At 44.7% G+C, this 144,179-nt stretch overlaps 1 protein-coding gene, 2 long non-coding RNA genes and 1 pseudogene across 3 annotated transcripts; all 4 read right to left on the reverse strand.

Moving 5' to 3' along the window:
• Positions 1-7,436: 7,436 nt before the first annotated feature.
• Positions 7,437-8,405, reverse strand: LOC141126445 (olfactory receptor 52D1-like). Its single transcript, XM_073612385.1, has one exon. It carries the CDS (start codon positions 8,403-8,405, stop codon positions 7,437-7,439), a length of 969 nt encoding a protein of 322 aa, XP_073468486.1.
• A 35,451-nt stretch (positions 8,406-43,856) lies between these two features.
• Positions 43,857-64,606, reverse strand: LOC141126705 (uncharacterized). Its single transcript, XR_012241439.1, has 5 exons — positions 64,497-64,606; positions 59,755-59,872; positions 58,865-59,143; positions 47,683-47,860; positions 43,857-44,455 (listed from the first exon to the last, which is right to left on the reverse strand). It is a non-coding gene; the product is annotated as an uncharacterized lncRNA (long non-coding RNA).
• Positions 64,607-81,266: 16,660 nt separating this feature from the next.
• Positions 81,267-116,570, reverse strand: LOC141129632 (uncharacterized). The gene is made up of 3 exons (XR_012241848.1): positions 116,246-116,570; positions 91,794-91,824; positions 81,267-82,169 (listed from the first exon to the last, which is right to left on the reverse strand). It is a non-coding gene; the product is annotated as an uncharacterized lncRNA (long non-coding RNA).
• Positions 116,571-125,996: 9,426 nt separating this feature from the next.
• Positions 125,997-144,179, reverse strand: part of LOC141126706 (uncharacterized) — a 190,568-nt pseudogene continuing 172,385 nt past the window's right edge.

Below are 144,179 nucleotides of genomic sequence, written 5' to 3' on the forward strand. Positions count from 1 at the left end.
CAGGGGAGGAGAGAGAGATACACAGCACCAAATGTAGCATTAAAACAACTTGTATTCCACTTAAAGAACGTTACTGACAAAGTTAGTAGGGTGAAAGGCATTGAGACACTGTGCAAGAGTCCAGGCTTGTCATCGATCTGAATTAGGAGCCGCCACCAGGAACCGATCTGCCAGTAGATGCAGAGCGCATTGGTGTGTACTTCTACTTCTACTACTAATTTGGCGCTGTGTATCTCTCTCTCCTCCCCGTCTCTGAAACTGGCCCACTGAGCCATCGGCCCACCGGAAATCTCCCAGTAGTCCCGATGGCCAGTCCATCCCTGCCCAGGTTACACCCTACCCACAACACTCGTTTACATCTTATACGTTAACCCACATTCCCTGGTGGAATACAAACACACCCCAGTCATATGCTACAGGGTTTGGCTTTATGGTATTTATGCCCCACTCATATACCTTTTTTATATAACGTTTTGGCACATAGGGTAGTGCCACTTCCCCACTCTCTCTTTTATATAAAAGGTGCTCCCCGCAAGGCCTGCAAATGAAAAGCATAATAGTTTGCATTGCATACTAGCCCATTATATGACACTTACCTGCAAAACGAAGCCCGCTCTGTCCCCTGACCAGGCCGCGTCCATCTTTGCCCCTCTTCCTTCCGGGGGCCGCGGACTCCGGCTCTGTGACTGGCCGGAGCCGCGTAACATCACTCCCACGCATGCACACGGCATGGCACACGCTGGGGGAGTAAACGGGATGGTGGTCTGTTTCTTCACAGCGCATGCGCCCATGACGACATCGGCGCACTACAAGTGAAATATCTCCTAAACGGCGCATGCTTAGGAGATATTTCCACTACCTATAGGTAAGCCTTATTCTGGGCTTATCTATAGGTAAAGGTCACCAAAAAGGGTTTACAACCACCTTAAGTTATATAAAAAATGTATTTAAAAAAAAAAGTAATAAAACAAATATTAAAATGATTAAAAGAAAAAAATCATGCAACACACTTCATTTTATTCTCCAAGCTTTCAGAAGATATATAATTGTTTAGGGAAGGGGTCTTCAAACATTCTAAATGAAGGGCCAGTTTACTGTCCTTCAGGCTTTAGGGGGGGTCTTATTGTGGCCAGTGGGAATAGAAAATGCCCCAGCATCAGTGCCCCATCATTGGTATTAATGGGAGGAATAGTGCCCCATTGTTGAAATAAACAAGAAGAATAGTGTCCCATTGCTGTTGTCAGTAGGGGGAATGGTGCCCCATCATTGGCATCAGTGGGAGGAATAGTGTCCCATCATTGGTATCAGTGGGAGCAATAATGCCCCATCATTGGTGTCAGTGGGAGGAATAGTGTCCCATCATTGTTGTTAGTTTTGGACAAGTTGAGTTTGAGGAAGTGGTGTGACATCCATACAGATATGTCGGTTAGTAAGTTAGTGATGCGTGAGGAGACTGATGGAGTGAGTTGAGGGGTGGAGAGATAGATTTGTGTGTCATCAGCATAGAAATGATATTGAAAGCCGTGAGAGGCTATCAGCTGACCCAGGGAAGAGGTGTAGATTGAAAATAAAAGAGGTCCAAGAACAGAACCTTGGGGGACCCCGACAGAGAAGGGAAGAGGAGTGGAGGAAGTAGAATTGTAAGTGACACTGAAGGTGCGTTGGGATAGGTAGGATGAGAGCCACTGAAGAGCGCAGTCACGGAGACCGAGGGAGTAAAGTTTTTTGAGGAGGAGGGGGTGGTCAGCCGTGTCAAAGGCAGCTGAAAGATCCAGAAGTAGGAGTACAGAATAGTGTCCATTGGTTTTTGCAGTTAGTAGGTCATTTGTGAGTTTTAAAAGAGCAGTTTCTGTGGAGTGTTGAGGGCGAAATCCAGATTGAAGGGGATCAAGAAGGTTGTTTTTAATGAGGTGGTCACTCAGTTGGTTGTAAACCAGCCGTTCAAAGAGTTTAGAGGAAATGGGGAGCAAGGAGATAGGGCGTAGGTTGTTAAGATTGGTAGGGTCCAAGGATGGCTTTTTAAGTATGGGGGTGACCAGTGCATGTTTTAGAGCGTTGGAGAAGGCGCCAGAGGTGAGGGAGAGATTGAAGATGTGGGTTAGAGAGTGTAGGATGGGGTCAGAGGGTGACCGTAGCATTTGAGAGGGAATCGGGTCCAGGGGACAGGTGGTTAGGTGGGCGATAGAAAGGAGTTTAGCAACTTTATCTGTAGTAGCAGATTTGAATAGGGGGAGTGTCAGTTGTACCTGTTGACATGGGGTCTTAGCTGGGGGAGATACCTGTAGAGTGGAGATTTCATCACGGATTGTATCAATCTTGTTTTTGAAGTGATTAGCGATTTTCTTGGGCAGTGAGTGAGTCAGTGGGTGGAGGCGGTGGAGGACAAAGTAGAGAGTGGAAGGTAGAGAAGAGTTTACGGGGACTGGATGAGAAGGTATTAATAAGAGTTGTAAAATAGGTTTGCTTGGCAGTGTGGAGGAAAGAATAGTATTTTTGGAGGGCAGATTTGTATTGGTTGAAGTCTTTGAGAGACTTAGTCTTGTGCCACAGACGCTCAAGAGCGCGACTACGTTTTTTGAGAATTTTAGTGTCATCTGTTTGCCAGGGTTGTAGGGGTCGAGGCCTGATTCTGCGTGTAGTGAGGGGAGCGAGCTTGTCCAGGGTGGAGGACAGAGATTTATTGTAGATGGACGTGGCTTGGTTGGGGCAGGACAGGGGAGAGATTTTGTCATAGAGGTGGTCAGTAGCAGAATAGAGGAGAGAGGAGTTGAAGCTGCGAAAGTTTCTACGGGTGATGGTAAGGCGATTGGAGGGGAAGGTGGTGGAAGACAGGGGGAGAGAGAAACTAATAGGGTGATGGTCGGAGAGAGGAAAAGGATTGTTTGAGAAGTTGCATGGCGTGCATAGGTAGGAGAATACAAGGTCAAGGGTGTTGCCATCAGAGTGAGTAGAAGCCTGTACCCATTGCTTCAGGTCAAATGAAGAGGTTAGACTAAGAAGAGAAATAGTGCCCCATCATTGGTGTCAGTGGGAGGAATAGTGCCCCATCATTGGTGTCAGTGGGAGGAATAGTGCCCCATCATTGGTGTCAGTGGGAGGAATAGTGCCCCACCCATCATTGGAGCACAGGTGTGTCAGGAGGAGGCTGTCTCTGGAGCTGCTGCAGATCCGTGTGAGAGGGGACTGGTGAGGAAATCTATCCCAGCTCTCCTGGCCCCTTTCTGGGGAAGCCATGGAGGCCAGCAGGGCCTCTCCTGCTGGAAGCTCTCAGCCATCTCCTGGGCCATCAGGTGACATGCCTTCCTCTGTACAAGCCATGGCTTGTGATCTTTCTGCCCCTGGTAAGGATGAAGGCTCAGAGGAAATTCAGGAGCGAGTGGTGGCCGGGATTAAAGCCCTGAATAGGGAAAGAGACAAACTCTATAAACTGAGAGCGGAGCTGAAGTGCTTGAGAAGGCAGCGTGAGGGCTTACACAGCCAGAAACGAGGGTCCATGGATCCGGAGATCCAACTGGCCAAGGTCCGGGTGGAACATCAGGAGACCATTGTGTCCATCATGGAAGGAAGAGATGGGACATTTAAGGAAAAATTCTGCAATGACAGAAGGTTTGCCAGGATGACAAAAGGATCAAGCCATTTCTTTTTACATCCCAGCAAGTGGTCTTTGGAGGTGACTTTAATACAGTAACTAGGCCCAAGGACAGGAAGGACTTCAAGGACAGGCTGGGATATGATAGCGTTTTTTTAAATAGTATGGTTAGGGATGCTGGTCTTGTGGATGTGCACATTAAGCACCTCCCGGATGATACTGGGTTCACCTTTCATCGAGGTAATAGTCAGAGTAGAATAGATAGGTTTTTTTTTAAGGAGACCTCTGCTTTCTCACCCCCAGTGGTGCAGGCAGTGGAGTTCTCTGATCACTGTATGCTATCTGTGGTCCTGAATGCTTCAGACGCCCCTCAGAGGGGTAAGGGCATCTGGAGATTGAATTCGACTCTACTCAAGGAAGAACATGTTAGACAATCCTTTGAGGAATTCTTTCAGGCACAGGTGACCATCCTGGACTTTTGTAGCAGCAAGGCTGAGTGGTGGGAGCTGACCAAAAAGAGGATTGCTGGATTCTTCAGGGGCCTAGCCAATAGAAAGCAGTTTAATAAATACATGACCTACCAACGTTTACGGAGGAAGCTGGATATTCTTGTCTCGAGAGGAGGAGATCCTGGGGCAATCTCCGAAGTGAAACTCCTTCTCAGGAAGTGTCAATATGACCGGCATGCCTCTTTGGTTCTGGAGAGGGACTATGGGAAGTACCACTCGCCTGACCCTTACCAGAACTGCAAACAAGGTGTAGCTGTTAAAACGGTCGTTGGCCTAAAGGACAGTACAGGTTCCTTGACAAAGTCCAGGTCAGGGATTCTGGAGGTCGTGAGGTCCTTTTATGCTGACCTTCTTGGGAGGAAAGAGCTTGACCGTGACAAGATGGAAAGCTTTTTGGACTCTACTCCAGGTCTAAATGATGAAGATGTCCCATTGATGAATTTGACAGAGGAGATCACAGTTGAAGAGGTGATGAGGGCAATTGAACAGCTTGCCATCAAAAAGTCACCTGGACCGGATGGCTTGACGGCTGAGTTTTACAAAGCTTTTAAGCCTATTCTGGCCCCACATTTGGTAGAGGTTTTTAACAGTTGCCTTGCAGAGGGGGTACTTCCCCCTTCCATGAGGCACTCAGCTGTGATTCTTCTTTCAAAGGGTAAAGATCCTTCGATGATTGAGAATTGGCGCCCCATCAGCCTTCTTAATGTCGATAGAAAGATACTGGCAAAGATCATTTTCTGGCGCCTATCGTCAGTAGCAGAGTCTTTGCTTTCTCGTCATCAGCACTGTTCGGTCCAGGGTAGGTGCACCTTCACAGCAGCTTTAGCTGTCCGGGAGGCCTTGGAGCGATGCAGGGCTGCAGGCTGGGGAAAGTATTTGCTGACATTGGATCAGGCAAAAGCTTTTGATCGTGTTATCCACGAGTACCTGTGGTTGCTCCTTAGTAAGTACGGTCTGCCGGGTGGTTTTGTCAATTGGTTAAAAGTCTTGTATAAGGGGGCAGAAAGCTTTCCTCTTGTTAATGGTTGGGTTGGGCAGTCCTTTGGGGTTGGCTCCGGGGTGCGCCAGGGTTGTCCCCTGAGTCCCTTGCTCTATGTGTTTGCAATCGACCCCTTCATCAGGAGGCTAGAGAGCGGCATGTTGTGTGGGGTGCCAGTGGGGCTCCCAGGTGAGCCGCCTTTGAGGGTTGTTGCCTATGCGGACGATGTGTCCGTGATTGTCACTGGGGCGGATGAAGCAGAGGAGGTGGTCTCTCTGACATCACGGTATTCTGAAGCATCAGGCTCCAAGATCAATCAGGAAAAGACTGAAGTTTTCTGGATGGGAAAGGAAGGTGAGGGTTTTGATCTCCCGGACACCTTTCCAGTGCCCCAGGAAAGAATTAAGATTCTAGGCATTGAATTTGGACCTGGTGATTATGGCCTCAAAAACTGGGAAGGCAGACTGGAAATTGCCAATACTAAGGTGGTCAGCTGGAAGAGATGGAAGTTATCTATGAGGGAAAGGGTTGATCTGATTAAGACTTACCTGATTCCGATCTTCTTGTATGTCAGCTTTGTCTGCATCTTGCCAGTGTCTCTCTATGCTAGGGTCAGTAGTGTGTTCTTCCAGATGTTGTGGGGGAACAGACTGAACCCCATCAAGAGGAATGTCACCTATCTATCCAGGAGGGAGGGTGGCTTAGGTATGGTCAACCCAGTTCTTTTCTTTTCACTGCTTTTTCTCAAGTTTAACATTGGTAATATGCTTGCAGTGGAACCTCCTGGATGGGTAGGCATCTTTAGATCTTGGTTTAGGCCTTTTCTGCGACTTTGGGAAGAGGGTGGCCAAGTGAAGAATCTCAGGGGTCATCGTGGTCAGCTACCAGCCTATGTCGCTCCGTGCCTGAAGTTATTACGGCAGTGGCGATTGTCGGCTGAAGATCTCAGAGCGGTTCCGAGGAAAGTCCTTATGAGTCGAGTCTTGAGCGAAGTCTTTCATGACCCACTGGCCTTAAGGGATTGCCCAGGCCCAGTTTTGAGGGCAGGGTTAAGACTTATTAATTTGGACAGAGTACCCCCTAAATTTAGGGATCTGGCCTGGTTGTGCTTCCATGGGAGGCTCTATGTTAGGGGCAATTTGAAATTCCGCAGTGGGGTGGATCGTAGCTGTCCTCGGGAGGAGTGTGCAGGTGAGGAGGAGACTATGGACCATTTTCTGCTTCATTGCCCCTTTAACATAGAAGTGTACAAACAGGTGGGGTGGGCCCTCGGTGTCCCTTTCCTCTCCAGGCTGGGTTATGCTGAGTGGGTGTATGGAGCATTCAATACTGGTGGGCTTTTTTGTTTAGATACACTTTTTCTAGTTAGCCTAGTAGTCCGTTATTTCACTTGGAACGCACGGTGTCAGGTCTGCATTCGGCGTAAAATTCTTCCTGTTGAGGTGGTGGTGTATGACATTCTGCATGAGGTGGAGAAGATTCGGGTGCTCGAGAGAGACAAGCGGAGTCAGGGGGCTTGGTTGAAGGCGTGGAGGGGTTTCAAGCCTCCCTGACTGCCAGGAGTCTCTTTCCCGGGTGTGGCTGTCTGTCTCTTATCACCCTAGATTATTATTATTTGGATTTATTTTTTGATAAATGGCTGCGTACATAGGTGATGGGTTGTGCCTCTTAGGCCCTCTCTGCTGCTTTATGTAAATAGTTTTGGTAGTGGATTATGTATATCTTGTATATATTCTGAACATGGATGTGTATTCCTTGGATTTATGTTGAAGTTTTGTACTTTGGTTTTGTTTTTTACTTTTGTATAAAATTGGTTGCTTGATTCTTTTTAATAAAAGATCAATAGTATTTCATCATTGGTGTCAGTGGGAGGAATAGTGCCCCATCATTGGTATCAGTGGGAGGAATAGTGCCCCATCATTGGTATCAGTGGGAGGAATAGTGGCCCATCACTGGTTTTAATGGGAGGAATAATGCCCCATTGTTGAGATCAATGAGAAGAATAATGCCCCATTGATGGTGTCAGGGAATGGTGCCCCATCATTGGTGTCTGTTGGAGGAATAGTGCCCCAAGGGTCTAGATTAAGGCACGCAAGTAAAGGTCCACATCCAGCCCCTTGGGCCATAGTCTGAAGACCAGTGGTTTAGGGGGGTTAAAACCATTTCCAGCTAAAAATTCTGATTTTAAAATGTGCACGAAAAATAAAAAACTTGCCCCGGTAGACAAGTGGTTAGGGAATAGTGTTATATGGATGGATATGAATGGTAGGAGGATTGTATTTTTTTTTTTACAACTAAATTTGTGATTAAGTTCCATTCAAAGCTAAATAAAATGTTCTCTAGAACCTTTTATTCTACTTTAATGCCCGTTCCATGGAAATGTACTTTGATAGAAGAGGACCTTTTTGACCCGTTGTCGAATTTGCTTTGTCTTCATGCCGTAGATGAGAGGGTTCCAGAAGGGCAGGAATAAGATATAAAAATTGGAGGAGAGGATGTGGACATTATGAGGGATGGTGTTCTGTCCAAACCTGTATGTGACGAATGAGAAAATCGCACAGAAATAAGCTACGACAATAATACTGATGTGGGAGCTGCATGTTCCTACTGCTTTCTGACGGGCATCCTTGGTGGGCATCTTGAAGATGGCTTGTAGGATCAAAGAGTAGGACAGTCCAATGATGAGCAAGTCGAACCCGGTGACACAAAGAGACATCACTAATCCATAAACACTGTCAACATATTTGTTGCCACACGCTACATTGACCACAGCCATGTGATCGCAGTATGAGTGCAGCACAATATTCCCACTGCAGTACTGGAGCTGCCCTACCAGAATAGGAATGGGGACGATGACCACAATGGCTCTGAGCAGAATGACAAGTGCAATCTTTTGCAGAAGGCTGTAGGTGAGGACCGAACTGTACCTGAGCGGGGAACAGATGGCCACAAAGCGGTCATATGCCATAGCAGCCAGGATCCCCGACTCGATGACTGAAAGACAATGGACGAAGAACATTTGGGTGAGGCAGCTGGGGGAATCAATAAGACCACTATTCGTCCAGAAGATCCCCAGAGTCTTTGGCACAGTGGAGCTGCAGAAGGCCAAGTCATTGAGGGCAAGCATGGAGAGGAAGAAATACATGGGGGTATGGAGGCTCTCCTCGGTTTTGATGATGTACAGTAAGGAGCTGTTGCCCAGGATGGCCAGGATATAGAGGGCACAGAAGACGACTGATATCCACACAACTCCATTTTCTAAACCAGGGATTCCGATGAGGAGGAACGTAGACGGCATGTGGAAACTATTGTTTGGAACAGGGAGCATGGCCAGTTACTGTCAGGAATAAAGGAGCCAATCACTGATAAAAATAAACACTTATAATGAGAAATGAACAAAATGGTTACATTAACCTGTCAATACAAATACTTTGCCTATAGAAAAAGGCTTGAAAGAAATGAATGGTCTTCTCAATGGTTTGGTTTTTTTTGGCTTGGTTTACATAATCTTAAAGACCACCAGGCCATTAATTTCAACCAAAATCTTCCCCTTATGCCCCGTACACACGGTCGGACTTTGTTCGGACATTCCGACAACAAAATCCTAGGATTTTTTCCGACGGATGTTGGCTCAAACTTGTCTTGCATACACACGGTCACACAAAGTTGTCGGAAAATCCGATCGTTCTGAACGCGGTGACGTAAAACACGTACGTCGGGACTATAAACGGGGCAGTGGCCAATAGCTTTCATCTCTTTATTTATTCTGAGCATGCGTGGCACTTTGTCCGTCGGATTTGTGTACACACGATCGGAATTTCCGACAACGGATTTTGTTGTCGGAAAATTTTATAGCCTGCTCTCAAACTTTGTGTGTCCGAAAATCCGATGGAAAATGTTCGATGGAGCCCACACACGGTCGGAATTTCCGACAACACGCTCCGATCGGACATTTTCCATCGGAAAATCCGACCGTGTGTACGGGGCATAAGAGTATATGTGTGTAACATATTTTAGGTATGTTATTTTATCTGTAAAAGCCTCCCTTGTGTAGACATTAAAAAAAACCCCACACACTGCTGTTGGGGGGCCTCCATCTTGGATCTGAGGTCATGAGTCCAAGCAGACTCAAAGCTGTCACCCTATAATATTCCCATTTGCACCTTCCCTGGCAACTACATAAAAGATTAATTGAGCGAAGGGCACAGGAGCTGGGCCAGCACCATAAGTCATTGGACACTCCCAGAAAAGGAGAAGGTTATGATGTGCAAGGCAGATAGGGCCTATGCTAGGGAATGGAGAAGCGGAGAAGTCATATTTTCTAGCATGTTGAAAGGCAAGTTGCAAGTGAATAAAAAATCATATTGAAAGTAAAAAAAAAACTGCTTTTAGTTGTAATTTTTTTAAGTTGGTGACAGGGTCTCTTTAACAATATGTGTTTCCGAAGAGAGATAGGAGGGCTGCATTTGTGGTATAGTAACGAAGGCCACGGTCACACAATGCCACCCACATATGTCACTGATCTATTCACATCATTGCATTGCAGTAACGTGCACGGCGTGTGTATGTGCACTGTGGAGCCACTCATTGTGAATGCCACAGCAATGAAACCCATCTGCATTGCAGAAAGCCACAATGCCCAGTAAAGGCTCATTTACACTTGCTTTGGCTTCAACAAGGCTTCGGACAGGCTTTGTTAAAGCTCTCTGAACACTAGTCAAAGCTCCTGTCACTAAATAAAATGGTTTGCTTACAGTCCTGTTTACGCCTACTTTTGCTTTTGCTTTGCTTTGGCTTCACTTCAAAAATGTTACCCCATGTAGCTTCAGTGGTGCTTCAAAGCGTCTTCAAAGCCTCCATTGAAGTCTATGGCAAAGCTTGCTTGAAGCTCCACTGAAGCTCCAACGAGGCCTCATCGAAGCCCCACAAAGCCTCATCGAAGCCCCACCAAAGCCACATCGAAGCTCCACCAAAGCCACATCGAAGCTCCACCAAAGCCACATCGAAGCTCCACCAAAGCCACATCGAAGCTCCACCAAAGCCACATCGAAGCTCCACCAAAGCCACATCGAAGCTTCACCAAAGCCACATCGAAGCTCCACCAAAGCCACATCGAAGCACCAAGCAAACGCAAGGTGTAAACAGGACTGTAAGCCAACCATTTTATTTAGTGACAGGAGCTTTGACTGGCGTTCAGAGAGCTTTAACAAAGCCGGTCCGAAGCCTTGTTTTGAAGCAAAGTGTGAACTAGCCCTAACATACTACTGTGTGCTGTTAAATTTGTAAAGCCAGTTAGTTCTGGGGAGGGTCTCCATCTTGGTGGGAAGGGTTGGGTGTGTAGTTGGGTGGATTTGGGGTATAGAGTGTGGCATGTAGGATAGAGCAGGGAGAGAAGTTTGTGGTTTCTCCTTTGGGGGACTGCCACCTATTCCTTCCCAAGTGGACATCTCCAGGATAGCTGGAAATTACTAAAACAACACACTGACTACCAATGTAAGGAGACACTACACCAACCCACAATGTAAGGAGACACTACACTGACCCCCAATGTAAGGAGACACTACACCGACCCCCAATGTAAGGAGACACTACACTGACCACCAATGTAAGGAGACACTACTCCAACCACCAATGTAAGGAGACACTACTCCAACCACCAACGTAAGGAGACACTACACTGACCCCCAATGTAAGGAGACACTACATCGACCACCAATGTATGGAGACACTACACCAACTCCCAATGTAAGGAAACACTACACCGACCACCAATGTAAGGAGACACTACACCAGCCCCCAATGTAAGGAGACACTACACCGACCACCAACGTAAGGAGACACTACACCAACCCCCAATGTAAGGAGACACTACACTGACCACCAATGTATGGAGACACTACACCAACCCCCAATGTAAGGAGACACTACACCAACCCCCAATGTAAGGAGACACTACACCGACCACCAACGTAAGGAGACTCTACACTGATCACCAACGTAAGGAGACACTACACCAACCCCCAATGTAAGGAGACACTACACTGACCACCAATATAAGGAGACACTACACCAACCCCCAATGTAAGGAGACACTACACAGACCACCAACGTAAGGAGACACTACACCGACCACCAATGTAAGGAGACACTACACCAACCCCCAATGTAAGGAGACACTACACCAACCCCCAATGTAAGGAGACACTACACTGACCACCAATGTAAGGAGACACTACACCAACCCCCAATGTAAGGAGACACTACAGCGACCACCAACGTAAGGAGACACTACACCGACCACCAATGTAAGGAGACACTACACCGACCCCCAATGTAAGGAGACACTACACAGACCACCAACGTAAGGAGACACTACACCGACCACCAATGTAAGGAGAGACTACACAAACCCCCAATGTAAGGAGACACTACACTGATCAATGTAAGGAGACACTACACCGACCACCAATGCAAGGAGAAACTATGCCAACCACCAATGTAAGGAGACACTATGCCAACCACCAATGTAAGGAGACACTACACTGACCACCAACGTAAGGAGACACTACACTGATCACTAATGTAAGGAGACACTACACTGAACCCCAATGTAAGGAGACACTACACTGACCACCAATGTAAGGAGACACTACACTGACCACCAATGTAAGGAGACACTACACTGACCACCAATGTAAGGTGACACTACACTGACCACCAACGTAAGGAGACACTACACCGACCACCAATGTAAGGAGACACTACACTGACCACCAATGTATGGAGACACTACACCGACCACCAATGTATGGAGACACTACACTGACCGCCAAAACATATAATTCCGCCCCCCAAAAGACCTCATGTTCTTGAATGGACACCAGTGATCATAATGGGAATCTTTATGTTGAGTGTTGCCGCTCTTTGAGAAATGCGTGATGAATTGCTCCGGTGAAAATGGGGACTTACTTTATATACATGTAAAAGTGACTTACGATTTGGCTAAAAGCATTTAGAGCACATTCATTTTGGCACAGGGGGTCCTTCACCAGACAATGATTGGTGCAGGAGGGTCCTAGGGGTGGAGTTTGTCCTGTTCGGCAGAGGAGATCGGCACCTGGAAGACAGCACTGGATAAGGAACCCAACTTTCTAAGATGACAAAGAGGGACCCTTTGCATCAAAAGTTGGGCAATCCAAGGAGTGCTCCCCAAATAATCCCTATAGTCACCAAGCCACTAACATCCTCCAGGACATACTATAGCAAAAGCCAAGACCAAAGTTCCCCCCGGGGCATCCAAGGTCATACATTCCTATCATTTTCTATGGGCATACCTCCCAACTTTTTGAGATGGGAACAAGGGACACCTATTAGTGAAAGTATGCAGGTATAGGACACACACCCTGCCACGCCCCCCTTAAAGGAAAATTATACAAAAATGTATTAGAAAAACCCACAAGTGCTTTTTTTTTACCACTACTATTCCTTTATATTGATATAGTAAGACACCATTGCCTTGGTGTATATGGCAACAATATAGAGCCGCTGCTGTCCAAGTATGTCCCCACTGTGGGGCAAGGTGATAATACAATAGGGTATAGACAGCGCCTGCTCCTCCTAGTTGCTAATATGTTCTATGGCTATACTCTTTTGAATTCTATAACCTTGGATGATGAATGTGACTATATACAGTTGGTTGTGGTCATAAGTTTACATACCCTGGCAGAATTTATGATTTCTTGGCCATTTTTCAGAGAATATGACACAAAAACTTTTCTTTCGCTCATGGTTAGTGTTTGGCTGAAGCCATTTATTATCAATCAACTGTGTTTACTCTTTTTAAATCATAATGGCAACAAACTACCAAAATGACCCTGATCAAAAGTTTACACACCCTGGTGATTTTGGCCTGATAACATGCACACAAGTTGACACAAAGGGGTTTGAATGGCTATTAAAGGTAACCATCCTCACCTGTGATCTGTTTGCTTGTAATTAGTGTGTATAAAAGGTCAATGAGTTTCTGGACTCCTGACAGACCCTTGCATCTCTCATCCAGTGCTGCACAGACGTTTCTGGATTCCTGGGTCCTGGGGAAAGCAAAACAATTGTCAAAGGATCTGCAGAAAAAGGTAGTTAAACTGTATAAAACAGGAAAGGCATATAAAAAGATATCCAAGGGATTGAGAATGCCAATCATCAGTGTTCAAACTCTAATCAAGAAGTGGAAAATAAGGGGTTCTGTTGAAACCAAACCACGGTCAGGTAGACCAACTAAAATTTCAGCCACAACTGCCAGGAAAATTGTTCGGGATGCAAAGAAACACCCACCAATAACTTCAGGTGAAATACAGGACTCTCTGAAAACATGTGGTGTGGTTGTTTCAAGATGCACAATAAGGAGGCACTTGAAGAAAGATGGGCTGCATGGTCAAGTCACCAGAAGAAAGCCATTACTATGCAAATGCCACAAAGTATCCCGCTTACAATACGCCAAACAGCACAGAGACAAGCCTCAAACCTTCCGGCACAAAGTCATTTGAAGTGATGAGACCAAATTTGAGCTTTTTGGCCACAACTATAAACACTACATTTGGAGAGGAGTCAACAAGGCCTATGATGAAAGGTCCACCATCCCTACTGTGAAACACAGAGGTGGATCGCTGATGTTTTGGGGATGTGTGAGCTACAAAGGAACTGATGGCAAAATTGATGGCAAGATGAATGTAGTATGTTATCAAAAAATACTGGAGAAACACTTGCATTCATCAGCCAGGAAGCTGCGCATGGGACGACCTTGGACATTCCAACATGACAATGATCCAAAACACAAGGCCAAGTCGTCCTGTCATTGGCTACAGAAGAATAAAGTGAAGGTTCTGGTGTGTCCATCTCAGTCTCCTGACCTCAATATCATTGAGCCACTCTGGGGAGATCTCAAACGTGCCGTTCATGCAAAACAGCCCAAGAATTTACAGGAACTGGAGGCTTTTTGCCAAGAGGAATGGGCAGCTTTACCATCTGAGAAGATAAAGAGCCTCATCCACAAATACCACAAAAGACTTCAAGCTGTCATTGATGTTAAAGAGGGCAATACACGGTATTAAGAACTGGGGTATGTAAACTGTTGATCAGGGTCATTTGGGTAGTTTCTGTTGTGATTATGATTTAAAAAGAGTAAACACAATTGATTGATAATAAATGGCTTCAGCCAAACAGATCCACACTCACCAGATGAGTTGGACTCCTCTGCCTTATAGCAAAAAGAGTCTACCGTGCCTGTAGGTCATTTAATGGGGACCAATCCTAATTTGACACCCTCTAGTTTCCTCTGGTGTCTCCTCTATAATGGATGTCCTCCAAAGCTGGCTCTGGGGCTCCAGGGATAGACAGTGTGCAGTGGGCAGTGTATGGAAAGAAAAAAACTGCTCATAGAGTAATAGCCTCAGGTTTATTTAAGACAGCTTACAAAATAATTAAAAACTGTCAGTATAACAGAACTGGCGTCACTGTAAGACCATCGGCCCAGCTTGTGTGGAGACGTGGTTACTGTTCAGCACATATCGTGCGTTCCACTCTCCTCGCCCAAAGTGATGTTTGAGAGAGTCAGCTTGACGCGTTTCGTCATAAAGATGTAATGTTATCAAAAGCAGCTAGCTCTCTTGTGTCCCAGTCCCTTTATTAGGCTTGTCACATCATTGTTACACCCCTCCCATCTCTTTCACTGGATATAGGGGTAGAGCACAAGGGAGTACATCCCACTTGATGATTGTGCCTTTTATTTCATGTTACCTTAGCCCACGGGTAGGCTACCTGGGGCCCTCCAGCTGTTGCAGAACTACAAGTACCATCATGCCTCTGGGAGTAAATGTAACTGCCAGCCTTGCAATGCCTCATGGGAAATGTAGTTCCACAACAGCTGGAGGGCCCCAGGTTGCCTACCCCTGCCTTAGCCTATATCCATGATAATTTGTCTCCTAATGGCCTAAGTGAGGACATCTTGTGCCCAGATTAGCTTATCACACCCTTATTAGTTGTTTGTGCTGTTATGTGATCTGTGTGAGTGATGATTGCTTGTTAGTTATTGAAAATCACAAATATATTATTAAATAAATTTAATGCACTTATGACACTAAAAGTGAGTGATATATGTGCTGCTCCTTAAAATAATAATAATCTATCAACCATCAGGTGAAAAGATCAATAGATGCAAAAACACGAGAGTGAATGGCAACAGCATTTGGTGAGTGCTCTTCTTAAGGGGGTAGAACCCCCATTCATAACTGGTGCAGGATTTCACATTGTTTTACACTTTTCAAAAAAGGACAGCTTTTTTTACACGTGTGGAATTGAAATATATTTTCACAATTGATTTATGGACATTCACATATTTTGGACATCATTTGATTTTTGAATTTTGGTTTAATTATCTTGAGCGCTACTGTGGAAATAATATTAAATGACAATTGTAAAAATAAATGAAAATGCTGAAAAACTATTTGTGAGAATTACATTTGAGGTTAAAAATAATTAAATAATTAAATAAATAAATAAATAAATAAAACACAAAAATAATAATAAAAAAGAAATTAAATAAAAAAAATAAAAAATAAACTAAAAAATAAATAAATAAATATATATATATATATATATATATATATATATATATAGATCTATCTATAGATATAGATATCTATATCTATAGATAGATCTATATATATATATATGTATATTACAGCTGGGCCAATGGTCTTACAGTGATGCCAGTTCTGTTATACTAACATTTTTTAATTTTAATTATTTTGTAAGCTGTTTTAAATAAACCTGAGTTCTTTTCTATACACTGCCCGCTGCACGCTGTCTATCCCTGGAGCCCCGGAGCCAGCTTTAGAGGACATCCATTATAGAGGAGACACCAGAGGAAACGAGAGGATGTCACATTGGGATTGGTCCCCACCAAATGACCTACAGACACGGTAGACTCTATTTTTCAATAAGGCAGAGGAGTCCAACTCATCTGGTGAGTGTGGATCTTTACACTACCCCCCCCCCCCGGAGGTGGGCACATTGGCACCGAGGGGACACAGAGCACTACAGCACTTTCTGCACTAAGAAAAGACTCTGTTTTGCACCAAATATCACTATATGCACTTTAAACTATTGTCACTTTATTATATTGATGTTCTATCACTTTAACTCATATTGTATTTGGTTTGCGCGGTATAAGCATGCAATGCATTCATGTTATTGTTATATAGTCTCATTCATCGTCATCCAAGGTTATAGAATTCAAAAGAGTATAGCCATAGAACATATTAGCAACCAGGAGGAGCATGCGCTGTCTATACCCTATTTTATTATTTCTTTATATCGGCTTGTGAAATTTACAAATGCAGTAACTTAGAAATTGGATGAAAAAGATAAAAAGCACATTTTATACACAAGCATATATCTCAGAACAAAATGGGGGACAAATGAGGAGGAAAGAGGGACAGGGGGACTTTGTTCCAAATCAGGGAGAGTCCCTCGAAATCCGGGACGTTTGGGAGCTATGTATGGGCACACTGCGGGAGTCCTGGAAAAGTTATATGTGACTGGCTCAGTGTTCTCTGTAAAGCACTGCAGTATAAGTCAGAGCTATATAGATGTATAATAATAATAGTGTGTGACTGTGGAGGGGACATTAGAGTGTAAGCTCCCCTTGTACAGAGACTGATGTGACTGGCTCAGTGATCTCTGTACAGCACTGAGGTACATGTTAGAGCTATACTGTATTGTCAAAAGTATTGGGACACCTGCCTTTACATGCACATGAACTTTAATGACATCCCAGTCTTAGTCCGGAGGGTTCAATATTGAGTTGGCCCACCCTTTGCAGATATAACAGTTTCAACTCTTCTGGGAAGGCCTTCCACAAGGTTTAGGAGGGTGTCTATGGGAATGTTTGATCATTCTTCCAGAAGAGCATTTGTGAGGTCAGGTACTGATGTTGGATGAGAAGGCCTGGCTGGCAGTCTCTAATTTATCCTAAAGGTGTTCTATCAGGTTCAGGTCAGGACTCTGTGCAGGCCAGTTAGGTTCCTCCACCCCTAACTGGCTCATCCATGTCTTTATGGACCTTGCTTTGTGCACTGGTGGGCAGTCATGTTGGAACAGGAAGGGGCCATCTCCAAACTGTTCCCATAAAGTTGGGAGCATAAAATTGTCCAAAATGTCTTGGTATGCTGACACCTTAAGAGTTCCCTTCACTGGAAAAAAGGGGCCAAACCCAACCCCTGAAAAACAACCCCACACCATAATCCCCCCTCCACCAAATGATTGAGACCAGTGCACAAAGCAAGGTCCATAAAGACATGGATGAGCCAGTTTGGGGTGCAGGGTGTGGCCTGCACAGAGTTCTGACCTGAACCCGATAGAGCACCTCTTGGATGAATTAGAATGGAGACTGCGAGCCAGGCCTTCTCGTCCAACATCAGTGCCTGACCTCACAAATGCTCTTCTGGAAGAATGGTGAAATATTCCCATAGACACCCTCCTAAACCTTTTATATCGGGTCTTGTATAACACTCACCGCCTCTCTCCTCTCAGCACACCGGTGATAGGAGATCCAGAAACCCGGCAGATGTATATAAAGATGTCCGCTGACCCCCGTGACCTCCCCCTCCCCCCCCCCCTAGATTAATTATGTTTCAGAAGAAATTATAACACACTCCCGGGAATTTAACAGTCCCGTAAGATTAAACCGTCCAGCTGAAATCATACTCTACAATGGGAGAGCTAACTATCCCAATGGGGACAGCAATTACAACTTATGGCTTTCAGTCCCCCCCCCCCCAGAAGTTGAACGTGTTTTAGCTGGATGTTCCGAGGAGAAAAAAAGAGTGTAAAGCAAAATAATACAAAATAAAAAGGAAGTGTAAAACCACAATAAAAGATAAAAATGAAGTGTGAAACCACAATAGATAATAATAAAAAGGCAGTATAAAACAACAATAATAAAAATAAAAAGGCAATGTAAACCCACAATTAAAAAGGCAGTGTAAAAGCACAATGCATAAAAATAAAAAGGCATTATAAAACCACAATAATAAAAATAAAAAGGCAGTGTAAAACCACAATACATAAATACAAAAAGGCGATGTAAAACCACAATAAAAAAAACTGTGTAAAACCACAATAATAAAAATTAAAAGGCATTAAAAAACCACAATAATAATAATAAAAAGGCAGTGTAAAACCACAATAAAAAATAAAAAGGCAATGTAAAACGATATGTTTAGGCTTTATAACCACTTTAAAGAGGTACTTCACTCTCTCAATCAACATTGACTATATTTGTTGTTAGCATTAGTAAATAGATAGGAAAGTATATCATAGTTACTTGTTTTGAACTTATTCTCTCTGGAGAAGAGACACTTGAGAGGGGATATGATTTCAATATACAAATACTGTACTGGTGACCCCACAATATACAAATACCGGACTGGTGACCCCACAATAGGGATAAAACTTTTTCGCAGAAGAGAGTTTAATAAGACTCGGGGCCATTCATTACAATTAGAAGAAAAGAGGTTTAACCTTAAACTACGTTGAGGGTTCTTTACTGTAAAAGCGGCAAGGATGTGGAATTCCCTTCCACAGGCGGTGGTCTCAGCGGGAGCATTGATAGCTTCAAGAAACTATTAATCACCTGAATGACCACAACATACAGGGATATACAATGTAATACTGACACATAATCACACACATAGGTTGGACTTGATGGACTTGTGTCTTTTTTCAACCTCACCTACAATGTAACTATGTAACTATGTAAAATATTTTTACTGTTACCTCCTGGTTTCTTGCATAGGCAAATGATGTCGTACATTCCAGGAGTTTTCAGGAGAGGAGGAGGGGTTTTCTCAGCTAAGCACACCCTCATGCCTGAGCTAAGGGCAGATGGATTCCAGGAAGTAAATCCTACATGAATCATCTGCCCTTACTCAAGATGGCCACAGCCAGAAATGCTAGAGAAGGGGGGTGTTTTTCAAAGTGATTTCTCAGCAAAATAAAGCATAGAGACATGGATGGATTGAAGAGTTTGCTTTAAATATTGAAATCATTTTGGGTTTGTGGTGCTCAGATGTAGTGTAGTTCCTCTTTAACCACTTAAGGACCGAACCTCTTTCTGAGATTTGGTGTTTACAAGTTAAAATCATTTTTTTTTTTTATAGAAAATTACTTAGAACCCCACCGACATTATATATTTTTTTTCTAACACCCCAGAGAATAAAATGGTGGTCATTGCAATTCTTTCTGTCACACTGTATTTGCGCACTTTTTTTTTTTTAAAAATACACTTTTTTGAATTAAAAAATAAGACAACAGCAAAGTTAGCCTATTTTTTTTTTTTTTATATGGTGAAAGATAATGTTACGCCGAGTAAATTGATACCCAACATATCAGGCTTTAAAATTGAGCCCGCTTGCGGAATGGCGACAGACTTATCTCCATCGGCGACATTTAAAAAATTCTACAGGTTGCATGTTTTGAGTTACAGAGGAGGTCTAGGGCTAGAATTATTGCTCTCTTTACTGATCGCGTTTTCATATGTAGGTGCTGCTCACATATGCGTTTGCTTCTGCGCGCGCGTTTACATTTATTTTTAATTTTTTATTATTTATTTAACCTTTTATTTTAGATTTTTACACTTAAAAAAAAGAAAATTGTGTCACTTTTATTCCTATTACAAGGAATGTAAACATCCCTCTTTCCCTCAGGACCTCTTTAATGTGAGATCTGGGGGGTCAAAAAGATCACATCTCATATTTACACTAAAATGCAATAAAAAAAAAAATGAAATGTCATTTAAAAAAAAAAAAAAGTCTCTTTAAAGTGGTGTTCCGGCTATTTTTTTTCTAAAGTAAGCAGCTACAAACACCGTAGCTGCTGACTTTTAATAAGGACACCTACCTGTCCAGTGAGCCCGTGATGTCGCCCCCCCGAGGCCGATCCGTCCATCAGAACGGCCGCCGGCGCCTCCATCCTAACTAAGGGAAACCGGCAGTGGAGCCTTGCGGCTTCACTGCCCGTTTCCTACTGCGCATGTGCGAGTCGCGCGGCGCTTTGTGAATGGCCCCGTTGTTTCTTGGGACACACACAGTTCCCAGAAGGCAACGGGGCCACTCGCTGAAGAGGAGGAAGCGCCGTGGAATAGGAAGAGGCAGATTAGGAAGACTGCATAGCAACAGGGGTTTCAGGTAAGTTAACAAAAAAAAAATTTATCCAATTTTTTTTTTTTAATTTTTTAAAGAATTTTAATGCTATTTTTTATTTTAGGGTGGCCCTCCACTTTAAGAGCTATGGGCGGAAGTGACGTTTTGACATCGCTTCCGCCCTGCAATGGTATGGAGATGGGTGGGGAGGCCATCTTCCCCTCACTCATCTCCATATCACACAGGGAGAAGAACCCGATCGCCTCCGAAGGGGGAGCCCCTCTCCCGCCGCCGATAAAAGTGATCTTGCGGCGAATCCACCACAGAGTTCACTTTTATCTGAAAGCGGACCGCCTGCTGAAGAAGAGGATACCGGGGTTATGGCAGCTATCTGCTGCCATAACAACGATATCCCTCTTTAAAGTACCGCCGTATAACGGCGGCGGGCGGTCCGTAAGTGGTTAAACTAACTAACACATAAATTGCATTTTTTTTTGTCTGATATTGTTTTGCAAAAGTGATTCTATTCTTTATGCATAGACAAAGAATGTATTAAAACCAAACCAAACAAAAAAACTTTTATCAATGATTATCATTTTAACTGTAAAAAAATCATTTTTGTAAGACGATATCACAAAAAATTATTAGCACAAGAACAAGTTGCTGCCTTGTCCTTCACATTAATGGATTGCCGCCTTGTGCTTCCCCTGAATCTAGGATGGAGAAGGACCTGGGGGTCCTAGTAGATGATAGGCTCAGCAATGGCATGCAATGCCAAGCTGCTGCTAACAAAGCAAACAGAATATTGGCATTAAAAGGGGGATCAACTCCAGAGATAAAATGATAATTCTCCCACTCTACAAGACTCTGGTCCGGCCGCACCTGGAGTATGCTGTCCAGTTCTGGGCACCAGTCCTCAGGAGGGATGTACTGGAAATGGAGCGAGTACAAAGAAGGGCAACAAAGCTAATAAAGGGTCTGGAGGATCTTAGTTATGAGGAAAGGTTGTGAGCACTGAACTTATTCTCTTTGGAGAAGAGACGCTTGAGAGGGGATATGATTTCAATATATAAATACCGTACTGGTGACCCCACAATAGGGAGAAAACTTTTTTGCGGAAGGGAGACACGTGGCCACTCATTAAGATTAGAAGAAAAGAGGTTTAACCTTAAACTACGTAGAGGGTTCTTTACTGTAATGCTGCGTACACACGATCGGACATTCCGACAACGAAATCCTGGGATTTTTTTCCGACGGATGTTGGCTCAAGCTTGTCTTGCATACACACAGTCGCAGAAATGTTGTCGGAAATTCTGATCGTCAAGAACGCGGTGACATACAACACGTACGACGGTACTATAAAGAGGAAGTTCAATAGTCAGTGCGGCTCTCCTGCTTGATTCCGAGCATGCGTGGAATTTTGTGCATCGGAATTGTGTGCACACGATCGTAATATCCGACAACGGATTTTGTGTACGCCTACACACAGTTGGAAATTCCGACAAAAAGCTCTCATCGAACATTTGTTGTCGGAAAATCCGTTCATGTGTACGCAGCATAAGAGCGGCAAGGATGTGGAATTCCCTTCCACAGGCGGTGGTCTCAGTGGGGAGCATTGATAGTTTCAAGAAACTATTAGATAAGCACCTGAACGACCGCAACATACAGGGATATACAATGTAATACTGACACATAATCACACACATAGGTTGGACTTGATGGACTTTTTTCACCCTCACCTACTATGTAACTATGAATGGATCACCGCCTTGTGCTTCACATGAACGGATTGCCGCCTTGTGCTTCACATGAACGGATTGCCGCCTTGTGCTTCACATGAACGGATTGCCGCCTTGTGCTTCACATGAACGGATTGCCGCCTTGTGCTTCACATGAACGGATTGCCGCCTTGTGCTTCACATGAACGGATTGCCGCCTTGTGCTTCACATGAACGGATTGCAGCCTTGTGCTTCACATGAACGGATTGCCGCCTTGTGCTTCACATGAACGGATTGCCGCCTTGTGCTTCACATGAACGGATCGCCGCCTTGTGCTTCACGTGAACGGATTGCCACCTTGTGCTTCACATGAACGGATTGCAGCCTTGTGCTTCACATGAACGGATTGCAGCCTTGTGCTTCACGTGAACGGATTGCCACCTTGTGCTTCACATGAACGGATTGCAGCCTTGTGCTTCACATGAACGGATTGCCACCTTGTGCTTCACATGAACGGATTGCAGCCTTGTGCTTCACATGAACAGATCACCGCCTTGTGCTTCACATGAACGGATTGCCGCCTTGTGCTTCACATGAACGGATTGCCGCCTTGTGCTTCACATGAACGGATTGCCGCCTTGTGCTTCACATGAACGGATTGCCGCCTTGTGCTTCACATGAACGGATTGCCGCCTTGTGCTTCACATGAACGGATTGCCGCCTTGTGCTTCACATGAACGGATTGCAGCCTTGTGCTTCACATGAACAGATCACCGCCTTGTGCTTCACATGAACGGATTGCCGCCTTGTGCTTCACATGAACGGATTGCCGCCTTGTGCTTCACATGAACGGATTGCCGCCTTGTGCTTCACATGAACGGATTGCCGCCTTGTGCTTCACATGAACGGATTGCAGCCTTGTGCTTCACATGAACGGATTGCCGCCTTGTGCTTCACATGAACGGATTGCCGCCTTGTGCTTCACATGAACGGATTGCCGCCTTGTGCTTCACGTGAACGGATTGCTGCCTTGTGCTTCACATGAACGGATTGCCGCCTTGTGCTTCACATGAACGGATCGCCACCTTGTGCTTCACATGAACGGATTGCCACCTTGTGCTTCACATGAACGGATTGCAGCCTTGTGCTTCACGTGAACGGATTGCCACCTTGTGCTTCACATGAACGGATTGCAGCCTTGTGCTTCACATGAACGGATTGCAGCCTTGTGCTTCACATGAACGGATTGCAGCCTTGTGCTTCACATGAACAGATCACCGCCTTGTGCTTCACATGAACGGATTGCCGCCTTGTGCTTCACATGAATGAATCGCTGCCTTGTGCTTCACATGAACGGATTGCCGCCTTGTGCTTCACATGAACGGATTGCCGCCTTGTGCTTCACATGAACGGATTGCCGCCTTGTGCTTGAACGGGTTGTTTTCTTGTACTCTTTTGCCCTGTCCAGGTCAGAGCTCTGCTGTAAACAGGATGGCAAGAGGCTGATAACAATTTAATGTACAACATGGATCACACATGTATTACACTGCTCACATTATAAAAATTCCAGGCTGCACATAGAATCTGCCATTATGAGGATTCTGCTGGAAATTGGATCGTTGAGATTGGATAATATTTTCTCCCCGAGGACATTTCCCAGTCCCATAGACTTCAGTTAGACAGTCTCCTGTCCTCTCCAACCTTGGAACAACCCTTTATAGATGTCTAGAGGGCTGTAATGTGTGAGGGTGGCCAGGACAGCAGTGATTTGTGGTGCTAAATGTAAACAAACAGCGGAACCACGGCCATCGCATTGAGGTCGGGAGAAGGAGGTTAAAAGGATAATTACTTGTAGTCTTTAGGCTAAACTCAAAGAATGCTGTATGCATACAATACCTGTGCTGTGAAAACAGAAAATCACTGTAGTAGTAACTACTAACAACTGTGATCACCGCGATCTTCTAGGTTCTGTGCCAATCAGCTGTCCTTCTGCGTGTACCTATAGGACCGCTTCCCCAGCTGTCTTATAGGTATACTTACATTGGTCCAAGGGTGGTCTAATGGTGCGCTTAGAGAACATGACAACAGGCAATGGAGACACACAGAGGAACCTTCTTCATTTATTGAAGACAATTAAAAAATGCTCAGAACATTTCTGACTTCAGCATCAGAGGCAAGAAAGGGAAAGCATATATATTTATATATATATATATATATATATATATATATATATATATATATATATATATATACTTCCATATATACTTCCCATAGAGACTTCCATACTGGGCTGGAAAAACAGGACCCATATATACTATAGAGACTTACATACTGAACTGGAAAAACGGAGCTCATATATACTTTCTATAGAGACTTCCATACTGGGCTGGAAAAACAGAGCCCATATACAGTATCTCACAAAAGTTAGTACACCCCTCACATTTTTGTAAATATTTTCTTCTATCTTTTCATGTGACAACACTGAAGAAATGACACTTGTCTACAATGTAAAGTAGTGAGTGTACAGCTTGTATAACAGTGTAAATTTGCCGCCTAAAGATCTCCTCCTTCCTTTCAGGTGGAAATTATTTTGAAATCTCCGGGTTGTTATTTGGTTTAACCACTTACGGACCGCCCGCCGCAGTTTTACGTCGGCTGTGTGAAGAAGGATATCGTTGTTATGGCAGCAGCTAGCTGCCATAACCCCGGTATTCTCCTTTTCAGCGGGCGGTCCGCTACAAGATAAAAGTGGTCTCTGCTGCGGATTCGCCGCGAGATCACTTTTATCAGTGGCGGGAGAGATCACATACACGTGATTTGCCTCCCGCGGGTGGGGGGTCCGATCGGACCCCCCCCGGTGCCCGAGGTGGTCCTGTTTTGTCCCCCGGCGATCGAAGGTGAGGGAGAGGCCATCCGTTCGTGGCCCCCCCCCTCGCGTTCGCCGCCGGCCAATGGGAACATTCCTTTGCTGCTGTATGCTAAACAGCAGCAAAGGAAATGATGTCATCTCTCCTCGGCTCGGTATTTTCCGTTCCGGCGCTGAGGAGAGAAGACTGAAATGTGAGTGCACCAACACTACACACACAGTAGAACATGCCAGGCACACAAAACACCCCGATTGCCCCCCCGATCGCCCCCCAATCACCCCCCCGTCACAAACTGACACCAAGCAGGTTTTTTTTTTTTTTTCCTGATTACTGTATTGGTGTCAGTTTGTGACAGTTACAGTGTTAGGACAGTTAGGGTTAGCCCCCTGTAGGTCTAGGGTACCCCCCTAACCCCCCCTAATAAAGTTTTAACCCCTTGATCACCCCCCCTCACCAGTGTCGCTAAGCGATCATTTTTCTGATCGCTGTATTAGTGTCGTTGGTGACGCTAGTTAGGGACGTAAATATTTAAGTTCGCCGTCAGCGTTTTATAGCGTCAGGGACCCCCATATACTATCTAATAAATGTTTTAACCCCTTGATTGCCCCCTAGTTAACCCTTTCACCACTGATCACCGTATAACTGTTACGGGTGACGCTGGTTAGTTCGTTTATTTTTTATAGTGTCAGGGCACCCGCCGTTTATTACCGAATAAAGGTTTAGCCCCCTGATCGCCCGGCGGTGATATGCGTCGCCCCAGGCAGCGTCAGATTAGCGCCAGTACCGCTAACACCCACGCACGCAGCATACGCCTCCCTTAGTGGTATAGTATCTGATCGGATCAATATCTGATCAGATCTATACTAGCGTCCCCAGCAGTTTAGGGTTCCCAAAAACGCAGTGTTAGTGGGATCAGCCCAGATACCTGCTAGAACCTGCGTTTTGCCCCTCCGCCCGGCCCAGCCCACCCAAGTGCAGTATCGATCGATCACTGACACTTACAAAACACTAAACGCATAACTGCAGCGTTTGCAGAGTCAGGCCTGATCCCTGCGATCGCTAACAGTTTTTTTGGTAGCTTTTTATTGAACTGGCAAGCACCAGCGGCCTAGTACACCCCGGTCGTAGTCAAACCAGCACTGCAGTAACACTTGGTGACGTGGCGAGTCCCATAAGTGCAGTTCAAGCTGGTGAGGTGGCAAGCACAAGTAGTGTCCCGCTGCCACCAAAAAGACAAACACAGGCCCGTCGTGCCCATAGTGCCCTTCCTGCTGCATTCGCCAATCCTAATTGGGAACCCACCGCTTCTGCAGCGCCCGTACTTCCCCCATTCACATCCCCAACCAAATGCAGTCGGCTGCATGAGAGGCATTTTCTTTATGTCCTCCCGAGTACCCCTACCCAACGAACCCCCCCAAAAAAGATGTCGTGTCTGCAACAAGCGTGGATATAGGAGTGACACCCGCTATTATTGTCCCTCCTGTCCTGACAATCCTGGTCTTTGCATTGGTGAATGTTTTGAACGCTACCATGCACTAGTTGAGTATTAGCGTAGGGTACAGCATTGCACAGACTAGGCACACTTTCACAGGGTCTTCCAAGATGCCATCGCATTTTGAGAGACCCGAACCTGGAACCGGTTACAGTTATAAAAGTTAGTTACAAAAAAAGTGTAAAAAAAAAAATATATATATATAAAATAAAAAAAAATAGTTGTCGTTTTATTGTTCTCTCTCTCTCTATTCTCTCTCTATTGTTCTGCTCTTTTTTACTGTATTCTATTCTGCAATGTTTTATTGTTATTATATTTTATCATGTTTGCTTTTCAGGTATGCAATTTTTTATACTTTACCGTTTACTGTGCTTTATTGTTAACCATTTTTTTGTCTTCAGGTACGCCATTCACAACTTTGAGTGGTTATACCAGAATGATGCCTGCAGGTTTAGTTATCATCTTGGTATCATTCTTTTCAGCCAGGGGTCGGCTTTCATGTAAAAGCAATCCTAGCGGCTAATTAGCCTCTAGACTGCTTTTACAAGCCGTGGGAGGGAATGCCCCCCCCACCGTCTTCCGTGTTTTTCTCTGGCTCTCCTGTCTCAACAGGGAACCTGAGAATGCAGCCGGTGATTCAGCCAGCTGACCATAGAGCTGATCAGAGACCAGAGTGGCTCCAAACATCTCTATGGTCTAAGAAACCGGAAGCTACGAGCATTTTATGACTTAGATTTCACCGGATGTAAATAGCGCCATTGGGAAATTGGGGAAGCATTTTATCACACCGATCTTGGTGTGGTCAGATGCTTTGAGGGCAGAGGAGAGATCTAGGGTCTAATAGACCCCAATTTTTTCAAAAAAGAGTACCTGTCACTACCTAATGCTATCATAGGGGATATTTACATTCCCTGAGATAACAATAAAAATGATTAAAAAAAAAAAAAATGAAAGTAACAGTTTAAAAATAAGATAAAAAAGCAAAAAAATAATAAACAAAAAAAAAAGCACCCCTGTCGCCCCCTGCTCTCGCGCTAAGGCGAACGCAAGCGGCGGTCTGTCGTCAAACGTAAACAGCAATTGCACCATGCATGTGAGGTATCACCGCGAAGGTCAGATCGAGGGCAGTAATTTTTGCAGTAGACCTCCTCTGTAAATCTAAAGTGGTAACCTGTAAAGGCTTTTAAAAATGTATTTATTTTGTTGCCACTGCACGTTTGTGCGCAGTTGTAAAGCATGTCATGTTTGGTATCCATGTACTCAGCCTAAGATCATCTTTTTTATTTCATCAAACATTTGGGCAATATAGTGTGTTTTAGTGCATTAAAATTTAAAAAAGTGAGTTTTTTCCCCAAAAAATGCGTTTGAAAAATCGCTGCGCAAATACTGTGCGAAAAAAAAAATGAAACACCCACCATTTTAATCTGTAGGGCATTTGCTTTAAAAAAATATATAATGTTTGGGGGTTCAAAGTAATTTTCTTGCAAAAAAAAAATAACTTTTTCATGTAAACAAAAAGTGTCAGAAAGGGCTTTGTCTTCAAGTGGTTAGAAGAGTGGGTGATGTGTGACATAAGCTTCTAAATGTTGTGCATAAAATGCCAGAACAGTTCAAACCCCCCCCAAATGACCCCATTTTGGAAAGTAGGCACCCCAAGCTATTTGCTGAGAGGCATGTCGAGTCCATGGAATATTTTATATTGTGACACAAGTTGCGGGAAAGAGACAAATTATTTTTTTTTTTTTTGCACAAAGTTGTCACTAAATGATATATTGCTCACACAGTCCATGGGAATATGTGAAATTACACCCCAAAATACATTCTGCTGCTTCTCCTGAGTACGGGGATACCACATGTGTGGGACTTTTTGGGAGCCTAGCCGCGTACGGGACCCCGAAAACCAAGCACCGCCTTCAGGCTTTCTAAGGGCGTAAATTTTTGATTTCACTCTTCACTGCCTATCACAGTTTCGGAGGCCATGGAATGCCCAGGTGGCACAACCCCCCCCCCCCCAAATGACCCCATTTTGGAAAGTAGACACCCAAAGCTATTTGCTGAGAGGTATAGTGAGTATTTTGCAGACCTCACTTTTTGTCACAAAGTTTTAAAAATTTAAAAAAGAAAAAAAAAAATGTTTTTTCTTGTCTTTCTTCATTTTCAAAAACAAATGAGAGCTGCAAAATACTCACCATGCCTCCCAGCAAATAGCTTGGGGTGTCTACTTTCCAAAATGGGGTCATTTGGGGGGGTTTTGTGCCACCTGGGCATTCCATGGCCTCCGAAACTGTGATAGGCAGTGGAGAGTGAAATCAAAAATTTACACCCTTAGAAATCCTGAAGGCGGTGATTGGTTTTCGGGGCCCCGTACGCAGCTAGGCTCCCAAAAAGTCCCACACATGTGGTATCCCCATACTCAGGAGAAGCAGCTAAATGTATTTTGGGGTGCAATTCCACATATGCCCATGGCCTGTGTGAGCAATATATCATTTAGTGACAACTTTGTGCAAAAAAAATAAAAAATAAAAAAATGTGTCACTTTCCCGCAACTTGTGTCAAAATATAAAATATTCCATGGACTCAACATGCCTCTCAGCAAATTGCTTGGGGTGTCTACTTTCCAAAATGGGGTCATGGGGGGGGGGGGTTGTGCCACCTGGGCATTCCATGGCCTCCGAAACTGTGATAGGCAGTGAAGAGTGAAATCAAAAATTTACACCCTTAGAAATCCTGAAGGCGGTGATTGGTTTTCGGGGCCCCGTACGCGGCTAGGCTCCCAAAAAGTCCCACACATGTGGTATCCCCATACTCAGGAGAAGCAGCTGAATGTATTTTGGGGTGCAATTCCACATAGGCCCATGGCCTGTGTAAGCAATATATCATTTAGTGACAACTTTTTGTAAATATTTTTTTTTTTTTTTTTTGTCATTATTCAATCACTTGGGACAAAAAAAATAAATATTCAATGGGTTCAACATGCTTCTCAACAATTTCCTTGGGGTGTCTACTTTCCAAAATGGGGTCATTTGGGGGGGGTTTGTACTGCCCTGCCATTTTAGCACCTCAAGAAATGACATAGGCAGTCATAAACTAAAAGCTGTGTAAATTCTAGAAAATGTACCCTAATTTGTAGACGCTATAACTTTTGCGCAAACCAGTAAATATATGCTTATTGACATTTTTTTTACCAAAGACATGTGGCCGAATATATTTTGGCCTAAATGTATGACTAAAATTGAGTTTATTGGATTTTTTTTATAACAAAAAGTAGAAAATATTTTTTTTCAAAATTTTCGGTCTTTTTCCGTTTATAGCGCAAAAAATAAAAACCGCAGAGGTGATCAAATACCATCAAAAGAAAGCTCTATTTGTGGGAAAAAAAGGACGCAAATTTCGTTTGGGTACAGCATTACATGACCGCGCAATTAGCAGTTAAAGCTACGCAGTGCCAAATTGGAAAAAGACCTCTGGTCCTTAGGCAGCATAATGGTCCGGGGCTCAAGTGGTTAAGTAGTAAATTAGATACAACAAATCATTATTAAAATAACCATAAATACAATATGTTCATACAATTAAATAAATATACAAAGTGCTCTTGTGCATAAACAAGTGAACACGTGACTAATACAATAAAAGTGCTGTTGTGCCAGTGAAGGAATCCGTTTTGGCTCAGGTGGGCTTTTCAATGAATAAACACTCTGTGCGTGCCTTATTCGTGCTCCTATAATGATTGCATTCACCAGATCCTCCACCCTCTCTTGGGGTCTCACATGTCCACAGTATATGCCATTGTGTAGCAGTATAGGATAGCTCCGTCTTTATTGTTGGCTATGGCGAGATTCCATTATAGAAAGAGAAGAGAGGGAGCCCACATAGCGTAATACTGTATAAAAACCTGGTTTATTGGTGTATACGTTTAACCACTTCAGCCCTGGAAGGATTTACCCCCTTCCTAACCAGAGCACTTTTTACAATTTGGCACTGCGTCGCTTTAACTGCTAATTGCGCTGTCATGCAATGCTGTACCCAAACAAAATTTGCGTCCTTTTCTTCCCACAAATAGAGCTTTCTTTTGATGGTATTTGATCACCTCTGCGGTTTTTATTTTTTGCGCTATAAACGGAAAAAGACCGAAAACTTTGAAAAAAAATGATATTTTCTACTTTTTGTTATAAAAAAAATCCAACAAACTCAATTTTAGTCATACATTTAGGCCAAAATGTATTCAGCCACGTCTTTGGTAAAAAAAATGTCAATAAGCGTATATTTATTGGTTTGTGCAAAAGTTATAGCGTCTACAAACTAGAGTATATTTTCTGGAATTTACACAGCTTTTAGTTTATGACTGCCTATGTCATTTCTTGAGGTGCTAAAATGGTAGGGCAGTACAAAACCCCCCCAAATGACCCCATTTTGGAAAGTAGACACCCCAAGGAAATTGCTGAGATGCATGTTGAGCCCATTGAATATTATTTTTTTTTGCCCCAAGTGATTGAATAATGACAAAAAAAATACAAAAAGTTGTCACTAAATGATATATTGCTCACACAGGCCATGGGCATATATGGAATTGCAGCCCAAAATATATTCTGCTGCTTCTCCTGAGTACGGGGATACCACGTGTGGGACTTTTTGGGAGCCTAGCCACGTACGGGGCCCCGAAAACCAATCACTGCCTTCAGGATTTCTAAGGGCGTAAATTTTTGATTTTACTCCTCACTACCTATTACAGTTTTGAAGGCCATAAAATGCCCAGATGGCATAAAACCCCCCCAAATGACCCCATTTTGGAAAGTAGACACCCCAAGCTATTTGCTTTGAGGCATGTTGAGTCCATGAAATATTTTATATTTTGACACAAGTTGCGGGAAAGTGACAAATTTTATATATATTTTTTTTTTTTGCACAAAGTTGTCACTAAATGATATATTGCTCACACAGGCCATGGGCATATGTGGAATTGCACCCCAAAATACATTCAGCTGCTTCTCCTGAGTACGGGGATACCACATGTGTCGGACTTTTTGGGAGCCTAGCTGCGTACAGGGCCCCGAAAACCAATCACTGCCTTCAGGATTTCTAAGGGTGTAAATTTTTGATTTCACTCTTCACTGCCTATCACAGTTTTGGAGACCATGGAATGCCAAGATGGCACAAACTCCCTGCCAAATGACCCCATTTTGGAAAGTAGACACCCCAAGCTATTTGCTGAGAGGCATGGTGAGCATTTTGCAGCTCTCATTTGTTTTTGAAAATGAAGAAAGACAAGAAAACATTTTTTTTTTTTTTCTTTTTTCAATTTTCAAAACTTTGTGACAAAAAGCGAGGTCTGCAAAATACTCACTATACCTCTCAGCAATTAGCTTGGTGTGTCTACTTTCCAAAATGGGATCATTTGGGGGGGTTTTGTGCCACCTGGGCATTCCATGGCCTCCGAAACTGTGATAGGCAGTGAAAAGTGAAATAAAAAATTTACGCCCTTAGAAAGCCTGAAGGCGGTGCTTGGTTTTCGGGGTCCCGTACGCGGCTAGGCTTCCAAAAAGTCCCACACGTGGTATCCCCGTACTCAGGAGAAGCAGCAGAATATATTTTGGGCTGCAATTCCATATATGCCCATGGCCTGTGTGAGCAATATATCATTTAGTGACAACTTTGTGCAAAAAAAAAAAAAAAAAAATTGTCTCTTTCCCGCAACTTGTGTCGCAATATAAAATATTCCATGGACTCGACATGCCTCTCAGCAAATAGCTTGGGGTGTCTACTTTCCAAAATGGGGTCATTTGGGGGGTTTCGAACTGTCCTGGTATTTTATGCACAACATTTAGAAGCTTATGTCACACATCACCAACTCTTCTAACCACTTGAAGACAAAACCCTTTCTGACACTTTTTGTTTACATGAAAAATTTTTTATTTTTTTTTGCAAGAAAATTACTTTGAACCCCCAAACATTATATATTTTTTTAAAGCAAATGCCCTACAGATTAAAATGGTGGGTGTTTCATTTTTTTTTCACACAGTATTTGCGCAGCGATTTTTCAAACGCATTTTTGGGGAAAAAACACACTTTTTTAAATTTTAATGCACTAAAACACACTATATTGCCCAAATGTTTGATGAAATAAAAAAGATGATCTTAGGCCGAGTACATGGATACCAAACATAACATGCTTTAAAATTGCGCACAAACGTGCAGTGGCGACAAACTAAATACATTTTTAAAAGCCTTTAAAAGCCTTTACAGGTAACCACTTTAGATTTACAGAGGAGTTCTACTGCTAAAATTACTGCCCTCAATCTGACCTTCGCGGTGACACCTCACATGCATGGTGCAATTGCTGTTTACATTTGACGCCAGACCGATGCTTGCGTTCGCCTTAGCGTGAGAGCAGGGGGGGACAGGGGTGCTTTTTTTTTTTTATTTTCTTTATTATTTTTTTGCTTTTTTATCTTATTTTTAAACTGTTCCTTTCTTTTTTTTATTAAAATCAATTTTATTGTTATCTCAGGGAATGTAAATATCCCCTATGATAGCAATAGGTAGTGACAGGTAATCTTTTTTGAAAAAATTGGGGTCTATTAGACCCTAGATCTCTCCTCTGCCCTCAAAGCATCTGACCACACCAAGATCGGTGTGATAAAATGCTTCCCCAATTTCCCAATGGCGCTATTTACATCCGGCGAAATCTAAGTCATAAAATGCTCATAGCTTCTGGTTTCTTAGGCCATAGAGATGTTTGGAGCCACTCTGGTCTCTTATCAGCTCTATGGTCAGCTGGCTGAATCACCGGCTGCATTCTCAGGTTCCCTGTTGAGACAGGAGAGCCAGAGAAAAACACGGAAGACGGTGGGGGGGGGCATGCCCTCCCACTGCTTGTAAAAGCAGTCTAGAGGTTAATTAGCCGCTAGGATTGCTTTTACATGAAAGCCGACCGCTGGCTGAAAAGAATGATACCAAGGTGATACCTAAACCTGCAGGCATCATTCTGGTATAACCACTCAAAGTCGTGAATGGCGTACCCAAAGACATAAAAATGGTTAACAATAAAGCACAGTAAACGGTAAAGTATAAAAAATTGCATATCTGAAAAGCAAACATGATAAAACATAATAACAATAAAACATTGCACAACAGAATACAGTAAAAAAGAGCAGAACAATAGAGAGAGAATAGAGAGAGAGAGAACAATAAAACAACAACAATTTTTTTATTTTATATATTTTTTTGTTTTTTTTACACTTTTTTTTGTAACTAACTTTTATAACTGTAACCGGTTCCAGGTTCGGGTCTCTCAAAATGCGGTGGCATCTTGGGAGACCCTGTGAAAGTGTGCCTAGTCTGTGCAATGCTGTACCCTACGCTAATACTCAACTAGTGTATGGTAGCGTTCAAAACATTCACCAATGCAAAGACCAGGATTGTCAGGACAGGAGGGACAATAATAGCGGGTGTCACGCCTATATCCGCGCTTGCTGCAGACACGACATCTTTTTTGGGGGTTCGTTGGGTAGGGGTTCTCGGGAGGACATGAAGAAAATGCCTCTCATGCAGCCGACTGCATTTGGTTGGGGATGTGAATGGGGGAAGTACGGGCGCTGCAGAAGTGGTGGGTTCCCAATTAGGATTGGCGAATGCAGCAGGAAGGGCACTATGGGCACGACGGGCCTGTGTTTGTCTTCTTGGTGGCAGCGGGACACTACTTGTGCTTGCCACCTCACCAGCTTGAACTGCACTTATGGGACTCGCCACGTCACCAAGTGTTACTGCAGTGCTGGTTTGACTACGACCGGGGTGTACAAGGCCGCTGGCGCTTGCCAGTTCACCAAAACGCTACCAAAAAAACTGTTGGCGATCGCAGGGATCAGGCCTGACTCTGCGAAATGCTGCAGTTATGCGTTTAGTGTTTTGTAAGTGACAGTGATCGATCGATACTGCACTTGGGTGGGCTGGGCCGGGCGGAGGGGCAAAACGCAGGTGCTAGCAGGTATCTGGGCTGATCCCGCTAACGCTGCGTTTTTGGGAACCCTAAACTGCTGGGGACGCTAGTATAGATCTGATCGGATCAGATATTGATCTGTTCAGATACTATACCACTAAGGGAGGCGTATGCTGCGTGCGTGGGTGTTAGCGGTACTGGCGCTAACCTGACGCTGCCTGGGGCGACGCATATCACCGCCGGGCGATCAGGGGGCTAAACCTTTATTTGGCAATAAACGGCAGGTGCCCTGACACTATAAAAAATAAACAAACTAACCAGCATTACCCGTAACAGTTATACGGTGATCACTGGTGAAAGGGTTAACTAGGGGGCAATCAAGGGGTTAAAACCTTTATTAGGTAGTATATGGGGGTCCCGGACGCTATAAAACACTGACGGCGAACCTAAATATTTACCTCCCTAACTAGCATCACCAGTGACACTAATACAGCGATCAGAAAAATGATCGCTTAGTGACAATGGCGACGGGGGGTGATCAAGGGGTTAAAACTTTATTAGGGGGGGTACCCTAGACCTAAAGGGGGCTAATACTAACTGCCCTACCACACTAACTGTCACAAACTGACACCAATGCAGTAATCAGAAAAAAAAAAACTGCTTGGTGCCAGTGTGACGGGGGGGAATCGGGGGGTAAAGTGTGCCTGGCATGTTCTACTGTGATGTGTAGTGTTGTGCACTCACTCGGATGTCTTCTGTCCTTGGCGCCGGAACGGAAAATACCGAGCCGAGGAGAGATGACATCATTTCCTCTGCCTCTGTACTATACAGAGGCAGGGCAATGATCTCATTGGCTGGGAGCGATCGCGAGGGGGGGGGCCACGAATGGATGGCCTCCCCCTCATCTCTGAATGCTCCCAGTCAGAAGTCGACCGCCTCGGGCACCAGGGGGGGATCGGACCCCCCGCCCGCGGGAAGGCAATCACGTACCAGGTACGTGATTTTGCCTGCCCGTGCCATTCTGCCGCAGTATATCTGCGTTAGGCGGTCGGCAACTGGTTAATGCATAGGATGCGTTAAGGTGACAAAACATGAACCTTTATAACCACTTTAAACCGATGCAAGACACTTATTTTAATTCAATTTTTTTTTTTTGGATAATTACTGTGTAAGGATTATAGGGATAATGTTGTGTAGAGGGCAAAAACAGAAAAAGTAATTAATCATGTGCATACTTGGGAAGAGACTAATTTGCAGATATTATTGATTACACCCGGGATGAATATAGGAATTCTAGAAACCAAGTACTGATTTTATAACAACGGGCAGGATATATAATGGTAAAAATAAATGTGGGAACTGCTGCGCCAACTCCAAAAGAAAGAAAAAAGCAGCCAACACAACAATCAGACTAATTGTGAATATATGTATAACAGCAAAGTGTGGCGCTCATAGAATGTGCTGGAAATCTATAGTAATTAGGGATGTCCCGATACCACTTTTTTAGGACCGAGTACAAGTACCAATACTTTTTTTCAAGTATTCGCCGATATCAATTACCGATACTTTTTTTTTTAATGTCACGTGACAGTATTATTTTTTTTTTTAACAGTGCTTTCTTTTTTTTTGGGGGGGGGGGAGGGGGTGAACGGTGTATGTGTGTTTTTTTTTTTTATTTACAATTTTTCTTTATTGCAATGTGTTTTTTTGTTTTTTTTTTGTTATTTTTTTAATCAGCCCTGTTGGGGGGCTTTGGTGAGATATCAGGGGTCTTAACAGACCTCTGATATCTCCCCCTTGAGACAGAAAAAAGACAGAGGATAGAGATTCCCCAGTCCCTTTCTCTGCAGCCTCAGCTGCACTGAAAATGAATGGAGAGAAGACAGCGGCTCCTCTCCATTCACATAACTGAAACATTGTAATCTCCTGTGATTACGGAGTCAGCTGACTATCCATTCACGAAGGAGGAGGACAGCATAACGGAGAGGACAGAGAAGGAGAGGGGGACAGCAGAACGGAGGGGACAGCGGAGAGGCACAGAGAAGGAGAGAGGAACGGAGGGGACAGCGGAGGTGGACAGAGAAGGAGAGGGGAACGGAGGGGACAGCGGAGGTGGACAGAGAAGGAGAGGGGAACGGAGGGGGACAGCGGAGAGGCACAGAGAAGGAGAGAGGAACAGAGGGGACAGCGGAGAGACACAGAGAAGGAGAGAGGAACGGAGGGGACAGCGGAGAGGCACAGAGGAGAGAGGAGCGGCGGAACGGAGGGGACAGCGGAGGTGGACAGAGAAGGAGAGAGGAACGGAGGGGACAGCGGAGGTGGACAGAGAAGGAGAGAAGAACGGAGGGGACAGCAGAGAGGCACAGAGGAGAGAGGAACGGCGGAACGGAGGGGACAGCGGAGGTGGACAGAGAAGGAGAGAGGAACGGAGGGGACAGCGGAGGTGGACAGAGAAGGAGAGAGGAACGGAGGGGGACAGCGGAGAGGCACAGAGAAGGAGAGAGGAACGGCGGGGACAGCGGAGAGGCACAGAGAAGGAGAGAGGAACGGCGGGGACAGCGGAGGTGGACAGAGAAGGAGAGGGGAACGGCGGAACGGAGGGGACAGCGGAGGTGGACAGAGAAGGAGAGGGGAACGGAGGGGGACAGCGGAGAGGCACAGAGAAGGAGAGGGGAACGGAGGGGGACAGCGGAGAGGCACAGAGAAGGAGAGAGGAACGGCGGGGACAGCGGAGGTGGACAGAGAAGGAGAGGGGAACGGAGGGGACAGCGGAGGTGGACAGAGAAGGAGAGAGGAACGGAGGAGACAGCGGAGAGGCACAGAGAAGGAGAGGGGAACGGAGGGGACAGCAGAGGTGGACAGAGGAGAAGGGAACGGAAGTGGACGGGGAACGGAGGGGGTCAGCGGAGGTGGACAGAGAAGGAGAGAGGAACAGAGGGGGACAGCGGAGAGGCACAGAGAAGGAGAGAGGAACGGCGGAACGGAGGGGGACAGCGGAGGTGGACAGAGAAGGAGAGAGGAACAGAGGGGGACAGCGGAGAGGCACAGAGAAGGAGAGAGGAACGGCGGAACGGAGGGGGACAGCGGAGGTGGACAGAGAAGGAGAGAGGAACGGAGGGGGACAGCGGAGGTGGACAGAGGAGAGAGGAACGGAGGGGGACAGCGGAGGTGGACAGAGAAGGAGAGAGGAACGGAGGGGGACAGCGGAGGTGGACAGAGAAGGAGAGAGGAACGGAGGGGGACAGCGGAGGTGGACAGAGGAGAGAGGAACGGAGGGGGACAGCGGAGGTGGACAGAGAAGGAGAGAGGAACGGAGAGGCACAGAGAAGGAGAGAGGAACGGCAGAATGGAGGGGGACAGCGGAAAGGAGGGGGCATGGAGGAGGGTGCAGCAACAGTCAGCGGTGACCGATCACCGCTGTATGTCACTAAAGCAGCTGAAAGCCACTGGGGGAGAATCTTGTAACTCCCCCACGCGCCGATCACAGCTGACTTCCAGGTATCGGGGGAAGCATCGGGAGCATTTGCCCGAGTACAAGTACTTGGCCAAATGCTCGGTATTGGTGCCGATACCGATACTAGTATCAGTATCGGGACAACCCTAATAGTAATGACTGTAGAGTCACCGTAAGTGATGAGAACACATAAAGTGAAGCAAAAAATGAAGAGAAGGGGGTATGAACCCCAAACAGTGATAAATAAGTAACCAATAATAATATGCTAGTGAAGAAATGGTTAAGAATAGGCTACTTATAACTTTGATGAATATCAAATGAGTGGATCAGTCATGGTGAGTATGGCCTTAAGGCTGAATGAAAATAACAAATAATAATAAGTAAATCTAAAAACAGCAAATGATATGAAAATGGATAACACCATATGAATAAACTGATGTGGATGTAGTGGAAATGAACTCAGCAATGTTGCATGTCTGTCAGACCCACCTATTAGGATATAAAGTACATAACATAAGAATATGGCATGTTGAGTTTTAATGTCTGTCTGTGGGAAATCGGCTCATTGAGATGCCAATATAATACTGTAGGTGCTCCAAATCTTCATATGTATTTCTCCAGGGCTGTTAGGGACATCTCAGCATGCAGGGTGACATCTTCTCCAGACATGACCATATAATCTCAGGCAGATAGAAATTGAATGCCCTTAGCAGAAAAGGTGGACTCACAGGCCCTCGGCGGGGAGTCAGAAAAGCTTGTACCGTCAAATGGTAGGATGGATCTGGTTCCGGTCACACAGGTAGACTTGGGCTTGGAAGAGCAGAAAACCTCAAAAGGCAGATGTATCCCTGAAGGAGCTGGATTGGACCCGAATGTCCTATTGGACCAACTTCGATCGTCAGCGGGGTTCCACTCAATCATCGACAATCCTCATGATAGGGCAAGGAAACAAGAAAAGACTTCCACATAGTGTAAATCCGTTGAAAAAGTAAGGAATTTATTGGTATAAAAATTGTAAAAAGTTATATCCAACAAATAATAAAAACTCCCAGTACAGAGGAACACCGATCGGTCTCCTCCCCTTGTGAGTCCCCTCCCCCTACAGTTAGAATCACTCCGCTAGGAAACATAATTATCCCCTCGTCTCCCCCTAGTGGTTAACCCCTTCCCTGCCAGTCATATTTATACAGTAATCAATGCAATTTTATAGCATTGATCGCTGTATAAATGTGAATGGTCCCAAAAATGTGTCAAAAGTGTCCGATGTGTCCGCCATAATGTCACAGTCAGGGGAAAAAAAAAAAAAAAATCACAGATCGCCGCCATTACTAGTAAAAAAAATAAATAAAATTTTTTTTTAAAAATGCCATAAATCTATCCCGTATTTTGTAGACGCTATAACTTTTGCGCAAACCAATCAATATACGCTTATTGCGATTTTTTTTTTACCAAATATATGTAGAAGAATACGTATCGGCCGAAAGTGATGAAAAAATTATTTTTTTTTTAAAATTGGGATATTTATTATAGCAAAAAGTAACAAAATATTGTGTTTTTTTCAAAATTGTCGCTCTTCTTTTGTTTATAGCGCAAAAAATAAAAACCGCAGAGGTGATCAAATACCAGCAAAAGAAAGCTCTATTTGTGGGGAAAGAAGGACGTCAATTTTGTTTGGGTACAACGTCACACGACCGCGCAATTGTCGTTTAAAGTGCGACAGTGCTGAAAACTAAAAATTGGTCTGGGAAGGAAGGGGGTGAAAATGCCCTGTATTGAAGCGGTTAAGAATCACTTTGGGGAGCATGGGGGGGTTAATACCCCAATATTAATCTTCCCTCATGTTTAAGTGTCTTAACAAGTGTGGCGGGTGTTTTTTGATTTTCCCCTCTTTCTCCTGGGGAGATACCCTTTCACCTAAGTGTCCTCAGGAGACAGATGGGGAACTGAATACACACTATGGGGGTTATTTACCAAAGGCAAATCCACTTTGCACTACAAGTGCAAACTACAAGTGCAAAGTGCACTTAAAATTGCACTAAAAGTGTACTTGGAAGTGCAGTCGCTGTAGATTAAAAAACAGCATTTTCGCTTGCACATGATTGGATAAAATCAGCAGAGCTTCCCCTCATGTCAGACTTACAGCGACTGCACTTATAGTGCAAAGTGGATTTGCCTTTTGTAAATAACCCCCTATGTCTATACATTGAACTATATGGATACACAATTAACACTCACTTAGAATATTTAGATATATACTCTAATGAGGTAGTTAGAAGGAAAATACTTTTCCCTCTCTCCCCCTCCTCCTTTCTTCAACGGGTCCCTCTCTCCCCTCCTCCTTTCTTCAATGGGTCCCTCTCTCCCCTCCTCCTCCTTTCTTCAACGGCTCCCTCTCTCCCCTTCTCCTCCTTTCTTCAATGGGTCCCTCTCTCCCCTCCTCCTCCTTTCTTCAACGGCTCCCTCTCTCCCCTCCTCCTTTCTTCAATGGGTCCCTCTCTCCCCTCCTGAATGATGGGTGCAGCTACAGGCATCATTCAAATATTGGCATTTTCAGCTGGCGATTCCCTACACCATAAGAATGATCATAGCAGCTGTTCCGCCGCTTGATCGTTTTTATGGGCAGCGAAATGGGACGTCCCCCCCCCCAGCCGGTGCTTCTATCGACTCACCTGTGCGATCGGCGAGTCAGGGAACAGATCCGCCGGGCCCAGATGCTGATCGCAGAGATTTCCAGCGGACCAGATGGTCGCTGGAGTCTCTATGATAGTCAGAGGCCGGGCGCGATGTTATGACGTCACGCCCCGCCCTCTGCATTCAAAAAAACGGCGCCACCTCGGCTGGGAAGTGGTGATTTTTTTAAAAAAAAAAAGTGTCAAACAGAAGTGAACGCATACGCAAGTCCCACCCACGTATGAAAACGGTGTTCAAACCACACATGTGAGGTGTCGCCGCGAACTTTAGAGCGAGAGCAATAATTCTAGCCCTGGACTTTCTCTGTAACTCAAAACATGTAACCAGTGAAAAATTTGAAAAACGTCGCCTATGGGGATTTTTAAGTACCGAGGTTTGGCGCCATTCCACGAGCGTGTGCAATTTTAAAGCGTGACATGTTAGGTATCCATTTACTCAGCGTAACTTCATCTTTCACATTATGCAAAAAAAATTGGGCTAACTTTACTGTTTTTTTTTTTTTTAAAGCATGAAACTTTTGGGCTAAAAATAGCGCCTGTAAGACGGCTCCCCTGCAGTCTCAGTGTGATATCCCGAGTGCTTTCACACTGAGGCAATGCACTGGCAGGATGTTAAATAAAAGTCCTGCAAGCAGCATCTTTGGAGCGGTGCATACTGCTGCTCCACCATTCCTGCCCATTGAATTGAATGCGCACTGCTGCCGAAGCGCCTGCAAAACGTTTCGGCAGCGGCGCTTCAGGGGCGCATTTAACCCCTTCCTAGGCCGCTAGCTGGGTTATAAGCGCCCCACTAGCAGCCGAATAGCGCCGCTAAAATGACGGCAAAGCGCCGCTAAAACTAGCAGCGTTTTACCATCAACGCCTGACCGCTCCAGTGTGAAAGCAACCTTAATAAGTGATACAGAATTTTTTTACATTTAAACATTTATTAAACAAAACAAACCTCCAATCAGTTCACTTGTATGTAAAATTTAGATTTAAAAAAAAAAAAAAAACACTAGATCTTAAATATTAAATACACAAAAACAGGTCCGTCGGAAAGATTTGAAACCCGTTCTATTTCTAAAGTCTGTTTGATTTTCAAAAGAAAAGGTCCGCTGAAGCCCACACACGGTTGAATTGTCTGCCGGATTCGTTCCGACAGATCAGTTTGGTCGAAAAGTCCGGCCGTGTGTACACGGCATTAGAGTTTGTTTTTGGTTTGTTGTGTGTTGTCCTGTGGAATCTGTTAGAATATTATTCCAAATTCATAATTCGGCACTTATAGGTGTAAAATTATATTCATGGCAAGCTTGCAAAACATATTTGGTTTTATGACTAATCATAATAAATAGAGTATGTGTGAATGACCTTGATCAATTGATTTGACATGATTCTTCATCTAAAGCTGAGCATTGCCGGATTTTTCTGGTGTAGCCAATTTGAGTATGACATATAAGGTATCTTGGTGTAGAATGTCATGAGAAGACAAAAATAGACACGTGTCCACGTAGCTAAAGGAATATACATTGTGAATTATATCCTGTTAAGTTAGTTTGAAGTTCCAGTCATATTAATAAGTACTAGTATATAGTTACTTAATGTAAAGTTGGTAAAATGTGTTCATATTATGTAGATGTTTGGTTATATGACATTACGTGATCAGCCCATTACTTCAAGTATGGAGTGTTACATGTGGGCTTGTCAATCGTATGCCATATAGGACTCTGAGTTAGAATCTTCTTTTGGATAGCATATTGCTGAAGATAGCAGAAATGAATATGTGCCATACAAGGTTCTAAGTTGGTGTGAGGTTATGACGTTCACATGTAACATATAAAGCCAATGCTTCCATATTGAAGAACACACAGACAGACACACAGCCACTAGGATAGATGACACTGACATGTTCACAAGACACTTTGATAAGTTGGGACAGCTGTCAATTCTTCCAGAAGACTAAGAACGTCATTTCCTGCTTCTTCTTGGATGACACACAAGACAGCATGGAGACAGACAGCATCCATGAAGCACACATGCTTTCATAAGCTTATTACAGCTTTATAACTTTTTATTCTATTTCATATATTTTTACCCACACTGAACTGAGCTATTATATTTTTTACATTGTATTTATGATGCCAATTGTGTGACAATAAACTCACACTTTGTTTTAAGTCAGTTTGACGATCAATGCTATTCATCCGGAAGCGCCTCTGAGATACAAGAATATTAGATATTAATAATATTCTTCAGAATCCTTTTTTTTTTTTGTTCCTTCCCTTTGCCCGTCCTTTATGGGCTCTATCAAGATTTGTTCCTTAAATGCGAGAGGACTGAACTCCCTATTGAAGAGATCACAAATTCTGTCTTCTTCCAGGCCTTCTTCAAACCACATACCTAATATTCAGAATAAGTACTATCCGAAATGGTATCATGATTCTCTCCCCTATTCTAAATCTAGAGGGGTCTCTATAGTAGTCCACAAATCCCTGCCTCATCATGTCTTCATCGGAAGACCCTTGCTCTTAAAGCTGTCCATTTATGGAAAGAAATATACATTTATTAATCTATAGCTACCAAATCAAGACCAGATTAAGACAGGTATACAAATCTTCACAGATCTTATGGAAAGAGCCTTGTGGGGGTGATTTCAATTTTGTCCTCAACCAGGATATGGACACTACTGCATCTCACCTGTTTCAAGCTACTAGTCAGATGGATACATTTAAAGGAACCAGGGATAAAGATCAATTGGTGGATATAAGGAGGGTCCTTCACCCGACAGATAGAGATTACCCATTTTACTCAAAAGTCCATGGTACTCATCATAGACTAGATTTTTTTTCTTAAAGTCAAATGGGAATGACAATGGCGTCTTCCTCTGAGATTGGAAGTTTTATTTGGTCTGATCATGCCCCAGTGTTTCTGGAATTGGATATACCAAGCGGGGTTACAGCAAAATGGTCATGGAGATTACATGATAATCTACTTATAGACGAGGTATGCATGTCAGAAATCCGGAAGGCAATTAATAATTTTGGGATAGATCATGCAAAAGATACAACCTCTCCCCTACAATGGGAAACTTTAAAATGCGTAATACGTGGTCTTTTTTATAAAACACGGGGCTAGATTAAAGAAAGATAGGATCGGTAGAATAACCTCTCCTTTTAAAAGAAATTTCAGAACTAGAGAAAAAATACATTAAAAAAAAAAATCAAACTTCAGAAAACTTGATAAAACTAACAGACAAACAAATGGAAATACAGACGTTATTAAATGAACAAACCTTAAGGCTTAGAGACAAGAGTCATGTGTTGTTCTCTACCAATATGGGAATAAACCAAGTCTGCTCCTGGCAGGGGTATTGCGCCAAAAAGCACCTATGACTTCCATAGAAAAGATCCAAAAACCATCGGGAGAAATGATACATGACCCTAAAGGAGTTTTAAAAACATTTTATTCATTCTTTTCTAAGCTGTATAAAATTTTCAAACCAACAAACAGGAATGGACCTGGAAATATTCAGACAACAGTATATATTTATCTAACATATCTATCTACAACATATTTAACAACATATCTATCTACAACATATTTAACAACATATCTATCTACAACATATTTAACAACATATCTATCTACAACATATTTAACAACATATCTATCTACAACATATTTAACAACATATCTATCTACAACATATTTAACAACATATTTAACAGCAACATATTTAACAGCAACATATTTAACAGCAACATATTTAACAGCAACATATTTAACAGCAACATATTTAACAGCAACATATCTAACAGCAACATATCTAACAACCTATCTAACAACCTATCTAACAACCTATCTAACAACATATCTAACAACATATCTAACAACATATCTAACAACATATCTAACAACATATCTAACAACATATCTAACAACATATCTAACAACATATCTAACATTCTATCTAACATCATCCATCATAAATAAAATGTTCTTCCTTTAAGTTAAGCTGATAGGAGCTTCTTCTGTGGTATCTTCTGACTGAAATATAAAAGCATGGGATAACATAAAACTCAGGGATTATACATTTTGTTTTACTCTTAGAATGGTAATCTTTACATAAAGTGGTAAGAATGTAAAGCTCTCTTCCACAGTTGGTGGTGTCAGGGGGGAGTGTAGATAAATTCAAAAACTTTTAGATGTGTCTCTTAGTGAACACCATGTATGAGAACATGGAAAACAGTAGTCACACACACACAGGTTGATCTGGATGCAGACTTGAAGGCTAACCTCTGCTGAAGATTTAAAATCGGTATTAAACCCAAATGTGAACAGTTATTATTGTCCCTGAACCAGGTTTGAACCTTTGACCTCTGCTATGTCTGGCAATATCTCTTCTTGCTGAACCACCTGGGATTCTGGACAGCTCCCTGGACAACTCCATGAACGATCTTGCCTTGAACCTTGAATCCTTTGCTCCTCCCTTGAACTTCCCATTTTAGCCATGCCTTTGCACTTCCTGTTTGTCGGATTATTGTGCTCTCTTCAGCCAATATCTAGCGCTTGTCACCCCTGTTGCTGTCCATATCTCTGCTACCACTTGTTACTGACCTTTTGGCTTGTTTACTTACGTCTACTTGATCCCTACATCCTATATCGGCTACTGAACCCCAGCTTGCTCACCTGCTGGTGGGGTGATCCTGAGGACCGTGACCTGCTACTAACATGCATCAAAACCCATGTCCGCCATCAGAAGCTCTAGGAACACCAGTTAGTGCTTAGACTCCACGCCCCAGGTCAGCTTGTGCCATCTACCAGGGTGACCTGCTGCTGTACCTATCCTGCTGGTCAGTGGGAGCCTCTCTACTGCTATAACTACTGGTCTCCAAGCCTGACTCCTGGCAATGACAATTATACTGCAGCTTACCAATTCTTAGGCCTCATGCACACGAGACGCCGGTGCAAACTCTGCTGAACACATGTTTTTAAAAGCTGAAACCGGCGTTTAGAAATGCCCGTTTTGCCACGTTTGCGTCTAGAAGCGTCTGCAGAGCAGAGAATGACATTTTCCGACCCAGCTTTGGGGCCCCGTATCTCAGGGGCACTTGGTGCTAGGAACCCCAAAATTGTTGTGTTAACACAGTGGATCTAGCACTACAACATATCCAATTTGGGGTTCCTAGCACCAAATGGCCCCGAGATACGTGGCCCCAAAGTCGGGTCGGAAAATATCAAGCACTTCTGCAGCAGAGAATGACATTTTCCGACCTGACTTTGGGGCCCCATATCTCGGGGTCACTTGGTGCTAGGATCCCTATCACTAAGTGGCCCCGAGATATGGGGCCCCAAAGTTGGGTCATAAAATGTTACTTATAAAAACGCAAACACAGCTAAACGCTGGTATCGGCGTTTGGCGTCTGAAACGTGGAAAACGTTTGCGTCTGAACCCATTCTTTTGCTTCTGGAAAAACGAGGTTAAAACACAACTGCCTAAAAAACGAGACTGTGTACATGGACACATAGGACAACATTGAATGAGTTCAGGGGCAGTCAAAAAAGTGTCCAACTGCCTCTGAACATGCGTCTTGTGTGCATGAGGCCTAAGATGTGATGGCTGCATTTGTTTTCTTTTCAGCTTTCTTTGCACCTTGTGATCTAGTCAGCGAGTCTGTTATTTTTCAACAGAACAAGCTGTCCTGCAGCTGTAGCAGTTAGAGGGTTGAGACAAACCATTTACTACTGACAGGGGTGCTTACAATGGTCATTACTGTTTCCCATCATTAGCCTCTAGAGTGATTAGGATGTCTTAAAAAAAAAGTAGCTTCACCCGTAAGAGTTTGGGGTGGCCTGCACAGTCCTGACCTCAACCTGATAGAACCTTCTATGTGTATTGTCGGACCGGCAATTCATTAATAGCCGCGAGTAGTTTAAATGACTTTTTTCCTTTGAAATGTCATTTTGCTGTCAGACTGTTCTAAACACAGGAAACATGCACCCCTTTACAGGCATACTATAGACACCCCCCAGGTACGAAATTTAAAGGGATATTACACTTTTATTGTTTTACTTTAAGCATTATTAAAATCACTGCTCCTGAAAAAACTGCAGTTTTTAAAACTTTTTTGTGCATTGATCCATGTCCCCTGGGGCAGGACCCGGGTCCCCAAACACTTTATGACAATACCATGAATATAAACCTTTAAAATTAGCACTTTTGATTTCTCCCATAGACTTTTAAAGGGTGTTCCGCGGCTTTCGAATTTGCCACGAACACCCCAAATTGTTCGCTGTTCGGCGCACTGGCGACCAGCTGATGTTCGGGTCGAACTCGAAGCTCATCCCTAGTAAACAAGACATTTCCCTGTTCTGCCTCGTGACATGACAGGGATATACGGCTCTCTGTCATCGGGAGCAGTGATCACTGTCATGTCAGTGGTAGCCCATCCCCCCTACAGGTAGAATCACTCCCTAGGACACTTAACCCCTTGATTGCCCCCTAGTGTTTAACCCCTTAGCTGCCAGTGTAATTTATACAGTAATCAGTGGCTATTTATAGCACTGATCGCTGTATAAAAGACAATGGTCCCAAAATAGTGTCAAAAGTGTCTGTCCGCCATAATGTTGCAGTCACGATAAAAATCACAGATCGCCACCATTACTAGTAAAAAAAAAAAAAAAAAAATTTTATAAAAATGCCAAAAATCCACCTCCTATTTTGTAGACACTATACCTTTTGGGCAAACCAATCAATATGCGCTTATTGCGATTTTGTTTACCAAAAATATGTAGAAGAATACATATCGGCCTAAACTGAGGAAAAAAAATTATTTTTTTATATATATTTTTTGGGATATTTATATAGCAAAAAGTAAAAAAAATATTGTTTTTTTTTTTTTTTTTCAAAATTGTCGCTCTTTTTTTTTTTGCACTATAAACAAACACCACAGAGGTGATCAAATACCACCAAAAGAAAGCTCTATTTGTGGGGAAAAAAAAGAGATGTCAATTTTGTTTGGGTACAACGTCACACGACCGCGCAATCGTCAGCTAAAGCGACGCAGTGCCGAATCGCAAAAAAACACTCTGGGCAGGAAGGGGGGTAAAATCTTATGGGGCTGAAGTGGTTAATTTGCACTAAATCTCAGGTTTCTTCATTGTGTCCAATCAGAATCTATAAGGCCATGGTCCATTATCAATTTCATTTACCATTCCCACATCTCCCAATAGATCCTTATGTGTTTTATGTATGTTATTTTTAAAATCCTTACCTTCCATCGCAGGCAGATGATCATGGCACACAACCGGCAGAATATACTGCAGCTCAAGCTGAGGCAGACTAAGCACAACATAAAATATTGCAGCATTAGGACCCCAAAAGAAAAATAAAATAAAACACTGTGGCAGTCTCTTGGGTGACATTATACATGGTAAACACCAGGCCACTTCCTAGAATGAGAAGAAAAATATTGGATCTGATCACATCTTTCATAAATGGAAACGTTTGTCCTGTACAATGAGATTCTACACTAAAACACAGACAGCAAAAAACATAGAAGACCAATACTAAGATATATTTTTTAGCTTCCACATTTCTAACACAATGGTAGAAAGTCTTTTCACCTTCTCATTACATGTTCAATTCTTTTCCTGGCATTGGCACTGCCCCAAACCCACCTCTGTATACCCGCTACTAAGATCTTCTCCTCCTCTGGTGTCCCACATGGTACAGAGCTCCCTGCTGGGTGACACCTCTATAATAATGCAGTGATTGTGACTCTGGTGTCACCTCACTGCCACATAATCCATCCCGGAGCTTCATGTCTGCTCATGTCGGGACTCGCAATCAACACATCTTACATTTACATGGCACTTCCAATTGGGATCCATTCTAAAAGAAAGGAATATTCTAAAGATGACAAGACCCGCACACAGAAGCAGGATATGTGATATTAAAGTGGAGTTCTACCCAAAAATGGAACTTCCACTTGTTGGAATCCCCTCCCCCCCTCCGGTGTCACATTTGGCACCTTTCAGGGGGGAGGAGGGAGCAGATATCTGTATAATATACAGTTATTTGCTCCCACTTCCTGGCATAGATCACCGCGGTGATTGCAGTGACCTGAGACACTTCCAGGGCCTACTCTGTGCTCCCCCGCTGTCTTCTGGGAGACACACGGGTCCGAGAAGACAGCAGGGACCAGTGAGGACGCACAGCGTGACTCCCGCATGCGCAGTAGGGAACCAGGAAGTGAACCTGCAAGGCTTCACTTCCTGATTCCCACACTGAAGATGGCGGCGGCAGCACCCGAGAGCCGACGGACAGATTGGTTTCAGCTGCCGGCATGGCGGGCGTCCTGGACAGGTAAGTGTCCTTATATTAAAGGTCAGCAGCTGCAGAATTTGTAGCTGCTGGCTTTTAATATTTTTTTTTCCAGCAGAACTCCGCTTTAACTAATTAGGAACATTTTACAGTTTATAAAAAAAAAAAAAAAATAATGAAATTCTCACCAACCCTCACTTAAAAAATGTTAAAGTCCATAATAATAAAAGTCCCAACTCATAGCCTATTTTTCTAAACAAGTTTTAAGGGGGATTTTCATTTGCAAATACACTATATTGTCAAAAGTATTAGGACGCCTGCCTTTATACACACATGAACTTTAATGACATCCCAGTCTTCCTCCGTAGGGTTCAATATTGAGTTGGTCCACCCTTTACAGCTATAACAGCTTCAACTCCCCTGGGAAGGCCGTCCACAAGGTTTAGGAGTGTGTCTATGGGAATGTTTGACCATTCTTCCAGAAGAGCATTTCTGAGGTCAGGCACTGATGTGGACGAGAAGGCCTGGCTCGCCACTCTAATTCATCCCAACCCCTGAAAAACAACCCCACACCACAGGATTTGGACCAGTGCACAAATCAAGGCCCATAAAGACATGGATAACGGCGCCGATAGTAAACCACCTGTTGGCACGCAGACACCATGTCAGTGACGCTGCGGGAGGCGTGGCACCGATGCGGCACAGCCAAGCCCATCCCCACCCCAATTGGAAATGGGGAAGGGCAGCCGGATGCATCACAGTTCCTGGAAGGGCCTGGTATGGAGTTTAGGGGGACCCCCATGCATTTTAAAAAATTTGGGTTCAGGGTTCCCCTGTGGGGAAATTTTATCAATGAACTTTTATGTGTATTGCTGGACCAACAATTCATTATAGCCGGCACTAGCGCTAGCACATTTAGAAATGTCATTTTGCTGTCAGACTGTTCTAAACACGGAAAACATGCGCCCCTTTACAGGCATACTATAGACACCCCCCAGGTATGAAATGTAAAGGGATATTACATTATTATTGTTTCACTTTAAGCATTATTAAAATCACTGCTCCCGAAAAAACGGCCGTTTTTAAAACTTCTTTTTGCATTGATCCATGTCCCCTGGGGCAGTACCCAGGTCCCCAAACACTTTTTATGACAATAACTTGCATATAAGCCTTTAAAATGATCACTTTTGATTTCTCCCATAGACTTTTAAAGGGTGTTCCGCGGCTTTCGAATTTGCTGCGTACACCCCAAATTGTTCGCTGTTCGGCGAATGGGCGAACAGCCAATGTTCAGGTCGAACTCATGTTCGACCCGAACATAAAGCCCATCCCTACTGATGAATAGGGTTGTCCCGATACCACTTTTTTTAGGACCGAGTACAAGTACCGATACTTTTTTCAAGTACTCGCTACCGAATACCGATACTTTTTTTATGTCACGTGACAGTGTTTTTTTTTTTTTTTTTTTTTTTTAACAGTGCTTTTTTTGGGGGGGGGAGGGGGTGAACGGTGTATGTGTGTGTTTTTTTTTTTTAATTTACAATTTTTATTTTTTACAATAATTTTTTTTTATTCTTTATTGCAATATGTGTTTTTTTTTTTTTTAATCAGCCCTGTTGGGGGGCTTTGGTGAGATATCAGGGGTCTTAACAGACCTCTGATATCTCCCCCTTGATACAGAGAAAGAGACAGAGGATAGAGATTCCCCAGTCCCTTTCTCTGCAGCCTCAGCTGCACTGAGAATGAATGGAGAGAAGACAGCGGCTCCTCTCCATTCATAAACTGACACATTGTAATCACAGGAGATTACAATGTTTCAGTTATGTGAATGGACAGAGTCAGCTGACTCTATCCATACACAAAGGAAGGAGGACGACGGCGGAACGGAGGGGGAGAACGGAGGGGGACAGAGAAGGAGAGAGGAACGGAGGGGACAGCGGAGAGACACAGAGAAGGAGAGAGGAACGGAGGGGACAGCAGAGAGAGACACAGAGAAGGAGAGGGGAACGGAGGGGACAGCGGAGAGAGACACAGAGAAGGAGAGGAGAACAGAGGGGACAGCGGAGAGACACAGAGAAGGAGAGGGGAACGGAGGGGACAGCGGAGAGACACAGAGTAGGAGAGGAGAACGGAGGGGACAGCGGAGAGACACAGAGAAGGAGAGGAACGGAGGGGACAGCGGAGAGACACAGGGAAGGAGAGAGGAACGGAGGGGACAGCGGAGAGACACAGAGAAGGAGAGAGGAACGGAGGGGACAGCGGAGAGACACAGGGAAGGAGAGGAGAACAGAGGGGACAGCGGAGAGACACAGAGAAGGAGAGGGGAACGGAGGGGACAGCGGAGGTGGACAGAGTAGGAGAGGAGAACGGAGGGGACAGCGGAGAGACACAGAGAAGGAGAGAGGAACGGAGGGGACAGCGGAGAGACACAGGGAAGGAGAGGGGAACGGAGGGGACAGCGGAGGTGGACAGAGTAGGAGAGGAGAACGGAGGGGACAGCGGAGAGACACAGAGAAGGAGAGAGGAACGGAGGGGACTGCGGAGAGACACAGAGAAGGAGAGGGGAACGGAGGGGACAGCGGAGGTGGACAGAGTAGGAGAGGAGAACGGAGGGGACAGCGGAGAGACACAGAGAAGGAGAGAGGAACGGAGGGGACAGCGGAGAGACACAGGGAAGGAGAGAGGAACGGAGGGGACTGCGGAGAGACACAGAGAAGGAGAGAGGAACGGAGGGGACAGCGGAGGTGGACAGAGTAGGAGAGGAGAACAGAGGGGACAGCGGAGAGACACAGAGAAGGAGAGAGGAACGGAGGGGACAGCGGAGAGACACAGGGAAGGAGAGAGGAACGGAGGGGACTGCGGAGAGACACAGAGAAGGAGAGAGGAACGGAGGGGACAGCGGAGGTGGACAGAGTAGGAGAGGAGAACGGAGGGGACAGCGGAGAGAGACAGAGAAGGAGAGAGGAACGGAGGGGACAGCGGAGAGACACAGGGAAGGAGAGAGGAACGAAGGGGACTGCGGAGAGACACAGAGAAGGAGAGAGGAACGGAGGGGACAGCGGAGGTGGACAGAGTAGGAGAGGAGAACAGAGGGGACAGCGGAGAGACACAGAGAAGGAGAGAGGAACGGAGGGGACTGCGGAGAGACACAGAGAAGGAGAGAGGAACGGAGGGGACTGCGGAGAGACACAGAGAAGGAGAGAGGAACGGAGGGGACTGCGGAGAGACACAGAGAAGGAGAGAGGAACGGAGGGGACAGCGGAGGTGGACAGAGTAGGAGAGGAGAACGGAGGGGACAGCGGAGAGACACAGAGAAGGAGAGGAGAACAGAGGGGACAGCGGAGAGACACAGAGAAGAAGGAGAGGGGAACGGAGGGGACAGCGGAGAGACACAGAGAAGAAGAGAGGAACGGAGGGGGACAGAGGAAAGGAGGGGGCATGGAGGAGGATGCAGTGACAATCAGCGGTGACCGATCACCGCTGTATGTCACTAAAGCAGCTGAAAGCCGCTGGGGGAGAATCTTGTAACTCCCCCACGCGCCGATCACAGCTGACTTCCAGGTATCGGGGGAAGCATTGGGAGCATTTGCCCGAGTACAAGTATCGGGACAACCCTAATTAAAATAACCATAAATGCAATATGTTCATACAATTAAATAAATATACAAAGTGCTGGTGTGCATAAACAAGTGAACACGTGACTAATACAATAAAAGTGCTGTTGTGCCAGTGAAGGAATCCGTTTTGGCTCAGGTGGGCTTTTCAATGAATAAACACTCTGTGCGTGCCTTATTCGTGCTCCTATAATGATTGCACTCACCAGATCCTCCACCCTCTCTTGGGGTCTCACACATCCACAGTATATGCCACTGTGTAGCAGTATAGGATAGCTCCGTCTTTATTGTTGGCTATGGCGAGATTCCATTATAGAAAGAGAAGAGAGGGAGCCCACATAGCGTAATACTGTATAAAAACCTGGTTTATTGGTGTATACGTTTAACCACTTCAGCCCTGGAAGGATTTACCCCCTTCCTGACCAGAGCACTTTTTACAATTTGGCACTGCGTCGCTTTAACTGCTAATTGCGCGGTCATGCAATGCTGTACCCAAACAAAATTTGCGTCCTTTTCTTCCCACAAATAGAGCTTTCTTTTGATGGTATTTGATCACCTCTACGGTTTTTATTTTTTGCGCTATAAACGGAAAAAGACCGAAAACTTTGAAAAAAAAAAAGATATTTTCTACTTTTTGTTATAAAAAAAATCCAATAAACTCAATTTTAGTCATACATTTAGGCCAAAATGTATTCAGCCACATGTCTTTGGTAAAAAAAAATGTCAATAAGCGTATATTTATTGGTTTGCGCAAAAGTTATAGTGCCTACAAACTAGGGTACATTTTCTGGAATTTACACAGCTTTTAGTTTATGACTGCCTATGTCATTTCTTGAGGTGCTAAAATGGTAGGGCGATACAAAACCCCCGAAATGACCCCATTTTGGAAAGTAGACACCCCAAGGAAATTGCTGAGAGGCATGTTGAGCCCATTGAATATTATTTTTTGTCCCAAGTGATTGAATAATGACAAAAAAAAAAAAAAAAAAATTACAAAAAGTTGTCACTAAATGATATATTGCTCACACAGGCCATGGGCATATATGGAATTGCAGCCCAAAATATATTCTGCTGCTTCTCCTGAGTACGGGGATACCACGTGTGGGACTTTTTGGGAGCCTAGCCATGTACGGGGCCCCGAAAACCAATCACCGCCTTCAGGATTTCTAGGGGCGTAAATTTTTGATTTTACTCCTCACTACCTATCAGTTTTGAAGGCCATAAAAATGCCCAGATGGCATAAAACCCCCCCAAATGACCCCATTTTGGAAACTAGACACCCCAAGCTATTTGCTTTGAGGCATGTTGAGTTCATGAAATATTTTATATTTTGACACAAGTTGCGGGAATGTGACAAATTTGATTTTTTTTTTTTTTTTTGCACAAAGCTGTCACTAAATGATATATTGCTCACACAGGCCATGGGCATATGTGGAATTTCACCCCAAAATACATTCTTCTACTGCTTCTCCTGAGTACGGGGATACCACATTTGTGAGACTTTTTGGGAGCCTAGCTGCGTACGGGACCCCGAAAACCAATCACCGCCTTCAGGATTTCTAAGGGTGTACATTTTTGTTTTCACTCTTCACTGCCTATCACAGTTTCGGAGGCCATGGAATGCCAAGGTGGCACAAACCCCCCCAAATGACCCCATTTTGGAAAGTAGACACCCCAAGCTATTTGCTGAGAGGCATGGTGAGTATTTTGCAGCTCTCGTTTGTTTTTGAAAATGAAGAAAGACAAGAAAAAATATTTTTTTTTCTTTTTTCAAAACTTTGTGACAAAAAGTGAGGTCTGCAAAATACTCACTATACCTCTCAGCAAATAGCTTGGGGTGTCTACTTTCCAAAATGGGGTCATTTGGGGGGTTTTGTGCCACCTGGGCATTCCATGGCCTCCGAAACTGTGATAGGCAGTGAAGAGTGAAATAAATTTACGCCCTGAAGGCGGTGCTTGGTTTTCGGGGTCCTGTACGCGGCTAGGCTCCCAAAAAGTCTCACACATGTGGTATCCCCATACTCAGGAGAAGCAACAGAATGTATTTTGGGGTGTAATTTCACATATTCCCATGGCATGTTTGAGCAATATATCATTTAGTGACAACTTTGTGCAAAAAAAAAAATAGAAAAAAAATTTGTCTCTTTCCCGCAACTTGTGTCACAATATAAAATATTCCATGGACTCGACATGCCTCTCAGCAAATAGCTTGGGGTGTCTACTTTGCAAAATGGGGTCATTTGGGGGGGTTTTGAACTGTCCTGGCATTTTATGCACAACATTTAGAAGCTTATGTCACACATCACCCACTCTTCTAACCACTTGAAGACAAAGCCCTTTCTGACACTTTTTGTTTACATGAAAAACATTTTTTTTTTTGCAAGAAAATTACTTTGAACCCCCAAACATATTTTTTTAAAGCAAATGCCCTACAGATTAAAATCGTGGGTGTTTTTTTTTTTCTTTTACACACAGTATTTGCGCAGCGATTTTTCAAACGCATTTTTGGGGAAGAAAAAGGCCCAATTTTTCTGCCCCCGATTTACAGGGGCGCGTAATTAAAATTTTTGATCTAATATTTCACAGCAGGGCCCGTTCCAGCACCCACCAAGAGTAACTGTGAGGGCTTACAGTGTTCTGGTACCACCAACACCTAAGGCCCAATTTTCCGCAGAGTATATATGGCAGGCCGTATTGTATATACAGGCGGTCCCCTATTTTCAAACATTCAACTTACAAACGACTCCTACTTACAAACGGAAGGAGACAACAGGAAGTGAGAGGAAATCTACCCCTAGGAAGGGAAATTCTCTCCTGTAAAAGTTAATATGGGAAAAAGGTGTCTCCTCCACTGATTTATCAACAATCCTTGTTTCCCTAATAACCCAAAATTCTCAAAATCCAATTGTCATTGGGACAGAAAGTAAGGTGAAATCTTCTAAATAGGAGTACAGACAAAAAACAAATGTTACAGGGGTGATGATAACCCTTCCCTATGTTATCCAAAAAGCTTAAAAATAGATTTTTTGGCTGTAGCTAAACTTTAAAAATGTACCTGTTCCAAATTACAAACAGATTCAACTTAAGAACAAACCTACAGTCCCTATCTTGTTTGTAACCCGGGGACCGCCTGTATACTGCTGTTCAGAGTATATAGGGCCTGGGGGCCTCATACCTTTTCTTTTTTTAATTTGGGTGCGGAGTTCCCTTAATATCCATACCAGACCCAAAGGGCCTGGTAATGGGCTGGGGGGTACCCATGCCGTTTTTCTCAATGATTTTCATCCATATTGCCAGGACCCGACATTACATTACAGCCAAAAGCAGTTTTAAATGACTTTTTCCTTTAGAAATGTCATTTTGTACAGGGACTGTTCTAAGCACAGGAAACGCGCGCCCCTTTACAGGCATACTATAGACAATTCCCAGGTACAATATTTAAAGGAATATTTCACTTTTATTGGTTCACTTTAAGCATCATTAAAATCACTTCTCCTGAAAAAACAACCAATTTAAAAAACTTTCTTTTCCATTGATACATGTCCCCTGTCTACCCTTTTTATGACAATAACTTGCATATATTAGCCTTTAAAATTAGCACTTTTGATTTTTCACGTTTAAGTCCCATAGACTTAAACGGTGTTCGCACAAATTGTTTGCCTGTTCGCATGTTCTGCCGCGAACCAAACCAGGGGTGTTCGGCTCATCCCTATTCATAACAAATGATCCGAAAAACGAAAAAAAAAAAAAGGAAACAAAAGCAAATTTTTAGACAGTGCACGTGTCTACTTGGTCACTTGAAGATACATGCAAAGGAGGTGACTGCTCTCCATTCTTGAGAAAAATCGGTTCTTTATTTCATAAAATCCACATCAGAACCCAGATGGACACGATACACGAGGACAAGAATAACATGGTTAACACATTTCACAAACAAATTTGCTTCGTTATAACCATTGATGAGGCGCCACTGATATGCGAGACTTATTCCCGATAGAAAGAGGAATTCTTCAAGCTCGCCCCCCTCCCCCCCCAACACACCTCATAATACGGTGTGCGGACTTCGCTTATTCCTTGACAATTAGAACTTAAAACCCAACTCCGGGCACAAGAAAAAAAAAAAGTCTCGGGGGATGCAGAAGACACAGAGGGGTTGAGTTACTAAAATAGGAGATTGCAAAATCTGGTGCAGCTGTGCATGGTAAGCAATCAGTTTCTAACTTCAGCTTCTTCAGTCATATTTTCATCTTTCCATCTATTAAATCTTCTGCCCTTGTTTTAGTTGTTTTAACTTTGGATAGTAAAACATTTATTTTTTCTGCCAGTAAATCCCTTATACAGCCCACTTCTCATCTCTTGTCTGGTCATTAGCCTAGGCTTATGACTTCATGCACAGCTCTCTCTATCTCACGAGAGTTTACCAGGAGGGGAGGGGGGATGCGTCATAAGAGGGCCAATGAGAGCTGCAGGGCTGGCGGTGTTCCTCTGTGTGTCTGTGTAAATCCAGGAAGTGAACAGCCAGCAGCTTCCGCTGCCCACAGTTAAAATGGTTATAACCAGACTCAGTGGAGGGAGATTTCTGCAGCATATTTGGCAAGTACAGAATGACAGTGTATATAAAATATGTAAAGTGGTTGGAGGGAAGCTTCAGAATGGCAAAGATGTTTTTTTAAATTACAAGTTATGTGAGCAGACTGCAGTTCCTCTTTAGGATTTGACAAAAAACCTGGAAGGCTCCCATGCATAGCGGCAGCAGATTTAGCACTCTCCAGTTTTAGTAAAACCCCCCCCCGTATTACTTACCTAACTCCCCACCCCGGCCGGCTCCGACACTCCTCTCACCCTGCACTGTATGTGGGTGAGGCTGAAGTACAGCGGAATGTAGGTTACAGAGGAACATTGGCATTGATAGTAGTTAGGCCCTCCATGCACACCGGGTGTTTGGTCCTGGTGCATGGGGGGCTCCGGCATTTAGCTGTGGGCACAAGTGCCCCGTTGAGCCCAGCTGCTGCCTGTCCAAATCAATGCCGGTCTGACAGCTGTTGCAGCTGAATGGTGCACCTATCTGTACATTTAGGGCAGTGTATGCCCGGAGAGGTCCGAATTCCGGGCATTCCTTCCTGGGCACATCACGCCCTAAACATTTGTACAGCTGAGCGGGAGAAGACTCTCAGTGTTTGACAAGCTGCTGGCAGCAGGACAAGACACTTGTGCCCTCCACCCGCAGCTAAACGCCATCGCCCCCATGTGCCAGGGCTAAATGCCCAGTGTGCCTCACTATAACAATGGGATATCGCCAGCTCTTAATATTTCTTTACTGAAGGTGACGGTCCCTGCCCTGCAAACCAACATTCTCTTATGGCAACCTACCCATTTAGATTCCTTGAAAATGAAAGTGACCCCCAAATATAGTTCTTTATACTCTGCCAACTACATTCACACTTTTTGAAACTCAGAGACTTAACCAGTTCAGGTCCGTCCCATAGCCGTTTTTCTGCTACAGGGCGGCACCTGTAGCCCGGCTCTACCAGGTAGGGGGCGTGCATCCGCTGATGATCGAGGAGAGACATAACGGCGGTCTGTCTATGTAAACAAGGCAGATCGCCGTTCTGTCAGTAGGGAAAGCGTGGATCCCGTGTTCCTGCAAAGCAGAGACTACGATCCATGTCTTCCCTTAGTAAAAGCACCTCCCCCACAGTTTAGAAAAACACTGGCTAGGCACACATTTAACCCTTTGATCGCCCACTGATGTTTAACCCCTTCCCAGCCAGCGTCATTAGTACAGTGACAGTGTATATTTTAAGCACTGATCACTGTATTAGTGTCCCTGGTCCCCAAAAAGTGTCAGTGTCCAAATTTGTCTGCCTAAATATCGCAGTCGCTGATCACCGCCATTGCTAGTAAAAAAGAAAGAAATAAATGAATATCTCATAGTTTGTAGATGCTATAACGTTTGTGCAAACCAATCAATATTCACTTATTGGGGGTTTTTTTACCACAAAACATGTAGCAGAATACATATTGGCCTAAATTGATGAAGAAACTGACCCAAATAAAATTTGTCATATTTTTTTCCCCACAAATGGAGCTTTCTTTTGGTTGTAATTTGATCACCTCTGCGGTATCTAGTTTTTGCGATATAAACAAAGAAAGATTGAATGAATAAGTATGTATGTATTTTTTTCTTTTACTTTCTGCTATAAAACATATACAATGAAAAAAAAAATTGAAAAAAAAAAAAAAAAAAAAAAAAAAAAAAATCAAATTTCTTCATCAATTTAGGCCAATGTGTATTCTGCTACATATATTTGGTGGTAAAATAAAACCCCAATAAGCGTTTAAATTGATTGTTTTTCTCAAACGTTACAGCGTCTACAAACTATGCAATATTTTTATTTCTTTTTTATTTTACAGGGAGACACTCACTACTTTACATTGTAGCAAAGTGTCATTTCTTCAGTGTTGCCACGAAAAGACAGAAATAAAGATTTACAAAAATGTGAGGGGTGTACTTACTTTTGTGAGTAGCCAGCAGTTACCGTAAAACTCCCGCTGCATGCTAGCGATCGGGAGCTTTTCCGATCATGTGACCGCTGTGAACTTGTGTTCTGAGTAGAGAAGAAATGGAGGTGGATTGGGGGAGCCTGTATGTTTAGTACAGAGAGTGGGGGAGGGGAGAGTGTGCTGGGTAAGTGAATCCCAAACTGTACAACAAAATCCTCCTTGGCATCCACACGGATCTGTGAAAGTGCACTGAAGGCGTAAACTGAGGGGGGGGGGGGTGATCTTTAAAGCCTGTATATGAAAAAAATAAAAATAATGAGAATCCAATTCATCACAAAAGAAAAACAGTAAATTTTATCCACAAGTGATATTTTTTAGTCTGGAGGAAAAAAAAAAAAACTTTTTTTAAAGGAATATCCTGAATCCTCCATTTCAGTCAGTAGATGGCGCTCTCCTCAGTGCTTCTGTTTGAAATTTACAATTCTAGAAGTGAATGAATCAGAGCACGAGAGGCCTCCAGAGGGCCCCCCAGCGCGCAAGGGCCACCCCCCACCTACAGAGTGCAAGGGCCCCCAGCCCCAACCTCCAGAGGGCCCCCGTTACGATCTACAGAGTGCAAGGGCCCCCATTACGATCTACAGAGTGCAAGGGCCCCCGTTACGATCTACAGAGTGCAAGGGCCCCCAGCCCCACCTCCAGAACAATGACTCCAGAAAAGGGGAGTTTAGGTAAAACTAAGACCTAAGACTTTTACATGAAGGAAGGATGGGCCCCCCATGTCCTCACTGCTGTACACCGCTCAGACTGGAGTGGTGATCAGGCGATAGTCGGGCTGTACCCTTGTGTGATGACATCATAAGATTTCTGGTCCCCAGCCCCGCCCACTCTCCTGGGCTGCTTACCTGCTAGATATCTGCATAAGGAACGGGGTCACTGGCGAGTATTTGCTGTGGTTGGGCGGTGAGCGAGGGCAGATGGGGCACCTTCTCCCAGTGCATTGGGTTTCTGCTGAGCTCTATGCTGCAGAGACACAAAGAGAAACGCATGACTGAGGAAATGCACCGTAACCATGGAGACCGCGGTGACACCGGAATCCATCAATAGACAAATACACAGAGAACACTCACACAGCTCAATTGTTATACCTGTCAGAGGCCGACACCCCAAAGATCCCCCGTCCCTGCTCTGCGGTGGAGACCGACTACATTTTCCTATAGATAATGTGCCACTGCCCCGCCTCCTGCCCCCTCCAGACTACAGGCAAGGCCCACACTGAGCCCACGCCTACCTGTGTCCCTGCCCGCCTCCTGCTCCCTCCACACTACAGGCAAAGTCCACACTGAGCCCCTCCTTCCTGTGCCCCTGCCCCGCCTCCTGCCCCCCTCCACACTACAGGCAAAGTCCACACTGAGCCCCTCCTTCCTGTGCCACTGCCCCGCCTCCTTCCCCCTCCAGACTACAGGCAAGTCCCACACTGAGCCCCTCCTTCCTGTGCCACTGCCCCGCCTTCTTCCCCCTCCAGACTACAGGGCAAGTCCCACACTGAGCCCACGCCTACCTGTGCCACTGCTCCGCCTCCTGACCCCTCCAGACTACAGGCAAGGCCCACACTGAGCCCCCGCCTACCTGTGTCACTGCCCCGCCTCCTGCTCCCTCCACACTACAGGCAAGGCCCACACTGAGCCCCAAGCCTCTCTCCCTTATAAAATACGTGACATGCAGTGGTAAGACATCGCCGCTGAAGATGTCCACGATGAAACGCGTGCGGCGTCACTACGCACATCACGTGACTTCCAGGAAGCTGAGCAAGTGGGTGGAATGCAACCAGAGTGCATGCTGTCCAGCTACAGCTTGGTTGCCTATGCTTTATACCGGCAAGTGCAGCCCCTATGGGACTAGGCATTACGCTGCATGAACTGCATTTTTTTGTTTTTATACTTTTTAAATAATCTTTTAATAAATGGAAGTTTTGGTTATACTGCACTATGGGAGCCAATTTCTCTTTTTTATGAGGATCATGAAAATTACATCTATCATAACCTGGATATCCCAAGGCTGCTCGAGGAACTGTAGGGGTAGTAGGATCTGGTGAGTGGGGACCCTTGAGGAGGAGCACGCAAGTCACCTGTGAAGATTCTGTGATCACTAAAGTCACCTGCTACAATTCCTCTAAACACGAACAGTCACCTTCATTGGGATGAATGCACCTATGTGTTCTTTGTACACGGTGCGATAAACTGCATCTTGGTGTAATTTTTAATTTTGGTGCTATTTTTGCATTTTTTTCTGTTTTTGGTGCAATTTTTTTTGCATTTTTTTTTGCATTTTGGGTTTATATACACCTTCATTTGATGATTGGGACACTATATGTGTACACTTATATGTTTTTGTATATGGTGCGATAATTACATTTTGGTGCGATTTTTTTTTTTTTGCACTTTCAGTTGGATTTGGTTTTTGGGTTCACTCACATCCTGTATTTTGGGTTTGGACACTATACGCACTGTTACAAGCAGAGGATCACTATACTATCATGATATTCATGTCTGGATGTTTTATACACTAATTTGTAAGCCATTATATTTTTGGTGATAACCTCTCCTGTGTTGGATTGGTGTCCACACCTAGAGGGTTTTAGTACTCACCTACTGGGGTAGGTGAGGTATGATAACTATTACACTATCACCTTTATGGTAACTGGTTTGTTATAATTTATTCCACAATAACACTGTGTATTTTAATATTTAGCCACTATAGAGTGATTTGGTAGAGCACTATTTGACATATAGGTAGCGTCACTCGCCCCTTCACATCTCCTTTCTTTCTATATTCTAGAGCCCTCTTTTGGGAGTTTTTGGGGAGGCTGCAACCTTCACACACGTCCTAAGCGCAGACCTTCCTAATTAATTTGCTATAACTTTTGCGCAAACCATCAATAAACGCTTATTGGGATTTTTTTTTTAACCAAAAATATGTAGCAGAATACATATTGGTCTAAATTCATGAAGAGAGATATATATATATATATATATATATATATATATATATATATATATATATATATATATATATATATATATATATATATATATATATATAAATGATATGTTTTATAGCAGAAAGTAAAAAATGTTTTTTATTCAAAATTGTCGCTCTTTTTTTCGTTTAGCGCAAAAAATAAAAACTCACAGAGGTGATCAAATACCACCAAAAGAAATCTCTGTGGGGGGAAAAAAGACATTTTATTTGGGTACAGCGTCGCACGACCGCGCAATTGTCAGTTAAAGTGCCGTATGGCAAAAAATGGCCTGGTCACAAAGGGGGTAAAACCTTCCGTAGCTGAAGTGGGTGTAAACCCTTAGCTTTTTAAAGCACAGATTTTTGGACGTCCGGTAAGGAGTTTGGAGTGTCTCAGCCGAGGCGATTGACTTGGTGTAATTTTTCGATGGGTATTAATAGGAGATGCGCAGCGAACGTATTCTAAGAGATGAGTGTAAAAGAAGATTGGATTTAGAGGAAGGAGGAAGTTGATGGACAGACGATGCCTGAGCTTCGGTTATACAGAGACATTACTGAACTTGTTATACTGGAGTTTGGTCACTTTTATCATTGAAAACAATAACCTGATAGCAGTTTTAAAAAGGTAAGTTCACCTTTTCACAAAAAGAAGATAAAATGAGAAGGTGAGCGGACTCCAAATATCCCGGCCACCCCTTTGGACCCCACTGCATATAAGAGACGTGATGCCCCGGTGTGGTGTTATGTACCCCATAATACTCAGCTCCAGACTGAGGCTCCATCATCATGCCTGCAATGGAAAGTCAATCCAATAAGTATTACAGCGCTGCCCTAATATAAACTCATAGCACATAGTTCTAGGCTCCTATACAGTTCAGAAAGTCCAAAAAATATCATCTGTGTTCAAACAAATGGTGACAAAGTGCTCGGTGCTTATTCCATGTAAATAGGGGACTTCTGTGCTCACAGACGTGACTCCTTCCCTATGACCCCCCCCCCCCCCTACTCACCAACATTCGAGGTACAGTGAGGGGAAAAAAAGAAGGTATTTGAACCCCTGCTGATTTTGTACGTTTGCCCACTGACAAAGAAATGATCAGTCTATCATTTTGATGGTCGGTTTATTTTATCAGAGAGAAACAGAATAACAAAAATATCCAGGAAAAACGCATTTCAAAAAAGTTATGAATCGATTTGCATTTTAATGAGTGAAATAAGTATTTGACCCCCGATCAGCAAGATTTCTGGCTCCCAGGTGTCTTCTATACAGGTAATGAGCTGAGATTAGGAACACTCTCTTAAAGGGAGTTCTCCTAATCTCAGCTTGTTACCTGTATAGAAGACACCTGTCCACAGAAGCCATCAGTCAGATTCCAATCTCTCCACCATGGCCAAGACCAAAGATCTGTCCAAGGATGTCAGGGACAAGATTGTAGACCTACACAAGGCTGGAATGGGCTACAAGACCATCGCCAAGCAGCTTGGTGAGAGGGTGACAACAGTTGGTGCGATTATTCGCAAATGGAAGAAACACAAAATAACTGTCAATCTCTCTCGGTCTGGGGCTCCATGGAAGATCTCACCTGCTGGAGGTTCAATGATCATGAGAACGGTGAAGAATCAGCCCAGAACTACATGGGAGAAACTTGTCAATGATCTCAGCTGGGACCAAAGTCACCAAGAAAACAATCGGTAACACACTACACCGTGAAGGACTGAAATTCTGCAGCCCCCGTAAGGTCCCCCTGCCTAGGAAAGCACATGTACAGGTCCGTCTGAAGTTTGCTAATGAACATCTGAATGATTCAGAGGAGAACTGGGTGAAAGTGTTGTGGTCAGATGAGACCCAAATTCAGCTCTTTGACATCAACTCAACTCGCCGTGTTTGGAGAAGGAGGAATGCTGCCTATGACCCCAAGAACACCATCCCCCACTGTCATACATGGAGGTGGAAACATTATGCTTTGGGGGTATTTTTCTGCTAAGGGGACAGGACAACTTCACTGCATCAAAGGGACGATGGAGGAGGCCATGTACCGTCAAATCTTGGGCGAGAACCTCCTTCCCTAAGCCAGGGCATTAAAAATGGGTTGTGGATGGGTATTTCAGCATGACAATAACCCAAAACACACGGCCAAGGCAACAAAGGAGTGGATCAAGAAGAAGTACATTAAGGTCCCGGAGTGGCCTAGCCAGTCTCCAGAGAGTGTGCGAATAGAAGGGGAGAAGAGAGAGTGTGCGAATAGAAGGGGAGAAGAGAGAGTGTGCGAATAGAAGGGGAGAAGAGAAAGTGAGAGAGACAGAGGGAGAGCGAGAGACCGTGAAATCGTGAAAACAATATAATCCAAATTCAAGTGATCCGATTCACCACCATAAGAGTACAGAGGTAACAACACCCGGTGTGATATATAATTGAGGCAGCCGGTATCCTCTAACCACAGGAGGAAGGATATGGCAGCTCAGTAGATGGAGTAGAAGGATATATTCCCATCAAGGAGATGTAATAGAATAAGATAGAATAAGACATCCACAGTGTAAGTCCGTATAATACCGTTTAAAAAAAAAAAAAAAAAAAAAAAAGGGGGATTACTGCACTGAAGAGGTAGATGGGGGGGGGGGTGTATACCTTGTTGGGGGGAGGGGCTATTTGGAGACCGCCCTCTGACTCCTCATCTGTCCGTCCGGTGGAGTTGGATTGTTGCCTTTTATCCTGCCAGAGAGAAAAAACACAGGAACAAAAACGTTATTTCTCCTCCTACAACACAACACAACACCGGATCCCTCGCCCCCGATACAACACAACACAAGGATCCCTCGCCCCCGATACAACACGACACCGGATACCTCGCCCCCGATACAACACAACACAAGGATCCCTCGCCCCCGATGTAACACGACACCGGATCCCTCGCCCCCGATACAACACGACACCGGATCCCTCGCCCCCGATACAACACGACACCGGATCCCTCGCCCCCGATACAACACGACACCGGATCCCTCGCCCCCGATACAACACGACACCGGATCCCTCGCCCCCGATACAACACGACACCGGATCCCTCGCCCCCGATACAACACCTCATCCCTCACCCCCTCTGAACACCTTTGGGATGAATTAGAGCGGAGACTGCGAGCCAGACCTTCTTGTCCAACATCAGTGCCTGACCTCACAAATGCTCTTCTGGAAGAATGGTCAAACATTCCCATAGACACCCTCCTAAACCTTGTGGACAAGACATTTCCCTGTTCTACCTCGTGACATGACAGGGATATACGGCTCTCTGTCATCGGGAGCAGTGATCACTGTCATGTCAGTGGTAGCCCATCCCCCCTACAGTTATGCCCTGTACACACGATAGGATTTTCCAACAACAAAATCCATGGATTTTTTCCGACGGATCTTGGCTCAAACTTGTCTTGCACACGGTCACACAAAATTGGTTGGAAATTCCGAACGTCAAGAACGCGGTGACATACAACACGTACGACGAGCCGAGAAAAATGAAGTTCAATAGCCAGTGCGGCTCTTCTGCTTGATTCCGAGCATGCGTGGAACTTTAAGGTGTAGAAATGTCTCTATTCTCCTCCTAATAATTGAACTCTACTTTTGGTTTAACACTACTCCTATGTAGAGGTATTAAGATGTCAAAATATAAGATAGAAATATAGATGAAGTGAAGCTGAAAAACCCGGTGTTATACCCTCTGACTTATAGGGTCAAGCCCTAGGCCAGAAAGATTTATGTAGTGGTGTTACTCTCCTTGGAAAAAGTGATAAACTCGGATTTCAAACCAGCTCAAAAATCAAAGGATCTGGTGTAAGGTGTGTGTTGCACCCCCTGCCTGTCACAAAGCTAGTGGATGTGTGCAAATGGTGCAATTTATTGTTCCTAGTAATATAAAATTGTGCAATAAACTAAAAATAAAAATGTATGCCAAAAATCACAAATAAAATGAGTGTGTTACACCCTCTGGTGGGTGTCAAAGTGATGGATTGCACCCATGCAATAATCATGCAGCAAACAATTTTATGTTCCTAGTGATATATATAATTGTGTGATGGACTAGAAAATAAAAATGTACGCCAAAACCCACAAATTGAATAGATGTGTTACCCCCTCTGGTGGGTGTCAAAGTGATGAGTCGCACCCATAAAATAATCATGCAGCAAACATATAATGAAACAAAGAATAATGATAAACTAGAAGTGTTACACCCTCTGGGAATAGAGGATGTTTAAAGAAAAACACTTTTTGCAAACAAAGTAATAAGTGTGTTTGATCCTCTGTATCAGAATTCAAACCATAAACATATAACTACAAATGTAAATAGTGAATATTCCATAATAAACAGTTAGATATTGAATATAAAATATTGAATATGAAAAAAATATTAAAAAAGTGGAAAAATAGTCCAACTGTTTTAAAAGTGACTTTGTGCTTCAAACTGTGTTCAGTGACTGTTCAGGTTTAGTGCTGATTATTTTCTCTCAGGTGACAATAGTGCCAGGTGACTTTTCCGTGCTGGTAATCTATGGCACTCACCAGATAGCATTACCCTCCAGGGGTATTAGACATTCACCATTTTGGCCGCTGTGTAGCTCTCTGGAGCGTGCTGGATGGTCTGCACATCAGAAAACTGGCTTTCTCCCAAGTTGTCACATGCAGGAGAGAGGAATGCCCATAGCTTGATATTGTTATATAAAAACCTTTATTTTTAATATAGGTATATAGATATATACTCACATTGAGTCAGTAATTTACATGCAGCATTGAAATAGAATAAGATGGAGCCGGCGGTGTATACAAACGATCGCCGCTCCGACCGGAAGTGATGCAAAGACATACGGTACCGCCCTACGCGTTTCGTCATCTGGAGCGTCCATCTTGCTACACCTTCAGTCTATTTATAGGGTGTAGTGTCCCTATGACGCTCGTGCTAGAAAAAAAAACCTCTGCGGCCATTTTTGGGATAGATTTTGTAGACCGAAGCCCGCTAGAACCCAAATATTGTATCTTTACATAGAATAGAATACAGCTGCCATTTTCGGGTAGATTTTACAGACCGAAGTCCTCTGAAAAATGATGTGTTATTGCAGATTCAAATAATTCATGTAGTACTCTGTTGCAATGTATATGATATACGCTGACACCTTATCTGGCATATGAAAATTGGCCGTGAATGGCCCTAGATTGCAAGCCAGAAATGAAATATGATGTCAGTGTCAGTAACTTAATATATAATTGCGCCATGGTATACGGGACACTACATGCTATAACCAAATATATCTGTACCAAACAATGTCAATTTATCCATAAAAAACTAAAAAAAAAAAAAAAAAAAAAAACCATGATAGAAATAACCCTGTACATCTGTACTGACCAGACAGGGGGGTATGTGTGCATGAACATGGGGTGGGCACTTATATATGCACACTGGGGACAATAATTACATTTTAATAAATAATAATTAAAAATTTAACACATTTTTAATAAATTACTATTTTTACTAATCTTTCTAATATGCAATTCCAATTGCTTTCCCCCACACACACACCTACGTACACATATATGCTCTTTTATGTTGGGAGGTTCTCAATGTCAGTTTGTTTATGTAAATTATATATTTACCAAAAATTATTTTCCTTATCTGTGGTTACCCAAATATCTGGTCAGTACAGATGTACAGGGTTATTTCTATCATATATGTTTTTTTTTAGTTTTTTATGGATAAATTGACATTGTTTGGTACAGATATATTTGGTTATAGCATGTAGTGTCCCGTATACCATGGCGCAATTATATATTAATTTACTGACACTGACATCATATTTCATTTCTGGCTTGCAATCTAGGGCCATTCACGGCCAATTTTCATATGCCAGATAAGGTGTCAGCGTATATCATATACATTGCAACAGAGTACTACATGAATTATTTGAATCTGCAATAACACATCATTTTTCAGAGGACTTCGGTCTGTAAAAATCTACCCGAAAATGGCAGCTGTATTCTTTTCTCTGTAAAGATACAATATTTGGGTTCTAGCGGGCTTCGGTCTACAAAATCTATCCCAAAATGGCCGCCGAGAGGTTTTTTTTCTAGCGCGAGCGTCATAGGGACACTACACCCTATAAATAGACTGGAGGTGTAGCAAGATGGACGCTCCAGATGATGAAACGCGTAGGGCGGTACCGTACGTCTTCGCATCATTTCTGGTCGGAGCGGCGGTCGTTTGTATACACTGCCGGCTCCATTTTATTCTATTTCAATGCTGCATGTAAATTACTGACTCAATGTGAGTATATATTTATATACCTATATTAAAAATCAAGGTTTTTATATAATATCAAGCTATGGGCATTCCTCTCTCCTGCATGTGACAACTTGGAAAGCCAATTTTCTGATGTGCAGACCATCCAGCACGCTCCAGAGAGCTACACAGCGGCTAAAATGGTGAATGTCTAATACCCCTGGAGGGTAATGCTATCTGGTGAGTGCCATAGATTACCAGCACGGAAAAGTCACCTGGCACTATTGTCACCTGAGAGAAAATAATCAGCACTAAACCTGAACAGTCACTCAACACAGTTTGAAGCACAAAGTCACTTTTAAAACAGTTGGACTATTTTTCCACTTTTTTAAAAAACTTTTCATATTGAATATTTTATATTCAATATCTAACTGTTTATTATGGAATATTCACTATTTACATTTGTGGTTTATATGTTTATGGTTTGAATTCTGATACAGAGGATCAAACACACTTATTACTTTGTTTGCAAAAAGTGTTTTTCTTTAAACATCCTCTATTCCCAGAGGGTGTAACACTTCTAGTTTATCATTATTCTTTGTTTCATTATATGTTTGCTGCATGATTATTTTATGGGTGCGACTCATCACTTTGACACCCACCAGAGGGGGTAACACATCTATTCAATTTGTGGGTTTTGGCGTACATTTTTATTTTCTAGTCCATCACACAATTATATATATCACTAGGAACATAAAATTGTTTGCTGCATGATTATTGCATGGGTCCAATCCATCACTTTGACACCCACCAGAGGGTGTAACACACTCATTTTTTTTGTGATTTTTGGCATACATTTTTATGTTTAGTTTATCGCACAATTTTATATTACTAGGAACAATAAATTGCACCATTTGCACACATCCACTAGCTTTGTGACAGGCAGGGGGTGCAACACACCTTACACCAAATCCTTTGATTTTTGAGCTGGTTTCTGGCCTAGGGCTTGACTCTATAAGTCAGAGGGTATAACACCGGGTTTTTCAGCTTCACTTCATCTATATTTCTATCTTATATTTTGACATCTTAATACCTCTACATAGGAGTAGTGTTAAACCAAAAGTAGAGTTCAATTATTAGGAGGAGAATAGAGACATTTCTACACCTTACCATTCATTTTGTATACTCCACCAAGGTGGTAGTATTATGTAGAGGCAGCAATTCTCCTTTCCACATCTCTTTATATATCTCTTTTCATTTTTTATAACTGGGGCATCCATTTACTGGACCTCACCACTGGGGCCACTTCCTTGTGCTTGATAGATATCGTAGTGCAGGGTCAACCACTATTTCTCATGCGTGGCACTTTGTGCGTCGGAATTGTGTACACGCGATCGGAATTTCCGACAACGGACTTTGTTGTCGGAAAGTTTTGGGTCCTGCTCTCAAACTTTGTGTGTCGGAAATGCCGATGGAAACTGTCCGATGGAGCCCACACACGATCGGAATGTCCGACAACAAGCTCCGATCGCACATTTTCCGTCGGAAAGTCCGACCGTTTGTACATGGCATAAGAATCATTCCCTAGGACACTCTTAACCCCTTGATCGCCCCCTAGTGTTTAACCCCTTCCCTGCCAGTGTCGTTTATACAGTAATCAGCGCATTTTTATAGCACTGATCGCTGTATAAATGGCAATGGTCCCAAAATAGTGTCAAAAGTGTCCGACGTGTCCGCCATAATGTCGCAGTCATGATAAAAATCGCTGACTGCCGCCATTACTAGTAAAAAAAAAAAAAAGAAAAAGAAAAATGCTATAAATCTATCCCCTATTTTGTAGACACTATAACTTTTGGGCAAACCAATCAATATACGCTTATTGCGATTTTGTTTACCAAAAATATGTAGAAGAATACATATCGGCCTAAACTGAGGAAAAAATGTGTTTTTTTTTAATATATTTTTTCAGGATACTTATATAGCACAAAGTAAAAAATATTGCCTTTTTTTCAAAATTGTCGTTATTTTTATTTTTTTTGTTTATAGCGCAAAAAATAAAAACCACAGAGGTGATCAAATACCACCAAAAGAAAGCTCTATTTGTGGGGGGAAAAAAAAAGATGTCAATTTTGTTTGGGTACAACGTCACACGACCGCGCAATTGTCAGCTAAAGCGACGCAGTGCCGAATCACAAAAAAAAACGCTCTGGGCAGGAAGGGGGGTAAAATCTTCTGGGGCTGAAGTGGTTAATTTGCACTAAATCTCAGGATTCTTCATTGTGTCCAATCAGAATCTATAAGGCCAGGGTCCATTATCAATTTCATTTACCATTCCCACATCTCCCAATAGATCCTTATGTGTTTTATGTATGTTGTTTTTAAAATCCTTACCATCCATTGCAGGCAGAGGACACACACCCAGCAGCATCCACTGCAGCTCAGGACGAGGCATCCACTGCAGCTCAGGACGACGCAGGCTATACATATGACACCCAAAACGACATGATAGAGAAAGATCACAAACGCACAATAAAGTAAAATGTTGTCACAGTCTCTTGGGGTGACTTTGTAAATTTTAAACAGCCAGATACTTCCTAGAATGAGAAGAAAAATATTGGATCTGATCACATCTTTCATAAATGGAAACGTTTGTCCTGTACAATGAGATTCTACACTAAAACACAGACAGCAAAAAACATAGAAGACCAATACTAAGATAGATTTTTTAGCTTCCACATTTCTACATTTCTAACACAATGGTAGAAAGTCTTTTCACCTTCTCATTACATGTTCAATTCTTTTCCTGGCATTGGCACTGCCCCAAACCCACCTCTGTATACCCGCTACTAAGATCTTCTCCTCCTCTGTATACCCCACATGGTACAGAGCTCCCTGCTGGGTGACACCTCTATAATAATGCAGTGATTGTGACTCTGGTGTCACCTCACTGCCACATAATCCATCCCGGAGCTTCATGTCTGCTCATGTCGGGACTCGCAATCAACACATCTTACATTTACATGGCACTTCCAATTGGGATCCATTCTAAAAGAAAGGAATATTCTAAAGATGACAAGACCCGCACACAGAAGCAGGATATGTGATATTAAAGTGGAGTTCTACCCAAAAATGGAACTTCTACTTGTTGGAATCCCCTCCCCCCCTCCGGTGTCACATTTGGCACCTTTCAGGGGGGAGGAGGGAGCAGATATCTGTATAATATACAGTTATTTGCTCCCACTTCCTGGCATAGATCACCGCGGTGATTGCAGTGACCCGAGACACTTCCAGGGCCTACTCTGTCCTCCCCCGCTGTCTTCTGGGAGACACACGGGTCCGAGAAGACAGCAGGGACCAGTGAGGACGCGCAGCGCGACTCGCGCATGCGCAGTAGGGAACCAGGAAGTGAACCTGCAAGGCTTCACTTCCTGATTCCCACACTGAAGATGGCGGCGGCAGCACCCGAGAGCCGACGGACAGATTGGTTTCAGCTGCCGACATGGCGGGCGTCCTGGACAGGTAAGTGTCCTTATATTAAAGGTCAGCAGCTGCAGAATTTGTAGCTGCTGACTTTTAATATTTTTTTTTTCCGGCAGAACTCCGCTTTAACTAATTAGGAACATTTTACAGTTTATAAAAAAAAAAAATGAAATTCTCACTACCTGTCACTTAAAAAATGTTCAAGTCCATAATAATAAAAGTCCCAACTCATAGTCTATTTTTCTAAACAAGTTTTAAGGGAGATTTTCATTTGCAAATACACTATATTGTCAAAAGTATTGGGACATCTGCCTTTACACACACATGAACTTTATTGCCATCCCAGTCTTAGGCCGGAGGGTTCAATATTGAGTTAGTCCGCCCTTTACAGCTATAACAGCTTCAACTCTTCTGGGAAGGCTGTCCACAAGGTTTAGGAGTGTCTATGGGAATGTTTGACCATTCTTCCAGAAGAGCATTTCTGAGGTCAGGCACTGATGTGGACGAGAAGGCCTGGCTTGCCACTCTAATTCATCCCAAAGGTGTTCTATGGGGTTGAGGTCAGGACTCAGCCCAACCCCTGAAAAACAACCCCACACCACAATCCCCTCTCCACCAAAGGATTTGGACCAGTGCACAAATCAAGGTCCATAAAGACATGGATAACGGCACCGATAGTAAACCACGTGTTGGCACGCAGACACCATGTCAGTGATGCTGCGGGAGGCGTGGCACCGATGCGGCACAGCCGAGCCCATCCCCACCCCAATAGGAAATGGGGAAGGGCAGCCGGGCGCATCGCAGTTCCTGGAAGGGCCTGGTATGGAATTTAGGGGGACTGTCATGAAAAACGTCCTGTTAGCACAACTGTCAGAGCCGGTGGGCGTGTGCGGGGGCGCGTTAGCGCGAACGAACACATACGGAGGCACGCTAGCACGAACGAGTGTACGCAGGTACGTGGGGGTACGAGCGAGCACGTACGATCGGTACTCAGGCGCGCACGGACGTACGAGGTGACAGTGTTTGGCGCCAATGGACTTATTTAAAGGGATATTACACTTTTATTGTTTCACTTTAAGCATCATTAAAATCACTGCTCCCGAAAAAACGGCCGTTTTTAAAACTTCTTTTTGCATTGATCCATGTCCCCTGGGGCAGGACCCAGGTCCCCAAACACTTTTTATGACAATAACTTGCATATAAGCCTTTAAAATTAGCACTTTTGATTTCTCCGATAGACTTTTAAAGGGTGTTCCGCGGCTTTCGAATTTGCCGCGAACACCCCAAATTGTTCACTGTTCGGCGAACTGGCGAAAAGCCGATGTTCGGGTCGAGCCCATCCCTACTGATGAATGAATGAATGTACTGTCACCGCTGGTCATGGTCACTGATGATGAATGAATGTTTTTGTAAGTGTTTGGAAAATTAAAGTTGGCCAGTCTGGATGAAGTCCAGGGCCACATTTTTGTCCCAGTCCAGCCCTGACTGGAGCCGCAAGAAAGTGCAGGACCCACTTACTGTATGGATTTAATTACACCTAATTACATGTCTGCTATTGAAAATTGCTATGGCCCATATTCATCACTCAACTGCAGAGCAAATATATCTTGGTGGATTTTTCTTGTATTCTGTTTTTCTTTTTGGGCACAAAAAGCTGTTGTGACAGAACCAAGGAGGACATCTGACAATTTATCAGCCATTCAGAACTCTGCAGGTAGTGAAATGTGATTTGAAGGGTGCATTGCAGATCCCAACCCAGTGCTGCCTCAATAATCAGGTCCTCAAGGATTTCAGCTCTGCCAAGAAAGTGGCTAGAATTTGTGTTCAACTCTCACGGAAGTGCCACAAATGTATCACCTATTACAAATCATAGGAAAGGTTGGTATAGGGGAAAAACAAGAATATGTAAAAATAGGCAACTTGGATGTCCACTGAGGCCAGAAAATCTCCGTGTTGTAGGGAGGCCACCACTCAACTGATTTACTGTCATTAGAAATGATTGTGTGTGGGCAAAAATCACTGAGATCTTTGAGGTCCAGGAGGAGGAAGACAATTCCATCTCACTTGGCTACTGTGAATAAAAACCCCGGTACCGTTACTGAGCAGGTCTAGTACCAGAACTCCCTGCCCGTCAAACCTCTGTACCATCTTCAACTGAGATAGACGCACATCAACTCTAAACCTTTCGCTGCCAGAGCCGTTTTTGCGGGTTTTTTTTGCACACATGTTTAAAAAATAATTTTAGGTCTGAAGATTACACAAAACCCCAAACATGATATATTTTCTGAAATCAGACACCCTAGAGAATAAAATAGCGGTACTTCCAATTTATTACGCCACACGATATTACCGCAAAGGTCTAGGAAACGCAACATTTCAGTAAAAAACACACTAACATGAATTTTAGGGCAAACAAACGCAATACTTTACCCACATTTTTGGTAAAATATAAAAGACGAGGTTACACCAAGTAAATAGATACCCAACATGCTAAACCTTTTTTTTTTTTTTTTGCACCCATAAAATGGCGTCAAATTTTCAGTTCTTGTATTATATGTTTACAGGGTGGAAGACACCCATTCCCTTGGTGACCTGCCAGACCCTACACATTATAACGACCATATACTCAGCTTTAGATCTCTGAGTCAATCAATACTTTGGCATTTCTTTTCAGAGTTATTATCATTCTTTGGCTCCAGATTCTTAATTTTTATTTTTAGATAACAGGCTATTAATATTTTTGTCTCTGTTTTTCCACCTTTTTGACATTTTGAGCTGTTCAGCTCTTTTTTTCTAATTCCTTTTGGCTCGCCCAGCCCATTGGATGGGAAGCCCTGTCAATATTGGTCTTTCTTCCCCAGGGGTTGCGATGCGCCCAGCTCCTCCTCCCTGCCCGTCTCCACTTGGAGATGTGGGGCGGGGCTGGACCTTGGCGTCATGCCAGCACGCCGCACGCACGACGTCCAGTGACGACGGTTTGTTGTGCTAATGCTTTTTCCATCTCGTGTGGCGTGGGGGATGGGATGAACTCCTGCTGAGGTTCTTGTACCTTAGGCGGGGGGGGTTCTTGCTCCGTCCCAACACACGGCCATCGCGATTACGCATGATGATGGTGTGGACACGCCCCAGGTCAGGGACACACCACTGGGACGAGTTGGCAGTGCACTCCACACATTCCAACATGAGGAGAGGTTCCATGGGTCCAGCCACACTTCAGGTAACCAGGTTGGTCCTATCCTTGGACCAAAACCACACACGTTCACACACATTGCGATCCCTATTTTAGGATCACACTCACTCCATACACACATTTATACACCTTAATATTTTACACCTTCACTAGTGTATTGGCAACACTTTGGTATTTATTTGTTTCTTCATTACCCAATCATTCCTTGGCAAAATATGTTTTTCCAAGTGTAATCATCGGTATAACTTTCATATATTTCCTTCACATTCACACACATTCAGTGTGGGCACTTACACCAGGAATTTCCTAACACCATTTTTTCCTAATTTTATTTTTAGTCCATTGCCAATTCCCATCACCCACTTATTCCTATTTTACTTTTTTTTTAGAACCTGAAGTGTGTCCCATATGTGCATACCTCACACTCTGACATGTGTCCCATATGTGCATACCTCACACTCTGACCTGTGTCCCATATGTGCATACCTCACACTCTGACATGTGTCCCATATGTGCATACCTCACACTCTGACATGTGTCCCATATGTGCATACCTCACACTCTGACATGTGTCCCATATGTGCATACCTCACACTCTGACCTGTGTCCCATATGTGCATACCTCCCACTCTGACATGTGTCCCATATGTGCATACCTCACACTCTGACGTGTGTCCCATATGTGCATACCTCACACTCTGACATGTGTCCCATATGTGCATACCTCACACTCTGACATGTGTCCCATATGTGCATACCTCACACTCTGACATGTGTCCCATATGTGCATACCTCACACTCTGACGTGTGTCCCATATGTGCATACCTCACACTCTGACATGTGTCCCATATGTGCATACCTCACACTCTGACATGTGTCCCATATGTGCATACCTCACACTCTGACGTGTGTCCCATATGTGCATACCTCACACTCTGACATGTGTCCTATATGTGCATACCTCACACTCTGACATGTGTCCCATATGTGCATACCTCACACTCTGACATGTGTCCCATATGTGCATACCTCACACTCTGACATGTGTCCTATATGTGCATACCTCACACTCTGACGTGTGTCCCATATGTGCATACCTCACACTCTGACATGTGTCCTATGTGTGCATACCTCACACTCTGACATGTGTCCTATGTGTGCATACCTCACACTCTGACATGTGTCCTATATGTGCATACCTCACACTCTGACATGTGTCCTATGTGTGCATACCTCACACTCTGACATGTGTCCTATATGTGCATACCTCACACTCTGACGTGTGTCCCATATGTGCATACCTCACACTCTGACATGTGTCCCATATGTGCATACCTCACACTCTGACATGTGTCCTATATGTGCATACCTCACACTCTGACATGTGTCCCATATGTGCATACCTCTCACACTGACATGTGTCCCATATGTGCATACCTCACACTCTGACATGTGTCCTATATGTGCATACCTCACACTCTGACATGTGTCCCATATGTGCATACCTCGCACTCTGACATGTGTCCCATATGTGCATACCTCACACTCTGACGTGTGTCCCATATGTGCATACCTCACACTCTGACCTGTTGCTGTGGCTGTTCGTTTCTCCTCTTGGCCACCCCCTCCCGGGTCCTCCTTATGTGTTGGAGAGTCCATGATTGTGGGAGAGGGGGGTTCGTCCCCGTCTCAACCCCGGGGGAGACAACGCATTCGGGACCACCACCACAACCCAATTTAGGGACTACTGGGCTACATACTTGGGCTTTGCCATAGGTAATGTATAAATGCTCTAATCCTGCTCTCTTCTTGAAAGCATGACATATTAGCAGAGACTTGATTGACCTATTTTATTCTCTAGCCATTACTTATGCATCCTACTCCTGATTGGTTTTAAACGCCATGAAACGCGTCAAGTCTACACTCAGGGATGCCAAGTCAAGCTTGCCTTAAATTCATAAATTTCATCAACTGTTTTTATGTCTACATTTATTAGGATAACACTCCGAGGTTTGCCGATGTCAGCCGAACTGTCCTCGGGCCTTTCCGTGCATTTCCGAACGACGACGATCGGCTCCGGCGCCCCCCCACCTCAGGCCACAAGCGGCACTGCACACCGCTTTGGCCTGAATCCTGCTAGTTTCGCAAGACAACACTCGCAAACCGAGTTAGGATTTTTAGAAATCATTCAAAGTCCCAATACCCATTCTCTATTTTTCTTCTATTTACAGGGATGGAGGCATGTTTATGTTGCGGTTGGGTCAAAACAGGTCACTTCTTGTATTGTAGTATCAGTTTAGTGTTATGGAGGAGGTCTTGTGTTAGAATTATTGCTCTTTTTTTTTATCACATAGGGGACAAACAGTCCCCTATGTGATGAATTTTTGGTGACAGGTTCTCTTTATTGAGATATGCAGGGTCTAAAAGACCCCCAATGTCTCCCCTGCATTCCACTGAATGCAAATCGCATTGCAAAACATTCTTGCTCTGCAAAACGAGCCGGGGGCACTGAGAAGGTGACCCAGAAGTGACGTCAGAGACGTCGCTTTCCGGGTCACTGCAAGAAGGGGAGGAGAGCGGACGTGTGTCCCTTCTTCTCCCTCCCCTCTACACGCCAACACCCGCCATGACTGTCCCGGGCCCGCCGATGGGCAAACGGAGCCCGGTAAGCATGGTGGGAGTGCGCGAGCGGGAGGGGGGCGCCAGTACCAGGGGTGTGTGAGAGAACTCGGGCGAAGGCGGCACCGCCTGAACGCTTTTACCTGACCGGCAGGAGTCTGACTGTTTGATTCACACACAATCCCGGTGTCTGCAGCCACTGGATTGTGTGTAATACACCCCGCCGTTACGACGTATGGACCTGGCGGCGAAAGGTTTAATGGCATCCGTAGGGTTCAATATTGAGTTGGCCCGCCCTTTGCAGCCATAACAGTTCCAACTTTTCTGGGAAGGCTGTCCACAAGCTTTAGGAGTGTGTCTATGGGAATGTTTTTTGTCTGTTCATCAGTAGCACATTTCTGAGGTCAGGCACTGATGTTGGATGAGAAGGCCTGGTTCGCAGTCTCCGCTCTAATTCATCCCAAAAGTGTTCTATCGGGTTGAGGTCAGGACTCTGTGCAGGCCAGTCAAGTTTCTCCACCCCAAACTCCCTCATCCATGTCTTTATGGACCTTGCTTTGTGCACTGGTGAGCAGTCATATTGGATCAGGAAGGGGCCGTCCCCAAACTGTTCCCACAAAGTTGGGAGAATGAAATTGTCCAAAATGTCTTGGTATGCTGATGCCTTAGGAGTTCCTTTCACTGGAACTAAGAGGCCAAACCCAACCCCTGAAAAACAACCCCCCACCATAATCCCCCCTCCACCAAATGATTTGGGCAGTGCAAATTTTAGATGCAGCTTTTCACACATTGGGGAACCTCTGCCCATCTTTACTTCTGAGATAATCTGACTCTCTAATATGCTCTTTTCATACCCAGTCATGTTACTGACCTGATGCCAATTAACCTAATTAGTTCCAGTTCTTCCTGATTAATACCAATTACTTTGTCAGATTTTTGTTGCCCAGTTCCAACTTTTTTGAGACGTGTTGCTGCCATAAATTTTAAATTTACCTTATTAAAATTCTACATTTTCTCAGTTTAAACATTTCATATGTTTTTTTTTTCCATACTATGTGAAAACAAAGTGAACATTAAAATCAATGTAATCTGCAGAGAATATTACAATGTTGTACCCATTTGAATTGCACAGCGATTAAAAATAATTCTACGTGAACCTGCATTTGTGATTGTAATGTGTTTTGAGATGACGGGCAGAATCCCAGTGATTGTGCTGCCATCCCAAAATACAAAGGTGTGAATGGAGCCTTAAGGGCCGTGTGTCTGGCAGCCGGTCCGACAGAAGCCGGGATGACTGAAAAAGGTCTGCCCATTGGCATCTGATCAGCGCTTAAAGCCAATGGCTGAGAGTGCTGACCTGTGTATTCTGGTGAGGGGGCCGTCCCCCCGTCACACCACAAAAGATCAGCGGGGGGAGATCGCTGTACTAACATGGGATTGTTAGTAAATCAATCTCCTCACCAGCAAAAAAAAAAAAAAAGATTGTGTACTTAAAGCTCAACTCAGCTAAATTTGTGAGAAATCTCTCCAAATAGACACAGGGGGAAAAAAATACATTTTAGTAGAGTGGGAAGGATTACACCGCGTCTTCCTGTTCTGGTGGAAAACTCACAGGGACAGAAAGTGATAAAAAAATCATAAAAAACAGAGAATTTTTAGTTCTTCCCGACTCTATCCAAGACTAAAAAAACAGCTTAAGTTAGGCTTTAATGGGAAGTATAAGTTATGTAAATGATTTGGGGATTTGGAAGACTGGCACCTTCTGTACGTACAGTGGGGAAAAAAAAGTATTTAGTCACCACCAATTGTGCAAGTTCTCCCACTTAAAAAGATGAGAGAGGCCTGTAATTGTCATCATAGGTATACCTCAACTATGAGAGACAAAATGTGGAAACAAATCCAGACAATCACATTCTCTGATTTTTGAAAGAATTTATTTGCAAATTATGGTGGAAAACAAGTATTTTGTCAATATCAAAAGTTCATCTCAATACTTTGTTATATATCCTTTGTTGGCAATGACAGAGGTCAAACATTTTCTGTAAGTCTTCACAAGGTTGTCACACACTGTTGCTGGTATGTTGGCCCATTCCTCCATGCAGATCTCCTCTAGAGCAGTGATGTTTTGGGGCTGTCGCTGGACTTTCAACTCCCTCCAAAGGTTCTCTGGGGTTGAGATCTGGAGACTGGCTAGGCCACTCCAGGACCTTGAAATGCTTCTTACGAAGCCACTCCTTCGTTGCCCGGGCGGTGTGTTTGGGGTCATTGTCATGCTGAAAGACCCAGACATGTTTCATCTTCAATGCCCTTGCTGATGGGAGGAGGTTTGCACTCAAAATCTCATGATACATGGCCCCATTCATTCTTTCATGTACACGGATCAGTCGTCCTGTTCCCTTTGCAGAGAAACAGCCCCAAAGCATGATGTTGCCACCCCCATGCTTCACAGTAGGTATGGTGTTCTTTGGTTGCAACTCAGCATTCTCTCTCCTCCAAACATGATGAGTTGTGTTTCTACCAAACAGTTCTACTTTGGTTTCATCTGACCATATGACATTCTCCCAATCCTCTTCTGGATCATCCAAATGCTCTCTAGCAAATCTCAGACGGGCCTGAACATGTACTGGCTTAAGCAGGGGGACACGTCTGGCACTGCAGGATCTGAGTCCCTGGCGGCGTAGTGTGTTACTGATGGTAGCCTTTGCTACGTTGGTCCCAGCTCTCTGCAGGTCATTCACTAGGTCCCCCTGTGTGGTTCTGGGATTTTCGCTCACTGTTCTTGTGATCATTTTGACCCCACAGGGTGAGATCTTGCGTGGAGCCCCAGATCGAGGGAGATTATCAGTGGTCTTGTATGTCTTCCATTTTCTAATTATTGCTCCCACAGTTGATTTCTTCACACCAAGCTGCTTGCCTATTGCAGATTCAGTCTTCCCAGCCTGGTGGAGGTCTACAATTTTGTTTCTGGTGTCCTTCGACAGCTCTTTGGTCTTCACCATAGTGGAGTTTGTAGTGTGACTGTTTGAGGTTGTGGACAGGTGTCTTTTATACTGATAACAAGTTCAAACAGGTGCCATTAATACAGGTAATGAGTGGAGGACAGAGGAGCCTCTTAAAGAAGAAGATACAGGTCTGTGAGAGCCAGCAATCTTGCTTGTTTGTAGGAGACCAAATACTTATTTTCCACAATAATTTGCAAATAAATTCTTTGAAAAATCAGACAATGTGATTGTTTGGATTTGTTTCCACATTTTGTCTCTCATAGTTGAGGTATACCTATGATGACAATTACAGGCCTCTCTCATCTTTTTAAGTGGGAGAACTTGCACAACTGGTGGCTGACTAAATACTTTTTTGCCCCACTGTATAGTTATAAATCTCCATCTCTGTGATATAGTGCAATATATTTGTCATACACATACCTGCAACAAACAAGCCAACATTAATTATGTTTATAATTTCCCTTATTATAACTTGATGTTTGAATTCAAGTGCACGAATAATAATGTCCAGGCAAAAAAGTGCCCCAGCCAATATAATCAATTTTGGGATATTCGGCTCCATGGGGCACCGGTCAAAATTTAAAGCCCCTGTTGGCAAGAAAGAATACATTAATCACACACACTGTATTAGAAAACTAGCAATATAATTACTTATTTGTAATTGGAAACAAATGAAATATTGCAATTACCTATTATTATCATGGCTGTGCCGAGTGATGAAAATATAGCGACATAGAATCTATCTAAACCTGAAATTGTATGAAATGGCTTGTTAATTGTGAACAGTTATACCACAAAGATAAAAAATGATAAGCAAAATAATAACAGCATCATAATAATCATCAGCAAAACCAGCAATAATTTGGATAACTAATAAAAGTAATTAGCTTATTTAAACCATCATTGTTATTTGTATAGTGTTTCCCAACTAGAAATGATGCACAGTCATAGTCCTTCCCGCTTTCCTGAGGGTCACTTCCATGCTTTTCTTGTTTCTCACCCCAGCGATCTGATCACTTAGGGTGAGGATCTGGAGCCCATTCAGTTGTATTCTGTTAGAATACTGATTAAATTGTCCTGTTTCTGCTTGGTCGTGGCTGCTCATCTGGTAGCCAGTGGGCTGCATGTGGCCCCCAGGACCTTGTTTTGCGGTCCATGAAGAGGACTAGGTAGTCATGCCCTTGTACTGTGCAGAATGAGCGGTCAGACTTCTAGTTCTGTCCTGCTTGTGGGGGGTGCAGTGTAGTGCGGTGGCAGTAAACGTCCGATTGCAGAGAACAGAACTTGTATTAATGCAGTCCAGTAATTCACAACAAAGCCGGCAGGAAGGCACCCCCACCAGGAACACTCATGGCAATATCAGCAATGTGTAGCAGAGCAGATCTAGATGTGCCATAAGCATCTGTCTTGAGTCGTGGAATGCGGCCTCACCGGTCCAAGCCCAAGTGGGGAGGTCTCCAGAAGGATGGTGTATCCCTATCCTCTCCCTACTCAACTGGAACCTCTCCCTGTCACTAATCACTTTCCCTGTCAGATGGGTGACCTGTCCCTACACTACCCACATGTGAAATGCATGCCAAGCCTGGGAGCCAGGGCCTTAAATAGGCTCTGCCTGACCCAAGATGGCTGCTAGAATTACATGGGCCGGCAGCATCCAATCGAATAGCTTACCCAGTGAACCAGGAAACCATAGAGGAACCATGTTCTTCTTGACTTTCTCCCCTCCTGCAATGCTGGTGTGGTTGATCACGACCTGCGGTGGAGAAAGTAGACAGCACTTGCGTACATTATTGTTGGGTAAACTGTTCGGGCCGAGCAAAAGTTTGACCCGAGCACACAGTCAATATGTTGTTAAGGAGCAGGGCCAGGAAGCCAGCCCCTGAGTCCTTAACAACGAATAAGTCATCAGCTGTCAGTGGGTTTTTCCGCTAACAGCTGAAAAAAAAAAAAAAAATTATCGGCAATACAAAATCATAAAAAAAAGGAGTGGGAACCTTGACGCCAATTTTTATTTTTTTTTAAAAAGGCGTGGGGTCCCCCCCAAAATCCATACCATACCGTTATCCTAGCATGCAGCCTGGCAGGTCAGAAAATGGGGGAGAAGCGAGCGCCCCACCTCCTGAACCATACCAGGCCCCATGCCCTCAACATGGGGGGGTGGGTGCTCTGCTTCCCCCCACCCCAAAGCACCTTGTCCCCATGTTGATGAGAACAAGGGCCCCTTTCCCACAACCCTGGCCGGTGGTTGTGGGGGTCCGAAAGGGCAGGGGGCTTATCAGAATTTGGAAACCCCCTTAAACAAGGCAGATCCCAGCCCCCCTTATGTGAATGAGTACCCCTAGAAAACTGTCAAAAATAAATCTCTTGCTTGGTATATAGTGCTTGAAGGGATTCATCCACACACACATTTTTTGGTCTTGGATGAAAACTTCTCTAAATCGCTGGGAAAAGGAATTGATTAGGGGCGTATTTTGTACAATTTGTTGTGGTTGGGATGATCTCGGGGAGGGCACTGTGAATTGTCATTGAAGTGGAAAAAACACATAATCATGACATGACAGCGGAATATATGGGCATGTGTTGGATGGGGTTGGTGGACCAATATGCATGGACTTCTTTCTTTTTTGTAAGCCCCATATTGAACGTAAGGCCCAAAAACAATTTAAATTTGTCCAGTGTTAGATGTCGCCACTGGAACATGCGGGCGTAGGAAGAATTGGGGTTGACAGAAATAAATTGGGATGCATACAGATTAGTTTGATCCACCATAGTCTGCAGCAAATCTTGTTGGAGAAATAAACAAATAATAAAATTTAAGATAAGTTTGTAGTGTTGGGCTGCACACCTGGCTGTGCGGTGAAAGGGGGGATGATAGCGGATCCTGAGTTGGCAGGCAACCATAAGGGGTTTGCCAGGGCATCGGGAAGGTAGGACTGGGGCTGGATTCTTTGGGTTGGGCGTGTATTTCCAGTACTTGTACTGGGCTCCTCTTCCTGGGTTCTGGCGCTGCTGGTGGTGGGCAGATCTCTGGCCTGTGTGGCAGTATAGATGGTGGGCCTGATGGCGGTACTGGTACCGATGGTGGTACTGGTAGCCTGTGTGGCGGTACCGATGGCGGTGGGCCTGTGACAGATGGGCTGATTGACGGATGGGCTGATTGGTTCTCTGCCTATCTATCCTGGTTACACAGCGTTCCTTCAGTGTCACCTCTAACTCTGTCTCCTCCTCTCCTTTCCCCCTTTCTGTGGGGGTCCCCCAAGGCTCTGTTCTTGGACCCCTTCTCTTCTCTATCTACACCTCCTCCCTTGGTCACTTGATAACCGCCTACGGCTTCCAATACCACTTATATGCTGATGACACCCAAATCCATCTGTCTACTCCTCACCTCACTCCTTCAGTCTCCTCTCACATTACTAACTTACTAACTGACATATCAGCATGGATGTCGCACCACTTCCTTCAACTAAATCTCTCTAAAACTGAGCTATTAATATTCCCCCCTGCCCGTGCCCCCCTCCATGACTTTCCCATCAAAATCAACAATTCAACCATCAGTCCCTCCCCTCATGCCAGGGTACTCGGTGTAATCCTAGACTCTGACTTGTCATTTCAGCCTCAAATCCAATCGTTGTCAAAAGTTTGTAGAATTCACCTCCGTAACATCTCTAAAATTCGCCCCTTTTTAACAAATGAAACCACCAAGCTCCTCATTCACTTCCTTGTTAGCTCTCACCTTGACTATTGCAACTTCCTTCTCATTGGCCTGCCTCTCCATAGGCCCCTCCCCTCTTCAGTCTATCATGAATGCTGCTGCCAGACTTATCCACCTTACCAACCACTCAGTGTCTGCCAACCCTCTCCTCCAATCCCTACACTGACCACCACCCCTCTCCTCCAATCCCTACACTGACCACCACCCCTCTCCTCCAATCCCTACATTGACCACCACCCCTCTCCTCCAATCCCTACATTGACCACCACCCCTCTCCTCCAATCCCTACACTGACCACCACCCCTCTCCTCCAATCCCTACATTGGCTCCCAATCACCCAGCAAATTAAATTCAAAATACTAACCACAACATACAAAGCCATTCACAACTCTGCCCCGAGCTACATCACCAATCTTATCTCCAAATATCACAGAAATTGTCCTCTCCGCTCTTCTCAAGACCTCCTACTCTCAAGCTCTCCTGTCTCCTCCTCTCATGCTCGTCTCCAGGATTTCTCCAGAGCCTCCCCCATCCTCTGGAACTCGCTATGTCCACCTGTCCGGCTGTCCCCTACTCTTGCTACCTTCAGGCGATCCCTGAAAACTCATCTCTTCAGGGAAGCCTATCACGTCTCTAACTAATTTTTTACCACTTCCATCAGCTCATTCCCCACAGTTACAACCTTTCGTACCCTGTGGGGAATGAGCTGATGCCCCACCCTATTAGATTGTAAGCTCCTCTGAGCAGGGCCCTCTTAATCCTCTTGTATTTTATTGTATTATAACTGTATTGTCTCCCTTCTAGGGGTGCAACCCTCCGCGGATCGACACACCCGTGATCCGCGGAGCACTCTGCGGCCTCAGCTATAGGAAAGGCCGCGGCTTCGGCCTAGCTCCGGAGCGGTGGCCATCTTGGTACACCCGGAAGCGGCCGCTGTCTCGACAGGAAGTGACGTTCTGTCGCCGCCATCTTGCTACACCCCACACTTCTGCACAGTACAATAATGATAGAGTGAGAAGGGTGCAAGCGGACATCTTGTTACACCCACCGGAGTTTTAGATTTAAAAGCTATTTTCAACACAAAACCGAGCTTATATGCACAAATACTGTATTTATGCATATAAGCTCGGTTTTGTGTTGAAAATAGCTTTTAAATCTAAAACTCCGGTGGGTGTAACAAGATTTGTGTGTTTTTTTTTGTTTTTTTTTTGCTGATCCGAAAATGATCCGATCCATGACTCTGATCCGAGGATCGATCCGATCCGTGAGATTTTTGATCCGTTGCACCCCTACTCCCTTCTATATTGTAAAGCGCTGCGTAAACTGTTGGCGCTATATAAATCCTGTATAATAATAATAATAATTGACGGGTGGGCTGATTGGCTGGGCTGTGTGACAGGTCCTCTTTATTGGGGGGGGCTGTGTTGTGCGCAGTAAAACCGTAAAAGACAAGACACTGATCTTACTGATCCCTGCTCTCTCCTCACACGATCGGGTCATATGTTGTCTCGAATGAATAGCCTGGTTCTGAGTGCCCAAAATATGACAACTCCCTATTTCATTCAATAATGGGAAAGAAACCTGGGCTATAATTTTACATCAGAGCAAATAAAAAGGGAGATGGGAGCGACACACCATACTTCAATAAGTTCTCATATACAGGAGATGTCTTAAAAGTTCCTGACAAGATGGTATCGTACACCGACTCGATTGGCTCAGATATATCCATCGGCGGAAAATGACACTAAGAGCCCTTTCACACTGCCAGCGCCTGAAAAATGATGGTAAAGCGGCGCTTTACCGGCGTTTTTTGAGCACTAGCGGGGTGCTTTTAACCCCTGCTAGTGGCCGAATAAAGGGTTAAAAGCGCCCACAAATCGCCGCTGCAAAGGCGCTTTGCAGGCGCTTCCTATTGATTTCAATGGGAAGGGGCACTTTAGGAGCGGTGTATTCACCGCTCCTAAAGCGCTGAAAAGAAGCTGCTTGCAGGACTTTTTTTGCCAGCTCAGTGTAAGGAGGAGGTGGGGGGGGGTTTTTATTTATTTTTTGTTTCTTTTTTCCTTCTCTGGGAGGCACAGTGGAGAGATGATTGATGTCATTAATGGAAGAGGATAAGTTATAATAGTAAATTAGGCACGGGATGGGCAACACGTAATGGAATCACATAAAGAAGGGTCGATTGAAATGAAAGGTGGAGAGGTATAAAAATGAAATAGTAGGGTGAGATTATATTGAATTAAAACACTAAACATAATAGGACACAAAAATAGTAATTCAAAATTATACACTTTTTTTATTTTTATTTATTTACTTTTTTTGTATTGTTGGGTGTTTGACACACGTAATAGGGCGCTGCAAAGCCCCCTTCTTAATTATACTTTGAATAAAGTTTTGCACAAATTGAGTTTTGGTTATGGGTAGATAAGTGGGCGGGCTTTTTCCTTTTTTTCCTTTCTCTCTTCTGAAGAGGACATGATCAAGGACCCGGTGTGTTTTCTCGGGGTGGAGGGGTTAGTGGGGTGTATGTTAATGAAAAGATTTATATAGATATTTTTGTGCAATGCGTATTTCTATGTTGTATGTTGGAATTTGTCTTAATAAAGATTAAAAAAAAAAAAAAAATTTTGCCACGGGGGCGTTTGCAGGCGCGGAGTTTGCCACCTCCCTGAAATGAGTTTTTGCAGGTTGGGTTGTCTGTGAATGATATGGGTAAAGATGGCCTCAGCTCCTGTTCTCCACCTGTAGAGAATTCCTCAGATTTTACCCTTTTCAGGGCTGAATCGTAGAGACCTCTACAAGTAGGCCCCGAAAAGGGTGAAAATCATCTGAAGTGTTTTCTACAGGCGGAGAACAGGAACTGAGGCCATCTTTACCCATCTGATTCACATTTATGCAACAGGGAGTCGATGGGGGTTATCTATGAAAGGCAAATCCACTTTGCACTACAAGTGCAAAGTGCACTTGAAATAGCACTGAAAGTGCACTTGGAAGTGCATTCGCTGTAAATCTAAGGGGTAGATCTGAAATGAGGAGAAGCTCTGCTGATTTTATTATCCAATCATGTGCAAGCTAAAATGCTGTTTTTTATTTTCCTTGCATGTCCCCCTCGGATCTACAGCGACTGCACTTCCAAGTGCACTTTCAGTGCAATTTCAAGTGCACTTTGCACTTGTAGTGGAAAGTGGATTTGCCTTTTGTAAAAAAACTCCCAGTGTCTGTGCACAGATGGCCACCATTTTGTTGAAGTCTACATAATTTAAGTATTCACAGTTCAAACTAGGGATGTGTGTGAACCTTTTTTATAAAAAAAAGTAAAATCCTTTTACTATACAGCACAGCATATCCTATAAATGAAATAAAACAGCTGCACTAAAGCTACTTTCACATTGAGCCGCCCGGCCATTAGTGCTAAAGTGTGCTCTTCTTTGTGGCATTTTTAGCGCATTTTTAGCTTTTCGGCTGCTAGTGGGGGCAGTTCAAAGCGCTTTTCATTGCAATGGGCAGGGCATTTTGGGAGCGCTAAATACATCGCTCCCAACTGCTGCTTGCAGGACTTTTCGCACCACCTCAGTGTGAAAAGACACTGGAATGAATGGGAGGCGGTTTTCAGGCGCTTGGCAGAGGCTATTTCTGCCGCTGTCCTGGAATCCACCGTTGACGACCTCTGCGGAGTGACCCCCACTTCCGCACTGGACAGCTCCCCCTCGGAGCATGAGGAATCTTGGTGATCGTCTGGAGTCCGGAGTGTCGAGGATACGCTGCCCGTAGAAGGCCCCGGCTGTTCACTGCCTCTCCTGCACCTCTGCCCCTCAGGACTGGCATGCCCGGCCATTGCTGTATGACTCCTCTTCACCCGCCCGCTGGTGGGAGGGGCTCTGCTGCTCTTACCTGTAGTGGAATTCTTTTGATTTTACCCGGATTTGGGGATGATGGGGCCTCCAGCCGCTCTGCCAAACTGGCCGTCACCTGTATAGCAACTCCTCCCACGCTGAGCTGCCACTCCCGTTGCGACCCCCGCCTGGGAGGTGACCACACTCTCGTGATTCTTCTCGACGGGACGGTGTAGGGCTGTGTCCCTGTCCCGCAGAACTCCACCACCTCCGACATGGATTTCTCCCAGTGCCCGCACCGGAGCTAGCCTGAGGAGGCTTAGCCGGCTGGGCTGGAGGGTCCGAGTCTGGGCTCCCTGAGTGGCGCTGAGCTCTGAGGGGCTAAAGCGCTCTGGGGGCTTGCCCACCGAGCATGTCTCACCTGCGTACCGGCTGAAGCTGTGGAAGATGTCCCCAGCATGGCTGCGATCTGACTCTGCAGCCAATAGGTCCCCACTGACTCGGCCATAGAGCGGAGCTGCTTTGCCAGATGCCGGGATTCAGACACGACAGAACCGCAGAGGAATGCTTCGCCTTCTTGTGCCCTACCCCGGATGTCCGGTTCCCCTTGTCTCCCTCACTCCTAGCTTTTGAAGTTCCTCCCCCACGCTGGCTGCCCAATCCCCTGCAGCCCCAAGTTGCCTGACAACATATTTTAACCCTGACTTGCCCAGCTTCACTGCGCTCCTCTTCAGGCTAGCCCTACACTAATTTTTAACTTTATTTTTTGCTTCGGGCTATACTGTAGTGTTGATTCTTCACAAAAAACATCATAGGCAGAATCTATCAGGACTAAGGATGAACTTTGGGTTTGAGTTGAACATGAGTTTGACCTGAACCCAGCACGTTCACAATTAGATGAACTAGCTTTCGCCATGCATATGCTCATCAATGTCTTGGACCAGGCGGGGACTGCAGTCATGTGAAAATCCAATATTAAGGCAGTTCCCCGACTAAGATGGTCCATCACACTGTGTGCAGTAAAAGTGCAGCATTCGTCTGAGAAATGGATGTCCCATGTCACCACACACTGCGCCTTCATGTAAGTTGTATTAGGAGGGATACTGCTGAGCCTTTGCCCTCTCCACCAGTCCTGTTATCTCACTCCTAGTAACAGAATCGGGCCCCACCATGCACAAAGTACAAACCTCATACCTGCACTTGTTAACTCCTATAAACTGAAAACCTTCTGTAAAAAAAAATAGTTACTGTATTTATCGGCGTATAACATGCGCCGGCGTATAACACGCACCCCAAGTTTAGGAGGGAATTTTAAGGAAAAAACTTTTAGGAGGGAAGTTTAAGGAAAAAAAAACTTACATTTAAATGCCCATCAATGCAGCCTTATCGTGTCCATCTGCAGCCTTGTCAGTGTCATTGCAGCCTTTTCAGTGTCAGTGCAGCCTTGCCCCAGTGTCCATTGCAGCCTTGTCAGTGCAGCTTTGCCCCAGTGCAGCCTTGTCAGTGCAGCTTTGCCCCAGTGCAGGCTTGTCAGTGCAGCTTTGCCCCAGTGCAGCCTTGTCAGTGCAGCCTTGCCCCAGTGGTCAGTGCAGCCTTGCCCCAGTGTCCATTACATGCTTGAACAGATCACCGCCGACATACACAAAGCGTGTCGTTTAAATATAGCACCGCGGAGTTCGGAGGGACTTGGCAGGGCTGTACGAGCGCCGCCGAGATCACAGTGACTGGGCGGAGCCGAGATACACATAGCCGAGTGTACTCGGCTCTTCTCGTTGCCGCTCCCAGTCACACCCAGTCCCGCCCTATGATGGACATAACACAGGTCCAATGGCGGTACTGGGCGTGACTGTGAGCGGCGCCGAGAAGAGCCGAGTACACTCGGCTATATGTATCTCGGCTCCGCCCAGTCACTGTGAACTCGGCGGCACTCGTTCAGCTCCGCCGAGTCCCTCCAAACTCCGCGGCCACATATTTAAAACTACACGCTATGTGAATGTCGGCGGCGATCTTTCCGATAGATCCCAATTAGCAGGGATCGGCGTATAACACGCACCCACGATTTTCCCCTGATTTTAAGGGGAAAAAAGTGCGTGTTATACGCCGATAAATACGGTAGTTTTCTTTTGGCATTATCCAAAAACTTGTGGCAAAAACATGTAGTCTTCAAAAGACTCACCATGCCTCCTAAAAAATACCTCGGGGTGTGTAACACAAATGTGAATGAAGATGTAACATAAATGTAACAGTTAAAAAAAAAAAGAAAAAAAAAAAGTAGTAGTTATTTTGCAATGCACTCACATAAGACACAGAACAGACAATCACACGTGTTGGTGTCCTGTGTAGGCACCCCCTTTGCTTTGTCCTAGGGTTGCTATACAGTTGCTTCAAAAATGCATTCAAGAAAATCAGTTATTGTTTTAAAAACATTCTGCTGAATATAGTTACATAGTTAGAATGACACAAGTCCATCTAGTTTATCCATTTGAAAAAAAAATAAAAAATAGAAGACCTCTTTATACCCAATCCTCTACCCACAGTTATTTCAGAGCAGGGCTGGATTTAGCCTTCCTAATGTGGGGTGCAGTAAAGAATGTTTGGGAGGGGGGGGGCAGAGGATAGGAGGTCAGCAGGGCAGTGTACAGAGGCTCGGCAGGGTAGAGGATAGGGTAATCAGTTTGTAGGGCAGTGTACAGGGGGTCAGCAGGGCAGTGTACAGAGGATCAGCAGGGCAGTGTACAGAGGATCAGCAGGGTAGAGGATAGGGTCAGCAGTTTGTAGGGCAGTGTACCGGGGGGTCAGCAGGGCAGTGTACAGAGGATCAGCAGGGCAGTGTACAGAGGATCAGCAGGGTAGAGGATAGGGTCAGCAGTTTGTAGGGCAGTGTACCGGGGGGTCAGCAGGGCAGTGTACAGAGGATCAGCAGGGCAGTGTACAGAGGATCAGCAGGGTAGAGGATAGGGTCAGCAGTTTGTAGGGCAGTGTACAGGAGGTCAGCAGGGCAGTGTACAGAGGGTCGGCAGGGTAGAGGATAGGGTCAGCAGTTTGTAGGGCAGTGTACAGAGGATCAGCAGGGTAGAGGATAGGGTCAGCAGTTTGTAGGGCAGTGTACCGGGGGGTCAGCAGGGCAGTGTACAGAGGGTCGGCAGGGTAGAGGATAGGGTCAGCAGTTTGTAGGGCAGTGTACCGGGGGGTCAGCAGGGCAGTGTACAGAGGATCAGCAGGGTAGAGGATAGGGTCAGCAGTTTGTAGGGCAGTGTACCGGGGGGTTCAGCAGGGCAGTGTATAGGGGGTCGGCAGGGCAGTGTACAGGGGGTCAGCAGGGTAGAAGATCTTGTCAGCAGTTTGTAGGGCAGTGTACAGGGGGTCAGCAGGGTAGAAGATCTTGTCAGCAGTTTGTAGGGCAGTGTACAGGGGGTCAGTAGGGCAAAGGATGGAAAGTCAGCAGGGTCTTGTACAGGAATTGGTAGGGCAGTGTACAGGGGATCAGTAGGGCAGATAACTAGGGTTAGCAGAGCCAAGGACAGGGGTCACTACTGGCAGGGCAGACAATGGGGTCATCATTGGCAGGGAGGAGGACTTAGATTTGTTATATTACTAATTTTGTTTCATTGATTTGTTTTGTTTATTTTCTAACAAATTCCAATTTATCAGGACAATTTGAATTCAGATCAGTCGAAAAAAGATCAACTGATTCAAATTCCGTGTGAAGATTAGCCGGTTGTTAAGGAGCAGGTCGGGAAGCCGCCTAAATCTGTCACTGCCCTAGGATGTGATGTCATGTTTTCTGTTTGTCAGATTATATCAACAAATCAATTAATATATCAGAATGACTTACAGGTCTTGACTGCATCGGCAGGCATCGTTTTCTGAAAAAAAAATAGTATTTATGATAAAATAAAATAGTCATACTGTATATGTTATACTTTAAAGTAGAACACTTTTTTATTCCATTTTTTCCCATCTGTGTCTGGTTGGTGGGATTTCCCTTCATTTCCTGTCCTATAGTCAAAACAGGAAGGAAATCCCTACAATTCAAAGGAGATGTCTTGGGGCCACCAGGTCACCAGAACTAGTATTCTCCTCACTGGAGGTACCTTGGATTACGAGCAGAATTCGTTCCAGAACAATGCTTGCAATCCAAAGCACTTGTATATTAAAGCGAGTTTCCCCATAGGAAATAATGGAAACTCGGATAATCCGTTCCAGTGGCACTGCTAGTGTATGCAGTACCGCATCTAACCAGAGGTGGGGGGTGCGCCAGAGACATTCGGAAACACTCGGAGCCGCTCGGATGCATTTGGAGAGGCTCGGAGACACTCGGGAACGGAATGTTTTTAAACTGCTCTGAGTGTCACCGGCGCCCCCGCACCTCTGGCCAAAGGCAGTACTGCACACCCCAGAGGCTTGAATCCTGATAATTTTGCAAGACAACACTCGCAAACCGAGTCAGGATTTTAAAAAAAATAGCTCGTATTGCGAAACTCTCGTAAACCGCGTTACTCGCAATCCGAGGTATTACTGCATTACTTTTCTGGGGATAACTCAAAATGTGGGATTTTCTTTTAGTTTCACTTCCAATGATAATGGTAAACAGGACAAATAGAAGGGTTGAATCTCCCCAACAGAGGCAGAGGTAGCAAAAGTGTAGAAAAAGATTTGCCTTTAGCTCTACTTTAAGTCTGGGTTCACGTTGATGTGAATTCGATGCGGGTTTCTCCACATCTAATTTGCATGACAGGAGACTCTCTATGGAGCCGGTTCACACACCCCCCCGGGGGGGGGCTGTGCTCCGAATTGCAGAAGGGTCCTGTGCATCTTCTGGCTTGTTTCAGGTGATAATTCAGCCAAAGATTTGGATCCGATTCACTCCTGAAATGGCGAACAGAGACGCACCGGACCCCCTGCTGTGAGCCGCGGCGGCAGCTAGTGTGAACCCAACCTAACAGTTTCCAGAGATACTCTCTCTTCTCAGTGGAAAAAAGTATTCATACACTTAGATTTAACAAAATACAAAAAACATTTTTGAATGGAAGAAGAAATGATAGATTATCTGGAGAGAAAAGAGACTGTCGTCACCGGGGGAAACGGCATGTATCTCCCCCGTTGTCTGCTACTTGTCATCCTACCACCATGTGGTACCACGTTCCTACCTTCCTACAGCCGGCTTTGTTCCAGGTTTAGGACGTAGAAGGCTCGGGTCACACCTATGTGTGGGAATTGCAGTGAAAACACGCTGCTGGGTGAAAATGTGTGGGGGGGCTGCCATTGATTTAGAATGCAGACAACCCAACCTGCAAAAACGCATTTCAGGGAGGTGACGCGCCTGCGCCACACCCCCCCCCCCCCCATTAAAGTTTGCAGTTTTTGACATACCTAGGCATTCTCTTATTTTTCTTTTCTTTACTAGTAAATGTTTTGTGAATGAGTTCTGTCTGCTTCAGAGAGAAGGGAGAGTGCAAAACTGGAAGTGCTGGAACATGGAAACTTCAAGTTAAATTTACAATAAAATGTATCATGTCATATTATCTTCTCCTGCCATATCCCCAGCACTCAGCTCTTCACAGAGGAATCTGCTAGGACTGCCATTGTAACATCAAATATTAGAAATCTACTGAAAACTTCTATTTGAAATATACATTAGCAAACAGTGGCATAGCTTGGGGTGTAGAACATGAAGAACAGTCAGCCTCGGGTACAGCAAACTGGGGGTGCTCTAAAATCACATTCCAATTCACCTGCATATATACAAGCAGCCCCCAGTGGCAGGAAGGGAGAAGTGCATGTCTAGAGGGAAGCCAGGGACGCTGTCCATTTTATAACACTGGGAAGGGAAGCGGCAGCGTGTTACCATCTCAGGAACATTCCGCCGCTCGGGCATGCTCTGTCTTTCTGGGTGATTGGCTCAGCCGGGAGATCGTCCGGTGCTCGCGGGCAGGGCCACTGATAAGGCAGTACAGCCAGTCCTCCTGTACTGGGCCCAGACCCCATCAGTTCAAAAGGGGGGCCCGGGCACCCGCTGGGCAGGAGGTCTGACTGTATTGTCTTCTTGCAGGCACTGATCCTTTTCTGCTCTCCCTGCAGCGCTGACAGCCTTTTCTCTTCTTTCCCCCTCCGGCTGCACTGCAGGGGGATTGGTTCTAGCACATGTGCCACTTTCATCTGGTCTGCCCCCCCGTGTGCCCCTTTCCCCCCCACAGAGCTGCTGGCTTCCCTCCTCTCCTCTCCCGCCGGAAGCTGCTGCAGGCACCCAGGAGTGTTTCAGGATGGAGAGCGGAGTAAGGGGTTGGTAAATATGTCATTTACTTAAATAGAAAAAGAAAAAACTGCGCTAAGAATAGATACACACACAAAACACAATAAAATGATTGGATGGACCAGTCCCAAAAGCAGCAATTAGATGTGAGATGTACACAAATGTAATGGGAAAGAGAATAATTGCGCTAATTGCAGTCCATATAGCCAGTAGCAGGGCGTAGCAGTTCAAGTATTTGTATATACAGTGGAACCTTGGATTGCGAGCATAATCCGTTCAAGGGGGAAGCTCGTAATCCAAAGTACTCGCATAACAAAGCGAGTTTCCCCATTGAAGTCAATGGAAAATAATGAAAATAATTTGTTCTGCATTGACTTCAATGGGATGCAATACTGCATGTGGCCAGAGGCGGGGGGGGGCGCCGGAGAGCCTCGGAAAAGGCCGAAAAGGCCCGAGGACAGTTCGGCTGACCTCGGCAAACCTCGGAAATACTCTGTTCACTAGCCTTTCCGAGGTTTGCCGAGGTCAGCCGAACTGTCCTCGGGCCTTTCCGTGCATTTCCGATTGGCGCTGTTCGGCTTTGGCGCCCCCTACCTCAGGCCAAAAGCGGTACTGCACACCACTTTTGGCCTGAATCCTGCTCATTTTGCGAGACAACACTTGAGTTAGGATTTTTAGAAATACAGTGCTCGTATTGTGAAACGCTCGTTAACCGCGTTACTAGCAATCCGAGGTTCCACTGTAGATAAAAACTTCAACAAAAGGCACCACACTGGTATGATGACAGATGAGTGTCCCACCATTAAATAAAAAACATGCTTACCAGATAGCAAGCAAATTTAGGCAGATGACTTTAGCCCAGGCCAGCCCTTTGCTTTCCACGGTCAGAGCTCTGCATACAGGTTGATACGAACCCTCAATTGGATATTATAGATCCGTGGCTCAGTAGATGATATGACAATCAGCCCAAAAAAGAAAGAAAGGCTATAGACCATAGCGTGATATTGTATGATACACGGAACACCCCAGTGATGATTAGACACAGACAAGTGAACCGCCACCTTACAGAGATCACGCTTACCAGACAGCCCACAGAGATAAACATATGGCTTTAACCCAGCCCAGGCCTTTAATTCCACAGCAGATCCCAAATTGCTAGGAGATGATAGATTCTCGGACAGTGATATATGATCCGTAACTCCGTAGGTGATAAATAAATAATCAGCCCCCAAAAAAAGGATAAAGCAGACCATAGTGTAATACTGTCTAAACCCGGTTTAACCACTTGCCGACTGGGCCATTGCCGAAAGACGGCAACAGCATGGTCGGCTAGTTCTGGGTGGACGGCCATGGACGTCATTCCAGAATGATGCTCCCGCGCGCCCCCTGGGGCGCGCACTCGGGAACATCCGTGACCGCCGGGTCCTGAGGACCCGGCGCATCACGGATTACGGTAAATAGCCGCTGATCGCGGCCGTTTACCACGTGATCGTTACGTCAAATGACGGAGCGATCACATGTAAACAAACCAGCATCACGTCATGACGCTGGTTCCTCCCTCCCCTCTCTGTACCGATCGGTACAGTGCGGAGGGAGAGGGGAAGAGATGGCAGCGCTGTGGGCTGGATGTTTAGTGCCCACAGCGCTGTTCAATATACATAATGGCATCACTGTACAATACTCTGTATCACTGTGCAATACTCTGCATCACTGTACAATACTCTGCATCACTGTGCAATACTCTGCAACACTGTGCAATACTCTGCATCACTGTACAATACTCTGCATCACTGTGCAATACTCTGCAACACTGTGCAATACTCTGCATCACTGTACAATACTCTGTATCACTGTGCAATACTCTGCATCACTGTACAATACTCTGCATCACTGTGCAATACTCTGCAACACTGTGCAATACTCTGCATCACTGTACAATACTCTGCATCACTGTGCAATACTCTGCATCACTGTGCAATACTCTGCATCACTGTACAATACTCTGCATCACTGTACAATACTCTGCATCACTGTGCAATACTCTGCATCACTGTGCAATACTCTGCATCACTGTACAATACTCTGCATCACTGTGCAATACTCTGCATCACTGTACAATACTCTGCATCACTGTGCAATACTCTGCATCACTGTACAATACTCTGCATCACTGTACAATACTCTGCATCACTGTGCAATACTCTGCATCACTGTGCAATACTCTGCATCACTGTACAATACTCTGCATCACTGTACAATACTCTGCATCACTGTACAATACTCTGCATCACTGTGCAATACTCTGCATCACTGTACAATACTCTGCATCACTGTGCAATACTCTGCATCACTGTACAATACTCTGCATCACTGTACAATACTCTGCATCACTGTGCAATACTCTGCATCACTGTACAATACTCTGCATCACTGTGCAATACTCTGCATCACTGTACAATACTCTGCATCACTGTACAATACTCTGCATCACTGTACAATACTCTGCATCACTGTGCAATACTCTGCATCACTGTACAATACTCTGCATCACTGTGCAATACTCTGCATCACTGTACAATACTCTGCATCACTGTACAATACTCTGCATCACTGTGCAATACTCTGCATCACTGTGCAATACTCTGCATCACTGTACAATACTCTGCATCACTGTGCTATACTCTGCAACACTGCAAAACTCTGCCAATACTCGCCAATACTCTGCCAATACTCACCAATACTCTGCCAATACTCGCCAATACTCTGCCAATACTCTGCCAATACTCTGCCAATACTCTGCCAATACTCACCAATACTAGCCAATACTCTGCATCACTGCGCTATACTCTGCAAAACTCTGCCAATACTCACCAATACTAGCCAATACTCTGCATCACTGCGCTATACTCTGCAACACTGTGCAATACTCTGCCAATACTCTGCCAATACTCGCCAATACTCTGCCAATACTCTGCCAATACTCGCCAATACTCTGCCAATACTCTGCCAATACTCGCCAATACTCTGCCAATACTCTGCCAATACTCGCCAATACTCTGCCAATACTCGCCAATACTCTGCCAATACTCTGCCAATACTCGCCAATACTCTGCCAATACTCTGCCAATACTCTGCCAATACTCGCCAATACTCTGCCAATACTCGCCAATACTCTGCCAATACTCGCCAATACTCGCCAATACTCGCCAATACTCTGCCAATACTCTGCCAATACTCGCCAATACTCTGCCAATACTCGCCAATACTCTGCCAATACTCGCCAATACTCTGCCAATACTCGCCAATACTCTGCCAATACTCTGCCAATACTCGCCAATACTCTGCCAATACTCTGCCAATACTCGCCAATACTCTGCCAATACTCTGCCAATACTCGCCAATACTCTGCCAATACTCGCCAATACTCTGCCAATACTCTGCCAATACTCGCCAATACTCTGCCAATACTCTGCCAATACTCTGCCAATACTCGCCAATACTCTGCCAATACTCTGCCAATACTCGCCAATACTCGCCAATACTCTGCCAATACTCGCCAATACTCGCCAATACTCTGCCAATACTTCGCCAATACTCGCCAATACTCGCCAATACTAGCCAATACTCGCCAATACTCTGCCAATACTCTGCGATAAATTTTAACAGAAACAAGGAATTTTTTTTTTTTTTTTAATCGAATTTTCAGTCTTTTTTGATTTATAGCGCAAAAAATAAAAAACCCAGCAGTGATTAAATACCACCAAAAGAAAGCTCTATTTGTGGGAAAAAAAGGACATAAATTTCATAGGGGTGCAGTGTTGTATGACTGAGTAATTGTCATTCAAAGTGTGAGAGCACCGAAAGCTGAAAATTGGTCTGGTTAGGAAGGGGGTTTAAGTGCCCAGTTGTCAAGTGGTTAATGAATCAATTTAAAAGTTTACACTTACATTTAAATGTGTATAAAATTGCATTAACCACTTCAGCCCCGGAAGGTGTTACCCCCTTCCTGACCAGAGCACTTTTTACAATTTGGCACTGCGTCGCTTTAACTGCTAATTGCGCGGTCATGCAATGCTGTACCCAAACAAAATTTGCGTCCTTTTCTTCCAACAAATAGAGCTTTCTTTTGATGGTATTTGATCACCTCTGCGGTTTTTATTTTTTGCGCTATAAATGGAAAAAGACCGAATATTTTGAAAAAAAATGATATTTTCTACTTTTTGTTATAAAAAAAATCCAAGTGGGGGCGTGGCCGAGCGCATGAGGAAGTAGGACGTTCCCCTCTGGCGCTCCCGCACATGCCGGACAATCCGAAGCTCTCAGCACTTCCCAGCACCAGCAATAAGGTCTGTTATGGGGAGGAGAGGCGGGGGAGACAGGCATCATACCCCCGATCCACATCTTGAAGGGGATATTGATCGTTTCTTCACCCGTTTGGGGCAAAATCACTCCGGCCCCCCCCAAGATGGCGCCGGCCCGGAACTCAGGCACACATGCGGCCTCACAGGGAGCTGTGTCTCAGCGCTCCACTCCCCACATGAAGACCAGGCAGCGTCCTCTGTCCCCCCCTGACTCAGAGACCGGCTCGGTCCGCTCTGCATGTCATTCCCCAGACTCTCGCAGATCCTATGGTGGATGGCACATGGAGGCATACATTAAAGCACTCCCAACTAGACATGATTTTGAGGCCCGTGTACAGCGACTGGAGCGCTCATACAAGCAAGAGATTTCAGAACTGCGCAGGGATGTCACTAATAGGATTGCGGAAGTGGACCATAATATGGAGGAGACTACGTCCACACTGCAAACACACAAAACCATTCTACATGAGCACACTCTGCAGATCCAGCAATTGATGTACCATCAAGATGACCAAGAAAACAGGGCCAGACGTAACAACATACGCATACGCGGTCTCCCAGAATCTGTTGAAACCAAAGACCTAGCCCCTGCAGTCATTGCCACGTTTAACGAACTGCTCCAGAAAGACAAAGATGCCCCTTTGGTACTTGATCGTGTCCACAGAGCCCTCGGCCCTAAGAATCCTAACTTGGAACACCCCAGAGATGTTATTTGCAGGGTGCACTTCTATGCGATTAAAGATGCCATTATGGAAGCCGCACGTTCACAAAATGCTATACTCTTCAATGGCACCCCGATCTCTTTGCTTCCGGACATCTCTAAAATGACCCTGGACATGAGACGTGCTCTAAAACCCCTTACAGGTGCCCTCCAAGTGACACAAATTAAATACCGCTGGGGCTTTCCCTTTAACTTGTTCGCATCCCCATGAGGGGAAATCCGTGACATTCCGCACGCTAGGGGATCTCCCCAAGTTCCTCGGGACTTTTGAGCTGCCACAGATCTCCATCCCCGACTGGCCACTTCATGCAGCCACTCCTGGTTTCAAAGCTGCACCAGGATGGCAGAAGCAAACGAAGAAGAACAAACGATCCAAACCGGACTTCTCCACAGCGACGGAGGGATGACCCTTTATTTTTGATACTTGATCATAATTTTCTTTACAGGCCCTAGGCTGGTGAAGACATCCCTGTCTAGACCTTCATCTGGACACTATACTACTGATCCATTTTCTTTCTTATTTTTTTTTCATTACAGGTTTCATGTTATAGTTTTAAAATATCTCATTTAGATGTATGACTTTCTGTGGTATAGGAAACATTCCTAAGATTGACCATTGTTCCCTCCACTTGTCTCATCCCAACCCTCCCCTCCCCCCTACCCCCTTTTAGACCAGAACTGTTTATGTTTCGATACTGGGTAAGAAGCTCTGTACGCTGTTCGAGTTCTAGTGTATCTTGGGAGGATTTATTCCCCCCGAGTATTACATATAGTTATTTATCACTCGTCCAGCAATTCGGAGCCCTAAGCTATTATGTTCATAGTTATATAAAACCTTTTTTCTCTATTGTCGCCCCGCGTGTGCGGGCTCCTCTGTGCATTGACCGCGAACCCCCCACTTAGGATCTTCAGCGCCCATAGCGGTCTTAGCTGATATGTTGTTCACAACACAATTAGTGAGGCTGTTTAGGCCTCGATTTCCTATCTCTACTTTTGTGTTCCTTCTCTCATCACTTTTCTTACTATCCTTCTCTCATTCCACCACTAGATGTCCTTCTTCTCCCCTCTTCTTCTCCTCCATGCGTTCCTTTGAGACAGGGAGCCTCCCTTCTGATTATTTTTATCCACCATTTAAATTCGCTTTTGTATGGCTGCACAAACCTCCTTAAAAGTCTCCTCATTAAATTGTAGGGGCCTTAACATTCCAGAGAAGAGACGGCAAATATTATATCACTTTCACAAATTACGGACCCAAATTCTTCTCTTGCAAGAAACCCATTTTAGAACAGACAAAATCCCACAATTTCTCCATAAAAATGACCCCGTTTGGTTTCACAGTACTAACCCCTCAGCAAAATCTAAAGGGGTTTCTATAGCATTCCACGCATCATTTACCCCGACCCTTCTTGATACTTATATTGACCCTCTAGGTAGATATATTTTCGTTAAACTATCATACATGAATGTCATTTATACTATTATTAACGTATACTCTCCAAATCAGAATCAACAACAATTCCTCTCCTCGGTGGTTTCCCGTCTGAAAAGATTCTGCACAACTAACATGATCCTGGGAGGAGATCTCAATGCTGCCTTGATACCTCATCTTGATTCCTTGACTGGTAAGTCCTCAATCTCTCCATCTTCCCTGACCAAAATGAGAACACTCCTAGCTGACTTATCCCTTGTGGATGTGTGGAGGATGCTTCATCCTAGCACTAAGGACTACACCTATTTTTCCCCCGCACATACCTCTTACAGCAGACTGGACTACCTTTTCATCTCCCAATCCCTACTAGATTTCTCACCCTCCGCTTCTATTGGCCTTACCCTTTGGTCAGATCATGCCCCCATACACATGAACTTGGGGAATATCCCCGCACATAAACGATTCTCTTCTTGGAGACTAAACGATAATCTCTTACTAGACTCAGTATGCTCACAAGATATTGTGCAGACCATTAAACACTTTGTGTCGGATCACGCCCAAGACACCACTAACCCGCTTACGAAATGGGAAGCCCTTAAATGCGTGCTTAGGGGCAAACTTATTCAACATGGGTCCCGATTTAAACGTGCCCGCACTGCGGACACGACACGCCTTCTCACCACCATAGCCATAGCCGCATAAAAAAAAAAACCCAGACAGTGCGATTCTCCTAGAACTTACCAATGCTAGGAGAGACCTCTTGCTAATTTTTGCGGAGAGGTCTCTAATAGCTCTCGACAAAGGGCGATTTGTCCACTATTCACAAGCCAAAAAATGTGGCAGACATCTAGCGAACACACTTCAACCCCGACAAGCCAGGCGTTCGATCCCGTTTATAAACTCTCCCATTACAGGTAAAATAATGCATAACCCAGGGATAGCTGAAGAATTCCGCCAATATTACTCTACCCTATACAACCTCGCCCCCCGGGTTCCCGTCCCCTATACCTACCTCACAAGACTTGTCCTCATACATCCAGGAGACGGCACTTCCATCCTTCTCCACTTCAGATGTCGAGGACCTTGAGTCCTCCCTATCTGAAACGGAATTCCTAACCGTCATAAAGACTCTTAAAAATGGCAAGAGCCCTGGCCCGGATGGCTTTTCTTCACGCTTTTACAAAATGTTCGCACCTCAACTTTCACCTTTGCTAGCGAGGGCTTTTAATGCCATTAACGAGAACATTGCCCTCTCTTCCTCTATACTCCAAGCCCAAATAGTCGTCATCCCTAAATCTGGTAAAGACCCCTCTCTCTGCCCCAATTATAGACCAATATCCCTCCTGAATATTGATCTAAAGCTATACGCAAAGATCCTTGCAAACCGTTTATCTCCTTTGCTACCGAAAACCATACACAGGGACCAAGTGGGCTTTGTCCCTGGCCGAGAGGCCAGGGACAACACCACCAAGACCATACATTTAATTACATACGCTCAACGCCATAAGATTCCGACTTGCCTTCTCTCCTGTGATGCAGAGAAGGCCTTTGATAGGGTCAGCTGGTCTTTTCTCCAAGCCACTCTTTCCCAATTAGGTTTAGGCCCGAAAATGCTGGCACGCATTATGTCCCTCTACTCTACACCCTCTGCCACAGTTCTAGTGAATGGCGCTCAATCCGAAAAACTCACGATCACTAATGGCACCAGACAGGGCTGCCCCCTTTCCCCCCTCCTGTTCGCCCTGGTAATAGAACACCTGGCCCAAGCCATCAGATCGAATCCTAACATACAGGGCATACAGACTCCCTCCTCCCAATGTAAGCTCTCCTTATACGCAGATGATCTGCTTCTTTATGTAACCCAACCTCATATTAGCATACCCTCCATACTTGCAGAGATAGATAGATTTGGTCGTTTTAGTAATTATAAACTAAACATCTCTAAAACGGAAGCCCTGAACCTTTCTTTGTCGCATTCTACACTCTCCTCCCTCCAATCCAACTTCTCGTTTCAATGGCGTGCAAACTCTATATCATACTTAGGCACGGCCATACCAAAACTCTCTTCAGATATCTATCCCCTGAACTTTGGCCCTCTACTCAAAAAACTTCGACACCGCACGGAGGTTCAGAATGATCTACCATTGTCCTGGGTAGGTCGCATGAACACATTAAAAATGGACATACTCCCCAAGTTGCTTTACCTATTTCAGGCCCTCCCCATGGCGTTTTTTTCGCTCCTTACGATCAATGGCTATTCGATTTGTGTGGAGAGGTAGCCACCTGAGGCTGAAACCTAAACTTCTATGCTCTCCTATCACAAAAGGCGGGTTAGGCATGCCCGATTTTGAGCTGCATCATACATCGGCAGTGATCTCCCGCATCCTCGAGTGGTTTCCCCATCCAATAATCAAAGCCTCCACATCTGTGGAACAAGATCTATCTCCACATGATCTCCGAGCGCTTCTTTCGGGCTATGAGCGGACTTACAAATCACTTTTAACGCTGTCCCCTCTTACCAGAGATGCACTCGCAATCTGGTATCGCAGGAGAGACAGCTACTCATTGTCATCTGAACCAAGCCCCCTCACCCCTCTGTTCGATAACCCAAATTTTACAGAAAGCAGCTCAACACACACTATAGATAATTACAACAGGGACTCCTGGCCCACAGCATGGCAGTTTGTCGACAACACCTTAGACACCTTTATATCCACCCCATTGGAAGATACTGCCAAAATGACACGGCTCATCCGTGGACATCTGACCTCTTACTGTAAAAAGCTCCACAAATCTAAACAGATTCACAGACTCCTGACCGGGTTCGAACAACTGTGCACATTCTCTGACACCGCTCGACATACCTTATCATTGACGTATCAATTGATCCTAGAACACACCCATGGCACCTTACCTACATACACCACAAAATGGTCAGTGGAGATTGGGAAAGGGATAACTGAGGCAGAATGGAATAAAGCTTTTCTGTTCACACATAAGACATCCATTTCGAGCTACACGCAAGAAAAATACTACAACTTGTTATCAAGGTGGTATCGGGTGCCAACTACCCTCAGGATCATGTTTCCATCTAACTCAGACACATGCTGGAGATGCAAATCAATGAAAGGTACCTACATCCATATCTGGTGGGAAGGTGACGTACTTCTCCCATTTTGGACACAAATCTTCCAGATCTACTCAGAAATTTATGATAAACCACTAATGCCCTCACCCTCCATCGCCCTTCTTTCTATACTTTCCGGCACTGTCAAGTCACAAAAAAATAACCTCCTAAAATTCTTTATCAGTGCTGGACGACATCTAATACCCAGGCACTGGAAAACCACTACGCCTCCCTCTCTAATGGAATGGGTAGGTGAGTTAAATGACATCATGCTCATGGAGGAAATGCAAGCCAAGGCTTTGGACAAACAAGCAAAGTTTTCCTTTGTCTGGAGTATTTGGAGGAATTACTCTACTTCAGATAAACTTAAACAAAGGCTCTCAAGGATGAATTCCACCTAAGAGCTTAAACCTTCTTATCGGTAGGTCTATATGCTCGGGCTATGGGCCTTGTCACGGATGGAGGCTCGCTGTCTCAATACCCCCTTCCCCCTCTTTCTACCCCCCTACTACCTTTCCTATACTCATTTTCTTTCTTTTCTATTCTGTTATTTCCTACTCCTCTTCCCCAGTCTCCACTTTTTAGGAGACCTGGAATTTTGTCATTAAAATAATTCTGAAAATTTTGGTTCTTGTTTATCTGCTCAGTTTCCCTGACTTCTGGGTGCAGCGGGTTCCCAACGGGGCGCCCAGAGTTATGGGAGAACAACATTTACATATCAATCAGACATAGATCTACGAGCCTAACGTTAAGTTTGATTTCTAATGACTTTGGCACATGTTTTCGATTGCACTGTATTTGTTATCTATATGAATCATATTTGTAGACCAGGAGACCTGATGTCAGGCAACTGGCAATGTTTTTCCCCTTTCTTTTATGTTTGACTATCTGTTTAAAACAATAAAAACTTATTGAACCATAAAAAAAATCAAATAAACTCAATTTTAGTCATACATTTAGGCCAATATGTATTCAGCCACATGTCTTTGGTAAAAAAAATGTCAATAAGCGTATATTTATTGGTTTGTGCAAAAGTTATAGCGTCTACAAACTAGGGTACATTTTCTGGAATTTACACAGCTTTTAGTTTATGACTGCCTATGTCATTTCTTGAGGTGCTAAAATGGTAGGGCGGTACAAACCCCCCCCCCAAATGACCCCATTTTGGAAAGTAGACACTCCAAGGAAATTGCTGAGAGGCATGTTGCAGCTCTCATTTGTTTTTGAAAATGAAGAAAGACAATAAAAATGTATTTTTTTTTCTTTTTTCAATTTTCAAAACTTTGTGACAAAAAGTGTGGTCTGCAAAATACTCACTATACCTCTCAGCAAATAGCTTGGGGTGTCTACTTTCCAAAATGGGGTCATTTGGGGGGGTTTTGTGCCACCTGGGCATTCCATGGCCTCCGAAACTGTGATAGGTAGTGAAGAGTGAAATCAAAAATTTACAGCTTTAGAAATCCTGAAGGCGGTGATTGGTTTTCGGGGTCCCGTACACGGCTAGGCTCCCAAAAAGTCCCACACATGTGGTATCCCCATACTCAGGAGAAGCAACAGAATGTATTTTGGGGTGTAATTTCACATATTCCCATGGCATGTTTGAGCAATATATCATTTAGTGACAACTTTGTGCAAAAAAAAAAAAAATTTCTTTTTCCCGCAACTTGTGTCACAATATAAAATATTCCATGGACTCGACATGCCTCTCAGCAAATAGCTTGGGGTGTCTACTTTCCAAAATGGGGTCATTTGGGGGGGGCTTGAACATTTAGAAACATTTAGAAACTTATGTCACACATCACCCACTCTTCTAACCACTTGAAGACAGACAAAGGCCTTTCTGACACTTTTTGATTACATGAAAAAATTTTTTTTTTTTGCAAGAAAATTACTTTGAACCCTCAAACATTATATATTTTTTTAAAGCAAATGCCCTACAGATTAAAATGGTGGGTGTTTAATTTTTTTTTTCACACAGTATTTGCGCAGCGATTTTTCAAACGCATTTTTTGGGGAAAAAACACACTTTTTTACATTTTAATGCACTAAAACACACTATATTGCCCAAATGTTTGATGAAATAAAAAAGATGATCTTAGGCCGAGTACATGGATACCAAACATGACATGCTTTAAAATTGCGCACAAACGTGCAGTGGTGACAAACTAAATACATTTTTAAAAGCCTTTAAAAGCCTTTACAGGTTACCACTTTAGATTTACAGAGGAGGTCTACTGCTAAAATTACTGCCCTCGATCTGACCTTCGCGGTGATACCTCACATGCATGGTGCAATTGCTGTTTACATTTGACGCCAAACAGACGATTGCGTTCGCCTTTGCGCGAGAGCAGGGGGGATAGGGATGCTTTTTTTTTTTTTTTTTCTTTAATATTTTTTTGCTTTTTTATGTTTTATCTACCTCACCAGCTTGAACTGCACTTATGGGACTCGCCACGTCACCAAGTGTTACTGCAGTGCTGGTTTGACTACGACCGGGGTGTACTAGGCCACTGGTGCTTGCCAGTTCACCAAAACGCTACCAAAAAAACTGTTAGCAATCGCAGGGATCAGGTCTGACTCTGCGAACGCTGCAGTTATACGTTTAATGTTTTGTAAGTGACAGTGATCGATCGATACTGCACTTGGGTGGGCTGGGCCGGGCGGAGGGGCAAAACGCAGGTGCTAGCAGGTATCTGGGCTGATCCCGCTAACACTGCGTTTTTGGGAACCCTAAACTGCTGGGGACGCTAGTATAGATCTGATCGGATCAGATATTGATCCGTTCAGATACTATACCACTAAGGGAGGTGTACGGTGCGTGCGTGAGTGTTAGCGGTACTGGCGCTAACCTGACGCTGCCTGGGGCGACGCAGACCTTGACTGACCCTAAAACCTAATTTATATCACCGCCGGGGATCAGGGGGCTAAACCTTTATTCGGTAATAAACGGCGGGTGCCCTGACACTATAAAAAATAAACGAACTAACCAGCGTCACCCGCAACAGTTATACGGTGATCAGTGGTGAAAGGGTTAACTAGGGGGCAATCAAGGGGTTAAAACCTTTATAGTATATGGTATATACTATATATAGTATATGGTAGTAGATAGTATATGGGGGTCCCTGACGTTATAAAACGCTGACGGCGAACCTAAATATTTACCTCCCTAACTAGGGTACCCCCTAACTGGGGTACCCTAGACCTAAAGGGGGCTAACACTAACTGCCCTACCACACTAACTGTCACAAACTGACACCAATGCAGTAATCAGAAAAAAACAAAAAAGTGCTTGGTGTCAGTGTGACGGGGGGGGGGGGGTGGGGGTGATCGGGGGGTGTAAAGTGTGCCTGGTGTGTTTTACTGTGTGTGTTGTGCACTCACATCGATGTCTTCTCTCCTCGGTGCCGGAACGGAAAATACCGATCCGAGGAGAGATGACATAATTTCCTCTGCTGCTGTTTACTATACAGCAGCAGAGGAAGAATCTCATTGGCTAGGAGCGATGGGGGGGCCACGAATGGATGGCCTCCCCTCACCTCTGATCGCCTCGGGCAACGGGGGGTCCGATCGGACCCCCCGCCCGCGGGAGGCAGATCACGTACCAGGTACGTGATTTTGCCTGCCCGTGTCATTCTGCCACAGTATATCTGCGTGAGGCGGTCGGCAAGTGGTTAAAAAAACTAAGCCTCCCCCATTGAGAATGTCATATGTGACGCAACGCGTATGAGGAGGTAACGTGCTGACGTCACCACGCCATCTCGTTGAGCAGGACGGAAGTTTGTATTATAACCGGGCGGCTTCGTTTTTTTTATGTGATTTTATACACGTTTAAATGTAAGTGTAAACATTTAAATTGATTCATTAAACCGGGTTTAGACAGTATTACACTATGGTCTGCTTTATCCTTTTTTTGGGGGCTGATTATTTATTTATCACCTACGGAGTTACGGATCATATATCACTGTCCGAGAATCTATCATCTCCTAGCAATTTGGGATCTGCTGTGGAATTAAAGGCCTGGGCTGAGCTAAAGCCACATGTTTATCTCTGTGGGCTGTCTGGTAAGCGTGATCTCTGTAAGGTGGCGGTTCACTTGTCTGTGTCTAATCATCACTGGGGTGTTCCGTGTATCATACAATATTACGCTATGGTCTATAGCAGTGGTCTCAAAGTACCGCGGACCGCAAATGGCCCGCGGGTCGGTACTTTGAGACCACTGCTATAGACCATAGCGTAATATTGTATGATACACGGACTGGTTATAAATGGCCCGCAGGCAGGGCCGATCCTGGACGGTTTTGCACCGCAGAGGGGAAAGCGCCGAAGAGCTTTGTCTCCATCTTCGTGTCCTCTCTGCTGCACACTGCTTCAGCCCAGAGAGAGAACAGAGCGGAGGAAGGATCTGCCCATCGCCCCGCCCACCTAGGCACTGGTGTTTGATCAGAGCCCCAGATCCAGGGTCCTGCTGCCACCTCAGGGCGGGACATTGTGTCCTTCTCTGGGTACCCTGTGTTGAAGCCAGGAGCTGACTTGAGGAGAGGTGAGTGAGCCATCACACTGAGGCAAGTCCTTAGTGGGGTGACTGGGGTAAAAATCTGTGTGTGGGGGGTATTTATGGAGTGTGGGGGGTATTTATGGATTGTGGGGGGTATTTGTGCAGTGTGGGGGGCAATGCTGGGTTTAATAATGCGTTTTGCTGACATCAGTGCTGGTTTAATAATTTGTTTTGCTGACATCAGTGCTGGTTTAATAATTTGTTTTGCTGACATCAGTGCTGGTTTAATAATGTGTTTTGTTGACATCAGTGCTGGTTTAATAATGTGTTTTGTTGACATCAGTGCTGGTTTAATAATGCGTCTGCTGTTTGGGTCTTAACTGCTAACTCACTTAAAGCAAACTTGGCTCATCTAACACACAGCAAACACTGCCGAGCATCTGGCAGTCAGCAGTGACTAAAACTGTTTATAGTTTATTGTTTTTGAAGTTTGAAAGTTTGCATGCGCCCCCCCATGGGATATGAAAACTTGTCATGTGGCCCTCAGGCAATTTGAGACCCCTGGTCCATATCATTTCTTTCTTTTTTGGGCTGATTGTCATATCATCTACTGAGCCACGGATCTATAATATCCAATTGAGGGTTCGTATCAACCTGTATGCAGAGCTCTGACCGTAGAAAGCAAAGGCCTGGGCTGGGCTAATGTCATCTGCCCAAATATGCTTGCTATCTGGTAAGCATGTTTTTTATTTAATGGTGGGACACTCATCTGTCATCATACCAGTGTGGTGCCTTTTGTTCTTTTCATCTATATACAAATACTTGAACTGCTACGCCCTGCTACTGGCTATATGGACTGTAATTAGCGCAATTATTCTCTTTCCCGTGTAATTTACTGACCCCTTCCATTCCTGAATGAACACAGTGAGCGATTGGTACCAATCACACCTGTGTCCATTCATCGCCGAATAATAGTAAACTGCGTTTACTTCAGTTTGTGAATGAGCAGGAAGACTCAGAGCGCTTCCTATTCATTCATCTGTGCAGTTGAGGCTATAGAGAGAGGAACTGATAAATCTAAAGGGGGCCCTGTCAGATAGCTATGAGTAAGCACTCGTCATGAGTGCGAAACGCGTCAGCGGATCTCTGTACACTTCTGCTGTAGTGTTCTGTATACTTTTGTGATCCAGCTTTTATAATAAAAGCACTTATCATCAGACCGGTGTGCGGATTCCAGATTTCCTCATTTTCCCCGGCCCTGTCAGATAGGCTGTATGGGGCCAGGAGGAGGAGGAGGAGGCCTTTATTAGTGTCCCCTCAGTTCTCAGTGCGTCTCAAGTGGAGGACAGTAATAAATGAGGGCAGTGGCGGCTGGTGCTTAAAATTTTTAGGGGGGCGCAAACAAACAGAAAAATTCTGAAAAAAAAAAAAACCATCAAATGCAGCCACTGTGCCCCAAATTGTAAAAAGAAGAATTGCGCTAGGTGCAAAAAAATGGTGAAAAATGACAAAAAATGACTATTAGAAAAAATATCCTGCAGCTGGACACTATAACCCCAACATGAGGGCACAAAGAATAAACAATAAAAAATAAGTGCAGCGCTAGATAGGTGCCACAAATAATGAAATAATGAAATGGTGTATAATAAAGTGCAGTAGTGCTGGTCAAATACAATGATAGCAATACAATGATAGCAATATATGCAATAATACCAATATATGCAATCATACTAATAAGGTGCAAGTGATAATGGAATGTCCATTAAAAGCAAAAAAGATGAAAGTTGGTGAATGAAGATATCCATATGGAAATGAAGTGATTGTGAATGAAACTTTTCCACCAGTGCTGCCCGTCACCTGAGGGAAAAAAGATGGAGGCTTACCAGAAAGCCCGCGACCGCCCTTATTCAGGGGGTTCAAAACAGACCAATCAGGAAACACAGGAACACTTTGGGATCTTCTAAACTTCCCTCCAAGGCAGCCGGTCAGTATGAGTAGAAGGCACCTAAACGGCGCGGCGTTCCCAGGAGATCATCCCTATGTTACAAGCTTTCCGATAGGTCCGGCATACAACGGGGGGAGAAAAAAAAAGAGGGGGAGACTCCAATAGTGTAGAACTTCTTTCGGGAGTTTATTTAAAATACTCAAGTGACAAAAACAATCCTCGCAAGGAATAAAAAAAACGGCTCTGCTAGTATCAAAAACAAGACGCGCGTGCGCAATGCGTGCGAGCGTGCCAATTTTTGCACCTGAGGCGGAACTGTTGCGATGTGGATGGATTACATAGAGAGGCCCTAGTCTTAAAATCTAGATTTTTTGAGTAAGGGCTATGATAGTGCAACCTTTGATTCTTTGATTACTGAGGTGGGGAGTAGGGATCGTAAAGATCTTTTGGGTGATAAACCCCCTCAGGTCGAGAATAGAGAGGATTTGGGCCTAGCCTTTCTCACTACCTATTCTAGCCGGCATTGGGCTATAAAGAGAATAACCAAGAGGCATTGGCCAGTAATTAAAAATGATCGTATCCTCGGACCTCTGTTGTCTGACAATCCTCGGGTATTATTTAGGGGGGGCTACTAATTTTAGACATTTTTAAGCACCTAATGTAACCCACTTTTACAACTCTTCAGCATCCCTCACTAAACTGTGCGCTGTAAACGAATTGGATATTTTTTTATTTTTTTTCTCAGCACCTACTGTATATCTGCTGTATTCATTTTTTCACTTCCTCCTCCCTGGCCGCAGCCCATCGCATCATTTCCTGTTTGCAATGCCTTCTGGGAAGGGGCGGCAACTTCCTCTGACACTGCCGTTGCTATGGAAACCTGACCTGAAACCTATTACACTGCTTGTGCTGCACTGAGCATGTGCGAGATCTGCAAGGATGAGATCCAGGAAGAAATACAGTCTGGCTTCAGATGCCCACACTTAAGATGGCCACGGCCTGCTGTAAGTTTATAAAATAACAAACTACTGCTATAAACTAACAAAACAGACCTTAGTTTACAGACTAACTTTACTAGAATACATTAAGCTTGTGTATTATAGGGGGATTTTTATTTAAAAAGTATAATTTTGGCCGGAACACCACCTTAACCGCCTGCCGACTGCCTCACGCACATATACTGCGGCAGAAGGGCTTGTACAGGTAAAATCACGTACCTGTACGTTCCCCTTTAAAAGGCGGTCAGTGGGCGCGTGCGTGGCAAGCTCCGTGAGTCGGGTCGCGAGTCCTGCGGACTCGATCGCCGCGATCGCTCACGGGGAGGAAGAACGGGGAGATGCTGATGTAAACAGCATCTCCCTGTTCTGCCTAGTGACAGTGTCACTGATCTCTGCTCCCTGTCATCGGAACAGAGATCAGTGACGTCACACACACAGCCCCTCCCCCTGACAGTTAGTAATCACTCCCTAGTACTGATTTAACCCCTCCCCGCCCCCTAGTGGTTAACTCCTTCACTGCCAGTGTCATTTACACAGGAATTAATGCATTTTTATAGCACTGATTGCTGTATAAATGACAATGGTCCCAAAAATGTGTCAAAAATGTCCGATGTGTCCGCCATAATGTCGCAGTCACGATAAAAATTGCTGATCGCCACCATTTAAAAAAAGAAAAAAAATTTTTAATAAAAATGCCAAAAAACTATCCCCTATTTTGTAAACGCTATAACTTTTGCGCAAACCGATCAATAATCGCTTATTGCGATTTTTTTTTTACCAGAAATATGTAGAAGAATACGTATCGGTCTAAACTGAGGAAAAAAATCGTTTTTTTATATATTTTTGGGGGATATTTATTATAGCAAAAAGTAAAAAATAATGCGTTTTTTCCAAAATTGTCGCTATATTTTTGTTTATAGCGCAAACAATATAAACCGCAGAGGCGATCAAATACCACCAAAAGAAAGCCCTATTTGTGGGAAAAAAAGGACGTCAATTTTGTTTGGGAGCAACGTCGCACGACCGAGCAATTGTCAGTTAAAGCGACGCAGTGCCGAATCTCAAAAAGTGCTCTGGTCAGGAAGAGGGGTAAATTCTTCCGGGGCTGAAGTGGTTAATGTCATTTTATTAGAGTTTATATAATATGCTGTTTATTCTCAATGGTCTCTTGGATATATATAACCCTTTCATGACTAAGCCTATTTTTGAAATTTGGTGTTTACAAGTTAAAATCTGTATTGTTTGCTAGAAAATTACTTAGAGCCCCCAAACATTATATATATATATTTTTTTAGCAGAGAATCTAGAGAATAAAATGGAGATTGTTGCAATATTTTATATCACACGGTATTTGTGTAGCGGTGTTCTAAACGCAAATTCTTGGAAAAGGGACAATTTCATGAATTTTAAAAAATCCAAACAGTAAAGTTACCCCAATTTTTTTGTATAATGTGAATGATGATGTTACGCCGAGTAAATAGATACCAAACATGTCACGCTTTATAACTGCACGCACTTGTGGAATGGCGACAAACTACGGTACCTAAGAATTTCCATAAGCGACGCTTTTTTTTTTGTTAGAGTTACAGAGGAGGTCTAGTGCTAGAATTATTGCTCTCGCTCTGACGATCGCGGCGATACCTCACATGTGTGATTTGAACACCGTTTACATATGCGGGCGCGACTTCCGTATGCGTTTTCTTTGCTGTGCGAGCTCACGGGGATGGGGGCACTTTAAAAATTTTTATTTTTTTTATTATTTATTTGATTTCTTTTTAAATGTATAAATTGTGTTTAAAAAAAAAAAAAAAATTTTGATCACTTTTATTGCTGTCACAAGGAATGTAAACATCCCTTGTGACAGTAATAGGTGGTGACAGGTCCTCTTTATGGAGGGATTGGGGGTCTAAAAGACCCCCCGATCCCTCCTTTCCACTTCAAAGTATTCAGATCGCCGAAAACGGCGATTCTGAATACTGTGTATTTTTTTAATACTGGCACCATTGGCAGCCGAGTAAACGGGAAGTGACGTTGTGACGTCGCTTCCGTGTTTACTATTAGGAGGCTGGAACCAAGCCGCTCACGGCTTGGTTCCAGTCCGCCCCCAGCCACCGGAGGCAGCCGATGGAACAGAGGCCCCGTAAGAGCGCCCCCTCCCGCTCCTCCGGTATAACAGCCGAGCAGCTTTTAGCCGCATCGGTTGTTATATCTGGATAGCCGTTAGCCCGCTCTAAACAACGGTACCGGGATGAAGCCTGCAGCTGTGGGCATCATCCCGGTATAACCCCCGAAAGCCGAGGCCGCACATCTGCGCACGCCCGGCGGGAAGGGGTTAAGATTGTCTTTTTTTGTTAAATTTAAGCTTATTGCGTATAAAGAGCTTCGCTTTTAGCAATTACGTTTTTTTTTTTTTTAGAAACCTTCCCATATTTCATGGGTCGCATTTTTATTTTATATTTTTATTTTTTGGTCTAAATAGTTGACATTTATTTTTAATGTATGCGTTTCACATATATGTTTAATACGTGATTGTTTAACATATATCATTTTGTGTTTAATTAGTTTAGTAGACATCCACAAGATGGCAGTGTTCATTACCACTTTCCACTATTACCTCTTTAGGTGTATTCTGAGCAGTGTTATATCTGGGGGGGGGAGTTAAAGTGGTGTTCCGGCTGAAATGATACTTTTTAAATAAAAATCCCCCTATAATACACAAGCTTAATGTATTCTAGTAATGTTAGTCTGTAAACTAAGGTCTGTTTTGTTAGTTTATAGCAGTAGTTTGTTATTTTATAAACTTACAGCAGGCCGTGGCCATTTTAAGTGTGGGCATCTGAAGCCAGACTGTATTTCTTCCTGGATCTCACCCTTGCAGATCTCGCACATGCTCAGTGCAGCACAAGCAGTGTAATAGGTTTCAGGTCAGGTTTCCATAGCAACGGCAGTGTCAGAGGAAGTTGCTGCCCCTTCCCAGAAGGCATTGCAAACAGGAAATGATGCGATGGGCCACGGCCAGGGAGGAGGAAGTGAAAAATGAATACAGCAGATATATAGTAGGTGCTGAGAAAAAAATTTAAAAATATCCAATTTGTTTACAGCGCACAGTTTAGTGAGGGATGCTGAAGAGTTGTAAAAGTGGGTGGAAATCCACTTTAAAAATTCCTTTAACTGAATCAGTTTACCTTTAGCTCTGACCATTAAGGCCATCTGTGATTTGACCAATAGGCTCTGAGTGTCATTTTAGTTACCAATGGCTGCGCTTTTTGCTTCTGCCGTTTGCTTATATAAAGCGCATTGCGCGTGCGTGCTTGCGTACCCCTGATGACGTCAGTTGTGATGAAACGGTCGTAACAAGGGTCGCCACGCATTGCGCACGCACGTCTTGTTTTTGATACTAGCAGAGCCGTTTTTTTTATTCCTTGCGAGGATTGTTTTTGTCACTTGAGTATTTTAAATAAACTCCCGAAAGAAGTTCTACACTATTGGAGTCTCCCCCTCTTTTTTTTTCTCCCCCCGTTGTATGCCGGACCTATCGGAAAGCTTGTAACATAGGGATGATCTCCTGGGAACGCCGCGCCGTTTAGGTGCCTTCTACTCATACTGACCGGCTGCCTTGGAGGGAAGTTTAGAAGATCCCAAAGTGTTCCTGTGTTTCCTGATTGGTCTGTTTTGAACCCCCTGAATAAGGGCGGTCGCGGGCTTTCTGGTAAGCCTCCATCTTTTTTCCCTCAGGTGACGGGCAGCACTGGTGGAAAAGTTTCATTCACAATCACTTCATTTCCATATGGATATCTTCATTCACCAACTTTCATCTTTTTTAATGGACATTCTATTATCATTGTGCCCCAAATGTTGCCACTGTGCCGCCCGTCCGCCATTTTACCTTTTCTCCGGTGGGCAGCGGGTGACCGGCGGCAAGCGGTGTCCTCCATGCCTTCCCCCGCCCCCCCCACCCGATGTCTTCTCCCGCCAGCTCCTCCTCCCGATTGGATGCCTGATAGGTGGTGCAATCACAGCGCCTGTCGCTTCAGCCAATCAGATGACAGGTAACACAGACCTGGCGCACCTGATTGGCTGAGAGGTGGTTCAATGTTAGGAAAAGCGAATTCCTTCGCTTTCCTAACCTACAGCTGAGTGAGAAGTGAACACACAGCGTTGCGTTCGCTTCTCACATTTTTTTTTTGGACACCTATTAGAGCCAATGGCTCTAATCAGGCACTTCCAAAAAAAACCAAACCCCCCCCCCTGGCTGTAATTCAGGTGCCCGAAAAGGGGGCCGGACACCTGAATAGGGGGTGTCAGCAGCGACCATACCCCGAAAATAAGACCTAGCGTGATTGTCGGTGATGGCTGCAATATAAGCCCCACCCCCCAAATAAGCCCTACCCTGAAAATAAGACCTACAAGGACTTTAACTAGGGCTTATTTGGGGGGGCGGGGCTTATATTGCAGCCATCACCGACAATCACGCTAGGTCTTATTTTCGGGTAGATAGATTAATGCAATACATAATTAGAGCTGTGCCAGGAGGGGCGGCGCCAGGAGAGAGGGGGGGCCAGGAGAGGGGGAGGGGCGGTGCCAGGAGAGAGGGGGGGCGCCAGGAGAGGGGGAGGGGCGGCGCCAGGAGAGAGGGGGGGCCAGGAGAGGGGGAGGGGCGGCGCCAGGAGAGAGGGGGCGCCAGGAGAGGGGGAGGGGCGGCGTCAGGAGAGAGGGGGGCGCCAGGAGAGGGGGAGGGGCGGCGTCAGGAGAGAGGGGCGGCGCCAGGAGAGGGGGAGGGGCGGCGCCAGGAGAGGGGAGGCGGCGCCAGGAGAGGGGGAGGGGCAGCACTCCGGCGCCCTTTAGGGACACACCGCCACCAATCGAGGGTGAGAAGTGGGGGATGGGGAGACTTCATGGGGAGACTACCCTTTAGGGTTGGGCCCCGACTTGCTCCAATCAGGATTAATTTTCCTCACCTTCTGATGTTGGTTCTGTCGGACAATGTCCTCAGAACGTCTGACTCTGTCAGAGTCTCTCTCTCCTCTCTCTCTTCTATCCGTCTTCTCTCTCTCCTCTCTCTCTTCTCTCTCTCCTCTCTCCGTCTTCTCTCCTCTCTCGCTCTTCTCTCCGTCTTCTCTCCTCACTCTCTCTCTCGGTGGGCGGAACCGGAGCAAAGCGCGGGGGAAAAGCTTCGTTCTGAGAGAATGTGACGTCGCCCTAGCAACCAGTTTGCCAAACTTTATTAGGGTGTGTGTTATCATTATCATTATCATACAGGGACACTGAAAGGTGGGGGGGGCGTTTCCTGGTGGACGGGGGCGTTTCCTGGTGGACGGGGGCGTTGTCAGCGAGAGAAGCCAGCACTATAGTGAACCTGCAGAGCTGGGAGAGGAGGAGCTGGGAGAGGAGGAGCTTGGTGACTGACTGCTCTACTGTAGACGTCGCCACTCCCCCCTCAGCTGTAGACACACACACGCGATCCCGGGGACACAAGACCGCCCCCTCTTCCAGCGTCCCGCCCCTCTCCTCCCTCCTCCAATCAATCTTCTAGCAGCATAGGGGAGAGAACGTATCACAGCATTCCTTCTCTTCCCTCTGGTACTGCAAGGCACTATGGGAGTTGTAGTCCAGAGGGGCGAGATTGGAGCTACAGAGTGAATGACCACCAGCACAAGAAGTGAGGTGAGTTTGTATGCTGGAGGCGAACATAGAAAGTCATTTATCTCCTTCACTGGGGAGCACTGAGAGTAAAGGGGAACTCCGATGTGAAGGGTAATGTATGCAGACCCCAATGTAAAGGGGAACTCCGATGTGAAGGGTAATTCTGCAGACCCCAATGTAAAGGGGAACTCCGATGTGAAGGGTAATTCTGCAGACCCCAATGTAAAGGGGAACTCCGATGTGAAGGGTAATGTATGCAGACCCCAATGTAAAGGGGAACTCCGATGTGAAGAGTAATTCTGCAGACCCCAATGTAAAGGGGAACTCCGATGTGAAGGGTAATTCTGGAGACCCCAATGTAAAGGGGAACTCCGATGTGAAGGGTAATTCTGCAGATCCCAATGTAAAGGGGAACTCCGATGTGAAGGGTAATTCTGCAGACCCCAATGTAAAGGGGAACTCCGATGTGAAGGGTAATTCTGCAGACCCCAATGTAAAGGGGAACTCCGATGTGAAGGGTAATTCTGCAGACCCCAATATAAAGGGGAACTCCGATGTGAAGGGTAATTCTGCAGACCCCAATGTAAAGGGGAACTCCGATGTGAAGGGTAATTCTGCAGACCCCAATGTAAAGCGGAACTCCGATGTGAAGGGTAATTCTGCAGACCCCAATGTAAAGGGGAACTCCGATGTGAAGGGTAATGTATGCAGACCCCAATGTAAAGGGGAACTCCGATGTGAAGGGTAATTCTGCAGACCCCAATATAAAGGGGAACTCCGATGTGAAGGGTAATGTATGCAGACCCCAATGTAAAGGGGAACTCCAATGTGAAGGGTAATTCTGCAGACCCCAATGTAAAGGGGAACTCCGATGTGAAGGGTAATGTATGCAGACCCCAATGTAAAGGGGAACTCCGATGTGAAGAGTAATTCTGCAGACCCCAATGTAAAGGGGAACTCCGATGTGAAGGGTAATTCTGCAGACCCCAATGTAAAGCGGAACTCCGATGTGAAGGGTAATTCTGCAGACCCCAATGTAAAGGGGAACTCCGATGTGAAGGGTAATTCTGCAGACCCCAATGTAAAGCGGAACTCCGATGTGAAGGGTAATTCTGCAGACCCCAATGTAAAGGGGAACTCCGATGTGAAGGGTAATGTATGCAGACCCCAATGTAAAGGGGAACTCCGATGTGAAGGGTAATTCTGCAGACCCCAATATAAAGGGGAACTCCGATGTGAAGGGTAATGTATGCAGACCCCAATGTAAAGGGGAACTCCAATGTGAAGGGTAATTCTGCAGACCCCAATGTAAAGGGGAACTCCGATGTGAAGGGTAATGTATGCAGACCCCAATGTAAAGGGGAACTCCGATGTGAAGAGTAATTCTGCAGACCCCAATGTAAAGGGGAACTCCGATGTGAAGGGTAATTCTGGAGACCCCAATGTAAAGGGGAACTCCGATGTGAAGGGTAATTCTGCAGACCCCAATGTAAAGGGGAACTCCGATGTGAAGGGTAATTCTGCAGACCCCAATGTAAAGGGGAACTCCGATGTGAAGGGTAATTCTGCAGACCCCAATGTAAAGGGGAACTCCGATGTGAAGGGTAATTCTGCAGACCCCAATATAAAGGGGAACTCCGATGTGAAGGGTAATTCTGCAGACCCCAATATAAAGGGGAACTCCGATGTGAAGGGTAATTCTGCAGACCCCAATGTAAAGGGGAACTCCGATGTGAAGGGTAATTCTGCAGACCCCAATGTAAAGCGGAACTCCGATGTGAAGGGTAATTCTGCAGACCCCAATGTAAAGGGGAACTCCGATGTGAAGGGTAATGTATGCAGACCCCAATGTAAAGGGGAACTCCGATGTGAAGGGTAATTCTGCAGACCCCAATATAAAGGGGAACTCCGATGTGAAGGGTAATGTATGCAGACCCCAATGTAAAGGGGAACTCCAATGTGAAGGGTAATTCTGCAGACCCCAATGTAAAGGGGAACTCCGATGTGAAGGGTAATGTATGCAGACCCCAATGTAAAGGGGAACTCCGATGTGAAGGGTAATTCTGGAGACCCCAATGTAAAGGGGAACTCCGATGTGAAGGGTAATTCTGCAGACCCCAATGTAAAGGGGAACTCCGATGTGAAGGGTAATTCTGCAGACCCCAATGTAAAGGGGAACTCCGATGTGAAGGGTAATTCTGCAGACCCCAATATAAAGGGGAACTCCGATGTGAAGGGTAATTCTGGAGACCCCAATGTAAAGGGGAACTCCGATGTGAAGGGTAATTCTGCAGACCCCAATGTAAAGGGGAACTCCGATGTGAAGGGTAATTCTGCAGACCCCAATATAAAGGGGAACTCCGATGTGAAGGGTAATGTATGCAGACCCCAATGTAAAGGGGAACTCCAATGTGAAGGGTAATTCTGCAGACCCCAATGTAATGGGGAACTCCGATGTGAAGGGTAATTCTGCAGACCCCAATGTAAAGGGGAACTCTGATGTGAAGGGTAATTCTGCAGACCCCAATGTAAAGGGGAACTCCGATGTGAAGGGTAATTCTGCAGACCCCAATGTAAAGGGGAACTCCGATGTGAAGGGTAATTCTGCAGACCCCAATGTAAAGGGGAACTCCGATGTGAAGGGTAATTCTGCAGACCCCAATATAAAGGGGAACTCCGATGTGAAGGGTAATGTATGCAGACCCCAATGTAAAGGGGAACTCCGATGTGAAGGGTAATGTATGCACACCCCATTGTAAAGGGGAACTCCGATGTGAAGGGTAATTCTGCAGACCCCAATGTAAAGGGGAACTCCGATGTAAAGGGTAATGTATGCAGACCCCAATATAAAGGGGAACTCCGATGTGAAGGGTAATTCTGCAGACCCCAATGTAAAGGGGAACTCCGATGTAAAGGGTAATTCTGCAGACTCCAATATAAAGGGGAACTCCGATGTGAAGGGTAATTCTGCAGACCCCAATGTAAAGGGGAACTCCGATGTGAAGGGTAATTCTGCAGACCCCAATGTAAAGGGGAACTCTGATGTAAAGGGTAATTCTGCAGATCCCAATGTAAAGGGGAACTCCGATGTGAAGGGTAATTCTGCAGACTCCAATGTAAAGGGGAACTCCGATGTGAAGGGTAATTCTGCAGACCCCAATGTAAAGGGGAACTCCGATGTGAAGGGTAATGTATGCAGACCCCAATGTAAAGGGGAACTCCGATGTGAAGGGTAATTCTGCAGACCCCAATGTAAAGGGGAACTCTGATGTAAAGGGTAATTCTGCAGACCCCAATGTAAAGGGGAACTCCGATGTGAAGGGTAATTCTGCAGACCCCAATGTAAAGGGGAACTCTGATGTAAAGGGTAATTCTGCAGACCCCAATGTAAAGGGGAACTCTGATGTAAAGGGTAATTCTGCAGACCCCAATGTAAAGGGGAACTCCGATGTGAAGGGTAATTCTGCAGACCCCAATGTAAAGGGGAACTCTGATGTAAAGGGTAATTCTGCAGACCCCAATGTAAAGGGGAACTCTGATGTGAAGGGTAATTCTGCAGATCCCAATGTAAAGGGGAACTCCGATGTGAAGGGTAATTCTGCAGACCCCAATGTAAAGGGGAACTCCGATGTGAAGGGTAATTCTGCAGATCCCAATGTAAAGGGGAACTCCAATGTGAAGGGTAATTCTGGAGACCCCAATGTAAAGGGGAACTCCGATGTGAAGGGTAATTCTGGAGACCCCAATGTAAAGGGGAACTCCGATGTGCAGGGTAATTCTGCAGACCCCAATGTAAAGGGGAACTCCGATGTGAAGGGTAATGCTGCAGACCCCAATGTAAAGGGAAACTCCAATGTAAAGGGTAATGCTGCAGACCCCAATGTAAAGGGAAACTCCGATGTAAAGGGTAATGTATGCAGAGAAAGAGAGAACAAAGAAGAAGTAAAAAGAATGAGGGGGGAGGGTAGAGGAAGGTAGGAGGGATAAGAGAGTCAATCCAGCGCTATGCACGTCTGCAGCGGCTCTTCTTCCCTCTCCCCGATCTCACAGGTTTGGTTTAGAGCATTGGAAGCCATTGGCTCCAGCTGCTGAAAAGCTGTGAGCATAGCCTGGGGGGCAGGGCCTAGTCTCACTGTCATTGTGTCATTGTCAATTAAGCTTTTCATATTAATGTAACAATTTAAAAGAGACAGCGCACCAAACCAGCTATGGTGACATTTCTTTGGGTGTTGATGTATTTAAACACATTTTAGAGTGTTGCTTTCTCTGGGAGTCACAATTCTTTTCACTGTGTCATTTAATAGTCACCAAGTGCAGAAGTTTTTTAATCGACAAAGACAGTGAGGCTCTACAGCTTTAATGAAAAATGTGTAATAGCTGCGCTTAGGACAAAGGGTAAGGTATGCAGCCCCCCTAAAGGAGCTTCCCTAAGGATTCTCCACTAAACACTTAAAATTTATTCATAATGGGGTATGGTGCTTCCTGTAGGATTCTATGGGATGGTGAAGGGGGAGCGGTGGTGCTGAGAGAGAAGGAACATGCCTGCAGGACTGAAGCTGACTCAGGAGCGATTATGAATATACTCTAACCATCAATACGGAGAGCGGAGACTACCCTGGACACCTTATACGATCGCGGCAGTGAGGGGATCGTGGTGGAGATAATCCTATGCTGTTTGCCCCTTTTGGGGTTGCTGGATCTGGTGAGTGGGGACCCTTGAGGGGGAGCACAATAATCACTAAGATCATCTGAAAGCACCCCAGTCACGGTTTTTCTTGAAGAGTTTTTGAACACTATTTTTTCTTGAAGAAATTTTGAACACTGTTTTTTGCAGAGATTCACCAACTTATGGACTATGTTCACTAATTACAATTTATTTGTATATTTGTAAATAGGCAGAGATGCACTTTTATGTTTTTGTTTAATGCCAAGCCACTATACTATATATGGTGTTTTTTCTCTGAAATTTCATCACAACTTTAGGTGTTTAATTTTCACCTTTTATATTTATTGTGTTCACATTTTATGAATTTTATGATTTTGCATAATTCTATTGCCAATATTTTTGGTGGTACCGTGGACCACCACTAGGGGTTATGGTGGGTTTATAAATTCCACTTAGACATTTGGTTTATTTCACACTAGGACACAAAGGGATAACAAACCCCCCCCACCTCCCCCTTCACCATCCCATAGAATCCTACAGGAAGCGCCATACCCCATTATGAATAAATTTTAACTGTACAGCTTTAAAGTCACTTTAAGAAGCAAGAGATTTTAAAATTGAGAATTTTACAATTATATTGGAGAGTAGAGAAAGGCTTAAAGTGACACTATAGGTTCGATTTTTTTTTTTTTAAATAACAAACATGTCATACTTACCTCCACTGTGCACAGTGTGGCCCCCGAATGTCGTTTTTTGGGGTCCCTCGGCTCCTCCCCGCATCAGATAACCCCCTCTGGGAAGCGCGCTCACAAGTCCAGCATTCGGAATCCATAGATGCAAAATGTAGGACTCAGCCCCGCCCCCCCGTCATTGGGATTCGATTGACAGCAGTGGGAGCCAATGGCTGCGCTGCTATCGATCTGTCCAATGAAGAGCCAAGAACCCCCGGGCAAAGATCCAGCACGTTCTCGATGCGGGACTTTCGAGGGCTCAGGTAAGTAAAACGGGGGAGCTGGGGGGGGGGGGGAGCGGTAATTGTCAGATGTTTTTTCACCTTAATGCAAGAAAAAACAGAAGGGTTTACATCCCCTTTAATACTGAAGTATAGATTGTAAAGGGGCAGAAAAACACTTCTTCTGAATAGAGCAGATCCTCCAGCCCTGGATAACAGGAAAGAATTCCCTATATATTTTGTGAGGGGAATGTGTGGGAATAAAAAAAATAATATAAAATTCAGTGAAAACTTGATATCTTTTCCTAGTTAAGGGGAATGTTTCATTACAGGATTTAATAGTATCTCCTGTTCTTGGGGTGAAGCTAGAAGACCCCTGATGTCTCCATTATGAGGACCTTGTCACTACTGTCACCTAAGGGGCTTGTCATTACATACATAATATACATGCTTAGGACACATGTTAATACATAAACCTATGTCTATTTCCCAAAGACAACCTCTGGATATGACGCTGAGCACGTGACCTCAACTTCTTTGGTGGACCATGGCGAGGCCTGTTCTGAGTGGAACCTGTCCTGTTATACCGCTGTATGGTCTTGGCCACCGTGCTGCAGCTCAGTTTCAGGGTCTTGGCAATATTCTTATAGCCTAGGCCATCTTTATGTAGATCAACAATTCTTTTTTTCAGATCCTCAGAGAGTTCTTTGCCATGAGGTGCCATGTTGAACTTCCAGTGACCAGTATGAGAGAGTGAGAGCGATAACACCAAATTTAACACACCTGCTCCCCATTCACACCTGAGACCTTGTAACACTAACGAGTCACATGACACCGGGGAGGGAAAATGGCTAATTGGGCCCAATTTGGAGATTTTCACTGAGGGGTGTACTGACTTTTGTTGCCAGCGGTTTAGACATTAATGGCTGTGTGTTGAGTTATTTTGAGGGGACAGCAAATTTACACTGTTATACAAGCTGTACACTCACTACTTTACATTGTAGACAAGTGTCATTTCTTCAGTGTTGTCACATGAAAAGATAGAAGAAAAGATTTACACAAATGTGAGGGGTGTATTTACTTTTGTGAGATACTGTATACTTCCTTACTGGACTGGAGAAACAGAGCCCATATATATACTTCCTATAGAGACCTCCATATTGGACTGGAAAACAGAGCAGGGGTCAGCAATCTAAGGCACACGGGCAATGGCGGCATGAGAAGCCATTTTGAGTGGAACTTGGAAGATTGATAGTCACCTGTCTACAAATTTTTTATTAGGATTTAATAAAAAAATGTTGTCTAGTTCACAGTATAGTGAGTTTACCAGATTACAAATGTAAGAATTAAAAACAACCATACGGCACGCTACGGTTCACTTGGCATGCCGGCTGTCTAATGTCAGTACAGTAAACTGACACTTCTCATCTTTTTATGAAAAAATTTGCTGGAGGAATGTCACAAACATTTGGCCAGTCGCAAAGGCGTAACCAGAACCGTCAGGGCCCCCGATGCAAGAAAACATGAAGGGTCTGAGCCAGGGGCCCTTCCCACTGACCCTGGGGCCCTTTACTGAGTTCCCCCTTACATCAGAGTCCACAGAGTTCTCCCTTACATCAGAGTTCCCCCTTACATCAGAGTCCACAGAGTTCTCCCTTACATCAGAGTTCCCTGAGTTCCCCCTTACATCAGAGTCCACAGAGTTCTCCCTTACATCAGAGTTCCCTGAGTTCCCCCTTACATCAGAGTCCACAGAGTTCTCCCTTACAACAGAGTTCCCCCTTACATCAGAGTCCACAGAGTTCCCCCTTACATCAGAGTTCCCTGAGTTCCCCCTTACATCAGAGTCCACAGAGTTCTCCCTTACAACAGAGTTCCCCCTTACATCAGAGTCCACGGAGTTCCCCCTTACATCAGAGTTCCCTGAGTTCCCCCTTACATCAGAGTTCACAGAGTTCCCCCTTACATCAGAGTCCACAGAGTTCTCTCTTACATCAGAGTTCACAGAGTTCCCCCTTACATCAGAGTTCCCCCTTACATCAGAGTTCCCAGCACTCTCAGAGCCTCCTGAATGAGGGCTTCCCCTTTACAGTGCAAGGGGGAATTCTGCGGACCCTGAAATAAAGGGGAATGCTGTGGACTCTGGTGTAAAGGGAAACTCTGATGTAAAAGTTCTCCAGAACCCCCCCTTACATCAGAGTTTGCAGAGTTCCTCTTTACCAAAGATTACTCCTGCACTGTAAGGGTGACTCTGCTGACTCTGAAAAAAGTGGGATGCTGGGAACTTTGATGTGGGGGGAGCTCAGGTTACCAGAGACCCCATTTATATCATAATTCCCCTTTACAGAGTGAATACACTACAGTAAAGGGGTTCACTGATGTAAGAGGGGACTCTTATTTCGGGGGGCCCCACTTACCTTAGGTTCTTCCCTTACCCCCCCCAGAGTGACTGACTGGCCTCCAGACTCTGTGTGACTCTGTGTATGGCGCTTGGAGACTTTCCCATAACTTTTAAGGCGAATGCAAGGGGAGGGGGGAGAGAGGAGACCTGGGGCCCGCTACAGTGGAAAAACACCAGGGCCCGGTCGCAAGTGAGACTTTTGCAACGCTGGTAGTTCCGCTACTGGCCAGTCATAATGAATTCTGACCGTATTTTGCTTAATACAGTGATTTCCTGTGATCGCCAGCCTCGTCTAACAGGCGGTATTTTTCCTGAAATGCCTCAATCATAAAAACATCTCATTGGGGCCCCTAGATGGAGCTGACGATCAGAGGAAATCACCGTAATAAGCAAAATACGATCAGAATTTGTGACGACTGAGCGAATGCTTACAACATTCATCTAGCATTTTTTACAAGTAGACCCATTCCGCCTCTTTCACATAGTCTTCGAGACCCGTATACCATGGAAGTTTTTTTTTCCAGCATCTCTTGACCCCAGGCAGCCCCATTCAATTCCATTAGGACACAGGGCTCCTTGGACACAGCCTTTCCGCTTAATGTGACACCCCTTATTGCAATAACAATTGGCTACACTTAGGTATGAAAAATACAGAAAGAGGGACTTGAGGCCTCTTGAGGCCAGGGACTTTTAGGGTGCTCAATAGGCAAATAAAAAAAATTGCAAGATAAAAAATATATATTTTATTAGTAAATCTTTAAAAAAGAGACACGAAGCAACACAATATTAAATATTTACAGAATATTTCTAATAAAGATATGATACAGAGCTTAATACCACTTTCTCGACATGTTTCGCTTTCTAAAGCTTCTTCAGGAGATATAATGTGGCATCTGATCAACTATAAAATGAAAAATAAACAATAAATACTCATGTCTAAGGTATACATAGCAACCATTATTTATTGTTTATTGTTTATTTTTCATTTTATAGTTGACCAGATGCCACATTATATCTCCTGAAGAAGCTTTAGAAATCGAAACATGTTGAGAAAGTGGTATTAAGCTCTGTATCATATCGTCCCCAATGTGTTTCCCTCCACCCCCTCTAGAGCTTAGTCTTGGGGATCATCTGGGGTGCCAAGGTTTGCCATCACTGGTCTAGGGCCTTCTTGGTACACGGGCCTCAGCGCCCAAGTGAATGAGGTCTTCATGTGAAAAGGGTTGCTGATTCTTGGTCTGAAGACTTCCATGCTGGACCCAGGGAAGACAGTGGATTTATGCACAGGTGGAAGTGGGGGCTCATTCACATCAGAACACATGGGGAAATACGTTGACCTCTGCTACAGACATTTTTAGAGTCTCCATCCTGATTGGCAAAATGCTGTTTGGCACACCCAGAATGCAGTGTGCAGGAGCAGGAACACACTATATGGAAGAACCATGGATTTTCCCCTGTCCGTGCGTTCTTTCTCAGCTGGAAAATACAGGACAACACATCCAGAGCAATGGGGCCCCAGGCACCCTCTCATTCAGGGGCTCCGCAGGCTATGAGAAGTATGGCAGCTCCTTCCAGTAACCAGAGGGGTGCGCCGCCTCTTAGGTGCACCTCCATATAGTAGAAGGGGGAGATGTGACTGGTGGAACCTCCTACCTGCACAGCCAGTACCTTATAGATGAAAACATTCCACCTGTATAATTAGTATTTTCTCATCCGCCTGTAACTGAAAACTGTCAACATGGAATATGAAAAGAATCTTTATCTGCTATTCAAGTTACAGTGGAGGACGCCTCTGCTGGGATGCAGCGGCGGGAAGCACTGATGTCTCCAGCAATGGGATTGGTTAATGCTGCAAAGCACGCACAGAAGGCTTCTCATGCAGTTTCGTATGATTAAGGGTGGAGTGGGATAAGTGCTTGCAATGCCCACACCCCCACTTAGATTGTAGAAGCGCAGGGGGAGGGACTTGGTGGCATTTTGTAGGTTTTCAGCAGCAGTTTTTGATCTAATACGGCACAACAGGCTGGTAGAGCGACTGAGGAAGCTTGTCGCTCTTGCGCCTGGTGCGCAGTTGTTCGTTCAGCCTGTTGCGCACCTCGCTGTGATCGCATTTGCGCAGACTGAAGTGGCGTTCCACGATCGCCATCACGCGCTGCTTGACGTTCAGCGGGATCCCCTTCCTGCCTCGCAAGCCGTCTAGGTTGACACGGTTCACCCAGCTCTTATAGATGTCGAAGGGGACGAGGGCGCGGAAGACGAGAGCCGCAAACCTGCCCGGCTTCCCGGCGCTGCGGGCCAACAGCGTCCACTCCTTCTCCGTGCTGAGCGGGTGCATGGCGATGTTGGGTAGACGCTCTCCGGTCTGCAGGGAAGCGTACTGGGGGAATCTGTAAAAGGGAAACTCGGGGGAGGGGCTTGTCTCCGGCTCCTCCTCTCGTTTGATGGTGGTCGTGGGTAACATATCGTCTTCCAGGTCAGGAGAATTCCTGTACAACCAGGAAAGGTTATCGTGTCTCTGATCGGAGACGGTGTCTAGAGGGGATCTGTAGGCACACTGTAGACTGCTTTCTGGGGAGGCCCGGGCCGATTCTGTACACTGCCGCTCCTCGGAGGCCTGGTTCCACAACAAACAGCGATTCTGGGCCAGAGTAGCAGTAGGCCGCAGAGCGCCAACACTGGGCGAAGCATTGGCAGCACAGATGGCGCCCATCATTTCCTTCAGCTCCTTCATTTCTTGTATCAGGTGGTCCATCGCGGCTCTCATGCAATCCCTCTCGTGCTGAGCACGGGCCGCGCTTTTGCGGCACCGCCTCAACTCCCGCAATACCTGCTGCTGGATCCGACCCGGCCTTGTGTTCTGCCGCCATAAAGAAGAAAAACAGCAAGAATTAGACTTGCAGGGGTAACATTCAAATGACAACAAGAGAAACTGAAATATAAATATGGTTCAAAAGGAACAAAACAGTTTGGGATTCATTTTTTCTTTAAATGGCCATATTTGCCAGCCATGTTTCTTCAGAACATATGTAGGATTATCTTCTTTTTAGACTTGCTGATTGGGGGTCTAACAGAAAACATGGGAACCAATAGGTTCCAAACCCGAGCAAATCAATGACCAAAAAACAAATAAACTACAATAAAGAGCTGCGTGTTGTAAAAGTGTAAAAAAAACACCTTTAAGGTGAAAAACAAAGGAACCGCGCTCTTATATCATAAATTACATATCATAAATCACCATAGTGAATAAATAAATACATCTTCACTTGAATTATGAAAAATACATAAAAATTGTGAAGTCCATGTATAGATCCCACACGTGAATAATGTCCTCAGTGAGTATAGAAAAGGTTCCTCACACCCGCATGCAGACACACTATGCACTCACCAGACTCAGTTGACCCCTATTACAGGGAGTCAAATTGCGCATATGGGAAAATCCAAGATGTCACACATAAGGTCACAGGAATGAATCCAAACCGCTGCCGTCATCCATTCAATATATATCTATCTATATATATCTATCTATATATCTATAGATAGATATATATATCTATAGATATATATATCTATCTATAGATATAGAGAGAGAGAGAGAGAGAGAGAGAGAATATCCACTTTTGCCATATAGAGAGGGAGAGGAAAGAACACTTTTATGGTGCAGTAATTCAAATCATTTATTTAAACAAGAAGGTTATTCTGCACTTACATCAAAGAAGACCGGGATCAGCATGTATTGTATAGGAAATGGGGGGGGGGGGGTGGTAAACCCTGAAGACGTCAGACGTAGGCTGACAAAACGGCGTTGGGTGGTGTTTGAGATACGTCATTTCTGGTCAGCTGGAAAGCAGTTAGAACGCAAACCTGGGATTCCTATAACAATACATCTACTGTATGAGTGGCAAGGATGTGGAATTCCCTTCCACAGGCGGTGGTCTCAGCGGCGAGCATCGATAGTTTCAAAAAACTATTAGATAAGCGCCTGAACGACCGCAACATACAGGGATATACAATGTAATACTGACACATAATCACACACATAGGTTGGACTTGATGGACTTGTGTCTTTTTTCAACCTCATCTCCTATGTAACTATGTAACATGCTGATCCTGGTCTTCTTTGACGTAAGTGCAATACAACTTTCTTTTTTAAATAAATGATTTAAATTACTGCACCATGAGAGTGTTCTTTCCTCTCCCTCTCTATATGGCAAAACTAGAGCCTTGAATACGCAATCTATATATATATATTGAATGGATGACGGCAGCGGTTTGGATTCATTCCTGTGACCTCATGTATGACATCTTGGATTTTCCCATGTGTGTAATTTGACTCCCTGTAATAGGGGTCGATTAAGTCTGGTGAGTGCATAGTGTGTCTGCATGTGGGTGGAGAGGAACCTTTCCTATACTCACTGAGGACATTATTCACGTTCCGCTGATTGGGGTCTGCCTGACAATAAGCCCTCTGATGATTGCTAGCAAGAAATCATGTGATCTAGGCTGCCTAGACTGGGTGCTATTTTCCAGCTTGCAATTAGTAAATGGACATCCCTTAGCATGATGCCCTGTAAAATCCCCCTTTGAGAGCTGGCAAGTGATGCTCTGCCATGGTGGCCTTCAATCCCCACAGCTTTGATCCCCTCTGAACCAATTGGTGCGGTTGTTGTTTTTCTAGGTAAATCTATTGGTAAAGGTGATATTGACATGAAATGTTCCCCACACATCGGTAACAACCCATGCAATCCATACATACAAAGACACCAAAACAAATACGTTCAGAAATGAAGTTCTGTGTAATAAAATGGAAGGACACAGGGAACAAGTATTAAACACGTGAAGAAAGGGAAGTGCAAAAAGGCATTAAAAGCCAAGACACCAGTTGAAGTCTATCAGTAATTAGAAAAACAATCCTGGTTCAGTCTCAATTGATTGCCTATAAAAAGTCTCTCGTTACCAAGGTGTCACAGAAGAAACATCTCCTGATGTGTAAAAGCAAAGACCTCTCTCAAGACCTTCACAACCTTATTGTTGCAAAACATACTGATGGCATTGGTTACAGAAGGATTTCTAAACTTCTGAATGTTCCAGTGAGCACTGTTGGGGCCATAACCTGGAACTGGAAAGAACATCATTTCACTAAAAACCGGCCATGACTAGGTGCTCCTCACAAGATTCCTAACAGAGGAGTGAAAATAATTATCAGAAGAGTTGTCCAAGAGCCAAGGACCACTTGTGGAGAACTTCATAAAGACCTGGAATTATTAGCAGGTACACAAAAAGTAATGCACTCACCCGCCATGGCCTGTATTCACGCTCACCACACAAGACTCCATTGCTGAAGACAAAGCATGTTGAAGCTCGCTTAAAAGTTTGTTGCACAACATGCTTTGTTTTCAGCAATGGAGTGTTGCGTGGGAGAATATAGTCTGGTCAGATGAGACCAAAATGGAACTCTTATGGATGCCATAATACACCCCATGTTTGGAGGTCACATCACCCCAAAAGACACCCCCATACCAACAGTGAGGTTTGGAGGTGGGAACATCATGGTGTGGGTGGGGCTGTGTGGGCGGGGCTGTGTGGGCGGAGCTGTTTTTTAGCATACGGTACTGGCAAACATCATATCTTTGAAGGAAGCATGAATGGAAAGACGGACCAAGACATTCTTTATAAAAGTCTGCTGCCCTCTACCAGGATGATGAAGATGAGACGAGGGAGGACATTTCAGAAAGACAATCATCCCAAACACAAAGCCAAGGAAACTCTCCATTGGTTATAAAGAAAGAAAATAGAGCTGCTAGAATGGACCAGCCAATCACCTGACTTGAATCCAATAGAAAATCTATGGAAAGAACTAAAGGTCAGAGTTCATAGAAGAGGACCATGGAACCTTCGAGATTTGAAGACTGTTTGTGTGGAACAATAGTCCAAAATCACACCTGAGGAATGCATGCGACTCGTTTCTCCATACAGGAGGAGTCTGGAAGCCGTCATCACCAACAAAGGATTTTGTACCAAATATTAAATACATTTCAGTTTAGCGGGTTCAATACTTTTTCCCCGTGTCCTTCCATTTTATTACACAGAACTTCATTTCTGAATGTATTTGTTTTGGTGTCTTTGTATGTATGGATTGCATGGGTTGTTACCAACATGTGGGGAACATTTCATGTCAGTAGCACCTTTACCAATAGATTTACCTAGAAAAACTGTGACGTGTTCAATACTTCTTTTACCCGCTGTATATCCACTGTGACACACGCAGGCCGGAGGCTTCATTGACAAAACTTTAGCATGAAGATGAACAATGCCCACCACTGACTTCAGGATTCAGTGTTCATCAGAGGTGGCCTCAGATTCATACTCACCTTCTCCAGTAAGAAATTAAAGGCTGGGTTCACCTTTTGTAAAAAAAAAATGATGTAATAAAATAAATAATGAAATGAAATGAGTAATGAAATAAATGCACACGATTTTGTAGGTTAAAAATGTGCATTTATTACAGTGCCTTGAAAAAGTATTCATACCCCTTGACATTTTCCAAATTTTTGTCATGTTAAAACCAAAAACTTAAATGTGTTTTATTGGGATTTTATGTGATAGACCAACACAAAGTGGCTCATAATTGTGAAGTGGAAGGAAAATGATAAATGGTTTTCAACATTTTTTACAAATAAATATATGAAAAGCGTGGGGGGGGGCAATTGTATTTAGCCCCCTTTACTCTGATACCCCTAACTAAAATCTAGTGGAACCAATTGCCTTCAGAAGTCATCTAATTAGTAAATAGAGTCCACCTGTGTGTCATTTAATCTCAGTATAAATACAGCTGTTCTGTGAAGCCCTCAGAGGTTTGTTAGAGATCTTTAGTGAACAAACAGCATCATGAAAGCCAAGGAACACACCAGACAGGTCAGGGATAAAGTTGTGGAGAAGTATAAAGCAGGGTTAGGTTATAAAAAAAAAATCTCCCAAGCTTTGAACATCTCACGGAGCTCTGTTCAATCCATCATCGGAAAATGGAAAGAGTATGGCACAACTGCAAACCTACCAAGACATGGCCGTCCACCTAAACTGACCGGCCGGGCAAGGAGAGCATTCATCAGAGAAGAGCCAAGAGGTCCATGGTAACTCTGGAGGAGCTGCAGAGATCCACAGCTCAGGTGGGAGAATCTGTCCACAGGACAACTATTAGTCGTGTTCCCCACAAATCTGACCTTAAGACCCCTTTCACACTAGAGGTGTCTTTCAGGCGCTTTAGCGCTGAAAAATGCCTCATATGCATTCTGTGTGAAATCCCGAGGGCTCTCACATGGGGGCGCTGCGCTGGCAGGACGTCAAAAAAAGTCCTGCAAGCAGCATCTTTGAGGTACTTTAGGAGCGGTGTATACACCGCTCCTAAAGCTCCCCTGTCCATTGAAATCAATGGGCAGCGCCGCTAAAGTGCCTGCAAAGCGCCTCGGCAGCTCCTCCGCCGCTAGCAGGGGTTAAAAGTGCCCTGCTAGTGGCCGAAAAACGCCTCTAAAACAACAGTAAAGCGCTGCTAAAACTAGCTTTAACTAACTAACTTTACCACCAATGCCCTCGTGCTGTCAGTGGGAAAGGGCTCTTATGGAAGAGTGACAAGAAGAAAGACATTGGTGAAAGAAAGTCATAAGAAGTCCTGTTTGTAGTTTGTGAGAAGCCATGTGGAGGACACAGCAAACATGTGGAAGAAGGTGCTCTGGTCATATGAGACCAAAATTCAACTTTTTGGCCTAAAAGCAAAATGCTATGTGTGGGGGAAAACTAACACTGCACATCACCCTGAACACACCATCCCCACCGTGAAACATGGTGGTGGCAGCTTCCTGTGGTGGGGATGCTTTTCTTCAGCAGGGACAGGGAAGCTGGTCAGAGTTGATGGGAAGATGGATGGAGACAAATACAGGACAATCTTAGAAGAAAACCTGTTAGAGTCTGCAGAAGACTTGAGACTGGGGCGGAGGTTCACCTTCCAGCAGGACAACGACCCGAAACATACAGCCAGAGCTACAATGGAATGGTTTAGATCAAAGCATATTCTTGTGTTAGAATGGCTCAGTCACAGTCCAGATCTAAATCACATCAAGAATCTGTGACAAGACTTGAAAATTGCTGATCACAGACGCTCTCCATCCAATCTGACAGAACTTGAGATATTTTACAAAGAAGAATGGGCAGAAATGTCCCTCTCTAGATGTGGAAAGCTGGTAGAGACATCCCCAAAAAGACTTTCAGCTGTAATTGCAGAGAAAGGCGGTTCTACAAAGTATTGACACTTTGTGTTGGTCAATCACATAAAATCCCAATAAAATACATTTACGTTTTTGGTTGTAAGATGACAAATGTAGAAAATTTCAAGGGGTATGAATACTTTTTCAAGGCACTGAATTTTTTTTTACACTGCAGCCTGCAAAGCATTGCACCAAAAACAAAAAAAAAAAACAGATTCCATAGATTGTTATAAAATTTAGCAAACAGGTAATTGTTCTCTTTCTTTGATGTGCGCTTATGAATCTCTGGTAGGTGGCACTGATTGGCAGAACTGATGGGCACTATTAGGTGGCATTGGTGGGCACAGGTAGGTGGCACTGGTTAGCGGCAGTGGCGGTCACTGTGTGGGTCCCGTTTACACAAGCCGGTAATCGGCTTATTTTTTTTCTCCTCATACTATTAGCGTGGGGAAGAAAAAAAAGGAAATGATCAATAGCTCCACCCCCTCCATTCACAGACACTGTTGTACGGCTTTTATGAATGGTGGAGCTGGGCAGAAAGGGGCGGGGATAGTCAGGCTTTCCTAAAGAGACACTGTGACAACACTTTATTTTGTATTAACCTTCAAGGCAAAGGAAGATTAGGTCAGCGGGGGTGTGGGGAGGGAGGAGGAGAATTACAGTTGTGCTCATAAGTTTACATACCCTTGCAGAATTTATGATTTCTTGGCCATTTTTCAGAGAATATGAATGATAACACAAACACTTTTCTTTCACTCGTGGTTAGTGTTTGGCTGAAGCCATTTATTATCAATCAACTGTGTTTACTCTTTTTATATCAAATTGGCAACAGAAACTACCCAAATCACCCTGATCAAAAGTTTACATACCCTGGTGATTTTGGCCTGATAACATGCACACAAGTTGACACAAAGGGGTTTGAATGGCTATTAAAGGTAACCATCCTCACCTGTGATCTGTTTGCTTGTAATTAGTGTGTGTGTATAAAAGGTCAATGAGTTTCTGGACTCCTGACAGACCCTTGCATCTTTCATCCAGTGCTGCACTGACCTTTCTGGATTCTGAGTCATGGGGAAAGCAAAATAATTGTCAAAGGATCTGCGGGAAAAGGTAGTTGAACTGTATAAAACAGGAAAGGGATATAAAAAGATATCCAAGGAATTGAGAATGCCAATCAGCAGTGTTCAAACTCTAATCAAGAAGTGGAAAATGAGGGGTTCTGTTGAAACCAAACCACGGTCAGGTAGACCAACTAAAATTTCAGCCACAACTGCCAGGAAAAACTTATGAGCACAACTGTAACTGCCAACAACAGAGGATACAACACAAGGGACATATCCTGCTGTCTGGGAGCGTACCTCAGTCTGTGTGGCTTGATCGCTCGATGTAGCAACAGGGGAGTGCAGCTTCTCCACCTCCACCTCTGCTTTCACCACCTCGCCGGATGCAATGCCCGTACATTCCTGACCTTCCAGCAGGGGGCCATCTTCATTTTGGGCATCTGCTTTCTTCTCAGCGTCACATCTGAAAGAAAACTATAAAAAAGGAATTGTCAAAAACTGTGTGTGCGTGTGTGTTTTTATTTCTTTTTGACACTTTTTTTGGTGAATGAGTACAATGTATGTACCCCTACTCATTCACATAAGGGGGCCAGGATCTGAGGGCCCCTTGTTAAAGAGGAACTGTAGTCTGCTCACATAATTTGTAATAAAAACATCTTTGCCATTCTGAAGCTTCCCTCCAACTACTTTGCATATTATTTTATATATACTGTGATTCTGTACTTGCCAAATATGCTGCAGAAATCTCCCTCCACTGAGTCTGGCTGCAGCCATTTTAATTGTGGGCAGCTGAAGCTGCTGCCTGTTCACTTCCTGGATTTACACAGACACACAGAGGCACACCACCAGCTCTGCAGCTCTCATTGGCCCTCTTATGACTCATCCGCCCTCCCTTCCTGGCAAACTCTCACGTGATTGAGAGAGAGAGCTGTGCATGATGTCATAAGCCTAGGCTAATGACCAGACAAGAAACAGGAAGTGGGCTGTATAAGGGATTTATTGGCAGAAAAAAAATGTTTTGCTATCCAAAGTTAAAGCAACAACAACAACAAAAGATTTATTAGATGGAAAGTTGAAAAAATGACCGAAGTTCCGTTTTAAAGGGGGCTTCCAGATTTCTATAAGCCCCCTGACGCAGACCCCCACAACCACAGCCCCAGGGTTATGGGGAAGAGGCCCTTGTCCCCATTAACATGTGGGACAAGGTGCTTTGGGGTGGGGGGCAAAGCTACCCCCCCCCCCATTGAGGGCATGTGGCCTGGTATGGTTTCCTGACCTGCCAGGCTGCATGTTCGGATAAGGGTCTGGTATGGATTTTGGGGGGGGACCCCACACCGGTTTTTTTTTAAATGTTCGTGTGGGGTTCCCCTTAAAATTCATACCTGACCTGAAGGGCCTGGTATGCATTGGGGGGAGGGGCCCCACACTGTTTTTTTTCATAGTTTTTAATTGCCCCCATGTTTTTTTTTTTTTTACATTCAGCTGCCAGTGGGGAACCCGCTGACAGCTGATGAGTCGTCCGTTGTTAAGGACGCAGCGGCCGGCTTCCCGGCCTGTTCCTTTAGCAACCGGCTCAATGCGATAAATTACTGCATGAAAAAAATAAATTGAACAAACACCGCATTTGTTATTTAAAGTGTAAGTAACCCCCTCTTTCGTTTTCAGCCAAGGAAGCTGCCATCTTTCCTTCTGTTTAATCTACAACTGCCATGACGCTGCACATGTGATTAGTTGTGATTAGTTATGACACCAGCCATTGGATGGTTTGACAGTTTGGTTGAGAACACAACTAATGGGAGTGTTACATTTCTGGCACGTGCCGAAAAATGAAACTGTTTTATGGATGGGTTTACTTCCGCTTTAACGCAAAATTCTTAGTGAATTGCACTTTCAAAACTAATTTACCACAAGCGCTATTTTACCGCATTTTAGTTGCCATTAGTGAACTCTTAGTGAATTGACAACCATTGTCACTTGAATTATGGTGGAGAGTAGTGGTAGTCTTTTATGACCATTTTTTTGTATTAAAGTGGTGTTCCACCCCCCACCCCCCCAAAAAAAATGCATAAATGTGCCTAAAAAAAACAAAAAACATTTGGAAAAAAAATTTTTCTCACCTCTAAATGGCTGTTGCTAGGGGGTCCCTCGTAGTCTGCCTCCTTCTGTGCCTGGGCTGGTGACATCACTTCCTCTCGGCGCAGGAAGGGCTCAGCTCTGCCCCCTCCCTCTTGTCAATCATATGGGACACGTGTCAGGTCCCGTATGATTACGCGGCCAATCACGCCGAACGGAGGGGGAGACGAGCGTGGCTTCTGATTCCCCTGCATCGCTGGACCCTGGGACAGGTAAGTGTCCGATTATTGAAAGTCAGCAGCTGCAGTATTTGTAGCTGCTGACTTTTATTTATTTATTTTTTTTTTTGTGGGAACTCCTCTTTAAGCAAATTAAAACTACCGTATATACTCGAGTATAAGCCAAGTTTTCAGCACATTTTTTTGTGCTGAAAGTGCCGCCCTCGGCTTATACTCGAGTCAAGCACTTTTCTGCAGCAAAAAATGTCATTTTCCAAACCGATATTGGGGCCCCGTATCTCGGGGCCACTTAATGCTAGGAACCCCAAATTTGGTGTGTAAACCCAGTGGAACTAGCACTACAACATATCCAAATGGGGTTCCTAGAACTAAGTGGCCCAAAGTCGGTTCGCAAAATGTCATTCTCTGCTGCAGAAAAGTGCTTGACATTTTCTGAACCGATTTTTGGGGGCCCTGTATCTCGGGGTCACTTGGTGCTAGGAACCCCAGCTTTGGATATTTTGTGGTGCTAGTTCCACTGGGTTTGTATACCAAATTTGGGGTTCCTAGCACCAAGTGGCCCCGAGATACAGGGCCCCAAATCCTGTCAACTGTGTCTATCTACAGCAATGTTATTTCGGGACCCTTTGGGTCCAGAGACCCCAAATTTTGGCTGCAGCTAGGGGGCATCTAGGAACCCTTGACTACCAAGTTTGAAGTTCGGGGGACCTATGGCTGCAAATGGGCATTGTTGACCCTCTTTTCCACTTACAGTAGCTGCGCATTTCTCACTCTAGGCTTATACTCGAGTGAATAAGTTTTCCCAGTTTTTTGTGGTAAAATTAGGTGCTTCGGCTTATATTCGGGTCGACTTATACTCGAGTATATACGGTAAGCCATACTGCAAAAGTCCCATTAAAAAAAAATCTTATTCTGGTGCTGGCCCTCTTTTTTGCTGAGCTTAGTCTCCTCCTGTAGGTGGAAGTACACCCACAAGTTAGGAATCCACAGTACTGTGCCCCTCAATGAACAATGGCTGAAGATATATGTGTGGCCAGCATAGTATCATCCATAGACACTGCTGTACCCTCATGAGATAAATAAGTTAAATAAATAACGTTAATAAGAGTGCTGACTATAATGGGGTAATCTCACCTCAATGGCAGGCTCAGGGCGAGGAGGAGTTGGTGGTGTCTCTGTTGGGCACTCTTCAACTTTAGGGTCTCTCTCCATGCAGCTGGGGGTCTCCCTCCACCTGGGGAAGCTCTGCTCCCACCCCGTTCTTACATTGTTTCTGCAGGTGGCGCTGCAGCGATTTCTTGCGGATGAAGCGATCCCAGCAGTAGGGACACTGATAGGGGCGCTCCCCGGTGTGACGTCTCACATGGGCCACCAGGTCGGTCTTGCGGCTGAAGCTCTTGGGGCAGCAGGCACAGTGGAAAGGCTTGTGCCCGGCGTGACTCCAGAGATGAGTGGTCAGGGTGGAGTTCTGCCGGAAGCTCTGCCCACACTGGTTACAGGTGAACGGCCGATCTTCCGTGTGCGTCTTCCGGTGGGCCGTCAGGTGCTGCTTCTTCACGAAGGTCTTGCCGCAGATGCTGCAGCGGTGGGGTCGGTCCTGACAGTTCCCCATCTGGTGGGATAAGAGGTCGATGAGGTGACTCCAGCTCTCCCCACAGTGGGCACAAGTGTGCGTCTTTTCTGCCGTACCGGACAACGCCTGACTCTCCTGCTCGACACGATCTGTCTCAGCAAGTGTTTTAAGGCTTTTTCTACCAGGACTGAGTCCAGCTTCATCCACAACACTTCTCTCCTCGGAGCCGCCATTATGCAAAGTGGCTTCCAGAGTGACCCTGGTATGGGAGGGACTTTCAGGAGATTTTTCTCTGAAGGGCGATCTCTTTGTAGACGTTTCCTCTTCTCCCGACCCGGTGGCTCTCCTTACCAACCGCAGGGACCTCCTACTGACCCCCCTCGCCGCCGGCCGCTGACTGGCACGCTTCCAATGAGCCCATCAGGTCTGACCTTCTTCACTGCGTCCATTTACCGCCGCGTTATCTGCAGATGACAGGACTGTAATTGATAACGGAACTGTAATGAGTAACACAAATATTCATAAAGCAAACACACTGTATACAGTAATGTACAGTGCCTTGAAAAAGTATTCATAGTTTTATGTGATAGACCAGGGGCTCCAAACTTTCTAAAGAAAGGGCCAGTTTACTGTCCTCAGACTTTAGGGGGGGGGGGGGGCGAACTGTGCCCAGTGTGAGAGTAAACAATGCCTGATCTGGTGTCATTGGGGGGAATAGTTCCACTTTATTGCTGTCAGTGGCAGGAATAATGCCTCAAGGGCCGGATAAAGGCAACCAAAGGGCCACAGTTTGGAGACCACTGTGATAGACCAACACAAAGTGGCACATAATTGTGAAGTGGAAGGAAAATGATAAATGATACAAATAAATATGTGAAAAGTGTGGGGGGGGTATTTGTATGGCGCTCACCGGAGTCAAGACAGAACAGCTGCATTTATACTGAGATTAAATGACACACAGGTGGACTCTATTTACTAATTAGGTGACTTCTGAAGGCAATTGGTTCCACTAGATTTTAGTTAGGGGTATCAGAGTAAAGGGGGCTGAATACAAATGCCCCCCCCCCACACACTTTTCACATATTTATTTGTAAAAAAAAAAAGGGAAAAACATTTATCATTTTCCTTCCACTTCACAATTATGAGCCACTTTGTGTTGGTCTATCCCATAAAATCCCAATAAAATACATTTACGTTTTTGGTCGCAACATGACAAAATGTGGAAAATTTCAAGGAATATGAATACTCTTTTAAGGCACTGTATATACGTACATATACACACAGTATGTGGATATAAATATACAGTATATATCCACTGATCGGGTGAGATACTCCTCTTGTGTCCTGTATACTTCAGAAGAAGTGTGCCGGTGGGCTCCAAATTATCAACCAATATCCAATAAAAACAAACGAAGGGAAACGATCTCCAATGCAAAAATATTTTTCTTTACTGAATGTAATCCATACCGCTGCTAAATACACGTATTGTATGGATCTCATTCAGTAAAGAAAAATATTTTTGCACTGGAGATAGTGTCCCTTCATTTGTCTTTATAAATAAATATATATATATATATATATATATATATATATATATATATACACACACAGTATATTAGGATGGAGATGATACTGTCCCTTTGTCAGACATATATATATCTCTCTCTATATATATATATGTGATGGGTGGCTTCACAGAGCAATGGTAGGGTGTAGGAGAAAATTGTGGAGATTCACCACCTCAGTAGAGTAGTGCCTGTGGGGTGTTGGGGTTTCTGAGGAGCAGAATTAGTACTTGTTGATTATTTTAATAACATGGATGAGCATAGCCCTGAACTGACCTGTAGTCTCCTCACCAATGTCCACACAGGGGTCTTCTCCTCTCTCAATCTTCAGCACAATCTCTGGAGGGGGTGATGAGAGTCCTGCAGAGAGACCGCCACACATTACATGGCACCTCCATGGTGCCTTTACTAAAGGCAAATAGACTTTGCCCTCTGCAAGTGCAGTTGCTCCAAAGCTTAGTGTGATGGACTCACCTGTGACAGATGTTTTTGGAGAGGACTGAATGCTAGCCTCTTGCCTACTGATTATGGGCTCTTTGCGAGGTGTATGCCTGGGGACCCTTGGAGTAATGTTACTCTGGATTCAAGTCCATATCTCCCCAAGACACACAGACTCTGGGAACCCTGTATATGCCATATTATAAATAGTGACTGCATAGGCGTGCGCAAGGGGTGTGCCAGGTGTGCCTCGGCACACCCTAATCCTGGGGTTGGCTACCTGTCAATGGTGGGCAGGTGACAGGTAAATCACAATCGTTCCTTGCCGACCCTCAGAACCTGGACAGAAGAGGTGGCGGGCTGGAATTTAGAGGATCCGATCTATATTTTCCTCCTGCAGCAGCTGAAAGTAGGCTTCTCCTCCTCTCCCTCCTTTTGTCAACATTTAGCTGCCACAGGAGGAAAATATAAGGGATCGGTACTAATATATGCCATCCCCGCCACCCCTCCCTTCCCTGTTCCTCTTCCTTCTGTTGCCCAGGTCCCCCTTGTGCTCCATTGCTCCCCCTTCCTCCCATTGTTTCAGGATGGAGAGCGGGGAAGAGGTCGGTAAATATGTCAAACGCAAATGTGTTGGAGCTTTGGGGTGCAAACCTAATGCAATAGGCTGCGCACACCTATGAGTGACTGCTTCATACTGTGGGGACTCATAGAAGATGCTAATGTCATCAACTCCAGCCACCTGCCTGTCTGTTGTCTGCTATAATGTGTTTATTGTAAATAAGTCTAGTGTGGCTTCTAAGAGTCTTTCACCCATTGTTGTTTGTGCTAATTAACTCTGCTATTGTATGAAGGAGTTCTGTGTTGATATTTATAATGATGTGTATTGTATAGTCAGTGAACTAGGAGACGACAAGGCTGACCTGAAAGGTCATATCTCTGAGTCACCTAGTCTGGTTAAAAGATTAGTTAATTAGTTCATGTTAATTAGGTTTCTGGTTACAGTTTGTATTGTCATCCTGGTATATATATATTTGTGTGGGATCTCAAAAAAATAAAGTTCATGTCCAAGCTTTGTAACTGAGCTAGTATCGTCTGGTCCTTGGTTACAATATTCGGCTGTAATATATGATATCTGAAAGGTCCAGATTGGAGGAAGCAGTGTACTAATGGAAGCACACAAGCGGACTGCGATGGGGATCCGTTAACTTAGTAAATGAGGGGAAGCTCTGCTGACGTCTATCATCCAATCATGTGCAAGCAAAAATGCTGTTTTTTTATTTTCCTTGGACGTGATTGGGTATTCCTTGCGAAGTAAAGCTTCACTACTTTACTAAGATCTGGATCAACTGTACTTGCAAAAGTGCACGGTCTATCTGCCTTTAATACATTGCCCCCCTATATCTCCATACTGCACCGTGATCCAGGAAAGATAATGCAGCTGTATAGAGAGGCATCACATATTTTCATGTGAACAGTAGAAAGGCTCACCCAGCGCAGTCAGGTTCTTGTAGTTGTCCGTCATCACCTGGCAGTACAGATCCTTCTCGAGGTCCTTTAGTCCCTTCCACTCCTCCTCCGAGAAGCATACCGCCACATCATCAAACGTCACCAAAGCCTGCAAGACACAAATACTGGCTGACTCTAGACAAGGGAGGGGGATGGGGGGGGGGTAACAAGGGATCCTCTCCTAAAACGTTTACTAAATCCATTCTATTTCTTCTGCACCTTCTGGGTATTTTACCTGACAGCTTCACCTCTGTGTTTCCATCATTGCATCCCCTTGCTGTCGGGTAAGAAAGTATGGAAGAAAGGGGACAGAAGAGGGTAAGTAGGTTATTGGCCCCTAAAAAAAAATGTGTTCTTAGGGTGGGAACATCAGCTCAAATGTTTTCAGAAGTGATAAGTAGAATTTTTTTAACTCACAAGGTAATTTGGATAAGAGCACCACCTTCAGGAGGGAGGACACTAGGTGCAAAAACAAAAGCACAGCCCTAAGCTTCTCCCAACTTATTACTCCAACCCTAATGCCGCGTACACACGGTCGGACTTTTCGTCTACAAAAGTCCGACAGCCTGTCCGACATACTTCCGACGTACCTTCGGCGGACTTGCGGCAGACTTTCTTACGAACGGACTTGCCTACACACGACCACACAAAAGTCCGACGGATTCGTACGTGATGACGTACACCGGACTAAAATAAGGAAGTTCATAGCCAGTAGCCAATAGCTGCCCTAGCATGGGTTTTTGTCCGTCGGACTAGCACACAGACGAGCGGATTTCGGGGTCCGTCGTACTTACGACGTAAAGATTTGAAGCATGTTTCAAATCTAAAGTCCGTCGGATTTGAGGCTAAAAAAGTCCGTTGAAAGTCCGGAGAAGCCCACACACGATCGGATTACCAGCCAGCTTTAGTCCGTCAGCGTCCGTTGGACTTTTGTAGACGAAAAGTCCGACCGTGTGTACGCGGCATAATACTAAATAATAATGCCGAACTCAATAAACTATTCTAATACTAATCCTAAGCATCCCTGCCTAACCCAACTGACTTAACTAACCCTTATTGTATATAATGCAACCCAGCTTAACTTTACTACACTAATACTGCACCGAGTAAGAGATAACCAAGCCTAACGCAACTAACTACCAGCCTATAACTAAGCAACCAAGTCTAATCCAGCTAGCTCCACAGACACTTCTCCAGTGTTGGGGTAATACGGGGGAGAGGGTGGGAACTGCCAGGGTTTATTAAATGTCCATCTTCCCGCCAGATACTGCTGGGCAGGGGCTGGATCCAGTGCTGCTGATCAGGAGATGGTGGAGGTCCCTACCTCAGCACAGGGACTTCTGCAGCTCACATATATAACACACACCATAACCTATACAGCTTCTTTCCATCTTTTCTATAGTTGTCTGTTATATAAGATGAGGGCTGAGCCTACCCAGAGGCTCATTACTACAGAGCAGCCCCCATCACCTGGAATCCGGGGGCCATGAACAGCAGTCATGTGACCCTGGAAGTTCTCGTAGGTCACCTGCATCATGGAGGTTCAGAGCAGCTTCTGGTCACTTGGAGGAGACATCATCCTGCTTCATCTGTATAGGGAGGGAGGAGAGGACTCTCTGTGTAAAGCACAGTCACCGTAATGGGGAATCTCTATATAGAAATGGCAAGGTTATGCAGTAAGAGTCACATAGGGCAAAAGGATCTATATGTTATAAAGAGGAATGTTATGTATGCAGAGGGGCTCTATATGGTATATGGGAGAGGGATACATATAGGAAGAAACTATATATACTAGCTGGAGGGTGGCTATTTACGGAAATATAATATAGAGGGAGGTTATATACAGAGGGGGGGGGGGGGTCTGTGTTATATATAATATAGAGGGAGGTTATATACAGAGGGGGGGTCTGTGTTATATATAATATAGAGGGAGGTTATATACAGAGGGGGGGGGTCTGTGTTATATATAATATAGAGGGAGGTTATATACAGAGGGGGGGTCTGTGTTATATATAATATAGAGGGAGGTTATATACAGGGGGGGGGGTCTGTGTTATATATAATATAGAGGGAGGTTATATACAGAGGGGGGGTCTGTGTTATATATAATATAGAGGGAGGTTATATACAGGGGGGGTCTGTGTTATATATAATATAGAGGGAGGTTATATACAGAGGGGGGTCTGTGTTATATATAATATAGAGGGAGGTTATATACAGGGGGGGTCTGTGTTATATATAATATAGAGGGAGGTTATATACAGAGGGGGGGTCTGTGTTATATATAATATAGAGGGAGGTTATATACAGAGGGGGGGTCTGTGTTATATATAATATAGAGGGAGGTTATATACAGAGGGGGGTCTGTGTTATATATAATATAGAGGGAGGTTATATACAGAGGGGGGGTCTGTGTTATATATAATATAGAGGGAGGTTATATACAGAGGGGGGGTCTGTGTTATATATAATATAGAGGGAGGTTATATACAGAGGGGGGGGGGTCTGTGTTATATA

This window comes from Aquarana catesbeiana, linkage group LG02, assembly GCF_042186555.1.
Source record: "Aquarana catesbeiana isolate 2022-GZ linkage group LG02, ASM4218655v1, whole genome shotgun sequence".
Lineage (NCBI taxonomy): Eukaryota > Metazoa > Chordata > Amphibia > Anura > Ranidae > Aquarana > Aquarana catesbeiana.

Excerpts from the sequence above, each read along its gene's own strand:
- LOC141126445 (XM_073612385.1), bottom strand. The coding sequence starts at position 8,405 with ATGCTCCCTGTTCCAAACAATAGTTTCCACATGCCGTCTACGTTCCTC.